Source organism: Chanos chanos, chromosome 4 (genome assembly GCF_902362185.1).
Source record: "Chanos chanos chromosome 4, fChaCha1.1, whole genome shotgun sequence".
Classification (NCBI taxonomy): Eukaryota; Metazoa; Chordata; class Actinopteri; order Gonorynchiformes; family Chanidae; genus Chanos; species Chanos chanos.
The window spans coordinates 17,510,928-17,655,106 of record NC_044498.1 but is presented as its reverse complement, the minus strand read 5'-3'; the positions used below and the strand labels follow the sequence as shown (position 1 = coordinate 17,655,106).

The 144,179-nt window shown below is 38.9% G+C and overlaps 7 protein-coding genes across 15 annotated transcripts; 4 read left to right on the top strand and 3 right to left on the bottom strand.

Moving 5' to 3' along the window:
• Positions 1 to 50,492: 50,492 nt before the first annotated feature.
• Positions 50,493 to 51,705, bottom strand: rps29 (ribosomal protein S29). The gene is made up of 3 exons (XM_030771515.1): positions 51,617 to 51,705; positions 51,021 to 51,120; positions 50,493 to 50,618 (listed from the first exon to the last, which is right to left on the bottom strand). Exons 1-3 carry the CDS (start codon positions 51,676 to 51,678, stop codon positions 50,610 to 50,612), a joined length of 171 nt encoding a protein of 56 aa, XP_030627375.1. The 5' UTR covers positions 51,679 to 51,705; the 3' UTR covers positions 50,493 to 50,609.
• Positions 51,706 to 53,014: 1,309 nt separating this feature from the next.
• On the top strand, positions 53,015 to 57,385 carry mgat2 (alpha-1,6-mannosyl-glycoprotein 2-beta-N-acetylglucosaminyltransferase). The gene is made up of 2 exons (XM_030771592.1): positions 53,015 to 53,096; positions 55,750 to 57,385. Exon 2 carries the CDS (start codon positions 55,963 to 55,965, stop codon positions 57,301 to 57,303), a length of 1,341 nt encoding a protein of 446 aa, XP_030627452.1. The 5' UTR covers positions 53,015 to 53,096; positions 55,750 to 55,962; the 3' UTR covers positions 57,304 to 57,385.
• A 3,259-nt stretch (positions 57,386 to 60,644) lies between these two features.
• wdr20b (WD repeat domain 20b) lies at positions 60,645 to 67,681 on the bottom strand. 5 transcript variants are annotated; one of them, XM_030770514.1, is made up of 4 exons: positions 67,424 to 67,681; positions 63,564 to 63,746; positions 61,857 to 63,188; positions 60,645 to 60,698 (listed from the first exon to the last, which is right to left on the bottom strand). In XM_030770514.1, exons 1-4 carry the CDS (start codon positions 67,679 to 67,681, stop codon positions 60,645 to 60,647), a joined length of 1,827 nt encoding a protein of 608 aa, XP_030626374.1. The 5 variants fall into 5 exon arrangements, with proteins under 5 accessions (XP_030626374.1, XP_030626375.1, XP_030626377.1 ...); XM_030770515.1 differs by having other exon boundaries at positions 61,851 to 63,188; positions 67,424 to 67,672; XM_030770517.1 differs by lacking the exon at positions 61,857 to 63,188 and having other exon boundaries at positions 67,424 to 67,672.
• Positions 67,682 to 71,107: 3,426 nt separating this feature from the next.
• Positions 71,108 to 74,534, top strand: hsp90aa1.1 (heat shock protein 90, alpha (cytosolic), class A member 1, tandem duplicate 1). Its single transcript, XM_030770513.1, has 10 exons — positions 71,108 to 71,260; positions 71,425 to 71,791; positions 71,891 to 72,024; positions 72,131 to 72,430; positions 72,654 to 72,819; positions 72,982 to 73,172; positions 73,264 to 73,411; positions 73,521 to 73,789; positions 73,928 to 74,261; positions 74,425 to 74,534. The coding sequence occupies exons 1-10, from the start codon at positions 71,108 to 71,110 to the stop codon at positions 74,532 to 74,534; spliced, it is 2,172 nt and encodes a 723-aa protein (XP_030626373.1).
• Positions 74,535 to 75,131: 597 nt separating this feature from the next.
• Positions 75,132 to 80,970, top strand: hsp90aa1.2 (heat shock protein 90, alpha (cytosolic), class A member 1, tandem duplicate 2). 2 transcript variants are annotated; one of them, XM_030770510.1, is made up of 11 exons: positions 75,132 to 75,280; positions 76,556 to 76,705; positions 76,875 to 77,241; positions 77,447 to 77,580; positions 77,748 to 78,065; positions 78,232 to 78,397; positions 78,727 to 78,917; positions 79,345 to 79,492; positions 79,651 to 79,919; positions 80,066 to 80,399; positions 80,544 to 80,970. In XM_030770510.1, the coding sequence occupies exons 2-11, from the start codon at positions 76,556 to 76,558 to the stop codon at positions 80,651 to 80,653; spliced, it is 2,187 nt and encodes a 728-aa protein (XP_030626370.1). In that variant the 5' UTR covers positions 75,132 to 75,280; the 3' UTR covers positions 80,654 to 80,970. The 2 variants fall into 2 exon arrangements, with proteins under 2 accessions (XP_030626370.1, XP_030626371.1); XM_030770511.1 differs by lacking the exon at positions 75,132 to 75,280 and adding an exon at positions 76,142 to 76,166 and having other exon boundaries at positions 76,566 to 76,705.
• A 1,269-nt stretch (positions 80,971 to 82,239) lies between these two features.
• ppp2r5cb (protein phosphatase 2, regulatory subunit B', gamma b) lies at positions 82,240 to 104,505 on the top strand. 4 transcript variants are annotated; one of them, XM_030770522.1, is made up of 16 exons: positions 82,240 to 82,269; positions 83,049 to 83,108; positions 83,566 to 83,728; positions 91,127 to 91,326; positions 97,398 to 97,508; positions 97,620 to 97,712; positions 97,811 to 97,941; positions 98,490 to 98,549; positions 99,337 to 99,445; positions 99,644 to 99,697; positions 99,972 to 100,142; positions 100,362 to 100,489; positions 100,848 to 100,949; positions 101,039 to 101,111; positions 103,129 to 103,245; positions 104,203 to 104,505. In XM_030770522.1, exons 1-16 carry the CDS (start codon positions 82,243 to 82,245, stop codon positions 104,335 to 104,337), a joined length of 1,734 nt encoding a protein of 577 aa, XP_030626382.1. In that variant the 5' UTR covers positions 82,240 to 82,242; the 3' UTR covers positions 104,338 to 104,505. The 4 variants fall into 4 exon arrangements, with proteins under 4 accessions (XP_030626382.1, XP_030626380.1, XP_030626379.1 ...); XM_030770520.1 differs by lacking the exons at positions 83,049 to 83,108; positions 83,566 to 83,728 and having other exon boundaries at positions 82,243 to 82,269; positions 91,150 to 91,326; positions 99,644 to 99,701; positions 99,976 to 100,142; XM_030770519.1 differs by lacking the exons at positions 82,240 to 82,269; positions 83,049 to 83,108; positions 83,566 to 83,728 and adding an exon at positions 88,292 to 88,443.
• A 28,900-nt stretch (positions 104,506 to 133,405) lies between these two features.
• On the bottom strand, positions 133,406 to 134,801 carry dio3b (iodothyronine deiodinase 3b). Its single transcript, XM_030770493.1, has one exon. It carries the CDS (start codon positions 134,751 to 134,753, stop codon positions 133,950 to 133,952), a length of 804 nt encoding a protein of 267 aa, XP_030626353.1. The 5' UTR covers positions 134,754 to 134,801; the 3' UTR covers positions 133,406 to 133,949.
• Between the last annotated feature and the right edge of the window lie 9,378 nt (positions 134,802 to 144,179).

The window sequence follows — 144,179 nt, the reverse complement described above, 5'->3', positions numbered from 1 at the left end:
CCAACAGGGTGCTGATTGTTGCTCTCTGATGAGGAAAACGTGTCATTTTAAAACAAACCTCATAAAGTGAGTTCTGGAAGTTCTGGAAACCAATTGCCCTACTTTATGAAGTTCACAACCTGGAGCTACAAAATCTCTAAAATCTTTTAACTTTAACTAACAATTTTTTTGCTGAACCTTTACTGACAGCGTAAGATACCTGGTGGGAACTGCCACAATGCAAGATGCATGTTAATAAAAACTGAATGCAACATTTGTCCTGTAATTTCCTTAATAATTTTTTTTTTTAGCTTTTGGGTTTATCACTCTTGTTTCATGCAATTTGAAAGCAGTCACAAATCACAAATTAGTCGTTAAACTTACTAGTTAACAGTTAAAACATGTTCAATGAAAATACATCACGTACTGCTTGCAAATAAATTTATGACCACTTTGGGCGTCTCACAGACCATATTTTATTCCTCTCAAGTATGGCACTCATTTAAATGGTGCAAAAAAGGACACAAGTTTGTGAGATAAATTATTGCATGGTCATGTTCATCCTTTAGACATACACAGACCTTGTATCAGCATATGGACTGGTATGGGTGAAAATATTACATTCGTGTTAAATGTTGGTGTCTGAGGCAAATTACTCATAGAATCAAGTGACACATCCCTGGTTCTCTGCATTGTATGAATTTTGTCATAACATTCTATACATAATGTACTGCCCTTAGTGCAGTTTTTGTTCTGGCCTATGTGATCAAAGTATAAAAGACCATAGTTATGATTGGTAAAAACATATAAAAATGTAGCAAGATCTTTATGCATGTTTGTCAGAAATTGAACCTTACATCAACAAATGTGTAAAGCTAGAATGCCTGCTAATTAATGCATTAAAACACTACATCACTAACGTCATTTTTATTCTCCTCTTGGGAAAAATGAAACAGAGATGGGACAGGGGAAATCAAGTGATGACTGAGTGACTGATTGCCTCTGGGAAACTATATGAACATGCATGACAAAATGCATTTGAGTGTGGGATGTGGAATATTCCAAAGGAGAGACAGAAAAAATAATTGCAATTCACAGCACAGATTACAAATGTAGTGAAACAAGCTCCTTGTTAAGTAAGCGGTTTTTATACTGTGAGTTATTCAGCCTGTAATCAACAAAAAAAAAAAAAAAAAAACAGTTCTTTAATCTGTGATCGTTTTCCTAGGTTGACACATAAAAATCACAATATCTAAATTTAATCAGTGTTCCTTGAGAATGCCGTCGTCAGCTCTGTCAAACATAAACATGTACTCAATTTAGTGTTCTCCGTATGCCATTTCAGCCGATGAGTCATAGAAAACTGTTTTAAATTGAAACAGTTTATGCTGTAATAATATAGAGTTAAGCTACCATTTAAAATTTACAGTGATTTCCATCTATATAAACATATTAATGTGTGTTAAGCATGTTATTTTGTAAGATTTCAAAAAATAATACTTAATTTATTGCTGGCCCTATTTTTGAAGTTCTTTAATTAAAATCGTGTATGGGGTGGGGGCGGTGGTGAAGTAATTGCTAAATTAAAATCTGGAACATCTTGCTATAAATCACTAAGCAATAAATTTTGAGAATTACATCCCATGTTTTGCATACATAATCAACCCAACAAGGCTTCCAGGAGAGCAATACATTGTCTTTTTACTGCGGTTTTAACGTGGCACTGCTGCATGACCCAGCAATATGCTCTGCCCTTTCAAGAATACCAAGTATGTGTGATGTCACCCAAGGGAGCTCAGACACAGATGCCTCAGTGTTTCTGCTAAGCCTGCGGAGCCCATCAGCCAATCAGCACGACATTACCACCACAATACATCCCCATCTTGTTGTGTGGCAATGAGAGAGAAACACATGCCTTCTGTGCTGATCCGTCCTGATGTTACCGTTTTCTCAGAACAATGTGTACAGGCACGTGTGGAAACCAAACACCCGTCGCCTCTCTCCCAAGCCTTCAATCAGAGTGTGGAATGTACAATTAGAGTCCTGCCCTGTCAGCCACAGAACAGACTCCGGAGTATGTGTGAGCAACTCCACTGATTTTCTAGAGAGATGTAACCTTAGGAACTGGTCACATCACTGCCAGCATAAAGCATGTCTCTTTGTTTTCCTTGGTTGCCATATCACAGTACCTCAAACGCTAGTAGTTGAGAGCAAGAAATGCTAAGTGTGCAGCAGTTTTGTGAAACGCTGTATCATAAAAATTGCCAAAAGAAAAGGACATTTTAGCAAATGTACATATAATGAAAATACCTTTGAGCAATCTCATATCAATATCAGTCAGGTAAGTCTTGTAAATCTATGTCAATTCACCACCAACCATAGTCGAATGCAACCAGTACAATGTGCTGTCAGCCTTACCTCACAGAATGAAAACTGCATTCTCAAAATGAACACTCATTGCAAATACAAATATCATATTATCAACAAGTGTCAGTCTTAAAATTATTGGACTGTACATTGTGAAGGACAACATTGCTAATGATATGTACTGTGTATTATATTTCAAGAAAAATCGTATGTCCTTGAGATATTATAATCTCAGCTGTTTTGTGTGAGAGATTTTCCAGCCACAATATATTCATTTTGCCATGATGTGACCAGCAAATCTTACAGCAACCCCTGACTGTGAATAAAACCAGCTAGGGCTGCTAAGTTTCACATCTGCACTATCAGGCAATGGAACCTGGGTATTAGCACCTATAAGGCATTAACACATGCAGAGAGAAAGAGGTTCTTCCTCTGTCTCACTCAAATACTGCTATATCAAATATTGTAGTCATGCTGACATTTGGGGAAAAAGATTAAACACTGAAATACTGACATGTTTGTTTCATCACTGTAAGAAGTGTCCCTCAAATGGTCGTGTGAAAAGCTACAAGCCTTAGCTAAAACCATTTTAATTTTTTAAATTTTTAATTTATTTATTTTTTAATGGTATGACCCTGTATATTGAGAAACTTCAGATTTTTGAGAAAAAGCCATCCATGATTTCTGAAAATAAGCCACCCATGACATTACATTGAAAATGAAAAGGAGAATTGACAAAGGAGAAATTCTGGCCTCCAATTGTCAGAGAATGGATATCATCAAGGTTCAGAAAAGGATTTGCCAGCTGTCACCTCTCTCTGCAGGGCTATCTGAACATCAGCATGGTCTTGACCAGTAGTTACCTCTCTCTGTGGTACCACCTGGGGTCTGGGAGAGCTTTCGCCAGCTCTTGCCTCTCCCCACAGTGCCACCTGGGGTCCAGAAGGACCTCTGTCCACTAGTGCCCATGCTTGCAATGCCACCCGAGGTCCAAGAAGTCCCTGGACAGCAACTATTGCCTGTCTCTGTGGCACCACCTGAGCGCTGGGAGGGACTTGGACATCTGCCATCCCAACCAGCAGCACCACTAGAGTCCCGGGAGGCTCTCTGTCCACTGTGACGGCCTCATGCCAGTCCTTCAGTGGGCCCAAAGGACCACCCCTCATGCCTGTGGCCTGCAGTGCCGCTGCTAAGAGACATCTAAGGTCATTTTGGGTCAGCCAATATTCACTGCCTAAAATCGACCTTGCATTAATTATTATTGTGATTACAGCAACAATAGCTATTAGGAAATATTCTGATACTATACTTGTAGGCTAAAGGCTAGGATGACTGAGAGGCAGTAAAACATTTTATCATATCATCCAATGAAAAATTTTCCTCCAACCTCATGAATGACACCAAACACTGCTATCAGTCATGTTGCACTGCCATGTTATGGTCATTCTATTTAATATTGTAAATTAATATATGTATGTATCTTTCTACTGAAAAAAAAAAGATTTATGTTTTATGCTTTTGGTAAATTTCAAAATATTTTTGGTAAACTTTCAAATATTGTATATTTATATTTAAAAGTTTATATTTAAAAAAAAAAAAATATATATATATATATATATATATATATTTTTTTTTAATATAAACTACATTTCAATACAAACTTTTAAGAGTAAATATATACTTAAGATTAAACTTTTTAAATACATTTTAAATATATGTGGTTTGAGACCAACTGGTTCCTGGACCTCTCTTAAGCCCTCTGGACCTGATTTGTTTTACAGAATGAGACTTTTTTGAGGTTTAGTTGAACTGATTTGGAGAGATACACTTCATGTTAAGAAATTTGTCAGAGGACATAGGAGAAATTGTAAAATAGGCAAACAAAATCAAAAACATATCGAAATATACATTTTGGTTGATTAGTTAACTTTTTATACTTCTAAATAAGGCCATATCCAGGACAAACCCAGTATATATAGTTTATTTGACTTTTCATTCAACCCCATAGTGGAAACACAACAAACCTCAGTGTTATCTGAATGAATATCATGACTGCTAGGATATGTCACAAGTGTCCTTTTGAATGCAAAATGACATCTGGAAAAAAAATTCTCAAAGAATATTTTGAAAGTGTGCTGTATCTTCTTATCTTATCTTATCTTATCTGAGAAATGAAACTATGTAACTATAAAGTAAAAAAGAGAGTTTCTTAGTATGTTTGAGTGTGCATGTGTGTGCGTGTGTGTGTGTGTGTGTGTGTGTGTGTGTGTGTGTGTGTGTGTGTGTGAGAGAGTTTTACTCAGCTGTTCAGCTGTTCTCTCAGTGTGCCATTTGCCAGTCTCAGGGAGCTAAAGAGTGATGGAGCTCCCAGAAGCAGATGGCTTAGTTATGCTCCGCAGAGGTGAAAAATGTCCCATTAGCTTCTGAACATTAAAGGATTTGACTCTTTACCACTGGGCCTCAAATGAACCTGATCAGTTTGGTAAAGATTTAGCTTGAACCATAAGAATTCTGTGTTAAATTAGCCTTCTAAAATATTACACTCCCCTCAAATTCCACTGTCCAAACTCAATCCATACCCCATCACAGAAAATAGGTGAAACTGTATCTTTGTCAGCATTTTATGGATCTTTTTATTTACATCTGGCAGAGTTATGAGCAGCAGCTGTCTTAGATCTAATATAATTATATTATATTGTCAGTCATGGTAGGAAAGTGCACAAATCAATGTAGACTTTTTACTCAATGAGAGGAGACAGCTTTTGTTTTAATGTCTTTGTCACAGGCTGAGTAGCTTACCCTAACATTAGGCTAGAAGACACTTATCACCAGGCAGTGAACTGGAACACATTTAGGTTCTTTCATTTGAAAGTATTTCTTAAATTTGAGATATCTGCATAAAAATGCAAACTGGTAAGCCCTTGTAAGAAGAAACCAGCCACGAAGCTTGCATGGATGAAAATTCCAGATCAGAACAAAAAGACTTAAAATACATATCCAACCCAACGTACAGCCATGAGACACATAAATTAACAAATAACTAGGACAACAGGCTGAAGATTTAATGATGTAGTATTGTATTATTGTAAATTTGATTTCAACCAATGCTCTATACTGTGCGCCATAATCCTGCTTCTGTGACCTTGCAGCCATTCCCATCTCCTAGTTACAGGTGAAGAGGCTTTAATTTTGCAGTTTGACTCAAAGCATACTGTGCATCAAAAGAAAATACCTCATGAGTCTATGAACAGCAAAATGTACAAACTAAAAGTACTGTCCCAGAAACATGCGCTCTCTCTCTCTCTCTCTCTCTCTCTCTCCAAAGAGTTTTCTGAAGTTTTTTGAGGGAGCCTGCAGGTTTGGATCATAATCCCATGGATAATAGTAGAGATATTGAGGTCAAATTTTTTGCTAAGGTCGAGTTTTTTCTACTTCTTACTATTAACCAAAACCTACATTTGTAAAAGGAAAGACACAGTCGCATCTCCACCTTTCATTCTACATTAATGCCCTTTCTTCAGTGGCTTTTGGAGCGTGACAAATGCATCACGGTTCAGCTTCTAGAGGCAATAGACCACCTCAACCATCACTCAGCCACCGCAGTGGACAGCAGCATGTGGCAGCCAAGTGAAAATGAAAGGGAGGCAAAGGAGTGCATGTCTGACATTAATAATGGATGCCAGAAGAGCTGTAAAGTGTACTCAGCCACAAAGAGTTTGCCTCACATAGTTATTGTTATATTTACTGTAACACAAATTAATTCATCAGTAGCAGAGACTATCTGAATGGAGCATTTTACATGTAAACCATGGACAGCCTTGTTGAAACATGATTTTCTGAAAATCTTTTTGTGCACCACATAGCTCTATCACTCCACTGCAGATTACTGCAGATTCTCTCTAAATTTGTATCATAGTTAGGGTTCTTTCTTCAAATACCTAAGTATATGCATCACATAAGATGGGTATCAGTTTGACTGTTTTTTGTTTTGTTTTTACTTATTCTTTTTATAAACTCTGTCTGGAATCTGTTCGATATTGTACCATTACCATTTTTCACCTGTCACATTGTCTAGTTTTTCTGCATAAACAGATTAATTTATTTCCATATTTGCTCCTTACTTGTCATCCCAACCCAAGGTCTAAATTTCTGGATGGCTAAAATGTCCATTGCCCATTGATCAGTAGTTATTGTTCTCTAAGGGGTAGCAGATTTATTTATGAAAACAAACTGATGACAGAGAAGGTTATTTGCTCACTCACCATGCCCATAGCTGTTTTGGTGAGATTTTTAATAGAAATCTGCCCACCCCATAGAAACTATATCAAATTGTCTGTAATAAAACTGTTTTCCTGAAGAGTTCTGATGAGACTGGAACTGAATTGTTTTTGATCTACATCATTTATCAGAGAAATTAGTTTAGTGAGACAATCTGATCTCTTTTTGCAAATACATGCTTTAATAGATATGATTTGCCCTTGTATCTCTGCTTTCATTGTTTCTCAAAGGTTATGTCTCTGGGAAAGGAATTGAGGGGAGGAAGAGAAGAAAGCAAAATAAAACACAGACTATGATTGTTATATGATCACATCTTACAAACAAACCCCCTCTGCTGCCAACCTCTTCCTAAATCACACTTGTCCCTAGTCTAACTGACTCATCCTAGAGTACAGCTTACCGTGAAAGTCCGGACCCAGCGCAGAACTGATGTAGATATGGGGGAAAAAAGGAATTTAAGTGTTGATGATCTCCTTCAGTCCTAGCTCAATTGTGGCCATAAATCAAGTGTTCCTGCATGCCAAGTTCATCATTTTCTTAGTCCTTATATATTAGTCCATAGTTTGCTTTGCATCCTTGAAACCTTCCTGCACAGTACTTGGTGTTGGTGTTCTCAGCTCAGCAGGGTACAAGAGGCCATCATGGAGACCCCCTACATTCGCAGTTCTGCAGTATTTTCTTCACCTTGTTGAGCAATGGCTGCAGTTTGGTGACAGAGAACATGTAATTAGGATGGATATGAATTTTGTCCAGACTATAATTGCCAGCTGTTTCCCAGATATCTTTACAATCACCTCCCCTTTTTGGAAATGGTGGTATTTTTCAATGAAAGATGCTCTCTGGATGATCATTTTCTCACTCTTTATGCATCGTACAATGCACCTGGTTAAGTAGTGGCAAGTTTTTTGTTTGTTTGTTTGTTTGTTTTTTGTTTGTTTTTTTCAGTTAGAACTGCCACATAGAGTATGCACAAAGAAATGGATCGGTTTACCTGGGCGTCTTTTACTTTAGTAATTCATATAGTGCATTGCCAAGATATTGTTAGTCCCTGAGTGAGCTGTGCTAGCTTTGTGATTTTTAGTTCACTGAGAACCAAGCATTTAAGAAAAACACTATTTCTGTAGTCAGTAGCTCATGTTTTATTCTGCACAGTGGTGTTACAAATTAGACAAATTAATGTGGCTGCCAACAATTATTAAATCAGTTTCAAGTGAGAGTTCACAACTGAGAAAATGTGTTACACACTTTGTTAATCTTTGAGTCAGTGGTCCTCAGAGAGGCTGTTAATTCTCAGAGGTAAACACGATGTGCTTACCAAATATTACAGTTCTATTAAAAACCAACTTGTCCACAAAACCCTGCTTCAGAGCAGAGAATGCCATCCTCTGAGCACCATGTGAGTAGTGGCCAACAGTGCAGATGATGCAAGGCAATTTTTCCTTTGCTTCTGAAGAGCAGACATTGTGGTTATAAGGTTATGAATGTGTATCGTTTTGAGAGATCATTCTGAAATTGCATTGCGAGAAGGAAGATTCTCACAGCCTTGCAGGCTGAATATTACATTTTGGAAAAAGTCAATAGAGGGCCTCATCATTAAAGCCAATAAATAATCTCTACCCCTCTGAGCTATTTTAAGCATTGCTTTGCTGTGGTTTTTCCATCAACACTGTTCTGCTGACACACACGCTTTTGCCTTGTGGGCTTTCTTATGAAACCAAATAGGACTGAACAGGCACAGTAGTCTACAGCAACAATGACTTTATTAGACTAGAATATTTTAACTTGTCCATCTCCCATGAGCAACCTAGAGGAGAAGATGAAGTTAGACTGCATTAATGCTTTTCACTGAGCTATGGTCTTGATCTGTCTTCAACATTATGAATTGAAAACAGTGCAACATAGAGGGAAATATCTTTGAAGTCTAGACGTTGTAATGGAGTTTCCTGAGTGTACCATATTTCATGTGCAAGCACTACACACATAATCCATTTAACTCTTCTAGATGCAATAGCGAACAGATTGACACCACTTGACCTAATACCATTTTATTCACATCCTTTAACCCAGCTCGGTTATGCATGTTTACCATTACACTGGCTCAATTTAAATAATTCCTAGCTATTGACAGAATTCCGGTCTATTTAGGGAATTGCTATCATTTGTGTGTGTCATGAAATAAATATTCATATGATATGAAATATCATCAGCTGATTGTTTTGATGAAACCAGCAGTCAGTGTTGTGGTGTATATACCTGATTGCGCTGAATGTTTTCATTGACTCATCACAAATCTCACTTTTTGTGTCTGTAACCTGATATTTGTACAATTATCAGAACACTTGCTGTTCTCTGATGCAGGAAGGGTTGTCTGTGATTGGTATGCATGCAGACTGTGCTCTAGGCTCCAGGCAACAGGATTTTTCAGGCCTTCTCCTCTGGTCAGATCTAAGTAGTTTGTTTATGAGGATGCTGGAGAAAGTGGCAAATGAAGACTTAGGATTGTTACTTATACTAACAGAATGGCATCTCCAGTGGATCAAAGAATTCCATCCACTGTGCTGTTCCAGAGTTAATTATCCTGGAGAGAAGTCGATTTCCCTGCACCATAAAAGTAGTTAACACAAAGCCCATCAGGGAGGTGGGAATTACACACACAAAAAAATGTGATTTTTAAATGTCAGTGTATTGTTGTCTTATGTGTGATATTGCAAGTTATACAAAATATATTAAAATATATTTAATATGCCTGTGTGTAAGATACTTAGTGGATACTATAGAGACCTTCAAAGATATGGGGAAATTCTAAATGAGATCACCTTTTTGTCAAGAAGAGTTAAACAAAACAAAATTTTGAGAGGACAGTTTTCAGAAGAATCACAAATATCTGCAAAGCTCCATGTAATAACATCAACAGTACTCTATAGTTTGTGTTGATAATAGTGCTGGTCACAAAGACTTGTGGTTAAGTCAATTAAAGTCTTTCAATCTCATCGCTTCCAGGCAAGGGAAAAAAAAACACCAACACATTCAATTTTGGAGATTGTTGCTTTTTTATAACAGTCACAAGTCATTAATAAAAGGAAACAAAAATTTGTGAAAAACCTTCGATCTTTGTTCATTTTCTATGTTCCGGTTGCAAAGAATAATACTTTCATTTTCTCTGTGAGCCACGCTTTCCTGCCATTGATATTTCTGAGGTCTGTTGACGCCATCAGTTCTAAGATCTTGTCTTTCTCAAAACATCAATTGAACCCACAATGTTGATATAGAGGCTCTACCTATACTTTCTCTCCACATCCATGAGGAGCCAGTCTGAAATTTAAGTAGTTTCTAATCAAATGAAACAAATTCCATTTTTCCCCTAGGATTCCCCAGGATTTGCCCATGAGGCAGATGAATATTAGTGTCTAGTGGCAAGGCTTGGGATTCCTACAATAAAAGTAAATGCTTTATGATGATGGTAAGCGTCTCCAAAGGTCTGAGCAACCTTTTCTGTTAGTGTATAAAAGGATTGCATTTAATAAAACCGCTCAGTATAGCCAAAATTTTCTCTAGCCATTTTTCCAAAAGAACAAATAACAAATGATGTTAACGGTCAATAAGGGATCACGTATTCTGTCAACTTTTAAAACAGACTGTCTTGAAGCTGTAATGTTTAAAACTTTAATTGAGCACTTATTTCCTCCAAAGTCATTTTCCGTAATATGCGTTCTCAATTTAAAAAAAAAAAAAAATGCACTGATAGCACCATTGTATCAGCATCATATGTAGTGGTTACGGCTGCAGATTTGAATATCAGAGAAGAGTGGACTCTTGGCGGAGGTCTGTGCTCTCCGAGTGCCCTTCTAGTTTTGTTATTTCTAATATTGTGACATTTGCAAATGTGGTGATTTGGTCAGCTTTAGTCGAACACTTGTGATGTTTTCTATCAAAAACAGAGAGATCCTTATTCATTTCCTATTTATTTTATTTGTTATCAGCTGAATAAAAATAATGGGAAAAGAATCAATGGGACTCTAACGTGTGGGCGCGAATGGTCAGAATGTTTGTGGGAGCGGGGGGAGTGATCAGAAATCCAGTGAGGTCGGGCAGGAGCAGGATTAAGAAAACAGTCTCATGCAGGGCTCTATCTACTACACTCTTTTGCTAACAGGGAATTCTCTGTGCTTAGCTGTATTTACCACCCTATCCCTACAGACACCTTTTCATGGCACTCCATTAATGAGTACCGTACTGACTGGTATAGCCCTGCTCATAGAGACCAGAAAGGACATACAGCAAATTGTGAGCAAACAGGAAGCAGCAATAACACTATTGGCAACTGCAAACATAATGAAAATGAAGGAATTTCAGCATAAAGTGTCATAATAGTGTCACCACAACTGCTTTAGTGCACCATGGAATATATTCTATGAGCTTCTAGGAGACTCCTGGAGGGATGTAACACCATTCTTCCATTTTAAATTTCATCATTTGGTGATTTGCTGATGATGGTTGAAAATACTGTTTCAGGTGCTAGCCCAGAATTTTGATGTAATTGTTCGGCTGTGACGACTGGGAAACAGTTTGCGTCTGTGTTCCAGGTAATTGCTATTTTAAATAAACAGAAGCCTCTAAGCTCTGGGCCTATGCAAACTATTCACATGTACCTCTTATTTTAGGAGCAACCTTTCCTCAGTATAACCTCGCTCATTCCAACATGAAGATGATGATCATATAAGGTGTGTTTTACACTTTATTTTACACTTTAGTTCCTGTCTTATAAAATCTGATTCATGCTGACAAAGACCTGAAAAAGACTATTGGTAGAAAGATGAACAGTAGACCATTACACTGCTCTGCCCATGGTGTATCTTACAGGGTAGTATTCACAACTTCTGTGGTACCAAACACCAGCAATTTAGAGGTAGTAAACCAAAGCTTTGTCATTTTTCTAAAAGAAGAAGAATATCAGCCTGTCCTTGAAAGGAACAAAACCTGCATTAAAGCATCAAGGCAATCAATATATGCCATGTGACCCAACTGAGGTATTCTTCATTCAAAGCACAACAAACCGTAGTGTTCTCTGGATGTTATTTTATTATCTTTTAAAAAAAAATTCATATCCTATTTTGCTTATTTGACTTGCCCTCATTTAAAGTGGTACACCATAAGCCTATTATTTTGTCATCAGAAACCCATTTTTTATTTCCCTCACATAAAAACAGATTTGATGAACAGTGGAAATAGTAGCATGAGATGAATAAAGAATAAATTTGGTTCATGTCCACTGTCCATCAAGTCACAGACAGACACACACATTATTTACTTTCTCTCAGATGGGCCTGCATTGATTGCATACTGTTTGTTTTTTGTTTTTGTTTTTTTAATCTGCACTCCTGTTTATTTGTAGCTCAATGAATTATTCTGTCTGTCTCTGAGTGCATTTGAAAAGCAACATTTTCAAATTAATGTTGCGTTGTTTATGGGCTATTGTCTGAGCCACTGCAAGATTCAATCACAAGATTCAGAGGAGGCTGGATGCTTGTGCAAGTGGGGTTTTATTGAACAAGAACAAGGCGGCAGAAAAAACACTAGGACCCCGTACAAAGGAAATAGGAATGTTGTATCAAACAGACAGTGCTAGGTTTTAGTTCAGACTTCGCAAAGAATGATCATTAGAGATGCAACATTTATACAAACAGGTTAATTAGAAAGGGATGGAACAAACACAATGAACAAACACAAACAGGTGTAGACAATGATGGTGAAGCGCGACCAGTGATCGGTAGATTGGCGATGCTGAATGCTGAATGGTAGAACCAGTGAGGGGAGGAGACAAGGTTGTAACAGATATGTGGGTAACACTTTAGAGTTAATACTCAAACCACACTTGTTCAGAGTCAAATTAAAAACCAGTAAGAGATTTTCTACAACAAACTGAAGGTGCTATGCATAACAAATGGCTCATGGGAAATACTTTCCTTTAAAAGCTACTAACCTGGCCAAATGTGTTACTAAGGTACCTAACTAACCCATAGCTCTAAAATATGTCACCATTTCTATTGTGATCACACAAATTTAAGATTATACAAACTAGCATCTTGTCTAGGCTCCAGATTAGAAGTAATTCTGAAGCAGCATGCCACGAGGTTTACATCATCTTTCTGATTATCAGACCAGTGACTGCTGGAAAACTATGGTTAGGGACACATTCTGAAAGATACCACTCCCATTGTGTTCAAAATATTTCCTCATACAGTGAAGGTGATCACTCAGAATGTCTTTCTACTTATAAGCATTTGCATTGCTCTCTGAGCAAGAGGTTGTGTGGACATAAACTATGTCAGGAAAATGCACTCCACACATTAACAGAGCCACAAAAACATTTCATAGTACAAAATAAGCACAGGGGCCTGTAGGGTTATTTTTGTTTGCCCCACAACACAAATCTGCTTGATTCCTCTGGATCATCTACAAACTGTTGTTTTTCTACTGCTTAGTAGACCACTGCCTGTGTTCACTCACAAACATGTACTTTTAGGTGCAATAAGAAATTTATGCACTGCTACCTCACTGTAGTGTCCGTCTCAGTGAAGTTTGTGCCTAGGGCTACTGAATCTTGATGCTTCGCGTCTTGATCCAGTGTATGGCCATCACAGTCAAGGAGCATGTGCTTTTTACTGCATTGGAGCCTTATTATTATGACTAATTTAATGGGTTTCTCACGCAGTTTCTCATAAAACATTAGCAAATTGTGCAATTCTCACTGAGGGTCCTGCCAAATGTGTCTTAACAACTTTTTAAAGTCTTTCCAAGTCACTGAGTTGTCTGCCTTTAGCCTGTGTGTAGCCAAATGTCGGTTGTCTGTGCCTGCCCAGCATTTTTTCTGCATGACCCTAAACATGATGGGATCTCAGTTAACTCAGGAATTAGAGCTGTGTGTGAACACTTGCAGTCCCCCTTTACTAAAGTGTTCCTTTGTTTTTGGCAGCTGCCAGTGTATTCAAAACTTAGCTCAATGTTTTGCTTCAATTCAGCATAATGTACCTGATGATTTTTTTTTTAATACTTAACAAATACACTAAAAGTTCGCTATACTGATCTTATTATTGAGAATATTTATGAGTATATAAAACATATTTGTATAAAATAAGTCAAATAAAGACACCATTTTAGTCCAGTCCATTTCATCTCCCCTATTTTAAAGGGGATTACATCACATTTCAAGTCCATTTTGTATATTGTATCTCATTTAAAGTCCAGTGAATTGTGTATCATGCAAAATTAACAAGACATCTTACTATTCAAAACCACAAACTAAGGGTGCTTTCACACATACTTTGTTTGGTCCGGGCCTTCGGACTTTTCAGTTTGGTCCAAATTGAAATAGCAGGTGTGAAAGGTGCCTCAGACCACGGTCCGAACCAAAGGACCAAAATTTGGTCTGACCAAAAGAGGTGGTCTCGGTCCGGATCAAGCTAAACCATGGTTTGGTTTGTTCGCAATGTGAAAACACTTTTTTGGATGGTTCACACTTTCCGACCAATTACAGGAAGTTGAGGCAGGCTATTGTTATTCATTAAACAATAGAAGAAGAAGAAAAACCATAAGAGAAGTAAAAATAAGCCACAGTGGCACATGGGGAGAGGAGGAGATGAAACATTTAATTGTAATTTGGTCCGACAAAGAAATCAAAAGTCAACTTGAAAAACACATTAAAAATGCTGAATCTTCTAACATATCATTTTTGTATGGCAAGGACGGTCATTTGGTAAATTCGAACTAGTCTGAAGTACTGCAATTGAAGTTGGTGCTGCTGGTAGTAATGCCATAATAATAATAAGAATAATAATAATAGTATATTGGCAATGAAATAAATGTATTTATTCATTTTTCTCCATTCAAACAGAAAAGGCTACCCATCGACATCAGACGCACGCCTGTCTACAAATCAATCAGTGTCAAAGTATGGGGAGATACAGTCCATGACGATAGGACGTAGGTATGTCATGCAAAATTCTTTAGTGCGCTCGTGAATCAAATGTGTACAATATAACAAAAAACGTGGACCTTGGTTCGGACCTCTGTCTGCACTTTCAGGTGTGAAAACCCCCTAAAACTGAACAAAATCTGAAGGGCTCATTTTCTTTGGGGCATGATATGGAAGCCTTTACCCTGGCTAATGGTAAACTGATACCAAATTACAGACAATAAATTCTAGGGTTTTGAATGACATTTATCAAACTGTATTTGGTTCAAACAGCATGCCTGAGACTTTCCCATCTGTGCACCTTATTTAGGTTTCTACAACTCTAAGATCAAAGGCTGAACACATAAAATACATTGGTTTCAAGTGTGTTTAAATTAATAGTGTCGCATTCATTACTTGCTCAGATTAGTGAAGATTGCAGATTCCCTCATTCTGTCTTTCAGATTGTTAAAGGGAGGATAAAGTCAAACTAAAATGAAAGATTGTGCTATTGGTAGCCACTTTTGCTTCAGTGAAATTCTTGGAATAGTCTCTCCACATTTTAAACTTCATTTGTTATTGAACAAAATTACTTTCTAAATTTGACACAACTGGTCCACCCCTGCACATAGTATATTGATCTGGTTTATGCTTCAGATACCAGAAATTATATAAAACAGAGAAGACAAGTGTCTTGTAAGGTTTCTTCCAGGAGAAGAGTTGAGAATTTTCCCCACTGACAAATGAAACGACACATGGAATGCAACGTAATGTAACTCTTAATATTAGAGATTTTAGTCTGAGTAAAGGGAGAAACTAGTAGCATAACAATATAGTTTACACTCCGGACTGTACCACACCGATGGCAAGGCAACTGATTACAGACACATACATAAGTGCATTCGATATGTGACATTACATAAACATTCTAGTGTGTCAGAAGAGCTCTTTCTTTCTGACCATACATTAAAGGTCTTAAGAGCTAAGACTATATCCTTTGTTCCACAGGACAGTCTAATGTCTCCAAGTCTCACGCATAACTTAGTTCCTAAAAACTATAATGTGATGCTCTTTCCTCCACATTAGAAGCAAAGACCCAAAACAAAATCCTAACTAACAACATGTATGGGATAAAGTCTCTGTTGAATCACTGAGGGGTTGCTTTCAGATCATAGACTGGGAAAACTGTAATGCCTGCTTCCATCTGGTGCTTGACTCAGCCCCTCCCAACCTGGTCTTGTTCTGCCTCATCTGACTATTAGAAACACCAGTTGGTAATTAATGTTTCATATGAATGGGACTCCTAGTCAAATGCTTCTCTGTGAGGTTTTGTGTTTTCGGCACATACTGAGTCGTAGTTTACTGACCTGCATTATCAATACTCTTGTGAATGACCTTGTTCTGAATTCCTGGATTTGATCCTCTGTCTCACGTTTCTGGTTTTGGTGATTGTCTTGTTCTGATACCCGGTTTCCTGAACTCTGGCCTGACTTACGATCCAGATTTGGTCTGTGCCTTGGAAAATTTTGGAAATAAAACATCTATTCTTCCTGTGATGGACTGGCGACCTGTCCAGGGTGTTTCCCCGCCTTTCGTCCAGTGAATGCTGGAGTGGCTTAGATAATGAGTGAGTGAGTCTCAATCTCCTCAGTCTGTTTCATTACAAAAACTTTTTCCACAGCTGTGCAAAATTACTACGCAGTTATTCCAAAGGTTCATACCCGACATACTGTGAGGATCACACTGCAAATTCAAAAAAAGAAAAGAAAGAAAGAAAAAGCAACAACAAGGACACAAAAATGAATTATTTTAATAAAACCAGTCATTGTGAAACACACTAAAACAAAACAGGTAAAAACAAAAAAGAAAATACTACAAATGCATTCACTGACAAGGACTGGTATAATAACAGTGATCAGATGTATAACTGACCCAGGTAATTCTTTACTTGTTTTTTAAAAGTATATTTAATGTTTATTTTTGTTAAGAGATGACAACTTGTTCCGTGATGTAATTGCTTTATATATAGCTATGCATTAAAGTGAATTAGTGTTAGCCTTTGGTCCTACAAGACGTCCTTCCACTGCATGTCTTGTGCTATAGATGTGGGAGTTAAAACTTCTATGGAAAAAATTATATTGATTTAGAGGGGTCTAGTTATTTAAAATTGTCCAGGTTGAGAGTAGTAAGAGAAGCATTTAGCCCATCTTCAACTTTAAGCCAATGTAAATGTGAATGCATGCAGCTGATGTTTGTTTGATGCTTGTTTAATGTTATACTGTAACCATACAAACACTTGATGACAAGGGACCTGAAGTGCTGTCTACATTTTACACTTTGCTTTTCTCATGGGAGAGAGACTCAGGGTCAGAGAACTAAGTCAAATAATTAAGACAGAGGACTTCTGAGAGTGCAAGGGGGTACCCCCATGATGGGTAAAGCCCACAAGCCAGGACTAAACCACTGTTCTGAGTTAAACTCTTTCTACTTCTAGTTCAATGACTTTCACACCTAGAATGGAAATCCCCTTTGCCAGATGGCCTCAAGGGCAGGCTACTCAAGTAGAGCACTGTCCAGCTGAATTGCAGGCTAACTTGTGCTGTTTCAGCTGTCTTTAGATTTTAGCTTTGTCCCACAGGAGTCCACTAACTACCTAATACCCAAGAGGTCATATGTGAAGATTGTGGAAAACTTCAAGTCTTTGGTCCAAAATCTGTGCTGATCAAGTGCATGAAGGGCATGCTCTCATAGGAGCTTACCCTGATGATAAAATGGTTAACATAACCCATCTGTTTGTAAAGCAGATCTGGAGTACAGGACTGTAGTCCCAGACTCAAACACAAGGGTTTCATTCATGGATTTTTATCTGCTTTTGACACAGCACACATACCGTAAATTCTCAAATAAAAGCCTGGTCTCAAATATAAATTATAGCCCGGGGTGCCAGCTGTTTGGGCAAATAAAGGCCGGTTTCAAGTACATGCCAAAAAACACCATAAATTACAGAAAGGCTCAGGTGGTAGATTCATCATATTTCCACAGCATTATTTACATCAGTACAACAACAAGTGGTAATTACAGTATGTTCACCACTCTGTTGCTATTTGTCTCACTTTTTAACAGAAATACCATACCGACAGTGTTCTAACTCACATGGATTGTGGTCGCTGTAAGGCTGTGTGTGTAAATGGCCCATTATTAGTATTGTTACGGCCCAAATCAGGGCCCAACATAATAAGCTGTCTAAAGCAAGGAAAGAAGTGCAAAGTCGCATGGCCAGGGTAAAGCTGTTTTACTCAGTCACCACATTCTTTGCAAATCAATCTAAAGCAACCCCTGGATAAAACAACATAAACAGGACAGGAGAGCTACATACTCTGCCTCTACCTTGTTTGTAACAAACTTCCCTAACTCCCGACCTTATTACACAACAAATTAGAAAGAAAAGTCTTCCGGACTTCTTCCTTCCCTATTCTATCAAAACTGGCTGACAAAGAATAAAACATTTGCTGTCCTGCAGGGGTGCTATAATCAACAAAAAAAAAAAAGAAAGAAAAGAAAATTACAAAGATTAGAAAAAAGACAAAAATACAACCTACATGTTTAACAAAACTAAGGTAACAAAATTAGGTAGAAATTCCAGGGTGACATGGAGAGAGCAAAAGACAAACAAACAAAAAAAAAGGAAGACCTCCACATCAGCAAGCATAGGCCTTTTTCAGGTCCATAATCAGAGTCAGCTGCAATCAATCAGCAGTCTCCAACATGCTCTGCATCCATCTCACCACCAATCCAGAAAATAATGGAGAGGGGAAAAAAAGAAGGATGGGGAACATAACACTCCCACCCATAAAATATTAAATAATCTATTCAAATAAACCAAAGATTATTTAATGAAAAACTTGAGTAAAAATCACAATAATATCAGAACCCCACATACCAAGCCCACACAAGGCCTCACACCAACAACCACTAAACCTGATACAACAGGAGATTTCAACTCAACTTTGTACAAAGGCACATTTACAAAACCCAATTCAACTCCCTGGACCAATACGCTAGAATGGGTGGACTGTTTTCACTGATTAGGGTAACACACTTTCTAAAATGAAATACTGGGCAGCTCCTGTTGTCAGACCTGCTTCCAGCCAATCCTCTGCTCAGCCACACCCACGTTCTGAGTCTCCTGAGTTTTAACACACCTGCAGCAAATTCACTTAATCACCACTGGGGGATTTAAGGGCTGCAGTTACAGGAACCTCTTTGTGAGGTATTGAGCTTGCACTACTGAATGTTTCTTTGCTGATTGTATCTGATATTCTGTTCCTGTGTTTGACCTATTTGCCTGCCTTTTTGACCCTGCTCATTGTCTTTCGATTTTGGATTGTTTGTACTGATTCCTGTTTGCTCTCCATTAGATTTTTGACCCTGGCTTGTGTTTTTGACTATTCCTGAGGATTTGGATTTGTTGAATTGATTTATTAAAGCACCAGAGCTCTGCACTTGGATCTTCTGTCGCATTCATCACACCTGCATCACAGAGAATTTTAACAGGAACTTCAAAATCAGCATTTAGCGACACACAACCATCCATCAGGAATGGCTTGTACTCATCAAGAATTTACTTCCTCTACTCTGCTCATAATCAAAAGACAATGAAGGTTTCACCAGAGAGGATCTGTTCACTAATGCAACAGATTTAGAAGACTTTGCAGATTTCCTCTTAAGGGCAAAACAGTCATACCTTGCTTTTTGCAACAGAAACAGAATAACTTAGACACAGAATCATTATGCTGGCTTTTCTTTACTTGACAGGACATGGTAGATCTCTCTGATAAGACCTCTAAAGCTACAGACTGCTGTAGCTTTAGAGGTCTTATCAGCACGTGGCACAAACTTCTCTGCAAAGGTACTCTTATGAGTTAACACAAACTCATCAGCCAAAACTGCTGCTGCTGCCTAAGACACCTTCCGTTCATTTAGATAGGTAGATACAGGCTCAGGAAGACAGTTTTTAAACTCCTCAGGAATGATCAAATCTCTAAGTTTATTGAAATCAGTAACCTCTTGAAACAAACACCAACAATCGAACAAACTCTCCTTTTCAGGCACAAATTCTACATAGGTTTGGCCATCTCGTTTCTTAAATTTTCTAAACTTTTGCCAATAAGCTTCAGGTACAAGTTCATATGACCTCAAAACTGCAGTCTTAACAACTTCAAAGTCAAGACTCTGTTCAGATGTTAAAGAAGAATAAGCCTCTTGAGCTTTGCCAGTTAAGACACATTGCAGAAGCAATGTCCAAATACATTGAGGTCAGCCTAGAGAAGTGGCTACATGCTCAAAATGAACGAGGGCTTTGTCTACATCTTTCTCATTAAAAATGAGGAACAAAACAAATATGCTTACCAATATCAAACTCAGATGAAGTAGTGGTAACAGCAGCAGGAGACCTAGTTTGTTCTAGTCCATGGCCCTCAAGCTCCATTTCCTTTAAACGCATTCTGCCTCAAGCTTCAACTTTTTAAGTTCCAAGTTTGTACAAAGCTCAGGCTCCTTCTCTTTAACCTGCAGCTGTTTTAGTTTAAGATGAAGTTCAAGTTCTTTCATACACAAGGATTGATCACTGTCTTCAGTTTTAGACAGAGGCAAAACAGTTTCAACACTTGGCTGCACAGGAGCAACCGCTGGTGCAAAATGTAAAGCAGCTTCACTAGAGATCACCTTTTTGTCCACCAACACAGACGCAATTCTATCCTTCACGTCAGCCTAAAGGCATCCACGACGTACTTCAACTTCATAATAATCAGCTATCTGTTGCAGTTCAGTTATTTTACAGGGACTGAGCTGGTCCAAAGAAGGAGAGCTAACCAACCTCGCCAAATCAAAATCCTCCATCGCATAGGCACTAAAGCGGGACTCCACAAAATGCTACAAAGAGGCTTACAAAAGTGCACTAAGAGACTAAGTGCAAGAGTACCCTCACAAAGCCTATAACTGAACAAAACACATGCAATAAGAAAAAGATAGCAAGAGGAAGATAAACTGCCCCCTGAAAGTTCACAAAACTAGCAAATGGCCAAAAATAAATGTGACTTGCAAGAGACAGCAAAAAAAGTGATACAAAAGAACCACCTAAATCTGCAGCGCTACACTGAAAACAATGTCGAACACTAAAAGCAGCCTAGAGACAAAGTGAGCTGCAAACCAAGGAAAGTAGCAGCACACAGTAAATTCGAAATCTCGGGTGAGCCCCCAATTTATGTTACGGCTCAAATCAGGGCCCAACATAATAAGATGTCTAAAGCAAGGAAAAAAGTGCAAAGTCGCATGGCCAGGGCAAAGCTGTTTTACTCAGTCACCACATTCTTTGCAAATCAATCTAAAGCAACCCCTGGATAAAACAACATAAACAGGACAGGAGAGCTACATACTCTGCCTCTACCTTGTTTGTAACAAACCCCCCAACGCTCAACCTTATTACACAACAAGTTCCTTCCCTACTCTGTCTATCTAAAGTGGCTGAAAAAACACTCACTGTCCTGCAGGGGTGCCATAATCAAAACAAAAAAAAAGAAAAGAAAATTCAAAGGGTACCACTTTATAATAAGACTACCCTTATAAGGGGTTTGTGAATGGTCTATAAGTGAATGGTCTATAAGTGAATGGTCTATAATTAGTTTATTAATTAGGTTGTGAACACTTTATAAACCATTAATAAGCTGTTATAAAACATTATATAAAAAGCGCAACAGTGACCTGTGGCTTGCCAAATAGTGAGCCCGCATTAATTTGTACTGTTAAGCCTCCGATCTCATTGGTTACTTAGCTTACTTTGTCCTCTCCATCAGCCAGCATTTATACCTGTCAGCCCCATCAGATGTTTGTTAATAAGTTACTAGTATTTAACCACAATTAGCATATCTTAATATTCAAAAAGTTTATTTGGCATATCATTGCATATCAAGTTTTCATATCAAATTATCAGATTCATACGCTAATGCTTTGGCAATATTGTTTACCTTGATATTTTCAGCATGCTATCAGCAGCCGTCTTCATTATTATCACGGGTTTTGATATGACATATGCTATCATATTAAAGTGGTATATCATGATGCGTTTTGGGGGTAGATGGGTGGAGTTTTATCAGCATGCTTTGGGGCACTGGGCTGTTGTTTAACCCCAATTCGCTATTGTTCAGTTTATGTTTCCCATTGTGGCTACTTGACGTGTATGTGTATTGTTCATCATATAGTCTTTGTGTTGTGTTGGTAATTCTTGTGATAGTTTAATGTTATCTGTGTACCATAAATGTAATTGTCTGCATGAATGATGTTCTTTGCTCCTACCGTATCAGCATGTTAAGTATGTTACTTCCTGGTTTGCGCTGTTGCAAAATAAAAGGTAGTGTTATCACTCCAGAGAAAACCCAGCAATTTATTAGTAAATGGTAATATATTTTACACTTTACAATAAGACTTCCTTTTGGCAGTTATAAATGTTAGTAATTCATCTGTAGATGGTGATGTATTTCTCACTTTACAGTAAGGTCTCTTCTCCAGTTATAAATGTTAGCAATCCATCGATGGATGTTCATGCGTTTTACACTTTACAATAAGGCTCTCTTTTGGCAGTTGGAAATGTTAGTAACTAATAAATAAATGGTCATAAAAATCAGATGAAGCTCACAGTTTAACTTGCTGACTGATATAAGGACAACATAAAGTAAGCTAAGCAACTAGCAAGATCTGAGATTTAACAGAATAGATAGATGAAATGTGTAGCAGTAACTTGATCTTGTCCAATAGTGAGCCCACGTCAATGTATGAAAACTGTGCTACAACTTGTTTATAGTTGTTTATTAATTATTCATAAAGTGTTTACAACCTAATTAATAACCTAATTGTGAGCCATTTATGAATCCTTTAAAAGGGTAGTCTTATTGTAAAGTGGTACATTACATACAAAGATTAGAAAAAAGGCAAAAATACAGACAACATGTTCAACAAAACTAAGGTAACAAAATTAGGTAGAAATTCCAGGGTGACATGGAGTAAGCAAAAGACAGACAGACAAACAAACAAACAAACAAAAAAAGGAAGACCTTCACGCCAGCAAGCATAGGCCCTTATCACGTCCATAATCAGTCAGCTGCAGTCAATCAGCAGTCTCCAGCATGCTCTGCATCCATCTCACCACCAATCCAGAGAAAGAAGGGAAAGGGAAAAAAAGAAGGGTGGGGCACATATAAGTATTCAGAGACATCACTGCCAAAGCTCTCTCCGTGCTATTTCCTATGCGTTATTTCATTATTTCTATGAGTTATTTCATATTACAGCAAGTCACGGAAGGGGAAAAAATGTATGATTTTAGGTGGTGTAGATACAGGAGGGATATGTTTCCCAGTGAGCTGGAAACAGAGGAACAAATTTTACCTTTAAAACTGTCATTAGTTCAACCTGTTTCCATTTATCCTCCTTGATTAACAATAAAAAAAATAATTCACAGAATAATCAACACTAATCGATGTAAACATAGTAAATGATTACCATTTTAATTTTGTGATAGAATTACTGTTCTTTGCAAAATATTGCATCATTTGTTAAATCCACAAATGGTTTAATCTGCTGATAACTGTGCTCTTCGTTCTTTCTCCAAATTCAGGCAGGGTAATATTAGTACATTAAAATGATCTGCAGAAAATTCTGCAGTTTGAATGCTCATGAAACGTCCGCTTTGGTGTGGTCTGTGTGCTAAATTTGATTGCGCATCGCACACAAGCAGTTGCAATATATAGATATGTATCTTGTATCTAAACGTATCTAAACAATCTCATGTTGTAGCTTTCACAATACCACACAAACTTAAAACAATCTGCACTGTTTCATTTGCATTATGATCTTGCAGATCATAGTAACGGATTAAATAATGACCTCTCTCTAATAATACCCTGTCTCAGATAAAGACCTGGTTCTTTCTTCACTTGAGGTAAATAAAGGCCCCGGCCATTACTTGAGAATTCACGGTAAACACACTGTTGAAGTACTTTCAGGATCTATCGGCCAATTTCTAAAGGATAATTGTCCTAAAAAAAGCTAAATAACTGGCATCATCTAGCCACTACTGTCAGCAGTCAGAAGGAAGTGTGCCACATGGTAACTGTGCAGTCTCCAATCACACTACGAAATCTCTCAGCACTGGCGGGTTAAACAAATGTTAGGGCCATGGGCAGACACAAGCTGTCAAAAGGAGGCATGGGAACCATGGAAAGCTCTCGCATCAGGGAGACCTGTAACACCTGGTAGCAACTGGGAGCCAGCTTGACAGAGACTAAGAAGCAGTTGGAGTACTTTGTCGTCTGTCAGTCCCCCCCCCTCGTTTTCCTAGGCTTGAAGCCAAACCAGATCACTGCTAGGACTGTTGGATTTCCACATGCCACCAACCTATCACAAGCCACCCACAATCTACCCTGTGAGACCAGAAACATTTCACCAACCAGCACTCAGAGAAATTTCACTTCTGTTACTGCCACACTCCTTTCATTCACTTTTAAATAAAAGCCCAGCTGGGCAAATTTCCAATGTTAACTATTGTCTTAGGAATGCTCTGTGCTGAAACCCATGTGGCACACTCTCCAGTGTTCTGCAGAAGTCAAAACTCGTCACCCCTCACACAGCTTCTCAAGCTTCTTCCAATGATTCCCATGCAGATGACACTTCAAAGTTACTCTACAAAATTCTTTTAAACTCACTGATGCATTCATTACAAAGATAAATTAAAAAGATAAATTATAAAAGTAATTTACCTAAAACTCTGCATAAGCCATTGAGATACTTGAGCTAAGTTTTATGTATAATTTTAATTTAATTAAAAATGTTTTGTTTTTGTTTTTAACAGCTTTACTTACTGTTCCTACAAGTGCTTGTCTTGTTGTTAAAATTTTGTTTGAATTATAAGTGCATGTTATACTCTAATTAAAGTTTTCTGAATCTGAACGTGCGGCTGAAACCACTTTGCACTACTTCTCATTACTCTTCAGAATGTGCACTGCTGCCCACTCACACAAGAATAAACCACATAAATATATCCCTGTTTCAACATGCAGGAATAACACACTTTTACTGTCAAGCATATCCATTTTCCTTTATTTAGACATGTAATCTCATTTGATCCAAATCAAATAACCTCTAACAGGCTGAACTGCTGTTACCTTACTGAACGGGATATAAAAGAAGTTCAAAAGCAACACAATTGCTGACGTGAAATAATTTGCCAGAAAGAGCAATTAACGTGTAAGCTCTTGGTTGGATCTTAGAAGACCAAATTATAGCCGTTTTTGTATATATTGTAATAAATTGTGTTAAATTGTACCTAAAAGAGAGTAAGGAGGGAAGCAGAAGGGAAAATCTGAAAAATTGCCCTCCTGCTGCTGCTTCTGTCCTAAGTTGCAAATACGTGCTGCAGAGTACTCAGAGTAAATTACATGGAGCGCATGAGAACCGACAACAGTAGATTCTAAAGACGTTTTTTTTCCCCCTTTGGTTGTTGTGTACAGTAGAAATAACAAGACACTTGGCAATAACCACTGCATTTAGTGATTTATGTATTAGGGGACTATGACATTTTGTCTGTAGTTTGATGAGAGACATATTCAGTATATAAGTTACAAATTCTTCTATGGGAATGAACTTTATATATATATATATGTAAACGTCTATCTATGTCTGTGCAACTAGACAATGTTTAGACAAAATATTTTTCCCTCTTATTCTTTTATTCAGTAAATGAAAGCTTGAATGACAGCTGCCGCATAACAAGGCTTGATATACATGGAGTGTGCAAATATTTCAATTAGAGTTGCACTGGTACAAATACGGGACAACAGGAGTTTCTGTAGTTCGAGAACAAATCACTCCTAGAGGCTATAAATCAATGTTTGATTGATGTTTCAATAACAGTTTTCAAATATATCTCTCCAGTACACATCAGTAGGGTTAACATAAGCCTATCAATATCAAGAGTGTATGAAAGTAATCTCTGTTAATAGCATTTGCATATCAGGGACCGTGTTTTCTAGCTCTCTCTAACACACAGTAGAGCGTGGTTTGGATAATGAAGTTGTGACTTTGTCAGATGAGCCATGGTCGACCCTCACACCATTAAAATATGTGACTGACTTATAATTACTGCGGCAGGCAAGAGAAACCCCATAACTCACACTTCATAAATCAGCAATGCATGCTGTAGTCTAAAATGATTTTCAAAGACACCTTCAGGTCCATTTGTATTGAATTATTCATGTGTCATTAATAGGGAAGCAAATGAATCCCAGTCTCCATACATGTATAATGTGAACACTTAGCCTCCTTGAATCATTTACCAACATCTCAAAGGAAAGAGCAGGACTTTTAAGACACTATAGTTTCTTTCTGCCTCATTTTGTAATGAGATAAAGAGAAATCGGCTAATATGACTGCCACTCATTGATGAGGCAAAATCAACTAACATTCCATTGGTTTTCTGAAAAAAAAAAAAAAGTATCCTATGATACTCCTACCCTAGGTACTGGAAAGGACAATTTATATTTTTTAAACCGTCGTGACTTATTAAAGCGGATTACGGCACACTGAAAACTGTGCACAAATCAGTACAAAAATGGAAAATCACGTCAGCATTAGTCAAAAAAGTGACAGTTTATGAGAGGTGTATCAGTCAATGTCACACTCAGTCCATCAGATATGCCATAGGGATATGCCACTTCACAAGACGTAAATGTAATGACATGTATAAATTTCCTATTTATATTTATAAAAAAAACAAACAAAAAAACGAGGCACCCTTGTTTTATGTAAAGTTATATATAAAAAAATGTATATGTCTTTTATTTGATACTCTCCATTAAGTGACATTGTTCTTGACTAAGCTCAGACTGACGGCTTCTCTAAAGAGCAATTTTTGCTCCCAAGATGCTTTTAGAATAGAAAAATACGATAAAAACAAAGACAACAAGAGTACATTTTTTCCTAAGAAATTACAATGTGAAAATGCATTACAATTTATTATCTAATTTAATTCTAATGTTAGAGTAGGAATACAAAAGATACTGGTGTACAGTATATAGAGATTATTCTGTTTAAAGTTTATTCAAGATTAGCAACCACCTTTACATCTCATTGTCTATGTAAATAACTAATCACACATTTGACCACTCTTAAGCTTGAGCATGAAAACCACATAATCGTTGTGCATGTTAGAGAAGAGTGTTTCCCAGATTCTTCAAATGAAGTGGACTCTACACCACAATATACCACACACATTATTGTATCCCAGTAAATCAACAATGCTCTGTTCTTAATCCAAGCAGATCACCACCCAAAAATGAAACATCTCAATATTAGACAGAAAGAGGTTTGGTGAATGAACTAGTGGTGTGAAAACTGACAGGAGTGTGAGAGTGTCACAGTGGCAGGCACAGTGGCAGCATTCCTCTTGTATTTCTGACTTTTAAATCCTTAAAACAAGCAGTCATTTTGCAGCGCAGTGATCATCTCTGACATTTATGAATTAATAAAAGACACCAGAATGTCAGGGTATCTATTTAGAGGTTTGCCTGCAGAGCGCACACACAGGCACATGCACGTACTTGTGCGCCTGCCTGCACACGCACACAGGCACACACACACATACATGAAATTAAGCAGCTGTTAATGGCCCCATAAGCCATAATCCAAACTGGAAATTAATTTGTGGATTTGTGGCGGTTCTTTAGCGGTGTAAAGGAATAACCCTCAGAGAAATATTTTCCCTGAATTTATTGCAACAGTATGATTAAAGCACCTCTGTTTGGAGTCATGTGTGTTCAAGTGGGTGGTGCTGATTGATTATGCAATTTAAATTTTAGTAGAAGGAATCAATGGTCTGAGACCCACAGATAGCATGCCTGAGGCTACAGTTGAAAGGAAAAACTCCCTTAGGCTAAAACACAAAGAGACATTGAGGAGAACAAAAGGTCAAAAAAGAGAGTTACTCCTGATTTGTCTGGTACCAAGCAGTCAGAGTAGATCAGAATACATAGTATATTTTAAGGAATCAAAGGACAGAAAGACATGGAAAATAAGATATATATCTTTGAGTGTTCTCAGTAATGCCAGAGTCAATGAGTGTTTTAAAATGGCAGTGACCATCCAGAAGGTGTTCAATTGTCACGGCTGACGGTGTGGTGCAGGACCCAAGTGCAAAGACACGATGATGTGGGTGAAAAAACGGAAGACTTTACTTAAAACGAAGATCAAAATACAGGTGTAAACTAATAACAAAAGCCATTAACAAAAAGGTGCAGCATGACAGTGTGCACTAAAACACAAACAACGATAGACAAAGGACAAGGAAAACACTAGGACTTAAATAGAGGGAGAACTAAACAGGGCAACACAGGATTGGTTCAAATTAACAAGGTTAATAATCGGGACAAACAGGAACAGGTGAGGGGCGGAGACAGACAGAGCAGGGGCACAAAGACAGAACAAAACAAAATGGAGGTGCAGGCTGTGACATCAATGAGGGAAGAGTTAGGGCAGAAGATTAGGGCAGGTCTAACAGAGCACACGCATTAGAGAATATGTCAAAATTTTGAAATGACAAAAATGTTGTCCCTATAGATGGCCTAAATGGAGATATACTTAGATATTTATATGTACATGTATGGGACATGTTGAGTGAAGTGCAAAAAGGGTAGATTCTGGACAGCCAGGCAGGCATGCAACCAAGTGCTGAGATGTTTCTGGATCTCTGAGGAATCAATGACAGGAAAGACGTGAGAAGAGGAGTAACAAGACAGGAGGAGTTACAAACTTGATGAGTAGAGTGTGTAATTTGCTCACTGGTTTAACTGCATCAATAAAAACTTTTTAATAAAAAATGCAGTTGTATCTGCCTTTTTTTTATTAAGCTGCCACAGCATAACTAAAAGGAAGAAATTGTCAGCAACATAAACATAAGGTTCCTGAGTCTGGTATCCTTTAAACAATGAGAAATTTCAGCTCGCTATGAGGAACCTGCATAAAAAATGGAAGCTAATATCATGTTTGTGAGTAATATCACCACAAGGGGTAACTTGTTCAAAGGGAAGAGCAACAACCCAAGCATCAAGCCTTTGGAAGACACCATATTTTGCTTGAGTTTATTCAGACAATTTAGTATATAAATTAGTTGAAGACATTTAGATTGTACAATTTACAATTTAGCATTTGGCAGACGCTTTTTAGCCAAAGCGACTTACAATCAGTGCATCGGTCGGATTCCTAATACCTCATAAGCAGACATCGCAATAAGACTGAGCGTCAATTTATTAGAGTCCCTGAACACATGTCTAACAGGAGATGTTTTTACACCTTCAACAATAGTTACTGTTGAGAAGCAAGTCATTCAGTATTGTTGTGGGTTTTACTGAGGCATACAAAAGTGCAGTTCGACTACAAGTAGAAGTTATTATTTTCATGGGATCATGACACAACACATTTTCTGTACTAACTGTAACATACTCAATTAGGGTACTCTTGATCTGACATAGACAGAAGTAGGTGCATAATCTATACAGTGTGCTGCAGGCCGCCATTCTGACACATAACAGAGTACATATTCAATTCCTGTCGTGCCCTATCAACATAATGTAGATGCAACAAGCACTCCCAATTGTGGCTCCATCCAACAGGTGTATTTGAACTGGCACTGCAAAAACTTGTAATGAGAAAGTTAATACAACATTTTAACTAGAGTACTCTCTATGTTGCAGTGTAATCTAAAACTTGATTGAAATTAAAGTTTGAAGATATTAAACACTTTTGTTCACTGAGGATGAAAAATTATTTTAAAATATATTCAAATTTTACATCCAAAAATGATCTTTTATCTTTTATACAATTTTCTGGGAATGTGATCAAGTATATTGGTAGCTTTTTTAGAGGCTGTGATCAAAGCATTCAATTCTGATTGTCTGGCTGCAGTAAAAGATTTGGTTGTTCAAAGAACTTTGTGGCTAACACCACTCTTCTTGCCGTAAGAACTAAATAGGCAGAAGTTTTTTGCTGGCAAATGATGAACTTTTTCTCTTATCTTCACAGTTGCTTCACTTTGAACAAGTCCTTATAGTTAAATCAACTGGAACTTGAGGATCAGTTGTTCCATAGGTCCTGATTAGCTTTGAGACTGTAGGAGTATTCTTATTATTAGCAGTAGTACCATGTCAGTGCTCAGTTCTTTGATCAAGGGCAGTCAGATCAGGGGGCTCATTCATTAGTAAGAATGATTCAGGAAGCTTGTCAGTGAAGTCTGCGGTAGGAGATGAAGCAACAGTATGATCGGTGTGACACTTAGGAACTAACAAGAAAACAGAATACTGAGGGAGAGGAGTTACATTTTCGACAGAAATACCATAGTTTAGCATGAGGTTTTCAGTTTGATTATAATGATGAGTGGATCTCTAGCTCTGTAATTACATTGTCTTAATCACATAAAAATGGTGTCCCTTTATTCCTCAGGGATTTGGCTTCTTGGTGAATAATGAATAAACACAGTCAGATGACACAGTCTTGTGATTTTAAACAGCTAAATTGTTCTTCATTTTCTATTGAGGAAGTTTAAAATTAGCACACCATCTTATCTCCCTAATAGGATCACTGGAAGCCTTATCATCTGTATCAGCTCACTAACATAGCTGGTGAATGAGACTATCAAAATGTATGCAGCTCAACTGATATTTGACAGTGCAGGTGTTTATATATTGGAGTTCATAAAGGACATTGCCAGCCCCTGCCAGCCCATGATAAACACACATGAAGTCCACATTTCAGCAACAGCCATGTGGAAATATTACTGACTGGCCATGCTGCTGTCTCCCATCACATGTGTCAACCTTGTCCACATGTCTGCTTTCCATTGGATTATAGCAATTGTGGCTCACTGATTGTTATGGTTTGTGAGGTTGAAACAGAATTATTTTTTGCTAGTGTGTATGCCATATGGGCATCTCTATGGGATTCACAACAGGGCAGAAGAAACTACTGTGGATCACTATGGCATTAGGGTGCTGTAAATATTGAGTAAATATGTTCAATAAATATTTCATATATGACAAGTGCTATATTAATGGAACTTGGAACAATCACACGTTGCATAACCAATGTCAGCAATGTCAGTTTCCTTCCAATTCACTTGTTTTACAAGCAAATCATAAAGTGATTCCTTCAAAGGGATTTACCAGAGATGAGTTGTGCAAAAATACTACCAAAAATGTCTTTTGTGATTAGTTAACATTCCCTTATAAAATTGCTTGTGTTTTCTTGCATGTTTGGTAAAACAGCAGTTCAGGCTCCTCTATAAGCGCTTCAATTAATAAAACTTTCCTGGAGAATCTTTATCCGTCTAAACCTGTGAGGAGAAAGAAAATTGTCATCGAAGTCTTGGGAAAGGTTTCTTAAGAAGTCATTATCAAATATGGGCTGCTTAGAATTCCACTGGGGAGCTCACCACAATAAGGTTAAATCAGTGTTGCCCCCAAGGAGAAATTTGCAAAGTATATGCATATTTCCACAATATCTAGATCAGTTATGCTGTGTTTCTTGGAAGCCAATATGTTATTCTTGTACCTTTTTCTCAGAGGCAATTTCACTATACATTCTTGTTAAAGATTACTGTCCTAAATTGTGTGTTGTTTTTAATTCTATCCTCAAATGACAGCAAAACCCCCACCCTAGTGGGGGATTCGATGAATTGGTGATGGATCATTCTTAACTGACATAAGGAGCTAGATGGAGAGGGGCATCTTTCCAGTAGCCTTTTTTTAATAGTTTCGATCACACGATCATGCAATAAACACAAATCACTTACTGTTTAAGTCTGTCATGTGATCGAATTACCCAATCAGAAAGCAGACAGGAAAAGCTTCAATAAAGATCATAATAAATAATGGAGGTAGATCTCACAAATTATTATGACTGTTTTGTTTACTGTCACTAATATTTTAATGTGTGAATATGTAAATATGTAACTGCATAAACACTGTCGATATTAAAGCTGTTGGCACATGAGCTCAAGGGCACAAATTGACTTTCCCTCATTAAAAGCTTCTACTTGTTCAAGGTATTTGTAAAATCCTGCCATAGAATGATCTTTTGCATTCAGAATGACTTCTGTTTTTTTGGCAGGATCTATTCACTGGCTGATATGGGTCTTTAAAGACTTTCCTGATTGGTTTATTATGTCCTACACCATAGTCCCTTATGCCCCTTATGCCTGTTGCCCCAGATCTTATAATCCTTTCACCTTCACATTTGGCGCTGTACTTGGTTGCTTGCATCTAAACTGAAAAAAAAGACTGATGATTAGGCTCTGTACCTAACGTTAGGTTTCACAGGAATTTTTTACAGGAATCAGCAATGTCTAAAACACTAAAACACTAAGAGGAAATCCATAATCTGTCAACATTCTTATGCTTACCTAAAAGGTTCTCACATGCTATGCACTGTTATGGTCAAACTATCCATCCATGTTGACACATGAATGCAAAGTGATTGTGTGGGTGTGTATGTAGTGGGTGCAAGTATTTTTATGACTTTGAGGATTCAGAATTATAGCCCATATACATTTCAGATGAGTGTTGATGCAGCAACCACATCATTCCATGTGTATTGAGCCAAGGATTAAGTATTATGACTCATAGATAATTCAGGCACATGCCAGTGAAAAATGAAGGGGTGCCTGAGTCAGTCATGGACTGGCTTTTCTGGAGAATGAGGAAAAATCCTGGTGGGCTAGTGAACCTGTGGGGAAAGTGTGGCTTGGTCCCTGACATTTCATTATGAATTCTGTTCAAAACATTGTCTACACCATCAGCTTGGCCAGCCGTTCTAAATTGGACCAGGCAATTTCTTTGACTTATTGATCACTATTACCCTATGTCCTCTGACTCTGAATTGTCAAGAACCATAAACTGTAGTGTCTAGACACCTGACTTTTGATGGCTGCATTGTAACAATATACCTTAGTGTCTTTCCTGCTAGCAGGACAGCTACATCTATGGCTTCAAATTATCAGCTAAATAATACCATTACAGCTATACATAAATTCCAATTACTGGGTGGCTTACTAGCCAATCATGCTGGTTTATTTTCCTAACACTAATACCAGGATTATTGATGGCAACATTAGAGGTCTGTCGATATAACTGTTCAGGAGTAATTAGAAATGTTTTTCTTTTTTATTTTCACTGACTTACATTGACCTGCCTGCTGAATAATATTGAAATTGTGTTGAATAGCATGCCATATGGTGTTGTATTGAATTGTTTATATTATCACACAATTAAAGTAGTAATTTAAATGAGCCTACACTGATCAAAAATGTCCCCTCTATACCACAACAAAGACAAGAGGGAGGTCTCAAGCAACCAAACAATGCTAAATCTGTCATCAAGGAGCACCATCTTCCAGCAACCACACTAGTATTGTTCCTGAGACTGAACAAAATGTTAGTACATCTGTAGTTACAATAAGTAAAAATGCCAAGCCAGTTTGGGGATTCCGTTGGTAAGGTTACAAGAGGGGTAGAAGTTTCTCAAAAGGCTGTTAGGGTGTCTTTCATGCTCTGACATACATAGCGTAAAACCTGAACAATTTTGATTAAGGAAGGCTGACTCTGTATACTCTTGTCAAAAACAGTTCTTAATAAAGAGAGATTTGCAAATGATTTGTTGAACTTTGATGAGCTTGCCTATATGATCAAAACCAACCTGCACGACTACAATGTCCTGATATCGGGCACAGAAAACACCTAACTGAAACATCCTGAGAAGAAGGTTTATATCTTCTCTCCAATATGACTCACTGGAGATAGCATTCAGAAACCTTACTAAAATTCCAGCATGTCACCAGATGAGTTCCAAATACTCTTAAAAATTCAGAGCCCATCAAAAGGATACATCAGCAAGAGAACTGTCACTGAGAACAAATACTTTGAGTGACTTAATAAATAATTCACTTGTAATTTATAATTGTAAGGCAAAAGAGAAAGGAGATTTGAATATTTTGCAGACTCTTTTAAATCAAAGAGATATATGAAAGGCATAGACATATAAAGAACAAAAGCTATAGCTCACAGACTGAGGAAGAACAAGTCATTTCTAGGTATTCAAATAATGCAACTTTCCAATTTAAATAAAATCAGTAGTTTCCTAGTTAGTATGCAAAAGACACAACTTAAACAAAAGCAATGCATTTCCATAAGCATGCTACTGTCACAACTTTCCATCTAAGATATGGCAGTATGTATGCTAATCAGACATTTTTCCATGTGAAACACAGCAACATAATGCATGTTGGTATGCTGATGACAGAACTCTCCAGCAAAACAGCATACAGCCAGCAAGCGTGCCAAAGATACAGCCTTCTGATTAAAGAAGAAAGAGACTTATGAGCATTTTTAAAGGCAAATATTAAAATAATTCCCATTTTACATTTCAGCCTAAACAGAAATGGCTACTTTGTTTAAAGAACTAGTACTCTATAGATGCACTGCAGTATTTAAGATGATAAATACAGCACATACTGAGGAAATGCAGGAAGTAGCATTCTCAGTAATAACACAGTATTAATGATCACACAGCACAGAGAAAAACAAAGCAAGAACCTTTTTAGTGAATAAATTAGAAGGGGGCCAACATATATTAGCATATTCCATCAGTGAAGAAGAGAACACTGTTCTATGATAATTAACAGTTTCAAAATCATGAAGTCATGGCTGCATTACATTACATGTTAAAAAATAAATAAATAAATAACTACACACACATGCAGGGTACACAGGCAGAGTCATGCATGGTACCTTAATTTCTCAAAATATACAAATAACAGTTCACCTGTGCAGCAGCTGGACATCGAGAACAGTAATATATACACACACATACATACGTACATATACACATAAGCAACCAACAAAGACAAGACCAAACAAAACAAAGCGGAGTAAAAAAAAAAAAATAGTTAACCAGACAAAATAAACTAAGACAAATAAAGCCAGGCAAACCAATGATAGCCAAAACCAAACTAATTCCACTAAGGCAAAGCCACTAGAAGACAAACCCAACAAAGTAAGGCAATGTAAGGTAAAGCAGCAGTGGCATAAGCTTTTTGCTTGTTCGTTTCACAATGAAGAGCAAAATAGACCAGTAAGCTTTGTGTAGAAATGGAGGCTATACGCCTCCCTGCACCATTTGCAAAGGAAAGCAATGCATTTGATGAACCTCAAAGACAGACGGGTCTTTGTCCTGCAGATATTTTACTGCCTGATAATTCTGCGTTGACAATTCCTCTACCAGTTTACTGGCTCCTATGCCTGAGGTGAACTTGGCCACTGTAAGTATGCATCACAAACTGCAGAAGAGACTGGAAGCCTTTGTAAACAGACTTAGTTTATTTAAACAAAGTTTTACTAGGGAATACAGAGATCAGGAACAATACAGGCATAGCATACACAGCAGGATGACAAGGACAAATGGCGGGTTGACAAGGCACAGGATACAGCAAGGTCGCTAGGTAAAGTTATTGACTTCTTTTACAGTGTGGAGTTCCAACAATGAAACCCATCACCACTCATTCATTGGTTGAGAGTTACACTGATAAGGATTTATGTTTCTGTGTTGAGAAATACATTACGTGCCAAGTACAAGACCCAAAAGAAATCTGAAACCCTGCAGAGCTATAACTGGAATATAGACACACAGACAAAGCCATTCTAAGTCATCCTTTAAGAACAATAAACACTGTTAATTTGGACTTACCACCCATGCTGGCACCACCATAACTCATCTAAAATCATCAGTGAATGCTTGGTCTGAACATAAGTGAACATAAATGAGGACAGAGAGGATGATGTGACCAGTGCAAAGATACAAAAAAGATGAAACTTAGGATCAAAGAATGTCAGTGGTTTGGAAGCATTGCAAAGCTGTTACAGAATGTCAGTATGAGGTATGAAGATGACAATGATGAGTAGCATTCTAGCTCAAGGTTGCTTGCAATGAAACATGAGTCTAATGATTATTGGGATAATGGCTAAAATCCATTGCTTTTAAGAGCCTTAAATTGCTTTAAGGACATCCAGCTCATTCTTACTACTGCATCAGCTATGTACTGTTATATATCTAAAAGGAAGAGCATGAAAGGAATGACAATCTATAGACAGTCTTGAAGGACATAAGCAAAACCATTGGATCTTACAATAAAAGCATAAAATAGAATACCATACATGGCAAAAAAGGTAAGTGGTAATTGCCCAGACACCAGTCTCTAACACTTCATCTCAGTCTGTTGACTAATGGAAATATTGTTTACCCATGAGGTATCTGGAAAATAAAGATTCATATCCTGAGGACCCGTTGAATCATTACCTTGTCATAGTCAAGGGGCTTGCATGACTCAGTTAGCGTAAGAGTTATGAAAGCAGAAACACAGCCTCCTGGTAAGGCCACCCATGCTCAACAAGTCAGAGGGAGGAGCCCTGAGCACCAAGTACAAGACCAGAATCAGTTTCTGGAATATCTGTATTGGGAGGTCAGCACAGTTTGCAGCTGAACTAAGGCATGACAACCCACACATCCTGGCAGTTATTGAGAGTAGATGGACATGTTCTGGAAGAGTGCAAACAGGGACAAGAGAAACAGTGCGTTAGTCAGGAAGGGGAGAACCATCACCACAAGGGAGTAATCATTATGTTGAGAAAAGGATCAGAGAAATGGCTGATAGGGCAGAAGCCTATCAATAGGCTGATACTGGCCAAACTGAAAAGGAAGCATGTCAACTTGACTTTGATTCAGCATCATGCACTAACTAACGACAGCAAAGATACAACCGAAGACATTTTTTTACAGAACAGCTGTAGGCAGAAGTGCAAGTAGTGCCCTATTGACTTAATGATGTGATGAGTGACATAAATACCTAAATAGGTAGAAACAACAAGTATGTACACAGATCCATGGGTAAACATAGATGTAGCATTATGAACTCAAAATGATGAGAGTTTACTGGAACTGTGCTTTGCCTGTAATCTTATCATAGGTGGAACATCCCATGCCCATACCAGGGCATTCACAGGTTAATATGGTGCTCAGCCAATGGTGAGGACAGAAACCAGATTGACCACTTCTTCATTAACGGCACATGGAGACACTCCTAAGTAGGAAGAGAAGCAGATATTGGGAGTAATCATCACGTTGTGACAGCACACATAAAGATGCTACTGAGGGACACAGGACAGGAAACACTTGTGACCAAGAGATCTGATGTTGGAAAACTTCAAGAGCAAAAGGTGAAGAATACCTTTGTTGTTCATGTAAAAAACAGGTTCCAAGCTCTAGCAAACATTACAGACAATCATGAACCAGTATATGCTGAGGTCAACAAGGATTTGCGAGCCTGTAAAAACAGTGTACCCAAAGAGCGTTTAGGACTGTTTAAGCTTTAATCACTGAAAAGGAAGAGAGAGTGGTTAAAACCAGAAACATGGCAAATAATAGAGGAAAGACAACAGCTGAAGAAAAAATTCACAGGTGCTAAATCACAAAGATTACAAGAGAGGTACAAGCGGTACAAGCTTCAATACAATTAGAATGGTCCAAAGGATGGCAAATTCAGATAAGCAGGTATACATGAATGGTCTAACAAGTCAGGCAGAGGAGGAAGCTTGGGAAAGAGAAAAAGGAAGAGTCCACAACATAACCAAATTAATGTCTGGTAAATTCGTTGGTACCAATCGTAAACAAGGACCGGCAAGCAAGACTGCTGACAGCAGAGAGCAAACAAGAACCTCTCTGGACAGGGCACTTTAAGTAAGTTCTTGGCCACCTGCTGAAATAGCTGTCATACAAGAGGCAGGGTTTGACCTTAACACTGCTCCACCTGACAAATAAGAAATTATTAATCTAACAAAAACTCTCAAAAAAGGTAAAGCCCCAGGGCAAGACAACTTGAAAGCAAAACTGTTCAAACCAGACCCTGAACTCACAGCCAAAATCCAGCAGCTGCTATTCATAGAAATTTTTTTGAGGGTAACAAGGCACCTAATGTCTGGACCCAAGGTATTATTTTAAACATACCCAAGAAAGAAACACTCTGCAATAACTGGAACGCAATGAGACTCCTGTCTATCCCAAGCAAGATCATTGCGAAGATTTGATGCACATCTGATGCAGCTAACAATTATTTAAAGAAGGAGTAGGCTGGATTCTGAAAAGAAAGAGGATGTGCTGAAAAATATATTTGCACTGTGAAACATCATTGATCAGTGCAACAAGTGGTAGAGAGAGCTGTGCATGAACTTCATTGACTTTCAGAAGGCACTTGACAGTATCCGCAGAGACTTTCCCTGGCACATCTTGTGAGGCTACAAAATCCCACAAGAGGTTACATGACTCAAGAGCTCCCACACCAACTTCACCTTTACTGTATAAAATAGTAACATCCTCCAAGTCAGGCAGGGTTGTGTGATGTGAGCATTGCTATTTAACTTGGTCATCCACGAGGTATTGTGGCAGACAGCTAAAGGCCAATTTATACGTAGGTACGGTTGATACGGTGTAGGCTCTGTGTAGCCGCATAGCCTATGCTGTAGCCTGATGTGCACCTCCCCAAAAATGTAATTACACGTCGCGGCGACATGAGTCAAAGCAGACCGAAACAACTGCGATTGGTCCGCTTGGTAGTGTCACCCTCCTTCTGCCTCAACTAGTTCAATGGTCATACACACCGTCTCGGTGTCTTCTCTCTTTTCTGTGTTGCAGTAATTTCAGTAAAAGTAACCGTTGTTCAACATTTATTAGCTCTAACTCCAACATGATCCACTCAGTTTCAGTCGCCTTTGAAAAGCAAAACGGTGAACTGATACATATAGAGCCTACGCAGAAGTATAAATCAGCCTTAAAGATGACCGTAGAGACATCAGATGAGTGTTATTTTCTACACTGGAAGATCTTGACCTCCCTGATAATATTACATCATTTTCTCACGACCAGCGTGTAGAAAATATTGTAGAAGCTGCCTTCCCACTCCTTCTAACTGCCATCATTGGTACAGCAGCCTTCAGTATTGCTGAGAGAACACTGCACTTTATTCTGATATCCCCAAAAAGTTTCAAGTCTCCATATCAAACACTGAATAACTGTTTAGATCAGGGGTCTCAAACTCCGGTCCTGGAGGGCCGGGGTCCTGCTGTTTTTCTTGTAGATCAACTAAATAGAATCTCTGATTGGCTGAAGAGTGTCCACACCTGTTTTCAAGGTGAAAGTCAACAGGTAACTAAGAGGTGAAAACAAAAATCAGCAGGATCCCGGCCCGCCAGGACCAGAGTTTGAGACCCCTGGTTTAGATGAAACAAGAGTCTATCTCAGCTTTTACTAATTGATTAAATATATCAGTGGTATCTAAATGTGCTTGACCTGTGTTAACTGAATGTGGAATGAATTAAAGGGAAAAAAGTGGAATGAAATGTGTTAGCTATGGGTGACTTTCAGCAGCCACCTCCTCTTGGAAATGCAAAAGCATTAGGTGTAGAGCATGACTTTTGGATAGGTCAGTTTCACATAGCAACATATATGCATTAGAAAGATGATATTGCCTTTGCTGAAATGTTCTACCAACTGAGAGTGAAATAGGAACATGATGTCCTCAGCGATGCTAATCCATGTATGCTGGCAGATTTTGTCAAATCCCCTGCTGATTGCCCCTCAGATCCATTACACATATTTTCCACTCAAAGTCATTGAGGATTACAGCTGAACATTTTTAAAAGTTTTTGAGTATTCTAAATAGTGACATGATAATTATGAAAAGGGACAGAGCAGAAAAGATCAGATGCAGTTATAAAGCTTTAATTTTATTGTCAGTAAATATGATTTACCTGATGTGCCACAGGCTGACGTTGGTGTATGTGTGAGGCTTACTGGAGACATTAATGTGGAACACGGGTCGGTAAATGTTTGATTTGATAAGTTTGTTGACATTATTACTGTGACCAGGAACAGTTATCCATTCATAAAAATAATGATGAATGGAAAACATTGAAGCTAGCCAAAAACATATCAAAGTGTTTGGTGGATCTGATGTTTGTCATGGGAGATCCAAGAAAGCAGGGAAAGGTGATGGTTAAGAAGTCAGTTCCCTATCCTGCGGGCCATTCTATGCACATCCCCTAAAGTATATGGAATGAAAACTCAATAAGCTTGTGTTTCACTGAAGTAGATATGGCTTGTGTTGCTTTCAGTGGGACCACATCTCTCACTGCGTCAGGCGTGGAGTGGTGCAAGACCCAAGCGCAAGACACATTGATGGTGATAACAAAAAGGAGGACTTTACTTACAAAAAAGCTGATAAATAAACAGGTGCAAACAGGAACAAAAACTAAATATAAACAGTGCAGCCATACAGTGTGTAACCAAACACAAACAACAATAGACAAAGGACAGGTCAAACACAAGGGTTTAAATACAAGAGGAGAACTAAACAGGGGAAACATGATTGGTGCAAATGAACTAGGCTGAAACGAGGTTAATAAATAGAATAAACAGAATCAGGTGAAAGGCGGAGACACACATGGAACAGGGGCACAAGACAATTCAAAACAAAAGTCCAAAATGAGGTGCAGGCTGTGACACATTGTATTGCATATCACTGATTTGATTTTTAAAAAAAAACAACTTTTTTTTGCCCAAGACATACATATCTTATTGGAAAGATGCTAAAATTATTCTAGCTATGTCCAGGCTCCCTTGAAAATTATACAGTTTTGTATAATTGAAAATTTTAGTTCCACTATTAAAGTGATTCATAATACAGAAAAACTGCTAGGCGATATTGTGGATATGCAGAATCCTCAAGAGCTTCCATTACTGATATCTTGAAATACAATTGTGTGAAGCCATTTTTCCACTGTCCTGTGTACATCTGCATAAATAAATTATATAGAGATGTATATACAGACATGAGGGTCACACAAACTATCTACATGCATTTATCACAAGCTGGTTGTCATCCCAAGACGAGATGACAACCAGATATAAGGAGCTGCCATTTAAGTGCCTGTGTCATCTTTAATGCAACACTCTCAGTGCCACTATAGCACAGTTGTCTCCAGAGCCACCCAGGCTACTGACATCATCTGCACGTCAGCCTGATCCAGTGTCACATGGGGCTCTACCCAGTTCTGCTGGCATTACCCATGCTACAGCCCTGCTAAACTCTTGGTGTGGTGTGATTTGAGGAGCTGCATTTGTGGTTTCTTGAAGCGCTTCACTTTCCTGCATCATGTTATGTGCCATATCGGTTGCAGGGACTAATAGCACTGAACCCAGGATACTCTATGTGTGAACAGTGGAACCTTAGAACCCAGGAGAGACGTAGATGAATTGACAGTCTGACTTTAGGGGATGTAAGGGGGACGTAAGCAGTTTGCATTGGGGGTGCAAGCAAGTGTGACGGATAGGCCAATGAAGTTGGTGGCGACATTTGAGGTGGACTGCTGAGCCCAATGTTACAGCTATGGGGTTAAACATTTAGTAATTTTATCACTGTTTTGTTTTAAAACTGTTATGAGCTCTGAGGCTTGGGTTTATGTATTTGCGTATGACAAATAGGAATTCCACGGGCAGTGTCCAATAGGCTTTTCTTAAAAGTGCATCATCAAGTGAGGCATGTACAGTCTCTGAGTGAACCATTAGGTAACATGGACATATCAGATAGAGGGATTCACTCACTTAGTGTAATCATTTTTATTTTGGTAATAATTTCTGTGATTCTTATAGTTTATAGTTTCTTGATATTCAGTGTGCAGGGTAATCTTGCAAATGTGTCTGAGTACTCTGCCTGTGTAGGGGAACTATCACCTATAGCAAAATTAGAGGGTTCTTTCACCCTTACGGGTAGTGGTGTAGTCATCATCACAAGTCATCTGTTGTGTAGTTGAAGCTACATATGTATAGATGTGGATTGCTGGTGCCACTTTATCCTCTATATCTGCTTAGGGGGTGGCTATGGCAAGCTCATCACTGGTAACACCTTGGATGCCCCTCTGGAATGTGTGGATATGATACTTTAAGAGGCAGCGTAATCACAGTTAACCCAAACTATAAGCTCATACCACCACTAGTGCAGGGTTCATTTGACAATGATCCCTGCTCTGCTTTGATAGGCATTTTCTCCCTGACAGGAAGAGTCACAGAGCTTTATCCTGTAACTGCTTGAAGATAGATTTACAATTTACATTTACATTTAAATTTAAATTTGTAGATTTAAATTTACAAATATCAGTGAATTACACTGACCTAATTCTTGCTTTTGTCTATTTGTTGTGGAAAAAACAAAACAAGGTCTTTTTTGCTTGCCTGTGTAGTGCTTCTCTGATGCTTATGCCTGAGCAACCATTGCACCTTGGTCTGTAGGAGGGCACACCTACAGACTCAGAAGTGCTCAAATGGTATAATCTGAATTTGATGGAACTAAATTATGATTCACGTTTGTTCTGTTTAAACACATAAATAAACTAACTGTATCACTACATCATTATTTTATAATATTATTAGACATTAAGAGAGATTTTCTCTATGTTCTTCGTCATTGATTTATATAGTTATAAATAAACACATATAAAGGGAGTAACAACAGTAGAAAAATTGCCATATATTATTAGGTTTAACAACTTCAGCTATAGCCTATGTCTAGACTGTTTGCGCTGGCCCTCAGCCGCATGTTCATTGCAAGCTTGTCATCACTGAGGTAAGAGCATTACATGCTGGCTCCAAAGGTAAAGTAAGATCTTTATAATTGTAGTAACAATGACAGTAGTACTATTACTCACATTTATGTGTAATGGTTGTGGCAATGACAGATTCTAGCTCCATGGAAGAAAGAGGAGATAACTGTAGTGTTATACTGACAGGAGGACAAATAGTCTAAAGTATATGAGAAAAGTGTCTGACTTTAGGGGATGTAAGGGGGACGTAAGCAGTTTGCATTGGGGGTGCAAGCAAGTGTGACGGATAGGCCAATGAAGTTGGTGGCGACATTTGAGGTGGACTGCTGAGCCCAATGTTACAGCTATGGGGTTAAACATTTAGTAATTTTATCACTGTTTTGTTTTAAAACTGTTATGAGCTCTGAGGCTTGGGTTTATGTATTTGCGTATGACAAATAGGAATTCCACGGGCAGTGTCCAATAGGCTTTTCTTAAAAGTGCATCATCAAGTGAGGCATGTACAGTCTCTGAGTGAACCATTAGGTAACATGGACATATCAGATAGAGGGATTCACTCACTTAGTGTAATCATTTTTATTTTGGTAATAATTTCTGTGATTCTTATAGTTTATAGTTTCTTGATATTCAGTGTGCAGGGTAATCTTGCAAATGTGTCTGAGTACTCTGCCTGTGTAGGGGAACTATCACCTATAGCAAAATTAGAGGGTTCTTTCACCCTTACGGGTAGTGGTGTAGTCATCATCACAAGTCATCTGTTGTGTAGTTGAAGCTACATATGTATAGATGTGGATTGCTGGTGCCACTTTATCCTCTATATCTGCTTAGGGGGTGGCTATGGCAAGCTCATCACTGGTAACACCTTGGATGCCCCTCTGGAATGTGTGGATATGATACTTTAAGAGGCAGCGTAATCACAGTTAACCCAAACTATAAGCTCATACCACCACTAGTGCAGGGTTCATTTGACAATGATCCCTGCTCTGCTTTGATAGGCATTTTCTCCCTGACAGGAAGAGTCACAGAGCTTTATCCTGTAACTGCTTGAAGATAGATTTACAATTTACATTTACATTTAAATTTAAATTTGTAGATTTAAATTTACAAATATCAGTGAATTACACTGACCTAATTCTTGCTTTTGTCTATTTGTTGTGGAAAAAACAAAACAAGGTCTTTTTTGCTTGCCTGTGTAGTGCTTCTCTGATGCTTATGCCTGAGCAACCATTGCACCTTGGTCTGTAGGAGGGCACACCTACAGACTCAGAAGTGCTCAAATGGTATAATCTGAATTTGATGGAACTAAATTATGATTCACGTTTGTTCTGTTTAAACACATAAATAAACTAACTGTATCACTACATCATTATTTTATAATATTATTAGACATTAAGAGAGATTTTCTCTATGTTCTTCGTCATTGATTTATATAGTTATAAATAAACACATATAAAGGGAGTAACAACAGTAGAAAAATTGCCATATATTATTAGGTTTAACAACTTCAGCTATAGCCTATGTCTAGACTGTTTGCGCTGGCCCTCAGCCGCATGTTCATTGCAAGCTTGTCATCACTGAGGTAAGAGCATTACATGCTGGCTCCAAAGGTAAAGTAAGATCTTTATAATTGTAGTAACAATGACAGTAGTACTATTACTCACATTTATGTGTAATGGTTGTGGCAATGACAGATTCTAGCTCCATGGAAGAAAGAGGAGATAACTGTAGTGTTATACTGACAGGAGGACAAATAGTCTAAAGTATATGAGAAAAGTGTGTGTGTGTGTGTGTGTGGGTGGGTGGGTGTACGCTCGTGTATGATGTGTTTAAGCTTTAAGTGGCTGATTATAGGCTCTTCTAGAGAGAATGGCAGTTTTATTGGCTGACATTAGTGAATGTTTATTATGTTTATTATGTTTACAGTGGAAGTGTTCCAGCATGGTACTCTTAGCATTTTGAAGTGTTGTAACATGGTACTCATGGATCTCACTGTGTGTGTGAGTGAATGTGTGTGTGTGTGTGTGTGTGTGTGCCATGTGAATGTATATGTTTGTCAAGCCAACATATTTTTTAGACACAACTTGATAAAATAAGGAGAATAATTCATTTAAAAACGGTTCTCTAATGTCTTGATAAGAATTCCTGTTTACATGGCCTGTTCCTTCTACACTGGTCTTAGCAGAAGTGACTGCATACTTTTAAAATTTGTAACATTTTTGAATGCTTAAAAACCTTGCATAATATTTAATTGCTCTTTGTAGCACATGCCACATCAACTTTGTCCAGTTTTGTGTTTTCCATTTTAGATCCTCCCCCTATTTATTTGAGTGTGCACCCAGCTTGACTGAGGAAGCATGTGTTGACTTATTTTATGGGTAACCACCATTGTGATATTAGTTAAACCAAAATAGGAATGTGTGGTGTAGTAAACTCAGCCAAACCCTTGAAATTGCAAGTTAAGCTTAAGATGTGATATAGTCCTCTAAACTTCAGTAGCCATAAATTAGTTGGCTCTTGTATCGTAGAAAAAAGAGGCAAATGGACTTAGTGTATAAAAATAGAGAAAATAAGGATGGAGGGACTTATGCTTGTGTTGCAACTGTGTATAAATTTTATTTATTGCTTTAAACAATCATAATATATTAAATGATGCCATCATTATTTTAACAAATGTTAACAAATGTATTGTGTACCTGGAAGATAGTTCTGAGCAACAGTGCTTATTTCTCATAAAAAATTAGCAGTCATCGCTATAAACACAGTCTGTTGACCAGTCCTGGCCTCTAGTTAACCCTCCAGGTTGAATGCATGTTTCCATGTTCAGTACTGGTGTACAACACAAAGAGGAAGTCAAAGGTTAAATCCCGCAGGGTGAGTTCACAGGAAATAAATGCATCGCTGTGTGCATTCACTGGAAATACCAGTGAGCAAGTACAACCCGAATGGAACAGTATCATGCCAGCCTAGCAGGTTTGAAAATCTAGATTTGAAATTCATTTACACCCACTCTGGACTTAGGAATAGATGACAGACCACTCTTTACAGGCTCAAGGTCTCCTGCTCAGCTGTTTGTCCCTGTCTACTCTCTCCTTTATTTCATCCCTATTAGAACAATTGCCAGGATAAGATTTGGTTGCCCTACATGCTAACAAACATTAATGGTAAAGATGAATGACATCAGCCTACTTTATTTATTTGACTGTAGTTGATATTCAGTGTGTTAAAATAATGTAAGATATTTAGATTCTTTCTGTTTTCATTGGTCTAGTAGCATCCTTCTGTTACTCTTTTTATAATTAAAATGCACCTTTACCTTTGAAAACAAAGTTGAGTATCATTATAATCACGCTTTGGGTATAAGGAATTGCAGGTTTGACACTCATATTGTATAGAGTTTACTGATCTGTACAGTAGCAGTAAAGTAAGGGCAAGGGCGTCATCAAATGTTCAAAACTTCTGCCATCTAGTGTTTAAATCTGCCTAAGCATTTCTTTTTTATCTGTTTTAAAACCTTATTATCCTATCACAAGTCATGGGACAAAAAAAAGCTCTGAATAAATGTCCTTCTCTTAAAGGAAATAATAGTGTTTTAAAATCTCTTTCACTTTGTTGACTGTTTCACTCTGTAATGGGAAAATTTTTTTCAACTTCTGCGAGAAAGCAGGTGATGTTGTGTTCCACTTATTCATAAAGCATGAATAATATTTGTACTCAGTAGGGTTATCTAGGCCAGCATTCCCAGTGTTTATTTATTCACAGTACACTTTGCAAAAATTACAAAATCACAAAGCGCACCACTCTCTCAGCTGAAGACTTCACTAGCCACTATGATCAAAAATGCAGTCAGCAAGCACGTGTTTGTGCTGTAATCATATTGTTTCTTTGACATATTGATGAAATGGCATGTTTTTTAATTAAAACCATTTGTGGTGGTGTGAATGATTTTTAAGACATTTTTTAAAGGTTTTCTTCATAGCAAGCTTGACTTTAGTAGACCAGTATGCTTCAGCACCACAGCTGGGAAATGTTGATCTAGTCAGTCCCTTAATCTATCATTTAGTCCAATTCATCCATAATATATTTCACTGAGATCCTGAGCTAGACATCTTAATGTTTATTCTCGTCAAACATCTCATTCACAAGCCTTGCTTCAAAAATTTGGGTATTATCATGCATATCAGCACTGTAAAACTCCAGGATAATTACTCTGAACATCAGTGGAGGGCTCCTCAGCAGTCATGGATCCTCCTACTTTGATCTTTACATGGCTAAAAACGCTATCTGATGGAAAATAATGATCCCAGGGAATATATTGATCAATCAACCAAACAGTCTTGAAGAGGATACTAGGAAAATTTCTTTATTCAAGAAAATTAACCTTGTTGTTGCAACAACCAAACAATCTATGAAAACCCTAAATCAAACCACAACAATGCAGAAACATAATATCAACTGTTACACATTGTGCAAAGGGTGAAGCAAGTAGTTCAACAAAACATATGACCATATAAGCTTTTTCTAATTTTATTTTACATGCCCTTTGATTTGTACTGGAGACGTTTGATCCCTCAGGCAATTACGTAATTGAAAATCCTTCAAATCCTGAACACTAAGATCACTTAACATGACCATCCACCTTTGGTCATGTTAAGGTCACTTAACATGACCGCCACCTGTGACTATATGTGTGGGTATGTCTCCATGTGCTGAGGGTAAAGAGGAGATGTCACAAGTCTGCAACAAACTGTCTCAAATATCTCCCTGAACATGCAAATAAAAAATCTTTCTGTCACACATGGTCAGAGAGTTACACATGACACAGAGATCATATTATGGTGGATACTTCAGAATACCATACAAGAAAAAAATTAACATACATTGTCACCATTTTTTAATAGAGTTAAATGACAGCACAGACAGACAACAAGAAAAAATGCTATCTCAGTTAATGAATCTAATACCTCATTACTTTTAACATACAATGCATTATGTATGAGAATACAGTTAATCACACCTTGTTACATCATCAATTTAGGTTGCATTAAGCATGTATCATAGTAAGATGGCCTCAATCTGAGATGGAAATTGCATCCATTTTAACCATGTGTAGTTGAGCGCACATACAATATTGGCCACCAGAGGTCACCATGAACTATGACATTAAAGTGATGAAATTTTTTACAAAGAGCAGGGAAGTATGTTTGAAATTACTTCAGGTTATTTATACCTCAGATTTTAGGATTCATAAATTCATTGAGTTTGATGAAGGTTGTTTATTGTCCATTCATGAGATTATCATTATATATTTTTTTGACTGTAGATTTGTAGGCTTGCTTATTTTGTAGGCAAACAGGATGACAACATTATCTTCGTCTGAGGGCTATGTCACACAGTGAGCTTAACTCTGTTGGAGTGAGTAGAGTTTCTGATAAGCCTACTGTTGTAATCATATCTAAGTATTACCCGTAGCTTACAACAAAACACTATGCAGAAATAGATATGAGGAATAGTCATGACAATTAACCCACTGTGGCCTCTTATATAGGCTACTTATTTACTGTACCAGGCCTAATCATTTTTCTCTGTGGTTACTATCACAACAGCATTCACTGGTATTGGCAGCAAGTAAACATTAAATATAATGAAATATAATGACACCAATGGGCAGAAAAAATGTTGACTAAGTTAGTGTGGCATACAAAGGTACTTGAGTTGGCAGTGTACATCAGTACATCAACAGCAGACCTGAGAAGTTCAAGTTATAGATGTTTAGGTCAGGGCTCATCCACAGCTTCACACTGTACTAAGGGAGCATAACATTTTTCAAAGTCACATCAATTAACTGAGGATGATTGAAGATGACTGAAGACAACTCAAATCGTCTTCAAATCTCCTCCTAGAGGCCAAATTGGCTGCTACCCTCTTCAAGACCCCCGCAGACTCTGAGTCTATGTTGTCTTCTGTGACAGCTTCTTTACCAGTTATGCCCTAGTGCAGACCCTAGAAGATAAGCTGTGTGCAAGGTGTGTACAAACAGTCTGAGTCAAATCAAGTCAGAGACCTGAAAACTGTGAATATGTGAAATGACCGGTTGAAGTACATTCATTTCTGAAAACAGGCACCCGGGACAATTATGACACACACACATATGTTCATGCTGTGTTCACTGACAATTCCAACAGTTGAACATCTGAGACAGACACTCAGTCATACATTGAGACTTTGCCTATGTAGTACTAAAACACTGTTTAGACATGTGCAGACACTTTGCTCACTGGACAATTTTAACAGTTTAGATGCATGCACACATGTAAATTGTTCATTCAGCTATGGAACAGTTAAACAAATCAAACACCCACACAAAAAACACAATCTCTTTTTGTAATTAAGGTTTAATATTTTAAAAATGTTTATCCATAATGGTTTTTTCCCCTGATAATCATTGACACATTTGTGCGTGTGCTGCTCTACTTACATTTTTCACTATGCGCTGTTAACTATTTGCTATTTTCAGAAGCCGGACTCCTGGATGTACCCTGGATGTCTTATTTCCATTTGATATTAAAACCTACATATACATGTAAGTGTCTGAATATTATTTTACAGCAAATTCTGCTCTGTTTTCATTATGCTCTGTTGTAACACAATTAGTTTATCATTCAGAATAATGATCAAGTATGGTTTTGACAGTGAAAATCTTGATACGATACACTGGAAGTGATGTCAGCATCGGTCAAAGAAATTTTGCTTTAGTTATAGTTTACTCTGTTATAACTAACCTAAAATAATATGGTAATTAGGGATGATGTTGATGTGGTCCATACAAGACCAACGAAAAATATAAATAAATAGACTCAATCAGAGACTTGATGTCAGTCATCTAATGATTTGAAATTAATTTTACACATTTCCTTTAGATAAATGTCCTTTTGCATTGTTTATTGAATGCATGGTGTGTCAGTTTTAAGTTTTAAGGCTTACCCTAGAAAAAATGTGAAAAAGCCATGGTTAAAACATACACACAAAAAATCCATTTTCACCTAGTTCCCTGAGAAACCAAGAGTATGTCCAACACTACTATATAATTTTCATGTGTTATACTTTAACTATTTTTATCTCTACATTCCCATACTTCAATATTAAGCACCCTCTTAAGCTTCTTCTCAGAAAGTTTAAACCCTGAAATATCATAGAATTTCTTAATCAAATACTGAGAATGTTGATTCTGTTGACCATAATCATTCATGTCTGTAACACCTGCCGAATAGATTCTATACTATTTCCAAGAGAAAGAGACATGTTTCCTACAGTTTGGACAAAGAACCACGTGTCTTCATGCCCTACAAGAGACAAAAGACAACTGAACTTGCTCTAGAGCAGGTTAGGTTTGCAGAAAGTTGCATTAGCAATCTATCCACTTAAAACTGAGGCAGCTTGGAGAAATGAATAACCCTGAGTTCAAAGAAAGGTTTGCTCACTGCTTTGTACAACACACCACTGAAGGATGTAATTTTAATAACTACATACATTTTTAAGTCCTTTTGAGTGAACAGATGTGCTCAACTTGGTAATTAAAACTACAAAATAAAATATTTCTACTATTTAATTCTATAATCTTTCTTTCATTATCATTTGTTTCCCATATGTCTCTTGACATATTGTACATTCTTTTGCCTAGTTTGAATGCTCTGTTTTGGAATTAAAGAACAGATGCTTAACAAGTCTCCATAGACATCACCCTGTCAGTAGGCAAACAGGATGTGCATAAGGTTGAGAGATGCTCTAACTGCTTGAGCCAATTCATTATGATTTTCTTCCCCTTGTTTATTTTACTGAATGTGTTTATTGAATCTTAAATCCAGTTAGGTAGTTAATATACAAATAATAAGTTATGTTTTGACTGATGATTCACTAAATTTGTAAAATATCGATCTACATCACTGTGACAACTGGACATCTCTAAAGTTCTCATTATTCCTGCAGTCTTGTCAAGTTAATCAAATTTTAATAATGAAACACTGACCTTAAAAAAGATTTGTAACACCCTCATTGAAAAACAACAATGCTACAAAATGAGCAATACTAGATTCATAACCTCCAAACTGAAAATCATTTCAAGGACACATCTGACATGGAACAGAACAAAAACTTTATTATGAAATCTAAAGCGTTGACTCCATGCTTCAGGTTGGGCTCCCAGGCAGATGCTAGGTGGACATGGCTACGGTTCTGCTTTCAGCATATTTAATCCAGCTAGACAAGAAAGGAGAAAAAGAAAAAGAACATTTAGTCCTCTATTAAACTGACAATGGGAATATGGCAAAATAAGGCGATGAGTGACTGAACCAAACATACTGAATCATTCATCGTCCCCAAACAAAGGAGTTGAATACACAGACAGAATAATCCTATATCCTTTTAGTGTGATGCCGTCAGAGTAACTGCACATTCGCATCTCTACAATTTAGTTATTTGGCAGACGCTTTTTACCAAAGCGACTTACAATCAGTGCATCAGTCGGATTTCTAATACATTGTGAGCAGAGATCACAATAAAACTGAGCGTCAAATTGACTCTTCGCATTGCGCCCCTAATTCAGCAAATTCTAGTTCCAAGTACTAAAATGTCAGTGAAAGTTAAACACCAAGTACTTGCCTTCACAAAGCCGATGTCTTTTGCGTACTGTCTGAAGCACTGGCGGCACATGTTGAGTCCGTATTTACGGATCAGACCGTGTCTGTTTGAGCATACCCGGCTGTGGAAATAACACATCATACTTACACACCTTGCAACACTGAGTTTAAATTTGATGGCTTTATGTAAATTTGTCTGCAATATAATTACGCTAAGAGTTTTCCTCGATATTTTGAAGTTACCCAGGAACTAACTCATTAAAGTCTAACGTCACTTGCCTATTGAGAACTGCAGCCCATAATCGGCGGGCCAGGCTACGAAACAGACCTACATTATGAACTTAGTGCCGCGGTGCCTATTAATCAGGTCATATTCATCCTTGTTTGATTAATATCTCACACTAAAACACTAGACTTTGTCATTCTTGGCTTTTTTGCTTAACAGGGAATAACTCGCTCACAAAAAACGAACACCCAGCCGCCATATTGCCTTGAGTGCAGGCTTCCATGTGGTCTAAACATATATCGTCGTATAAGTCGACTACAGACTTCTCCTGTCTGCATTTGATTAGAAAATGAAATTACTCTTTATGCACCGATAGACTGTGAATTACATACCAGGATCGGGATCCCTGACCGAATTTTCTGGGGTGACTCCAATAGAGCTGTTGGTGGCCCATCTTGTCTCTATCGCTCGGGATGTCGAAAAGGAAGAGAATAGATCACGCATGCGCGAATAAGCATGCCGTCCGAGGAACAAACTGTGCATCTCCGCCTACCGGTCCGGAAAGGCCTAGAAAATTAGCAGAAAAGAACGCAATCTATCGGTCCGATCACAGTCCCAGATCACATGAAAAAGGGAAAACAGTTGTATACAGCCGTAATAATCTTTATCTTTACAGACTAGGAGGAGCAAATAAATAATATCCACCTTATTACTTTAAATCATACCTTCCAATATTCCCTTTTTCATTACATATTTAAAGGAATTACATGACTGCAAATATCAGTTACTTTACACCTTGAACATGGACCAAATTGAATTTGTAATTAATTCTTTGTGTGTGTGTGTGTGTGTGTGTGTGTGTGTGTGTGTGTGTGTGTGTGTGTTCTGGCAAGCACATTTTTTTATGTGAACAGATGCTGGATTTGTGTGAACCTCATAAGAGAGCAAGGAGAAACTTTTTCATTAACATAATATCTGTAATTTAAGATGTATATAAATATACCAGTCGTTGTGCCCATGACAGCTTTTGATGATGATCAGTAACTGGCTGCCATATTAATTTGGAGTGTTCACATTAAACAAGTCATAAATCATATGCCTCCAGAGAAACTTCAAGGTTGCGTTTCTTACTCAAGCACAAAATAACAGACAGGTCAGGAATCAAATCCTCTACCATTCTGGGTGTTGCCATATCACTATGCCACCACTACCTCCTGATACTTCCTATGAGTTACTGTTGCTCCTAAACTTTAAAGAACACATATATTCATCTTGAAACGTCTAGTTAGCAGACGCTCTTTGATGAAGGCAGGCCCTCTTGTACTGCACGTCAGGGAAGGGATTCTTTTTCACTTGCAGAAAAGAGCACAAATATTTAGGAGTCTACATTTAACTTGCAAAATATAATCATGGGAATGTAGGTATATATTACAATATATGTCTCTTTTTATTGAATTAGAAAAAAAAGGGCCTAGTCAATAAAATGTCTGCACAAGAAAGGTCATTCTCTTAGTTTAAATAATTAAATGTTTATGTTTTGCAATGATGCTATCGTTTAAGCTTCCAAAAAAAAAAGACTGGCTGAGAAATGAGAGAAACTTTTGACAAAGTGTTGCAATCTCAACATGAAATTAGTGACGTCATGCTTGTCCTGACATGGCAGCACCCCTCCCCCTCTAGGTTAGTGCATTATGGGAAGGAGGTGGTGAACGGATCCAAATGCGGAGCAGTTCCAGCATCATTTATTTTTTTAGTTTTAGAGAGAGAGGTAACAGAGGGACTGATATGGATTGAAAAAAAGAAAGACAGTAGATTACCTCGCCGTGCTGTTCATTCTGGCTGCTATATCGGTTTTGCACAACAACGCCAGCAGTAAGTCAATCTGCAAATACATTTGTATCGGTTAAGTTTAGTGTTACCCAATGGAACTCCTTGCGACATGCCATGAAGCTTCAAAACACATCATTTAGTTAGCTGAATAGTTAGCTACCTAGCTAACGTTAGCGTAATAATTGGCAGTGGCTGCAGCTGGATAGCCACACAACTGCATTTAACCATTTGATCGAATCAGCCATGTTAGCATTTGCGTATACGTGCATTAGTTTGGTATTTACCTAACTGGTGCTGCATGACAGTTTGGTATGAACTAATTTGGTTCCTAGTTGTCAGTTATAGTGTGTCGCTAGTTAGCCTGTTAGCCACCTAGCCTAGTGAACACCGGGCTGTGGCACTGCTGCTTGTGCAGCTGGAGAGGCGCGCTGCAGACGATGTCTCGTGCTATATCGGCGTTACTCTTTTGTTAAAATACGGATTTAATTTCTTTTTGAACCTCAATAACAGCAACAGGGGCTTATCCATTTCTGCACAAACACAAATACCAAGTTGCGAAATGCTTTTACACAAACATTTCTCAAGGGAGTGCTCACGCATGATAAGCTCTGTTTTAGGCGAAAGCAGTGTACTTGCAGCTGGCTTTGGAAATGCATGAGGCACAAATTTATCCCCCTTATCTCAGTTTGCATTGGGTAAACATAACCCGACGATATGTTGTTGCTATGTTGGATGCCTATTGAACGGAAATTTTTTTAATACTGCCTTAAAATATCGCATATTCGCGAAAGCTATTTCGATCATAATAAGGAAGGTCTTTCTGTACGGATGTTGTACATCAAAATTGTCTTTAGGTTTAGCAAGGGATGGCTATGTAAAGGTCGGGCAACTGATTCCCTTCTCGATCTACAAAGTGAAAATGTAAGACAATAGAGAAAGGTGCGCTAATTTCAGCACGGGGAATTTACAACTACGATAAACTAAGAATGAGAAATTGAAGCAGTGTAGGCATGTGGGTGATGGCGCATCAGTCCATGAGAAGCAGGATATTATCCATATATTATCCATAAACGTTTCGACTTAAGATATAAACAAATGGTTAACAACAGTGAAGTAAAATTTATGTTAATATTGATTGAAACACCTTATTCCAGGTTTTCTAGGTCATAACATAAATTTTCCATTTGTCCACACTCATTGCAACGCATGTCTTTCACAGCATACCTTTTTATTATAAACCTTATATCTTTTAGCCTCTAAACGCAAGAAATGTTTCATATTGTACCAGTAAGATGATGTGTATTCACTTTAAGAACTGATACAGCGGTACTGAAAGTGTCTAAGAAAGAAGTAGGAACCCTTCAGTACGCTTCCTCATTTTTGAGTCTAAATTTCCATTCTTCCCCAAAAAAATAAGTAACAGCTGAAATAAAGAAAACTACAATAGTTAAGTGTCTCCAAGACACTATTGTTGTTTTGGATTGGATGAACTGAAAAAATAAATAGCTTCAGTGCACCTTGGTACTAATTCTGAATGTGTTTCTGGGATTTTGTGGGAGGCATGCAACAATATTCTTCCACAGGAATGCTCATCATTTTGCCTTTTGTTAATAATGGTGGTTAGCATTGTTTCAGGCATTGCTTAAGAATTACCTATAAGTGTTCAGCTAGGCTGCGACGTGGTGACTGAGAAAGATGCAGATGTAAAATATACTGAAAGCAGGTGCTTCCTGAGGCATGTGTGGAAGAATGATGTCGCAGTCCTCAGCTAATGTAACAGATCAGAATTTGTGATGAGGTGCTCTGAAGCGTTTTTGTTTTTTTGGTAGTATAGTAATTGCGTAATTATGACATTCTAAGCTGGCGTTTCCTTTATTTTGTCATCTGTTATTATGGCTAAAATGTCTAGCAGAAGAGATCTTGGTGACTTTTAAACAGATCCAATTTTTGGGACCAATTTTTACAGAAACTACAGTAATGACAACTGCTCATGTAGTTTTTCTTTCTTGAGAAACAACAGCTAAGACTATGTTCATATTGAGTCCTAGAGGAAAGACATGATCAGCAAGATTCAACTCTGGTCAAAGTATATGTACCTAGATGAAAATGTCCCCTGTTCTGGTTTTAGATGCAAAGCTGAGTAGATGAACACCTCTGGGTCTGTTGATTTTAAATGTCAGTCTTGGGTGTAGGCAACATCATCAAGAAATGTCCATCAAAAACAGAGAGTAATGCTGTGTAGGGATGATTAATTAAGAGAGAAAAAAAAAAGTATTTTTAATAATGGTGTAATCATGATTATCATTTATGTACATATAGTTTATTCACAAACTTGCAATTTCATTGGCTATATTTCATTATAAAATGTATTTTAAAAAACTCTTTTGTCAAAACGACAAATTGTTCTCCTGAGCAAACATGGCATGTAGATCTTTATGTGATGTACTGATCTGCAAGCCTAACTTCATGCTTGTGATTTTTATGTTGTATTCATGCTGTTGTGACTTTCATCAACCATTATGAAAATATATTGAAGACTAAAATACAGAAGAGTAAATGTTTACATTGTAGTCACCTTTTTCTGTTGACTTTTCAATTTCAGTTTTCAGAATGCTACTAAACAAAAAATGTAGAAATAAAATTTATGAAGCATTTGCATTACAACTTTATAATTTGAAACATTTTTCTTTCACAGATTTTAAGCTGCTACTCTGCTGCCATTAAGCACCATACCCTATTTAGATTTGTCTATGGCAACACTGACAACGTTTACATTCCAAAATTACAAGGCCAAGTATAAAGACACTGTCTCAAAAAAAATTATAAAAGTGCACTGTTTGTTGAGTAAACCTGCCGTTCTGTTTTCTACAATCAACTCTTCTCTTATCCCCCGGGGCTACTACCTATCATGAGATTCAGAATCTACAAGAGGAAGGTGGTAATACTGACTCTGGTGGTTGTAATTTGTGGGTTTGCATTTTGGAGTAGTGGGAAACAGAAAAAGACAAACGCTGACTTCCCCAAGGAGGATGAGACAGTAAAAAAAATCAGCAGTAGCAGTCAAACACAAGCCACAATTCCAGTGTCACATAAACCAGTCAGTGAGACACTCCCAGAAAAACAACCTGCTGCCAAGCCTGAAGTAGACAACACCACTTTGGTTTACAGAGGGATTGTGTTTCAGCACAACTTTGACCAAACTTTAAGAAACGAGGAGAAGTTTGGGTCAGTGCGGCAGAAGGATGACCTAGTGGTTGTAGTGCAGGTGCACAACCGCCCTGAGTACCTGAGATTGTTAGTGGAGAGCCTTAGGAAGGCAAGGGGCATTGAGAATGTCTTACTCATCTTCAGTCATGACTTGTGGTCACCAGAGATCAACCAAGTGGTAGCATCCATTGACTTTTGCCTTGTCCTACAGATATTCTTCCCCTTCAGCATCCAACTGTACCCTCAAGAGTTCCCAGGGAACGACCCAAGAGACTGCCCCAGAGACATTCCCAAGAAGGAAGCCTTAAAACTGGGCTGCATCAATGCAGAGTACCCAGATTCTTTTGGCCACTATCGTGAAGCCAAATTCTCCCAGACCAAACACCACTGGTGGTGGAAGCTGCATTTTGTCTGGGACAGAGTTCGTGTGCTTAAGGACCATAAAGGGCTGGTGTTGCTAATTGAGGAAGACCATTACCTGGCCCCAGACTTCTACCATCTCCTCAAAATGATGATGTCCCTGAAGAGGGAGCAGTGCCCTGACTGTGATATTTTATCATTGGGGAGTTACGGGCACATTGGATATTCCAGTAAAGCAAATCGGGTGGAAGTGAAGGTCTGGAAATCCACGGAGCACAACATGGGCATGGCGCTGAACAGGGAGACCTACCAGAAACTCATTGAGTGCACAGATGCTTTCTGCACCTATGATGACTACAACTGGGACTGGTCATTGCAGCATCTCACAGTGGCCTGTCTGCCCACATATTGGAAGGTCATGGTGAGTGAGGCGCCACGAATCTTTCATGCCGGAGACTGTGGGATGCACCACAGGAAAGCGGTGTGTATGCCCTCTGGCCAGAAGACAAAGATTGAGAATATCCTCCAGAGCAGTGGGAACCAGCTGTTCCCAAAGAGCCTACTTATCACTAAGAGACTGCCAGCTCCAGGAGCTGGGGGAGTGGCCCCACATGTGAAGAATGGAGGTTGGGGTGACATCAGGGACCATGAACTCTGTAAGAGCTACATTCGGTTACAGTGACCTTACTATATCTTTTACTTCTTTTTTGCATCCAATGAAAGCCTTTAAAAAATCTTTGTGGACTATTTCTTCATATTGCCTGTTGTATTGGACTATTTCAAATAAAAATGATATGGGGTTTGGTTTTGTAGTCAGAAATGTTGTTTACTTACCAAAAAAGTTAAGCTAGCATTTTAGAGTTTTAAACCTGCATTTCTTTCTTACAAGATAGTCTTATAAATTTGCTTTTTGGTGTTCTTGTATGGATACTTTATCAGTTGAAAGGCAAGCAAAAGTAATACCCAGTGAACACCTATGTTTCCTGTAGAGAACTTCATGCATAATGATAGGCAGGTGATGTGAGCAGGACAAAACTTGAGGGGAATAATATGCAGGCATCATCTCCTGAGACATGTTTTCAACACAGTTCTTGTCGCAGTTAAAAAGTGAACATCAAGGATGGATATGAAATGAATAATTTCAATAGCATTGATTTCTGCAACATTTCAGGGAAGAACAGCTACACTTGTCTGTGTTACTCAAAAGCAGTTTTGTTAAATGCTAGCATAAGCATAAAGGTAAACTGAAAGCATTTTTATCACAAATTTTTGAGACAAGATGGGGTTTGTTAAAATCCCATGTACAGAAGGTTTCTTTAAGACAAGCCACAGATTTTTCTGTTGTCGTCAGTACAGCTGAACACAGCGTGAAATAGACAAACTCCAGCTTTTAGCCTGTGTACTTTGGTGAGCTTCTAGGTGTTGTCACTCTACTAATCTTTCTGTCGTATTAGAGCTTTTAAATCTGCACTTTTGGACACACTGCGTTAGTCAAGACTGAGGAGTTGTAGAGGCAGTATCGATTTTTTCATGTATTTACTGTTGTTTCTGTCCAGAAGCCAAAGGTCCAGAGTTATATATTTTCATATGAAGTATTAGCTCATGTTTTATATACACTCATATGCTCATTTTGGTCAGTATTGCTAGACAACATATTAACTCAAATCTCAGTACCTGTCAAGACACTTTGCAATTAATATTTCTGACGTACATTCAGAATATCTTTTATTACTGCCGCAGTCCTTCCTTGCACATCCGCAGCTCACATATACTGTAGGTAGCGATGATTCAGGTACCCAACTAGCCGAAATCTCAGTTAAATTTCACTGTATTTGACACAGATGGAGCACTTTTTTTAATCTCCATTACTTCAAGGTCTTAAGAGGATATGTTGCATCACATGGTGCATATGATACGCCTTTTGGGGATGGGACACACTTTTGGGATATATATATATAAAGTTTGATGGTACTGATGGCTGTGAGGCTGACACATGATGAACTAGAGTAAGAGCAGCACTGGTTATAATTAGCAGTCCACAGAGAACAAGCTCAATGGCAAAAAAGGAGGTGAAGCATATAGTTATAAGTGCCATTACAAGTAATGAAATGTGGGTCATTGAGAAAAGATATAGCCATTCAAGAAAACAGCTACATTTGGAAAACAGATTTGAGTGTAGTTTGGTAAACGTTACATAATATCCTGCTGTGATGTGCTAATTAATATTGTAGGCCTGTACATTAGTGCTTTTATGGTACACCACTCTCTTAACATCACATCCTACTCACAACACTGAACTGAACATGTTAAAGGAACACTGCAGTGGTCAGCACAAAACTATGCATTAAAGCATGGCCCATTTCACTAAGAACATTATAAATCATACTAAGGTTTTGGGGAAACATGGAACTTTCTACAAGAAACTAGTATTAGAAAGTCCATGGTCATGAAACATTAAGCTATAAGGTGACCTAGCACATAGCTCTTAGCTTGTTATTGTGCATTACTCCTACACGTGAAGATCATTCACATTTACTATGCAAGTTAGGAAGTGAGACAATATTAATCCTTTGACGTGAGTTAAAGGTTATAACTAAGACACTGGAAAAAGAGTGTAGATGACCAGTGTTCTGCTGGGCTATTCCCTTACCTTCCAGTGCCGTGTGGTCACATCATTAGATACATTTCAGAATAAATCTCTGGATTTTTCCAGCGGTGCCAAACCCTAGCAAAGCTAACATCATGTTGTTTGAGTTTCTTGATAACATCATAGGTACATGGAAAATTCTCTAACTATACTTCTTTAAACATGTAACAGCTGATACACAGAGCTGACTCTGATCCGCTCTGCTCCGGAGTAGACTGCAGTCACTTTAAAAGGATGAAACTGTTTGACATCACAGTGAGGCAGCTGCATTGCTTTGAAGTTGCCGTAAGTATGAAGGAGTCAACAAAATTTGACACTTTTGGGCTTGATTTGTCAGCATGACGTATGTAAATAGCACTTGTTCAAAATGTATAAATATTTTAAGAAGAAACTGATTAATACGAGTTTTCATTAAAGTTGTATATAAAGCTGACAAGAGAAAGAAAAAAATCACACTACTGCATAATCTGAGTTATATTAATATTATTATTTATAAATTTTGTATTAGAAATATGTATGTTTCTGAGATGAAATTCTATCTAATAATGATAATTTTAGCCCATCACAAATCCCAAAATTACAATATTTACACATATATTACAGAACAGATTTGATCTGAAACAATATCAAAATAAATGTTTGACAGATATAAAGATTTCCAGTTCAGTTTATACTTTAACAGCCTCACCTGGGAGTCCTTCACACTCCAAAATTGTAAAGCCATTTTCTCCTAACTACACAGTGCAAAGAGCTTTGTCAATTTCCTAAAAAAAAAAAAAAATCTACAATTGCAACAGACAGTGAAAATGTAAGTGCATCTAAGGTCTTCAACCAGGCTCTTTTGCGGTAATAACGGACACAAAAGAACAGGAGAGAAAAAAGTGCAAAAGGCTTGACCTCTGATTCTGACAAAATGGATTCCTTACTTTATCAATCTAAGGATGTGAAAATTGAAAGAGGTCAAAAGAGAAGTAACAGAGGTATACAAAGGAGAATAAATAGACTGTGAACTAAAAAGACCTTAGTAGAAAAAAGATAAATCCCAACATAAAAATCTGAGAAAAACTCATTAATCTACAATGTTTCACATTCTAGGCACAGCAATGGAATACACAGTGTTACACTCTGTTCAGGGAGTGAAATGTAGTTTTTCACTGTACAATGTCACAGTGCTTTAGCCCTAACATAACACCTGCCATAGTTCAGTCACAATGTACAGGTTACCCTGTTATTTCATTACGACTTTCTAGCCCTCACAACAAATGCAAACACATCAATATAAGAATGAGACAGACGGTGTGAGGATTGTATGTGTAGAACACTATGAGGTCCTCAACAAGCCATTTCCATGTCTGTATCATGAAGGTTCATAGTGGCTATACTACTGTACCACTGGGAGAGTTGGCTGGATTTTGTGATGACAGTAAGCCCTGCAAGACAGATAGAAAAAGGAAAAGGAGTGAGGATGTGTTGACTCTGTGGCTGTGTTTTAATACCAATTTCAATTCCACTTCATCAAAATGGAATACTCCTTCTACTCCTTATTTTTGGAATGATACCAGAGTAAAGACAGAATTTTGCCCGAGGTCATATTAACCCAACTTACTAGTTCATGTCCTCTGGAAACTGATTCAGAGAAATTCTTTGTAAGACTTGTGACAAAACTTGGCACACTTCTGAAGTGATGGCCTTTTCTAAAAGCCCTAATCCTGACCTACATAAAGTCGCCTTTGTCTTTTTATACAATTGGATCTCTGGTATTCCTTTCCAAACATGTTTGAACTGTCTAGTGAATGATTAGTGAAAGACAAGTAGACATCTATTCCATATATAGTTCAAAATGGTCTGTAACACTGATCAATTCAGTTTTCAGTTCATGTTGCAACTTTCTGTTACTGCTGTCAGGCTATGTGGTCACAATCGTCAAAACAAAAAAAATTTAAATCATGTGCACATAATGCCCAACTGTTGTGCCCATCTAAATGCCTGGGTGCAATTCAAGTGCACCCACTGAGAAAAAACAGCTCCATTATATCACATACATCAGTATTTTAAAGTCATCTGATTGCCAACAACATGCAAAATAAATGAATTAGAACACTGAAAATGAATGAATGGCTTGATTTTCTACTTGATTTCAGATTCTAAAATGAAGTAAAATACTGAAACCAGTTCTTCTTTTTGCTATTAATTCTCATATGAACTGAATAACTAAACTTTGCATAGACCTTGTTTGCTCACATTGTGAAAACAGATGGAAGACTGACTGTATAAATCAGTTATTTAGTAACTGTGCAAAGAGCTAGTTGTTTTTTATTTCGTTTACCAAAAAACATTGATCAACAACATACTACTGAAGAGAATACATTTTTTGAAAAGAGTCATCTAGAAATTCATGATGAGTGCTTCATCAATGCAATAATTTGGATCCAGTTCCAAATGATGCCCCAGAGAGGGAAGCAAACAGCTGTAGAGTGGTAGCATTCTACTTAGGAAAAAGCTGACCAAAGAAAAGTATCCAGTATCCTGTGTACTAGTGTGGAGACTGAATTAAAAGAATCAATCTGTCAGTCAAGAGACACACTTACCAATTTGCCAGGCCTTGCCCACGTGCAAATAAAGCCTTCTTGGCAAGCTGTGACAAGACAATCCTCTAAAAAGGTCAACACAGTGAGTCTCTCGTGAGCAATCTTCTTACACACCAGTGGTTCCAGTAGGGGAACCTCGTCCATACGTGGGCACAGAGTTGTGCCCAACATCTTGGCAGCATCCATTTTGGCTGAACGTGTGCCACTCATCTGACTGAGCTTGTCACCACTCTTGTTGTTTATGTGGCTCAGGCTGCGGTTACGTTTGTGGTCCTTGTCGTGTTGATGCTCTTTCCGTGTTTCGTGCAGAGCCAGGGTGGCAAACGTGCTAACACTCGTGGCCACCAAGGTGTTGTCCAGGACACTGCTGCCCTTGTGGTTGTTGGGTGTATTGCTCTCTGCTGGTGCGGAATGTGGTAAACTGTTTGAACGGGGCAGCGAGGCAGAAAGGGAGTTTGTAGGGTTGCCACTGCCTGTACTGTTAACGCTGTTATTGCCATTAATGCCAGGGGTGTGGGTAGAAGCAGAGGGGCTTGCAGCATTCATCACACTGGTATGAGTCCTTGTTCGGGAGAGGGGAAGATGAGGAAACAGAATATCCTCTGTGAGGTCCCACAAGCACAGCTGAGTGTCCTGGCCCACAGAGCCAAAACGATACGTAACACTGACAGGCCTGCCGTCTGTCGAATTTCGCTTGGACAGTCGTGAATGAATGCTATTGTTTCTGTCTTTACCAACAGTATAGTGCATCTGCTCCTGGAAGTCCTCATCACTACCACTAAACTCTGCTGGTGCTTCACAGTCATCCATACTGGTAGTGCAGTGATCAAACGCCACCACACTCACCCACGACTTATGTCCGTGACCCCGGGCTATCACCCTACAGTCTGAAAAAGACCACACAGTCACTAGGTCATCCTCTCCTCCAGACACAATGTAGCGGCCGTCTGGACTCCAGCAGACGCACAGCAACCCTCCAAAGTAGCTTTTCATGGCGCCGTGGAGTTCAGCCGTGTCAAAGCCAAATACGCGCAGGAATCCATCCTGACTGGCACAGGCTAGGTATTTACCATCTGGAGAAAAGGCAAACTCATTCAGAGCACCCTCCCCAACAGTCCAACGGAGAAGGGGGTTCCGTGTAGATTTGTTCTTGCAGGTATGAACAACGTAGCTGTCTCCCTGTTTTAGAAGCTGGTAGTGGGGTGGCGTAGTTCCACAAGTGTGTTCAATGTTATACAGGTACAGACTGCCACTTGCATGGGCTGCCAGAAACAGACTCTTAGAACCAGGTACCCACTTTACACATGTAACCCGCGATTTATCTATTAGTCTCTATAAGACAGAGAGAGAGACAGACAGAGAGAGAGGAAGAGGAGAGGAAGAGGAAGAGAGCGAGAGAAAGAGAGAACACCATTTCAGGGATTACATAAGATCACACAGGATATTACAGACAATGCATGCATCCATACTCTACTATCTCTCTTCTGCACAATTTGACAACTGTAATTGCCCCAGTAGTCTTTAAAACCACTACCTCTGTGTTACTGACAAGACAAGGAATGTTCAACTGCAACTTTCTCTTTTGAAACAAAAATTCTCAAGTTTACCTTGAAATTTCTGTCCAACCTCCGTTTACTGTCCCACCTCCACAAAGGAAGTGTCCCTCAGTATGAGGATGTAAATAAAATAATACTCTTCTAGACTCACCTCCTCATTGAAGAGTTTACTGGTTTCTTTCCTTATGGGATCTATGAGTTGCACTTGCCCTGCAGAGAAGCCAACCAACAGACAGACGCTCTCTGCCGTGGCAGTCAGTGGGTTAAAGTCATGACATGTGGGCTGTGTGCCCTTATATATCCTCTTGTCTATGGGTTTACTGAGGTCAGCAGCCTAAGAAGAGACACAAACATGTTAACAAATAAATATCCAAAACATCTTATCACATATAAAACCCCAAACATCTTGGGTTTCCTTTTTGGGAAAAGGGATTCTGCTTTACTTTTAGAGGTAGACTTTAAGGATCTTTTCTGTCCTGAAATTTCTAATACAACAACAAACATGTTATTAGCCCAGCTGTTTTACGTGTTATAATTCTTTCAACCAAAGGGTTTTTGGAAAACTAGGAAAGAATCAATTCATTTTTTCTCACTGGCTAACATTACCTAGTTATTTTGCTATTCCGTTGAGGTTTCGGTACAGGTCTCTATTAACCATTGCAGTGGTGACATAATCTTGAGAAAAGTCAATACAACACAAATCTAAAGAATTTTAAATTACACTAACAATGGGCTTCAAGACTGGATTGAAAAACAGTGGTCTAATACATACTGAAATAAATGCACAAATGCACCCTGACCCTCACTGCAAGACACAGTTTAGAATGCAGAAAGTGCCTCAGTCCTTTACTTCTGTTGCTGTTTCTTTCCTTATTTCTTTCGGGGGGGGGGGGGGGGGGGGGGGGGGGGGGGGCCTGAAAGATTCCTGAAAGGAATCCTTAATCTTAGGTGGCAATTTTGGTTAGTGTCGTAAAGTACAGAACTAAAGCACATTTATAGTGACTCATAATCAGCTATTCAGTAAAGTCTCGTCTCTCAAAGGTCAGTTATGTTATCTGAAAATATATCTGATCCAGTCATGACTCGTGTACACATATTCACTTTGAGTGACCATGACACAGTGTCATCTTATCATCATAATCACTCAAAGGCCTTCTCCACTTGTCTTGTGGCCCCCGCCAAGTCTATGTGCATGGACATACTGAGCATACAGAGAGACGTAAAGGAGAGTGGAAACATTTAAAAGAGAATGCACTGCAATCTGAAATGCTGTCATCGTGATAGTGACATCATGGAGACTGGCCCTGCAATTATTTGATACAATTAACCTACATTCATTTACTTTCTAAGTAAATTTAAAAAATATAAATCATTGGCTTTGAGCCCTCTAGTGGCACATCCATGTAACACCTCCACAGTACAGAGGTGCATCTACCTCCTAGAATTCACAGCTTGGATCCCAGTCAGGTTACACTTTGGGACTTTGTCCTGGTGTCTGGGGGAACACTGCGTTCCCTTGGAAAGTACCACTCTCCTTCTTCCTGCTCATCACTGCTCGCTTATAGACTGGTGCACATGTATCATCAAGGCGAACTGCACCTTCCAAGCATGTTTCAAGTTATCACAACATCATACATGTAGTTGCATGTCACTGTGTTTGGCTCTGTTTATTCAAGTGGATACTTGGACAAAAGAAACTGAGCCACATGATCATTCTCTTGGAGGCTGGCTGTCAGCAGAACTAGTTATTATAGGTACAGGATAATAAATGAATAACCAGATCCAATTTACACTAAAATACCAATTTACCTTTACTGCATTTTCTTTTCAGGCTTATCGTTTAACTAAGGGACCATTCCAGTGGTCCATTTAAAATGTTCCTAGTGGCATGTCAAAAGGGCACAGACATGGGGGGGGGAGCCCTACTAAAGTATGTGAGCAGCAACTTTGAGAAACTGTGAGCTTGCCGTGACATGTTTTCTAACTTGGTGTAAATTCAAAGTACCTCCCATCACATCACTGAATACAAAGAACACCCGCATGGATCTGTCAGTTAATCGCCTGGGTACAATTTCCAGTGCTCCTAAGACATGTCTCTGGGTCACATGATTGTGATTATGTGTACAGAATCAGAACATACTAAGGAGCTTTTTAGTTAATTGAAAAACACCACACTAGGACCAGCTAATAGTTCTTGAGGAGAGAAAGGATTAGATGCAAGAAAGACAACACCTATCCAGAGTCAGTGATGGAAGTAACAGAAGCAGCCATCAGAATCCTTCAGGCCATATTTCCTGTGCCAAAATTCGGGAGGGCAAGTTTCACCTGTTCATGTAATAGTCCACATGTGGCCTTACTTACTGATAACAGAGTCAATTACTTACGCCTTTATTCCATACCACCATCTTTGCACCATCCACAACAAAACTACTTTCTCCGCCCATTTCACAGCGTGCATTACACATTATGACTACAAATTTACATGAAGCAACTTACTGATTAATTGTACACTTATGAATAGGAGAAATTGATGATAAAAATCCTAACAGACCAATTTACCATTTCATTTAACAAACGTAAGACTCAAAGAGACCAAAAGTCTCAATTTGTCAGAGAACCCGTCACCGCCAAAGTACTGCTAGGTTTTTGCCACAGCCGTGTCATAGTCATTGCAATCTTTTATGTAAAACATAAAATCACACGCCATAGTGTAACCCATTACTGGTGCTTTTGCACAGTGTGTTGTGATTGCGACTGAAAATGAAGCTGCCTGAAGGAATATGTCCTTAGATATGACGCTCCATAATCCAAAGGATAAATTCCTTTCTTCCGACACCTTTTTGATCGAAGACGGATACCGTTGTTCGAGAGACACGAAGTTTAAGGATTCTTTTCCGATTCTATCACGACGCAATTTCAGGGCATTGGCGACTGATGATGAGCTTGGACAATGCTTAAAATGCACACTGTAGACAAATAAGTACAGCATTCTGCCATGACCTCAACTGAGGTCGATATGGTTGAGGCTCTTTCCTACAAATGCCTTTTGGATGTCCGCAGTGTACTGCTCAAATTCTATGAACGCGGCTTAGGGAGAAATGAGGATGAAACGTGGGAGTACAACCGTATTTAGAGCTTAGGTGTAAGCGGCCATGTCTTATTAGAGTTAATAAACTGCAGTTAATAAAGCAATTCAATATGAGCGTTTGGGTCGCATCAGCTGATCACACTTGAATCAGTTTTAGAGTCAAATACAAGTTCATGAAAATAAACTAGCTGTCTGATAAAAACTGGATTGGGTCACTTATCTCAGCGATGCAAACGCAGCATGTGTAGCCCCAGGTGCAAGAACGTTGAGACCTGGTGCTTGGTGAAGATTTCGCAATATATCATCACAGTAACTTGCACATGGAACACAGATGTACACACTGTGTACACAATGCATGTGTATTTCTTGCGATCAAAATATATGCCGCCACTGATCCCTTTAGTGTGGAAAAAAGAATATGTTTATTGCGACTCATTAAATTCTGTATACTTCTGATTTGCGTTGACTACGCTAATAATAAGTCTCAATGTCCAGACTCATATTTCTGACTTGCGTTAACTACATGTCTCAGTGTCCACTGAAGTAAACTCTAGCAATCTGTATCCGTCGAATTATACTTTGTATTGTAGTCTATCAATATATTTGGTATTCCAAAGTTGTATCTGTATTAGTGGGGTGCGTTTGCTCATGAGCTACTGTCTCAATCATCAGCATCCAAACATCAGCTAACCAAGGGCAAACATTAAGAACCATCGATACAGCATAGGATTATGGTCAATAAAGTTTCTTTCCTTTATGTTTAGACCTCTGAATTCGCCTGTGAAGACAGGACGAACTAGATAGTTACTCCCTGTGCAACGTGCAAAACAGAAGCTTGCGTCAAAGTATATCAAGTAGTCAGACTTTGATCTGATCTCTAAAGGCCATGATATCTATCTTGGACACCATATCATCCTGTTTACCTTTCGTATGCCTTTGTAGATATAAAAGTATAATTCCCGGCCCACGTTGAAACAAATTCTGTCGCCGTTGCCGGACTGGTCATTGACGTTAACGAAGGACACTTTGACTGGATTGGAACCCTGTGAATTGAAGGGCACCCTGTTGGGGCGGCTGTACTCAGAATGCGTGAGAAGTTGGTAGGCACCCTCGCGGGTACTAAACTGAGTTTTGATTTCGTTCATCTCCTTCCCTCCCCCCTCCGCCGCCATGTTGAACATTAGTTTACATCTTGACCAGCGTCTGGAGCATGCTCTTCGCGCTTGCGCAATGAGTTGATTCTCGCCACCAACGTGGAGCTGGATTTAGATCTGAGAACTTTATTGACAATTTATTTTAAAGGCATCGTGTAAAACAATCTCCATTTCCTTACAAAGAAAGCACCGAATTACAAACAGTCAGATAGCCGAAGTACGAATAACAGTAACTGGAGAAAAAAAGAGGATAATAAAAATGCACACTCAACTTATATTCGAATTAATCCAACCAATATTCGAGAGTAGTCCGGCCTTTCTTATTTTTTCACATTTAATAAAGCTGTAACAAGGCTCTAAACAGTTAGAAGCAATTCATGGTATGCAGTTCCATTTTTACTGCGACCTTACGTAAGTAGTCTTTACACTTCAGAGTCATTCATACCCTGCACATGTCGTATTTCAGATGTACCTCCAGGTTTACAATTTTACTTGCTAAAGATATCACGTTCGCTCAGTCCGTTCTGATCTCACAATACTTCTAACATACAAAGTGACAACAAAAATCGAGGCAAACGTATTTTATCCTTCGACTTATTCAGTTTAAACAATTCGCAGCACGACAGCAGCTGTCATTCGTGAAACAACACACGCGAACGACAAGTAAATTCGTAGTAATTGAACGCATAGCGTGACAAACGTTAATCATACGACTCTCCATTTCAAACTTCACAACGACCAGGACATTAGTTGCATACAAAATCCCACTACAAAGTTGGATTGATACCACTCTGCCAAAAGCACACCATTTTCCTATTTAAAAATGCATAGATCTTGCAGTGCCAGGAGATCTCGTGAACGGACCAGCTGCTGCACTGACGTGACAACGTTGCCGTTATGTCCTGCCCTGCAGAGAGTGTGAACTTTGCTGAGTAGCAGTCACTCTCTCCCGAAGGCACTGGAAGTACTGTTGTTTTCTAGAACATCAGTTAAATTATGTAATACCATGTGTGAAACACCAGAGAGTGCCATCCGCTGGACTATGCCTGCAGTACCCAAATAGTTCTAGAGCTGACCTGAATCTTCCATGCTTCCGCTGCTTACACACCAAAAGCACCTTCATTTTTATTTTTAAAAAATCCCGTACAATATGTTTATATTATAATTATGTTTTTATAAATGATACCATGTCAAAAGTATTGATCAAGCAGTTTGAAATGCCAATGATAAAAGACTATTTGGTCAGATTCATCATATTTCAGTTTTATTAACTCTTTTTATAATGTTAAACTGATGCTGCAGTGTCCCCATATAGTGATACGTTTACAGTGTTAGAAGAAGAGGTCTGTTTTCTTCATAGACCTGTTGCTGGATTGTGTCTGTGCTGAGAGCACAGCTGATTTGATGTCTGAGGCCTGACACAGAAGCCAGCCACTTCTTATCTCACACAACTCCAGCCCATGTGGTGCTGTCAGGCAGGTGCCAGAAGATAATGCTACCCTGTAATGACACTTGCAGACTCATGTGCTATGCACTGTCCAGAAGGTTCTCACAGTACCATCTGCTTGAATGAACCAGCAATGCCCAAACAGTCCTAGAACCAACCTGTCTTCAATGTCTTCCTCATTCACAAACCAAAAACACCTTAATTCATAACAATATTCCCGTACCATTATTCTTTCATTAGAATTACATGTTTACTCACATGATCCCATGTAAGAAATGCTTATCAAGCAGTCTAAAATGCTGATAAGCAAGAGTGTATTTCAGTGCAAAACCCCTTTATGTCAGTTTCATTCGTTTTTCTTATACTAAGTTGTATTTGATACAGATGCTACAGTATTACTGTGCACTGATACATTGCAGTGTTTGAAACAGAGGCCTGTTTTCTCTTTCTGGATTGTGTCTGTGCTGAGAGCACAGCTGATTTGATGTCTGAGGCCTGAGACTGAGGCCTGCCACTTCTTATCCTACACAACTCCAGCCCATGTGGCGCTGTCAGGCAGGTGCTAGAACATAATGGCGCCCTATAATGGCACGACCAGGCTCATGCACCACTCACTATCCGGAAGGTTCTCACCGTGACTGACAGCACCCCTTGTGAAGGCCTTGCCGTAAAAGGACAGATGTAGTATATGGTAGTGGACACCCCCACAACGCCTCCTATCAGGCTTTCTTTGGTCCCCCCTTGCAGTGTACTGGGCATTCCTTCTGGATCATTCTGAATGGGTGTTTCGAGAAACGTGGCCACCAAGTATAAAAAGAGTACCGGTTGCCTACTGCGCGGCAGACACAGTGAAAGAGCATTCACTAAAACCAAGCGCTGCACAGCTCTCTACAGGAGACCACTAAAATCAAGTTGAATTCAACTTCACCCAGACGAAGATCAATACAGTTTTTTGTATATACAAGACGTTAACAAGGTAAGAGGAATATCTGGTCATAAATAAAATGATAAGCTGCTGCTGTATTACATTATGCTGCTCTATTACATTATGTAGTAAAAAGTATATCTATAATTTAGATTAAATGTGTGATATCAAGATTTATAAATCTACATGTTTTTCACGGAGGAAATTGTTTGTTTAAGTGTTGACTCTTATCTAAGAAATTGTATAGGCTATTCCTAAGAAGACATTTCAAGACCTGGTGTTGAAATGTGTAGGACTGATCAGACCACTGTTTTATTTTTTAAATTTACTAATGAATAAACTTACTTATGGACTTTTGAGGAATTCAACTCAGCTGCCAAAGGGTCTGAAGGTAGCTGGAGACCACATGGCAACAGGCCTGACTTTGAGAGAGAGAGCAATGACAGCTGCGCACAAACTGAAAGGAGTTCTAAAATTATCTCTCATTCATGATATGAAAATGAGAGAATGGCTGGGATATTCTAATATTTTGAAAAATTTAAGCTTTTTCCAGACCTTTTGCTCTCTCTTTGTTTTAAAGGAGAGGATTGGGAGTACACCTCCCCCCTCTTAAGGGAGCAATCTTGACTGACAAATGGAACATGTGCAGTTGGTGTCAAAGTTTGAGAAGTTTTGTCAGCTGTTGTATAGATTCCTCATTTGATTTTTTTACAAAGCGAGGGCCCCCAACAAATCATTCTAAATAGTTAGAAACAAAATGCTTTAATTTTAATGGCACATTGTAAATGAATTTCCATGTGCAATAGAAAACACTGTGCCAACATCATCTTTTTTCTTCAGTGTTCATCTGCATTAATACTCAAAGTCATGTTAATAGTGGTGTACCAAAAACACAGCAAGCTAGAATACAGCATTAATATAAACCATGAATTTACATTTACATTCAAAGCTTGATCTACAGACTTTTAAGGAGTTAGACATTCTCCAAATGTTCTAACAAAACATTTTACAAAAGTGTTACTCTATTGTAATGGTATGAGAATATCCTGATAGAACTGAAGTATTTAACTCCTTCCTACAGATGCCTGAGAAGACCGCACAGCCCATGATGGAGGAGGAAGTCGAGACCTTTGCCTTCCAGGCTGAGATTGCTCAGCTGATGTCTCTGATCATCAATACATTCTACTCAAACAAAGAGATCTTCCTCAGAGAGCTCATCTCTAACTCATCAGATGTAAGTTCATCATAGGCCAGTCTGGGGTTTTTTTTTTTTTTTTTTTGTATTATTGTATTAGGTTCCCCATGATAGTGAAATGAAAATCATCAGATTTAAACATATCATAGATTCTAAAGACATTGTCATATTTACTGTTATGTGCTGTTCTTCTGTCTATGCAGGCCTTGGACAAGATTAGATACGAGAGTTTGACAGACCCAAGCAAACTAGACTCTTGCAAAGACCTGAAGATTGAACTGATCCCGGATCAGTTAACCCGTACACTGACCATTATTGACACTGGCATTGGCATGACCAAAGCTGACCTGATCAATAACCTCGGTACCATTGCCAAATCTGGCACAAAGGCCTTTATGGAGGCTCTGCAGGCTGGAGCTGATATCTCCATGATTGGCCAGTTTGGTGTGGGTTTCTACTCTGCCTACCTGGTAGCTGAGAAAGTAACTGTTATCACCAAACACAATGATGATGAGCAATACATTTGGGAGTCTGCAGCTGGTGGCTCCTTCACAGTCAAGCCTGACAGTGGTAAGTCAAGTGAATCAGACAATGTATGAACAGTAATTTATAGCGCATAGAGTTATAACAAAAAGTTATTAACTTTCATTATTCTTGCTTATTTTACAGGTGAGTCAATTGGCCGTGGCACAAAGGTTATCCTCCATCTGAAGGAAGACCAAACTGAATATCTTGAGGAGAAACGCATCAAAGAGATTGTAAAGAAACATTCCCAGTTCATCGGCTACCCCATCACTCTTTTTGTAAGTCCTGCCATAAATATTCCTCTGAGGCTCACAAAACTGATGATGTGTTGATTTTCTACAACTCTGCTGCTCTGTTGCTCATAACACTGTTATATACTAATAGGTTGAGAAGCAAAGAGAGAAGGAGGTTGATCTTGATGAGGGTGAAAAGGAAGAGGAAGTTGATGCTGCACAGGACAAAGACAAGCCCAAGATTGAGGATGTGGGATCTGATGAGGATGAGGATACAAAAGAAAGCAAGAACAAAAGGAAGAAGAAGGTTAAGGAAAAGTACATTGATGCCCAGGAGCTGAACAAGACCAAACCCATCTGGACCCGTAACCCTGATGACATCACCAATGAGGAGTATGGCGAGTTCTACAAGAGCCTTACAAATGACTGGGAAGATCACCTGGCTGTCAAGGTAAATGCACATACATCTTGCTTAAACAAGAATACATACACACTCATTATATAGTTACTTTTTGCAAAAAAAAAAAAAAACAGTTACGTAGAATGGAAGAATTTTCACACAGAGGAGGAGTTAATGTAACCAATATACAAATAAAGTGAAGCACAACAAATTCAAGAGGTATAGCCAGACCAGTACTATAGGACATGTATTCAACATATTATTTCTGTTTTAGCATTTTTCAGTGGAGGGTCAGCTGGAGTTCCGGGCTCTGCTGTTTGTCCCCAGAAGAGCTGCCTTTGACCTCTTTGAGAACAAGAAGAGAAGGAACAACATTAAACTGTATGTTCGCAGAGTCTTCATCATGGACAACTGTGAAGAACTGATGCCAGAGTATCTCAGTAAGTCTAAATGTCTCATTTTAAGCAGACCGTGTAACTAAATTAGTCAAATTTAAATGGAGTTTTTAAAGCGTTTTTATCATATCACATCACATATCACATACACATCTTTTTTATTCATGTACATATTAATCATTAATAATTGTGTAATACTTTTTTCAGACTTCATCAAGGGTGTGGTAGACTCTGAGGATCTTCCCCTGAACATCTCCAGAGAGATGCTGCAGCAGAGCAAGATCCTTAAAGTGATCCGCAAAAACCTGGTCAAGAAATGCCTGGAGCTCTTCGCAGAGCTCGCTGAGGACAAAGACAACTACAAGAAGTTTTATGAGCAATTTTCCAAGAACATCAAGGTATGTTTGCCACTCTGAATGAATTCCTTACCCATTAAAATGTTTGGAAATGTAATGTAATTGAACTAAATATATATATTTTCCTCTCCAGCTTGGCATCCATGAGGACTCACAGAACCGCAAGAAACTTTCTGAGCTGCTGCGCTATTACACCTCCAACTCAGCAGATGAGATGGTGTCTCTCAAAGACTACGTGTCCCGTATGAAGGATAACCAGAAGCACATCTACTACATCACTGGTTAGTGGCACAAAGATAAAGAAGAACTCTAATGGAGTGCACTAGATAAAGCAAAGCAAAAACACAATTTGAAACCCTTTTTGCTAAAATACTTGTTGCTTCTCTTCAGGTGAAACAAAGGAGCAGGTGGCCAACTCTGCTTTTGTGGAGCGCCTTCGTAAAGCTGGCCTGGAGGTGATTTACATGATTGAACCAATTGATGAGTATTGCGTTCAGCAGTTGAAGGAGTATGATGGTAAGAACCTGGTGTCTGTGACTAAAGAAGGCCTGGAACTCCCTGAAGATGAGGAGGAGAAGAAGAAACAGGAGGAACTGAAGGCCAAGTATGAAAACCTGTGCAAGATCATGAAAGACATCTTGGACAAGAAGATTGAGAAGGTATACATTGTTGCCATATTGATAATCTTGTCCTTGCTGGACAGATATGACTGTCTTTGAAAAGTAGGTAAAATCGTTGACCCAACAACTAGCATCATATTAATAATCTGCTTTTTTGTTGTCTTTTCACTCATCTAGGTGACTGTTTCAAACCGTCTGGTGTCGTCTCCCTGCTGTATTGTCACAAGCACATATGGCTGGACAGCCAACATGGAAAGAATCATGAAGTCTCAAGCACTCAGAGACAATTCTACAATGGGCTACATGACCGCCAAGAAACACCTGGAGATCAACCCCCAGCATCCTATCGTTGAGACACTCAGGGAGAAGGCAGAGGCTGATAAAAATGATAAGGCTGTGAAGGACCTTGTGATTCTGCTGTTTGAAACCGCCCTGTTGTCTTCTGGATTTACACTGGAGGACCCACAGACACATGCCAATCGCATCTACAGGATGATCAAACTCGGTCTGGGTGAGTGTCAAATACAGCATTCCTGACATGTTCTTAACATTCTACAACCACATATATGAACACAGTAATTATTCTTATACAATATAAGGTTGCACAATCATACATAGTACTATATGGGGTTCAAGATTTGCTTATAATAATTGTTTATGATACTCTTTTGTAGGCATTGATGATGATGACACAAGTGTAGAGGACATTCTCCAGCCTAATGAGGAAGATATGCCAGTCTTGGAGGGTGATGATGATACATCTAGAATGGAAGAAGTTGACTAATTGCATACTCACAACACAGCACATGACAATGCATATTTACAATAATGTACATTTATTTAATTTTAATTTAAACTTTTATTCTTTGTTTTGCATACATAATCTTTACAATGCTATTCTTTCTTGAATGTAAAACCTTTCAACCAACAGTAGAAACTGGGGGCTATCATATTGTTTTTCTCTTGTGACTATATCTAGTTTCCAGGAAATTGAATTTTCTGGGCTTTTGATATTGCCATATTTTATATGAAATTTGAAGATTTTTAATAAAATATAATATATAAAATATTCACGACTTCACTTCCTCTTGATTTTGTTCAAATTTCTCAGTTGGTCAGCCTCTGACAGTGCATGATCCTTTATACAAACTGCACGGGAATAACTGCAAAATGATAGAGTTAACAGCGCTAAATTACTCCCTAAAATGATTTCACCAAAAAAACCCAACAAAAACCTAGTTCCCCAACAAGTCCCGCCTTACTGGACAGTTTATAAGAACGGATAATTTGATTGACATGTCTTCGCTCCACCCTCTGGACGAACAGCATAGAACGTATTGGGAAGATTCGAGACGTTTCTGGAAGCCCGGACTTCTGGAACAGTCTGAGCAAACGGTATATAAACCAGACTCCGAATTGGCTTACTAGACATACAGCTTCGGAGGCGTGTAGCATACAAAAAGCCTACTTTCTTGGAAGATTTTGAGAAACCTTTCCACGTGCTTTTTTGCTCATATCTGAATAGCAAAGGTAAGCAAAAGGGATAATGTTTTTTTTTTCGATTTGGATAGCTAACGTTCAAATCACAGGAATTATCAAATAAGCCCTTTAAAGAAGGCGATATTATACTAAATAACATCAGTTGTGGGCCATAATGGGCAAGTTCATAATGCCAAGCACTGTAATTATCTGTCAGAGAAACCCACATCAGTTCTGTCGTCATTTATGTCAGGTGTTGAATTTTACAGTAGTGATAGTAAACCTTAATGTGTTCATTAGTCCTTTGGTGCACACTGTGAATTTCGTCGTGCGGTATCGAATTTGTTCATTCATATAGCCTGTAAGTTGTTCAAGCAAAGAGTTGTACCCCTCTGCACTAAAACCAACCATGACAACTCTATTGTCTTTAAATGAAAGTGTTAAAGCTAGCGAGGCGAGGTGCATGAGTGGCATCAAGCACCGAGGAGAGCACTATGGCTGATTTCGGCAAGGAATATTTTGTCCTTCAGCTGCGTACATGAAGTGCATTTAAGTTACATCTTGTTATATTTTATGGGAAAGATTACATGCTGTGTTGATCCGTCATATTATTTTTGACAGTTACTCGAAGGAATTTCACATTTTCCGGGGAGCATTTCCCTATGGAATGCCGTCGAAAAAACTGTGATAAATGGTGTTCTGCAAATCATTGACGAGTGAGATGATGCGAGGATTGTACTAGTAGATTCTAGAAGCTTGTAATTAACCGCGACAACCAGCAAGTGGCGCTCTTGAGTGCAACACGCGGTCGTTTGAGGCAAATCCGATAAATTCAATATGTTTTGATGAGCACTAAGAAACTTTACCTACTTTATGCGCGGTTTTTGAATGAATTTAGAAAAAAATAATCAAATGCATGAACAGGTCAAAAGCTTTAGTCATAATTGAATTTTCTGGAACAAAATATATTTCACATGGTACAGTTGTTAAACAGATGATTTTTTTTCTTTACGAAGCAATTTGAGAAAAAAAAAGCTCAGCAGTTTGTAAATGTGTGAAGGCACATGAACAGAAAGCATCGCGATACCTGATCAATACAATGTGAGCAGTAGTACTTCTCTCATATCTTAACTGGTGAAGGAAGCCTCATCAGTTAAGCAGAACAGGTTGTACAACTTCATGCTGTCAGGACCTGCTGGAATTGGCCCTGTTTGATGGCCATCCAAACAAGGAGTAGCATGAATATGTTGGAACCCTGGGATGTCCACGTTGAAAATTCTTAAAATGAAATGCCACTCATGAGGTTTTTGTTTGCTTTGTTGGCAGATGCCTGAAGCACATGACCAACCCATGGAGGAGGAGGCAGAGACCTTTGCCTTCCAGGCTGAGATTGCTCAGCTGATGTCCCTGATCATCAACACATTCTACTCAAACAAAGAGATTTTCCTCAGAGAGCTCATCTCTAACTCATCAGATGTAAGTAGAATTTTATGAAGTGAAGCATTCGTTTTTGAATATGGACCTTTCTTTGCTGGGTCTTGTCCAGCTTTACTAAGATTTGTAAGTAATATAACTGTGTTTGGTTTTAAACTGTTGGACTTGTTAGTAAAATGTGAACTAAGATGTCATGCATTTCCCCACTCAGGCTTTGGACAAAATCCGATATGAAAGTCTGACTGACCCAAGCAAGCTAGACTCAGGCAAGGACTTGAAAATTGAAATCATTCCCAACAAAGATGAACGCACACTGACCATTGTTGACACTGGCATTGGCATGACCAAAGCTGACCTGATCAATAACCTCGGTACCATTGCCAAATCTGGCACAAAGGCCTTTATGGAGGCTCTGCAGGCTGGAGCTGATATCTCCATGATTGGCCAGTTTGGTGTGGGTTTCTACTCTGCCTACCTGGTAGCTGAGAAAGTAACTGTTATCACCAAACACAACGATGACGAGCAGTACGCCTGGGAGTCTTCTGCTGGAGGCTCTTTCACAGTCAAGCTTGACAATTGTAAGTTATTCTTGTCTAACTGTACTTCCATGCAAAGCACATATATTTGTAACATGTGCTTAACATAAGTGTATTTGCAGCTGTGTGCAATTATGATTTCTCTTTGAGTGGTGTAATTTTGAGAAAGGAAATTGATATTGCAATTGTAGCTCATTAGTACTGCAGCCTGAATCATGCACTAACCAAACCTTCTTTTCTTCCCTAGCTGAACCAATTGGGCGTGGCACAAAAGTGATTTTGCACCTGAAGGAGGACCAAACTGAATACATTGAGGAGCGACGAATCAAAGAGATTGTGAAGAAGCATTCACAGTTCATTGGCTACCCCATCACTCTCTTTGTGAGTATTTATATTAAATGTCTAAATTTCAAAAAATCAGATACTTGTATTACAAGGGAATATTCAGGCTCTCATTGTTTGGAATAGAAGATTAGAAGCTTTTATATATACATACATATATTGTAGCGTATATTTACTAAATGATTACTTTTGCCTGATGTTTAAAGGTGGAGAAAGAGCGTGATAAAGAGGTTAGTGATGATGAGGCAGAGGAAGAGAAGGAGAAGGAGAAAGATGAGGAGGGAGAGAAGGATGAGGATAAACCTGAGATTGAGGATGTTGGCTCAGATGAAGAAGAAAATGATGACAAGTCTTCAGACAAGAAGAAAAAGAAGAAGAAGATTAAGGAGAAGTACATCGATCAGGAAGAACTGAACAAGACCAAACCCCTGTGGACCCGCAATCCTGATGACATTACCAATGAGGAGTATGGCGAGTTCTACAAAAGCCTTACAAATGACTGGGAAGATCATCTGGCTGTCAAGGTGAGTTCATGTGGAATAAGCTTTAGTTTTTCTATGGCCTGTCACCATGTTCATGGGAAGGAGCAGACACTATTCAGAATTCTTTGAGGTGTAAAGAGTCATGCAGTAGATGTTAAGACTAATCTGAACAGTGTTCTAAAGTGTTGTACATTGTTCTTTGTTACAGCACTTTTCAGTTGAAGGGCAGCTAGAGTTCCGTGCTCTGCTCTTTGTGCCCAGACGAGCTCCCTTTGACCTTTTTGAGAACAAGAAGAAGAAGAACAATATTAAACTGTATGTCCGCAGAGTCTTCATCATGGACAACTGTGATGAACTCATCCCAGAGTATCTCAGTAAGTTTCTCTGTTGCTCGCTGGGTGCAAAATACATGTAACATTAAACTCATGTGTTTTGGTAGTGTCTTCTTTAATTTCACTCACTTGAGATGCATAATTGAACACTTAGGCAGATCTTACTCTAGAGTAATGTCGATAAGCCAATTAGGGCAGAAATAGCATTATTTATTAAATACAGTTAACATGAATCCACTTGGGACAGAAATACACCCACATAAAGATGTATAGGTTTTGTATTTGGAATTGATAATGAGCCATACCTTTTAGATTGTATGAGAACCCAATACAGAAAATGTATTTGACTAACTTTGGTTCAATTCTCTTAGACTTCATCAAGGGTGTGGTAGATTCTGAGGATCTTCCCCTGAACATCTCCAGAGAGATGCTGCAGCAGAGCAAGATCCTTAAAGTGATCCGCAAGAACCTGGTCAAGAAATGCCTGGAGCTCTTCACAGAACTCGCTGAGGACAAAGACAACTACAAGAAATACTATGAACAGTTCTCCAAGAACATCAAGGTAGAGTATTTCACCATTTCTACTTTCGCTGAATCCCCATAACAGACATTAGTGCTGAAACTTAATATAGAGTTTATACTGAGAAAAACACAGTGTGACATGAATGATATGTGACACCATGTGTTGCTCAGTGTAGACACAGACTGAACTGTAGTTAGAAATGGACACCTAGTGCCATATGCTGGCTGTATTACTGACCTCTAGGCATCCACCTGTTACGGGGTTAATCCTCCTTTCTGTTCTATGAAAATTAAATCGGCCTAGTGCTCATTAACCACAGTCCCTCACACACTAGGGAGTGTCTTAAATACTGACAGGATTAGCTGAGGAGAATTGAATGACCTTTATTGATTACTGCTCTCTTGTGTTTTTCATGTTGTTATTCTGTTATGGACTTGTGATTGATTTTCTCTGTGTATGTTTTTAGCTTGGCATCCATGAGGACTCACAGAACCGCAAGAAACTTTCTGAGCTGCTGCGCTATTACACCTCTGCCTCAGGGGATGAAATGGTGTCTCTCAAAGACTACGTCACCCGCATGAAGGATAACCAGAAGCACATCTACTACATCACTGGTGAGTACCCTGACCGATCAAACTAAGGGGTCATTAACAATTAGAGCTGACCTAAATTATTACCATTTCCATATACAGTTCATAGTTTTTTTTCTGAATTTGTGGTTCATATATAGATGGTTTGACTGTCTTCTGATCACGGAACAAATGTATTGCAGGTGAGACAAAGGAGCAGGTGGCCAACTCTGCCTTTGTGGAGCGCCTTCGTAAAGCTGGCCTGGAGGTGATTTACATGATTGAGCCAATTGATGAGTACTGCGTCCAACAGCTAAAGGAGTTTGAAGGGAAGAATCTGGTGTCTGTGACCAAAGAGGGACTGGAGCTCCCTGAAGATGAGGAGGAGAAGAAGAAGCAGGAGGAGAAGAAGGCTCAGTTTGAGAACCTTTGCAAGATTATGAAAGACATTCTGGAGAAGAAAGTGGAGAAGGTGAGAGGAAATTCTAGTCTCTTATACCAGGCAGACAGGAGTACTGTTAAGTGAAGAGTAAATTGAACATAGAGCATTGAAAATGAAAATGTACCCTAATTGCATGGTTTATAAGCTCTCTTTTTTTAATGGTTCTTTCTTCCCAGGTCACTGTCTCCAACCGCCTAGTATCTTCCCCCTGCTGTATTGTCACCAGCACTTATGGCTGGACAGCCAACATGGAGAGGATCATGAAAGCTCAGGCACTCAGGGACAATTCCACAATGGGCTACATGGCAGCCAAGAAACACCTGGAGATCAACCCAGACCACCCCATCATTGAAACCTTGAGACAGAAGGCTGAAGCAGACAAGAACGACAAATCCGTGAAAGATCTGGTCATTCTCCTGTTTGAAACTGCTCTGCTCTCCTCTGGCTTCACGCTAGATGATCCTCAGACACATTCAAACCGCATCTACAGGATGATCAAACTTGGCCTTGGTAAGTTCTGTAGTGTAAATTTAGTAGTATTTTAAATGATTTCTATAATCCTCAGCTGTGTAAAAGGAGTTAATGAATCAAATAGAATCCTGAAGGCACAGAAACTATAATTCTGACATTCATCCTTTTGTTTGTCATCTTTAGGTATTGATGAAGATGACCTGTCAACAGATGAGCCCAGCTCAGCCCCTATTGAAGACATGCCTCCTCTAGAGGGCGATGACGACTCCTCTCGCATGGAGGAAGTTGACTAAGTCTCAGTTATCCAGTAAATGTTGATTGATAGTTCTGTAAAATGCAGGATTTGATGTTGAAGCTGTTCATGTCCGTAGCCCTGCATTACTTTTACCACATGCAGTTCAAACTCATTCCTTAACATTGGTGGGATTTCCATAGCACCGTGTAATGCCATTCCTTTTCCCCTTTTTTTGTATTCTGAGTTGCGTATGTACTTTTATATTTATTTACATTCCAGCCTTTTTGCGTGGTAAACGATTCAATTGTAAATATTGTCAAAACTGATACTGTAAGTTGAAATGGTGGGACGCTGAAATAAAGTTTGCCATATCAACCTATTTCGTTTGGGGTTTTTTGTGCCTAATGTTAATGCTAATACAAACAGTATAATGTTTGAGAATTCTGCCTAATTCAGCATTACGCTAACACTTTGTGTGCTGCAGAGGACATTCTGAAAATAAGGAGAATTGTTGGCCTCGCTGGTTTCTTTTGTAAATATTAAATATGACAAAGTCTTTCTCAGACTCTTTCGGCCAGTGTGGGGTGAAAGATGGTGAGAACCGGTATTGACAGACGTTAAACTTTTTATTATTTAAATGTAAATTGTTGACAATTCGTAAGTACTGTATTTCAATTGAATGACGGAAGGGTTTTAACAGTGTCTCATCCCATAAATGGGGCAGAACAGACAATTACTTCTGTAGCCACCAGATGGCGTAAAGTTGTCGGCAGAAGTTACGTTGATACTTTCGCGAGAGCTTGAAGTAGGCTTTCTTAAAAGCTGGTTCTAGTGGCGGGGACTCCTGTTGATTCTCATATAAAATAAAACCTGGAGTGCACAAACCTCTTTCCCTGGTAAGAACCTCTGATTATAAGATAAGGGCAGAGACCTGCAGGACTCCAGAGTTCCCAGGCTGGATTTCAGAGGCCTTTGCAAAGACATTATATTAAAAGTACTAAGCACAGAAATACCACTTTATATTCTATACTGTTTCAACATCCAAAGTTTATTGTGAGTTTAGGATATGCATGCTGCAAAGGCAGACATGGTCAAGCAGTCTTTATGCTTGTTGTCAAGTTTTCAAATATTCAATAAACTAGTTCACAGAATATTTTGTGCGAGAAATAATGGAGATGAACATATCTCAAAGGCGAAACTATGCTCTTCAGAACTATTGACTGGGTTCCTCTTCCCTTAAATCTAAATTTGGTCCTGTTTCTGTAATTACTGGTAGTTCAACGAGCAATTAGTCCAGTCGATTATCTAACGTTTCATTACATCCCACTGGTAAAGGAAGGGTGTAAAACTACCAGTATGAAGTCTTTGAGGTTGATAAATCCAATCAGCAGCTGTGATGTACATTTGTGAAATAACATGTAATTGTTTAAACTTGGCAGTGTTGAGACCACTAAATTTAGACTGTCCTTAGAAATGAATTCGTTCAATTCGAAACTCGTCTAGGTTTAGAATGTTGGGTCATATGATAGTACTATAAGCCAATCAGATTTGAAGACAGAGACGAATCGTCAGGCTCGGTCGGGAGAGTTGACACCCGTGGGTTTGAGTTTGTGAGAGAGGCGAGAACAGCTAGCATACATTAATGCAATGCCGAATAAAAATAAAAAAGAAAAGGTTGGTCTGCTTTAATAATTTCAGTGTTTAGTTGTACACTCGCCTTAGAGTTCTAAACATTTCACTGATATTCTGAAACGTTAAAACACTATTGGACTGTATACGGAATCTCTTCATGCCATTAGCTAGGTTAACTAATTAGCACGATAGCTCAAGCTAGCTAGCATAATATAAAAGCAAGTGGGTTTGCTGCTAACAAACTGTGCTAACTTTGTCATTGTTGTGTTTGTGACTTCAGACTATTGAGATAAGTAACATTCAATGCAGTATCCATATCGTATAGATATCATATAAACCGTAGGCGTACTATTGCATTTTATTGACGAAAAAGATTGCTATCTTGGCTTAAATTCAAGACTGCTAACTAAACCTAGGACTAGCTATAGCTCTCAATACTGTGTAACCAAGTTACTCTCAGAACTCCCAAAGAATTCATGCTCCTAAGACAGCTATTGACAACGATATGAATGATGGTAAGCTAAGTTGCCTCCAGTTAGTGATAGTCATTGTTTGACCTGCGCTATATAGATGTAGAGAGTTTGCTGTAATATTCAAGGAGTGGCACCAGGCTTTTTTGATGCTCGATACCTTAGGCAGGAACACTTGGACTAATAAATAATGAACTAGCATGGAGCTTCAGTAGGAGCACCTTGCTGCATGATAGCTAGCCAGCGATAAATATTGTTTCAAAAGTGTCATCCGTCTTAATTTACATAAGCACGTACGGTAGTTACCAATTATGGTCCATTGACTGATCTGTGAATGGTCTTTGTCTTTAGGAGTCTCCAAAGTCCGGAAAAGTTGGTAAAACGGGAGGTCAGGAGAATTCAGAGCATGAGGTAGGCTGTGTGCACAGACTGGTTATACCCTCGTACTTTGTAAAAACAAATCTTCCGATAAACATCAGAGAGACGTGTCCTCTAATTTCCTCATGGTTAATGTGGTGGGACTTGATGTAATACTTTTACTGAATTAATCACTGATGTTAGTCATGGGGAAGATGATGCCAAACCGCTACAGTGTTGAGTAGAGTAGTAAATAAGTTACATTTGTTGTAATGCTTGTAGAATTGCTTGTGAAAATGTTTGCTGTTGCAGGAATTCAGTGTGAAAAGAATTGTTTGAGATTCAGAAAAATGTTGACGGCGAGAGACTGGTTGTATGTGGTTAGCATATCCATTTTAAGACGGGACGTCTCATAATACTAAGGGGCAGAAATGTTACAGACAGTCTGCAGAAAATAGAGTGATATGATAAAGTAGGAATAGAAAATAACATTGTTTTCATCTCCTGTTAGGGATCAAATAGGAAGGGCAGCTACAGTGTTCCTCCTACCACACAGCTCCTGAAAGGGAAGCAGTCTGGATCTCAAGCCCCTGTGAAAAAGGAAAAGAGACAGAGCTCCTCCCGTTTTAGCCTGAGCAACAACAGAGAGCTTCAAAAACTGCCTGCGTTCAAAGGTAAGACTGTGCCCTGCCCCAGCTTTAAAGACTGTTTCCTCTGGATACCTGAAAGCCTGCCTCATCGATGAATATACGTTGGCTGTCTGCTTCTAGTCCTTTGGCTGGTTCTCTTATCACTCTTCTGTGATGCGCAGTTATGTAACTCAAGATAACTGAAACACAAAGCAACATAAATGGATGACTGTGCTGGTTTTAATCCTAACTGTCCAGATTTAAGGCTAATCCATGATTATGCAGAAAAGCTGGTCCTTTATGGTTCAGGATGTGCTGGCACTCATTTAACCAGCAGGGCGCATACCTACTGTTTCTCTTCAATCTCTCTGACCTTCTCTTTCTCTCCCTCTCGCTCTCGTTCTTGTGAATGAAATCGAACACTTTTACCATCTCATCCATTTATTTTATTTTGCTCCAGTTTTACAAACGAGATTGATTAACAAAGACGCATGAATCAGTGATACTATAAATAGACTTGTCAGGGGATGCCTGTCTTCTCCATTTGTGTTTTTGATTTCTGTTAACCGCTTTGTGTTTTCTTGCCTATATTTTAAAGCTGGAAGTATTGAATTCACTTTTTTCTCACTAGTGCTTTATCTTCAGATCTTAACCATATGAATCATACTGCCAGTGTTGCTACGATGATGTACACTTAAAATTACAAATAAATCAGTCCGCATAAACATTTCACCTCCTTTATCTAATCAAGGTGTGATGGATCAATACCAGAAGGCATCTAAATGTATTTATATTTCAATCTAGAGTATCGGAGAGTTCTCTTCATACACGCAGTATTTAATCCAGTCTGTGTCAATCAAAGGGCAGTAGTAGCAATATTGCTTAATACCTGACAAAGGTCACTTCTGGTCTCAAAAAAAATTTTGTGCAATCTAAAATGTGGCCATGCCAGAATATTTTTCGTCTTTACTTGCTCAAAACAATGTATGACAGGAAGTGGAGGCGAGCAATGGGTGTATACATTAAGACTTTAACAGGCAGTAATAAGGATGATGTTGCTGCTAACTGTGGACGACATGTCTAGATAATGTTGTAATTCCAGGTGTAAACAGGGCCATAGCTGGCTGAGCACAGTCAGTTACTTGAACCAGCTGTCAGTTCAGTTTGAGTCAGAACAGCCTGATGTGAATCAGTGCTCTTGTTGAAGTGAATCTGATAACTGAGTAAGCCAGCAACATGAAACCGTCTCAAGTGTGTTAGGGTGCAGGTTATGACACTTTTCCCTTTATCTCTTGTGAAAAGAGCTGTCCTTTTGATGGTTGTGCACTGTGTCTCAGAGGTGAGCATGTAACAGTCTGTGTCAATGTCTCCACCAGCTGGTCAAAATATGAACTACGTGTCTTTTGTGAACTGTGCTGTCAGCTTTGTGAGAGATTGCCTGTGTTAAACCAAAATCATTTCTCCTTTAATAGTAGTTACCAGGCATTAAGACTGTTTTTTGAGTGGAGGGATTTTGCTGATGTCATCCATAGAAACAGTACAGGCATTCATTGGTAGGTCCATCGTCATAGCTGATTAATTAGTGTAGATAAAATATGGCATAATTTAATACACATTTATTGGTAGTTGTTCTCAGCACTCAACCAGTGCCTTTCAAACTGACAGCTTTCTTAGAGTGTAGTTTAGGACAGCGTTATTTGTTAGTCAAGCTTTGGTAAGTCGCTAAGGTTCTTCGTTATAGAAGCCCAGTATAGTTTTTTTTCCCCATGTTTTCTAAAGATTTCTGATATTTAAATAGGACTCAGCCTTTTCAAACAGTTTGCTCAGTATGAGCTCTGTTTAAAGATGATGCCTAAGCTTTTCACTGGAGGCCTTGAACAGCTGATGAGTGTGGTGAGTGTCTGTCTGAAGCGTAAGAGCCCTTTTCCCAAAGCCATATGATCAAAGTTCTGGTTCAGCCCAGAGTATCCTCTGAATGCTGAACCTTCGGGGTTCTGTTCTGGGTCCAGAATACACTCCACCACACTCCTTGACTGTTTGACACAACTTCTGTGAGTTCTCTGTTTGCTGTTCTTCTTACCTCTCTTATTCTTATCTCCACTCATACTTAGAAACTGCTGTGTCAGCCATTATTTGTAATTGTTTAATGAAAGCTCTTGTCCAGCACAGCATGCTGGATGTTCTATACACAAACATCACCGTGGGTGTTCCTGATTAGTCAGGGCCATAGCTGGTTCCTGATTAGTCAGGAACACCAACTTAACACAATGAGCCAAAAAGCAAAGCAAGAAAAAAAAAACCAAAAAAAAAAAACCTCTGGGGTAGTCATTCTGGGATTTGTGCTGCAGCTTTGTGTTGTGCCCTTTGCACTAGCCATGGATTCAGTGAAACTTCTCTGAAAGCCCCATCCTATTTCACATGGTATAAGAAGGGGAAAGGAAAACTGAACACATTTAAGAAAGAGGAACCCAAAGTAACGGAGCTGAAGCAGGTTACCAAAAATAGCAAGAACACTGACACATATGTATTACAATATATACACAAGAATTTTTAAAGAAAGTTTATTGTAAAAGCTATTAATTAATTTATTCATTTTACTCATTCATAAGGAAATAAGACAACAGTAAGCATGTTTAAGTAAGGACAATAGGATAGAAATAGTAGTGGTTAGAATACTAAAATGGAGATAATGGGAAATTAATATTGTCACGTCTAGGCAAATATGAACTTCTGTGTAGATGCAGATTGTAGAGGCGGCATGGATATTATCATCTATATGTGTTTCTATGTGCATATCCACGATACAGGTGCACATAAATATTATAAATGTATTTCTAAGCTCGGAAGAGTGAACAGATGAATGTGACTCTCTGTGTGGCTGTAACTCATTCTGAGTCTGGCAGATCTCTGGGTATGATGTGTGGTCTTTAATTCTTGGTCTTGTGGCCAACTTTAATCACTGCAATTATATTTCGCTTTTAGCAGTTTCACTTCTGCAGTGAAAAGTGCTGTCTATTTGTTTTGGGCTGTTTGCTAGACATAGACAGTGAGTGAACCCTGAACCCTAAATGTGGGATGCACTTTTGTTCCACCCTGTTTATGGAGCTGAGGTAATGATTGTGGTAGAGCCAGGTTTAGCCTGAGGTCTTAAATCTCAGTGACCACGTGGAATATGACGTTGGTTTCAGCCAGGAGGCAAGTGAAAGTCCCGGTTCCTCTGTTGTGTATTTGGTTACGTGCCCCAAAGCAACCAGTTCATATAGTTCTGTGTCGCAGAGGCATAGCTGTGGTCACACCAATGAACAGAATGATCTCTTTGCTGGGACCTGTACATGAGTTATCAGTAATCAGTCACATTCTGTCATAATCACATTTTGTCAATCACAGTGTACCTTAATCACAAACCTTCAGAATGCCAATTTATTGGATTAATAATTTATCATGAAAATGTATTACCACAATCTTAATAAAAAAAAAACAGCTAACTTTTCTCTGCACTGAGTTCTTCCATCACCTAGAGAGCTTATTCAGCAATATGTTCCTGAACTGTATTACCATTTTCAACTGTAAAAAAAAAAAACACACACACACAAGAGGAACTGGGTGTGTTTAGATTCAGAAATATAGAGGACTAATTCTCACTCCACACAACACCTCCTATTGTTTTTCTGACCACTTATTTAAACTGAAATGTGTCTGTTTAGAGCGTTATTTAGACTTTTCAGTTTTCAGACTCAGACACAGGTTCAGGAACAGAAAGAGTTTAAGTCAGCCCTCAGTCAGCGGTCTGTCTGAGGTGCACAGGAGAGAGCAGAAGGGGCGGCAGCCGTCGAACTGAAACTGTGAAACGGGCTTATGAAAGCATGATTTCCTGTCTATGCTGCATTGTGGTTTCTTGTTTACCAGCTGAGATGATGATCTTTAAGTACAGTTCTCAGTGCATTGTTCTGTCGTCACTTTGGCAAGATATACTGTATATATCATATTAGAATCGGTTAAATGTAAAAACTGAGAGTGCCCTTGTTTTTATAGTAAACAGTTACATCACTGCAGCATATTTTCATCATATCCCTAGTTCTTTGGCAGTTATTTATTTGTACTTGTATATATTTTACATGACTTTTACCTGCAACTCCTGGAATGATGTAAGAACCATTCTTTTAATGTAAAGGTTTTTTTGACATCTTGTTTTGCATTATATATCTTTTTGGTTGGGTTTGTAAATGATGCCTTGTGCTTAAAGAGAGGAGATTTTGAAACATTTTTGTCATGTTTGTTCTGTTTGTATTGAATTACTGCTTTAGAAGATTTTTGTTGATCTTTGATCATTTTGACAGGGTGTAGGTGTGTAGTTTTGGTGTTTTTACTGAACAGCAGAATACACTGCAGGCCCTCTCAATACAAATCTTCCTTCTGTCAGTAGAAAGACCCTCCCCCTCTTCAGTTTAGTGGCCAATCCCCATCGTTCTCAGCTTGCAGCCTGACGGTCTGCCCATGTGACCTCAGACAGCCAATGACGAGTCCCCTTCTGGTGGATGACATCACTAACTGGTTAGTTCCCTCCAGCAGTAGCGGAGCTTCATTTTCTGTGGAGTGTTTGCGCTGAAATGGAGGCCAGCCACTCACCGTAGCTCATTAGCCTTCCCCTGCCTGACTGAACAGATAGATGTTGACATGCTCTAAAGAAGACAGCAGGATGGTTGTGGATGCACCAAGCTCAAACGGCCCTTTCCAGCCCGTGGCCCTCATGCACTTTAGAGGTGAGCCATGCTGTCTCATTGTCCAAGAGGGGGGTAGGGAGAGGAATGCTACCGTCCACTCTGTGCCTGCTAAATGTGTGCTAGACGTCTTACTTGACTCTCCGTATGCTGTTTTCAAAGCTGTGTTCAAACTGGTAACGCGTGAGGGGTTCGCTTTGTCCTTGTCAGAACTTGCGCTGTGTGAAATGGAAGAGAAAGTGAGAGACCTGTGTGCGTTGCTGTGATAAACAAATGAGGTAAAGCAGTGCCAAGGCTGGGCAGAGTGAAGAGTAGGAGAGAGTGTGAGCTAACAGGCAGCGGGGGGAGAGGCATTTTACTCTCTTCCCCATCCCCCCACCAAGACTGCTGATGTCAAAGGAAGTGAGGTCACAGCAGCTTAGAGTCTATACTTCTCATGGTGTGTGTATGGATGGATGGATGTATGTATGTGGGTGTTGGTTTTTAAACCTAATGTCACACTTTTGCTGACTGTAGTGTGTATGCTCTGTATCTGCTACTGTTGTCAAAGTGGAAGTGGCCTCTGTTCTTTTCACACTTCCTTAATGCTAAACCGTAACCATGGATGGGGGGGAAAAAAAAGTCGTGGAAAAATGGGTGGACTTTCCCTTAATTGACATTTGTCTGTTACAAATAAAAATCCTTTTTGTTCGGGTGCACAATGCTTTATAAATTGTACAGTGCTGTCAAAGAGATTAGATAAGGCCTCTCATTCTTATTCATGCCATTAGTCATCTTTATTTGTGCTGTTATTATGTGTTTGTGTTGGGATAGCCCGGGGCACAGAACAGTGTTTGCCATCCATTAAAGCTGTGTTATCCAGGCAAAGAAACTCTCTGACTCTAGATTGTCTTATTTCTCACTCAGAAATCCCTTGAACATTGAGTGTGCTCGAGACAGTTATGTAATCTTGAGTAGACCTCAAGTTTTACACATACAGAGCACCGTTCGAGATGAGGATCTGATTTTGCGATTCGGTGTTTTCATGCCGATGTTTTAATAAAACTTTTCACTTTTCGGAAGCTCTTATAATAATCGCTCAGTCAACTGATCATATTATGATCATTCAAATCAATTTTCAATCCATCTTCTGTCTGTGCTTTTAACCACAGAACTTCTTCATTTTAACCGAATGTGAAGTATTTGCTTATACTGGCCACAGGGTTGTGCATGAAAAATGTGATTTTTTTTTCTCCCCACAGAATGTACAGGAAAAAGATTAATTGTCATCGCATATTTTTTTAATACTGAGGCTTTATTACAAAACAGTGAGATGATGGACAGCCGCAGGCACTATACCAGGGCGCAGGCTCTCAGTGAAGTGTAATGGTTTGTAACCTGATGGTGCTGGATGTGTTATGGTATGGTTTGCATACTTTAAACATAGCCAAAAGCCTCACCTCAAGCATAGCTTGATGACGAAGGGGGAAAAAGAGTCAGATAAGGTTAATAATTGTTTTTGTTTTCACCATCCTGTTGAATGCAAACAGAAGTTGTACAGATGGGGTTTTAATTGAGTCTGCTGACTTTCTGTGCTCACAGTAGTAACATAGGAGTAGGTTATTGTCAGACTATCATAACCAGACTTTGAACACGCTTTTTATAAGAGAGGGACCAAGTCTGTACGTCACTGTTTGTCACATTGATTGATCGCGCTGTTAAGTCATTAAATCAGAACAGAATATGCCTGTTAGTGTGTAAACTGTGAAAACACGTCAAACCATTATCCATGAAAATGCTTCACAGCTAAATATCTGCCCTGAATATGTTACCTGAATACACTGTTTGCATAGTGGCCACCCTGAGTGTGCAGTGTGATCTGTAAAAGGTGATGTGGTTTTATTGATCTCCTCCACCAGTGTCTACAGATGAACTCTATAAGATGTACGGCAAAATAAACATTGAATCGTACCGTTACAGTCTTGTGTTGATTATATCCATAATTGTTTTTTGTTGTTTTTGGTTTTCTTTTGTCCCTCGGATCAGCGCAGAATGGCAGGATTGTTTGATTGTGGAATAAAAGGCCCACTGGAATTAGGGAAATGTGATCTGATTAATTGTCCATTTTCCTGCCTGTGATAATTCAGTGAAGGACCTTTTATGACTGCTGGGCATCTTGGACTGTTGTGTGTGTTTTGGAGTTGTGTTTTATTGTATTGACTGTGATGAGTATATAGCGGGGGGTTATACCATTGAGAGGTCTCCTGAGGATGGAATTTTTGTTAAATTCTCCTAACTATTCATCAGACCTTTTTTAATTGGGTAGTAACTGTTAACTGACAGCAGTAGATGTCAAGTATTCTGTCATGTGTGAAGATGCACTTATTGACATTTAATCTTCTGAAATCTTTTATTTTCTATGGCTCTGACAGACGTCTCATGTGAGATGATGATATTGAACATAAACATAAAGGAACCCATTTTTTTTTCGTAAAACTATATGTTTGACAACACAGAATGTTTTAAGGACAAAATTGAGTAACGTGAAAGAGGCTAACCTGTACACTAACAATAGGACCCGAAACAGACTCTATTTTACACCAGTTCCTTAGAAAATTAGAACACCTTACAGTTGATCCATCACAGAGCTAAACTTGCTAAAAGCAGGCATTACCATCTCACAATGTCATTCAGAATCTGCTGTGTGTATATAATGATGATTTTTCCTTTCGTGCATGTTGTGCAGATGTGCCCCCTGCGGAGCAGGAGAAGCTGTTTGTGCAGAAGCTGCGTCAGTGCTGCGTGCTCTTTGACTTTGTGTCAGACCCACTGAGTGACCTGAAATGGAAGGAGATAAAGCGTGCGGCCCTCAGTGAGATGGTGGAGTACATCACCCACAATAGGAATGTCATCACCGAACCAGTCTACCCAGAGGTCGTCCACATGGTGAGCGCACAGATCTCCTGACTTGTGAACCATCAGAGTGAAGCTGGGTACACACTCGATCTTTGTAATGCGTTACCCAGCCGAAAGTATGAATAAGCCACTCTGTATTTCCCCAAGCAAAGCAAAAGCTCAAACCTTTCATGATTGTATTCAAACTGGTATCAGACCTTTAGGGATTTTTCCCAATTTGAGTTGAAGCACACGACGAAGAGACCAGTGTATGGTAACGGATTAACTGAATGGAAAGTTTCATATTGAATATACAGATGCTTCAGTTTCAGTAGTATTCAGGTCAAATATGTTGTTGTGATTAGTGTCTGGCGTCTTGTTTTCACAGTCATTCATTCTGATCAAACTTTTGATCCCGATGGATTTTCATTAGGTGTACTCCCACAGTGCTGAAACGCCCATACGTGTAGCTGTTACCACCTGATAACTGAAACACAGAATGGGTCATCATTCTAAACATACATGCATTAGTTTAGTAAACTATCAAAAGGAAAACATTTTTATGAATTTTTGCAGAGTACTTGCCATACACTGTCCAAAACATGGTTCTCTGATCACTCTAAAGGTGTGTGTTGGAGCATAATTCAGTCTGAATGGGGTTATCCTACTAGTCAAGTGCATTTCCTCTGGCTAGCACCTATCATTAAAAGGGTGCGTTGATCTTTGTCTGAAAATATGCACTAGATAGCTGCTTCAACCAGAAATAAAGAAAGCCTCTTCAGACAACTCTTTTCATCTAGACAATCCTGTTCCGTTCGACTGTTATATGAGCCTGTGAAGGTTGTAAGGAATGATGAAAGAAGTTGAATCATATGTCGGTACATTTAAGCTGTCACAGTGCATTTTATGGGAAGATTTTTGCTAACTAAACCACATACAGGTTGAGTGTCCCTTATCCAAAATGCCTGAGACCAGAAGTGTTTTGGATTTAGGATTTTTTTTTTTTTCTGAATTTTGGAATACAGTCATGCGTTGCTTAACGTCAGGGATACGTTCTGAGAAATGCGTCGTTAGGCGATTTCGTTGTTGTGCGAACATTGTAGACTGTACTTACACAAACCTATATGCTATAGCCTGTACAGAGCAGTAACCATGAGATGCATTAGGCTGCTGCCGGCATAACATGGCATACTGTTTTACAGTAAGAGTTTTCTTTATAAGTAGAAAGAGTACACTCAAATAACAATAAAAGGTACAGTATGGTAAATGCGTAAGCCAGTAGCATAGTTGTTTATTATCATTATCAAGTATTATGTACTGTACATAATTGTATGTGGTGTACTTTTATATGACTGGCAGCACAGTAGGTGTGTTTACACCAGCATCACTACAAATACGTGAGTAATGCGTTGCTCTACGATGTTATCACTGTTATCCATAGGGGTATCTCCCTTTTTGACATTTTTAATAATATCTTTGTACCACAGTGCAGAGAATAAACAAAAAACACATTGAGTAATGTGCTTAGGTCTGGCGTTGACGGTGGTTGGTAACAAACTGGCGCCAACAGAGCGTCAGGTGTAGAATTTTCCACTTGTGTCGTCATGTCGCCGCTGAACAAGTTTCGGATTTTGGAGCATTTGGGATTTTCAGATTCGGGATGCTCAACCTGTATAACCATAGCTGTGGTTCCTCAGAGGGTTCCCTCACCTTTGGCTAAATGTGAATTTTTAATGCATAAATGCCTGTTGTTTGTCTAGTGTTACGCAGCAGTCATAATACCAATGTGAAAACACCCTCACTTTCTCTTGCAGTTATTAAAATGGAATTGTATTGTTAAATGGAGTATTATTAAACCCTGTGAAAAAACATTACCCAGAGCCAAAACAGCAGTAAACATTAAAAAAAAAGAACACAGTGCTCCCATTAAAATTGTCACATTGGTGGTGGTTGTGGCCCAAGCTGATCATGAGGATTCTCACTGCCTTGCCAGTTGTCAGCGCCTAAAGGGGGCAAGCAAGCGTCTGTATTCAGTTACTGAGTGCATTATCAGTTTGATAGTACAGGTTTTGTCATGAAGAGCTGAAAGGAAAGAGAAGACTCTCTATCTCTCTGTATGTAGAGAGAGAGAGAGAGAGAGTGTGTGTGTGTGTGTGTGTGTGTGTGTGTGTGTGCATGTGTACAGTGCATACAGGGGAAATGAACTAGCACAGAGAGATGCAACAGGTGATTTCCGGTCACATTCCACTCATGACGCCATGCTTAAACTTATCACCTGAAAGTGCACCTTACACATGCCTTGCATTCTCATTAAGGCATGCACCAAGACCGTAGTTATATATATGTATTTGCCTGAGTTGATAAAGCAGTTGATATTCCATCATGCTCAGAATCATGTATGAAAATATTAGGCAGGTCCAGTTGGCCTTTTTTTTAATTTTTTTTATTTTTACTACCATGGCCAGAGGAAGACATCTCTGGCTGTGGTTTCAGTGACAAAACTGCCCAGTTTGCAGATGTTTCACGGGGAACAGCAGCTAAGGCAGTTCTGCAGTTTAAATCACATAATCCTTGACCATTATGTCCAAGTAATCTTTGCAGACGCAAGGCAAAACAGGCTAGTACCTCTGAAGCAAGGGCGTTAGAAGGTAGTTTTGGTAAAACAGTCCATTGATGGGAGAGGGAGAGAGAGAGTTTATTATTTACGATGCCTTATCTTGACTTGCAACTTGTCTTGCAGCTTGTTTATGAGAGCGGTAATGACAGTCTGTTGGCTCCTGAGCACAGATGAGATTTCACATGCTCATCAAGCCAGGATCCTTAAAAGATTTTGTCTGGCTGATAGTGACCCGGCTGTAGTAGCTTCATGGTGGCGATTTTCGTCATTTTATCATGAAATTACCTCTCTTTGATATTTATCAAAGATGGTTATTCATGTTTGGCTGGAAGCCACCATGATCAAAATGCAAATTGGCTTGTTCCTGTGATTCTGCTTGTATTTGATCAATGCAGAAAATTAAAAAATGCAACAGCCTGCGACATCAGCATGATAATAAACTCTTAACCAGAGTATTCTGATCTGATCTCTGCAAGAAGAGACTTTGAAGTTCTCTACTTTTATCATCAAAGTATAGTGATGGATTCATTCCCTCAAGAAAGCCTTTTCTTTGCTTTTGTCATGTGTAATGTGTGGATGTGTTTGAAAGGTTTTTCTGGCCTTAGAATGGTAATCACACAGTTTGCCCTGTAGTGATGATTACACAAGACTGTAAGCGTTGTCTGTATGCATCCTGATATTAATGAACCAAGAATAACCAAGCATTATTCAGCTCCCGGAGAAACAATCACAAATCCTCACTTATGTGCCTTGGTTTTGCCCAAGGTCTCCATGTATCTGAACACTGCACATGAACCATTTGATTTCATATTTTACAAGAATTGTTGGATTCAGTGAGACCACAGAGGTCTTGGGGTTAGCATCAGTTTGATTTTATTTAAGGCATCATGTGGCAGTCTCAAATTTGGTGCCTTGACACTTAAGGACACCTTGAATCCTGATGAAAATTTATCCTGTAGGTTTTATAAACAGTACGTCCTGTTATACAGTATATCTACACAACATTACTTAGAGGTTTATTTATTTATTTGTTTATTTTTTTACCCTTGAACTTTTGCACAATTATACTTACTGTTGCTCAGTTATCCTTACAGGGCTGATTACATGAGCAATAATTAAAGTAAATATTTGTGTCTGCATGAAAATATAAGCCTTTTAAACCAGCTTTCATCTTATAATTGGCTTATGACACTGGGATTGACGCTTGAAAGCTTTTATATTGGGAAATGTTCCTTTTTTTCTCATATGCACACTAAACATGAAGTGGGGAGACTCACCTTAAACATAACCAGTATGCAGAACACACAGGCCTATAGATGATGCAGCAGTTCTGAGTAAGCACAACAGTGTTCACCACAAGAGTCACTAGACAGAAATAAGTTAGGGAAACAAATACAAAAGCTTTAGAGGAAATGTTTTGCGGTGAAAGCTGACTGAAAAGGTCACAGCGGGTGCCTAATGTCACGTCAGATGCAGAAAAACTGAATGCTGGGGTTAAGACATTTTCGTTATATGATGGAAAATTCTGGCTTAGTTTTTACAGGTAGGTTCATCAGTATTAGCAAAGTAAAACTGTGCTTCCTCCATTCACTTAACTTAGAAAATGAGAGTTCTTTGGTTTGTGTGAAAAGAAACTGAGAACGAAGCCTTTTCTCGTAATAACAGTTTGGATGAAACCCTGGAGAGTGTTGACCCTTTTTCAGATTTAACAGTTACATATAAACACTGTATGTAGTGTTTACACATCATATTTCATATTCTTCATGTGAAAATGAAATACCTGTGTCATTTATCATGTAAGGACAACCAGCAGTCCAAGAGTCTATTTGTGTGGTATATGGATGGAAAAGGAATTCCTTTGTAATGAATTTGCTAAAAACTAGAAATTTAAAAGATATTTTTGGCCATTTTCCATGTATTTTTTGAATGGTAATTTTACATGAAAAAAATGTCTTACTGTGTGAGCTGTAGGCTGCTATAAATTAGACTGTAGTTGCATGTTGCTGTGTGTTGTCTGATGCTGTAGTAGGATGGGAAGAGGCTTGTGTTCTGTATAATACTGCAGAAAATGAATGTAACGTAAATCAGACATGTCAGCTACATTTCAGCCTTCACAGAAATGATCTAAGAGGAGCGTTTAGTCACCACACGTCCTCAGAATGTCCTCAGTTTGCCTCAACATAGGATCTGCAAGTATCTGGACTTATTGAAGCGATACAGCATCACTTTGGGAAGAAATTTCAAAATTTGTTGTTTTGTCAATCAGAGTGGAAAATGCTTTCTCTAACATCACTCCCGCCTTTCCCCTTGGAGTTGGATTGGTTTGAGATCTGGTGAGTCAAACAGGGGCACCATGTACACCATGTATGGGTTTAATGCTCATGAAACTCTGCATTAACCTCTTATGGTCTGTGGTTTGAGGCATTGCCACCTCAGAGGAGACCACTCCCATCACAATAGTGCTTTGCTAGAAAATGAACTTGGTATTATGAGAGTGATACGAATAGTTTTGTATGTGGTGGCATTTAGATGAAAGTGATTTGAATAGCTTTGTATGTATTGGCATTTTCCTCTGTCTTCAGGTAGGTAGTTACCTAGTCTTGCTTCTGGAGTTTCCAAGCTTACAATCTAGATCTATTCCTGCTCCGACATACCTGCCTCAGCTAATTAAGGGGTTTGATAAATAGCTGAGGAGTTGAATCAGGTGTGTTAGAGCAGGAAGAGATCCAGGATAGGGAATGTTGAATAGACCTAGACCATGCCAGGAAAATTCACTGCACACAAAAACAGAGCTACCAGAACCCTACTTATGGGCAAGAGCCACTGGGGTTTTCTTTGTGTGTGCTCCATGCCTATGTTCCTCCACCTGTTGAGTATGGAGTGAAGGATGGTTTTATTTGTAGTATTCCTCTCTGCATTTTTGACCGTTCTTTCTCATGATGATACTCCATGCTTATGCCGTGTGTTGACATTGGCAGTCAGCTGACTCAGAGCTTGTCTGTTTTGTCTTCCATCTCAAATCAGTCTCTTTTCATGAGGGTGGAGTTTGTGCTTACATACAGTACATTCGCCCTAGTTGAAGACCTTTCACTTAGAACCCAGTGGTGACATCACCTTAGCCACTTCTCTTGAAAGGTCAGAAATTTGTATGGTCTTTGTCACTGAAGCTCTTACCACATGTAACTCAAAAATCAGCCCCTTTTCCAAAGTCAAAGTAGCCAAAATAATGGGTGACAGGGCTTCCTTTTGTACTGGACTCTAACCATCAACTCAGGAAACACTCCTGTGTGGAGGGGTTTGCTTTCAGTAAGCAGTGCTTCCTTCTTTTTAGTAGTTATCTGTATCCTGTCTTTTACAATTGTTGAACAATCCCCTGGGAGGATCATCCTCAAAGAAACCATGGTGTTTTTTTTTTTGTAAATCTTTTTCAAACATTGTGAAGGCTAGTTTTTTCTCTTTCCTTTAATGTGATGTTTCTCTGCTCTCGTCTTTTCTTTTTATGCAGTTTGCAGTCAACATGTTTAGAACGTTACCACCTTCATCTAATCCCACGGGGGCAGAGTTCGATCCCGAGGAGGATGAACCAACTTTAGAAGCTGCGTGGCCTCACCTACAGGTAAACACACACACACACACACACACACTTGTTCAGTTTGTCAAACTCATACACATGCACCCACGTGCACAGTGTCACTTACCTCATACTGTTCTGTTTTGTCTCTTCTAGCTCGTCTATGAATTTTTCCTGCGGTTTTTAGAATCTCCAGACTTTCAACCAAATATAGCCAAGAAGTACATTGACCAGAAATTTGTCATGCAGGTAAGGTCTTAACTAGTGTGTGGTCATGAATTTGTGTATGTGCTTATGCATATGAGGCTGAGACTGAGTGATACATAACAACATGTCTGTTGTTGTAGCTTTTAGAACTCTTTGACAGTGAGGATCCTCGCGAGCGGGATTTCCTTAAGACAACTCTGCACCGCATTTACGGCAAATTCCTCGGCCTCCGAGCCTACATCAGGAAACAGATTAATAACATTTTCTATCGGTGAGCTGACAGAGCAGAAATGAACCTGCCTTTCAACGTCCTAAGTGAACCAGATTCGATGTATTTGAATGACATTCTCAATATCTGTGTTTCTGACTGTGTATTTTAAAACTGATGACTAATTGCGGTGCTGGTTTCAAATAGTTACTCAGATGTTATTTGTACAGGATCCTATGAGTAGGTCACAGGGGTATTGACTTTGATAATCGTTTCCAAGATGCTAACCTAATGTCCTCGTCACTTAATGGCCCTTTTAGAAAAGAGCATTTTCATTTGAAACATTGTACCAACTGTTCAACTTAAATGATCTTCCCAGCCTCCAAATCTCTATTTTTGTGATTTAGCTCACTTTTGGCACAGATACATCTTGTTCCTCTCAAGCAGCAGTTAGTGTCATTTTGAGTCATCGCGGTTTATATTTCCCTGTGGGTCAAAGCTTAAATCTAAGCAAAGCTTCCCTTTAGCAGCACTTTGAATGGTCATTAAGGGGAGGACCTAGGAACTGTAATGTGATTGTGACAAAATGACTAAACAAATATCTTTTTCAGGTTCATTTATGAGACTGAACATCATAATGGAATAGCAGAGTTACTGGAAATATTAGGAAGGTGAGATGATTTCAGTTACAGATCTCTTATCAGCAGTACTGCTTTGAACACAGTTCATTTTCCTGCAAGTAACTGAAATAAGTCTGAGATGTAACCACAATGATAATCATCACTGCACCTACTGCACTCTGTCTGTTTAACCATTTCTCTATCCTTCCATTGTTTCCACTGTCATTCCACACACCCACTCTGGAGTTTCATCCATCCATGAATGCCCCCACTATGTTTCATCTATCTATTCATCCATCCATCATTTGGTGCACATAGTCCATCCATCTGTCTGTTATGGTGCTCCCAGAACTCTCTGTACTATTACCTTGTTCCAGTATGTCCTACTTTCAGCCTAGGGGACCCTCAGGAAGGTACAATTTTGTTCCGGCACCTGTCTGACTGAATCAAAGGCTTGGCTTTTTTTTTGTTGTTGTTGTTTTTTTTATATCAGTGGATGGGTGCAATTAAATGTGTTTGTGCTGTCATGTGGTCCCCCAGGACTGAAATAGGAAAACGTTGCTCTGTGGCATCCATCCATTTGGGCACTCAGTGTACCATGCATTTATCCAGCTGTCTTTCACTGGCTTTTCTCTTGATTTGAGTCGGCTTCTCAAATCAAGTCTATTGCGAGATGGCTCTGATAAGGCCATTCATTCATGGTGTGGCATCCTTTGTATTATCGTAGTGATATTAGTGAAATGTCGCTGAACTGATTGTTAGTGATGAACTCTCACTGCTCAGAGTTTAAATTGTAGTTTAATTGTGCATTTTCTTTCTGTTTTTTTTTTTTTTACAGCATTATTAATGGGTTCGCTTTACCACTGAAGGAAGAGCACAAGATTTTCCTCTTGAAAGTTTTGTTGCCTTTACACAAAGTCAAGTCACTCAGTGTTTACCATCCACAGGTATGAAAATCACTAATCTATGTTCTCTCATTGAACATTATGGTAACATAAACAATGAATGTGTGTTTAAAGGGGAAGTGGACTAGAGCACTATTCTCCATCTTTTCAGTGAAAATATACTGACTCCTTTTTTGAAGCATGTTCAGTTTTCTTTCCTTTAACATCAGAGTAATGTCATATGTATTTGTCTGATCGCAGTTGGCGTACTGCGTGGTGCAGTTTTTAGAGAAGGACAGCACCCTGACTGAGCCTGTAAGTCACGATATGTCCTTATTCAATTACTGCATGGTGTGGCCTGCATCGTCTGCTTTTCTATCAAACGTAATCCCATTTTATAGGTCAGCTGTGCTATACGTTCTATGCATCGCTGACTGTTTTTCTATGTGTTATATGGCAGTCGTGTCTGTGTAATCACATCAGTCCTCTCTTTATTGAATACATGTGTGTAAGAGCAGTGGGGGCTGAAAGTGCTCGCTCTTTTTGTTCTGCTATGTAAATAAAGTCAATGGAACCGTGTGCTCCACAGGTAGTAATGGCTTTACTGAAGTACTGGCCAAAGACACACAGCCCAAAGGAGGTGATGTTCCTCAATGAATTGGAGGAGATCTTGGACGTCATTGAGCCCTCGGAGTTTGTCAAAGTTATGGAGCCACTCTTCAGACAGCTGGCCAAATGTGTCTCTAGCCCTCACTTCCAGGTAAGCTTTCGCTCCTTTCGGCTCTGATCTGAACTGGTTTCCGTGAATGACTAAATACATAATGTGTTTTGTGCCAAACTGAACTGATGAAGTATTTGACTGTGTTAGACTTATTTTTTTATGTATGTCTGTGTTTTGCTCATGCATGTCTTTAGATTCATATATGTGTATGTTGCCAAGTGGGAATTATATACTGTGTGTGTGTTTGTGAAATCTAAGGTTGCAGAGCGAGCTTTATATTACTGGAATAATGAGTACATCATGAGTCTGATCAGTGACAACGCAGCCAGGATTTTACCCATCATGTTCCCAGCACTGTACCGAAACTCCAAGACCCACTGGAACAAGTGAGTGACACTTATCATAATGTAACAAAATAAAAGCAGTTTAACAGCTGAACCATGTGCACAGAGGGCATCCTTACAAAATCACTATTAACATCAACTTTTCTCAGAGAAGCGCTGTATCAGCATACCAAACTCATGGTTTCAGTATATTTCGATGTGTTGGGGGTTAAGAAGGGAAATGCCATATGTAAATTTGCTGACTGACAGACGACATACTTTCCTGCACTTTGCTGAAGTGAAATTATCCATTGGGATAAAAATTTTCTTCAGCTTTCTGTTTGGTTAAACACCGCGAGTATTTCACTGAGTTTCTGTAATTACCCAGGAATTCACTGTATGTTCTTGTTCTGTCTCTTAGGACTATTCACGGTCTTATCTACAACGCGCTAAAGCTCTTCATGGAGATGAACCAGAAGCTGTTTGACGACTGCACCCAACAGTTCAGAGCCGAGAAAAACAAGTAACTTACTCCTACACAAATTTTATTTTTGATTATCAGTTCTTAGATCAGTGTGTTTCATATTTTCCATCTCTTTATCTCTTGTCTAGAGAGAAAGCGAAATGGAAAGAACGTGAGGAAGCCTGGATAAAGATTGAGAACCTTGCTAAATCCAACCCACAGGTGGGACTTCTTTTGAGCGTGACTTGTGTCGAAAGCCATGACAGACAATGTTAGGTGGCATTTGTCTTGAGGCGCGTACAGCGCAGCCGTTGTTTTGGAGAACAGTTGCCTGTGAACCTGTGCCTGATTTCCGCACATTAACAGAAGCACAATATAGCCTAACAGAAATATATGACCTGAAGTGGCTAGCCAAGCCAGAGAAAATACTGGAGTGTCAAAGATGATGAAATAGGCAGGCAGTTTTTCAAGGCATTTCTATTTAAATTAGGACGTAAAGAACAATTTTGACCTTTTATCCCAAGCGTAGTAAACATCCAGTGTCTCTTTTTGTTTTTCCCTGTCCTGTTTTAGTGTATCGCTTTGTTTATGTCTCCTGTATTGTTTGTGTTTTGTCAACCGTCATTTGTAGATGTTGAATACAAATTTACTGAAGTCGTGATGCAAGGAAGAAGAACATCTGAAGCACTGGAACATTAGCGTTAAAACAGAAGAGCAATTTGTAGAGTGTTAAATGTGGGCTTTTTTAAAAAGCTATAGAACTGAACATTTATGTGACAACCTTAATGTGCCAAAACAGTTCAAGGACAAAGTGTGAAAATGACTGTCAAAGTGCAAAAACACTTGGGTGGGGTTGGTCTGAAGCTGAGTTAGGGGACTGCCGTTTTGCATAACGCTTTCACTGACACTGCTTTGTAGTTTATGACTCTGAGTGGAGACAGAAAGAGACAATGACCCTGCTCTTTTGAATTTTTGTGTGTGTGTGTGTGGTTTTCTTCTTCTTTTGTGAAAGAATGAGCTGGTGTTTGTCAGTTTGAAGCCAGCTATTTGCGCAGACAGAGCGAGTGACATTTTTCCAGCATTGTGTTTGATCTGTGCCAAACAGTTTCCCTAGCAGGCAGATATAAGTGATGTCAGTGGACAGTGATTGCAGTCTAGAACTTGATCAGCAGGTGGTGCAGAGCTTCGAATGACCTGAGCTGGTGGAAGGGGATCGTGTTTGAGTTTAGATTATTGCTGATGGTTATTTCCTGTAGCTTTTTAACTTTTGATCTGTATGTCTTAAGAGTTTTATCGTACTGGAAGTTGATGTTGATTTGTTTTTTTTCCCTCTGTGCTCAGTGGCAGCTTACGGTCTGATCAGCTGTTCTGATTTGTCAGTGACACTGTCTGTATGTGTCCTCATCGTTATTATGAACAAGACCCGTGGTTATAGTTTCATCTGCACACTCCAGGTTTTTGATTGAGTGGGAGTGTGGTGAAAAGGCATTGGTATAAAGTGAGAACATGTAGGGGGATAGGACATGACCTTAATTTGTATCTGCGGCCTTTGACAGTGGGTGTTGTTGATTTTGACAAGCTGACATCCGTGCAGTAGATGATTTCATGCATAATGAACACAGCGAAAGGTTTGTTTTTCAGACAGCTTGTGAAAATTGAGAGTATGTGAGTTTGTTGACCCCGGGTACCGTAATATATAGTGGAGGGCAAGATTTACTGTACACTGTACATCAAAGCGTCACTTGACCTTTTTGGAGGTTTCTCGGTATTTAAGAAACAGACATTTTCATGTTTGCATGGTCACTGACGTAAGAAAAATGGGCGCCGGTCATTGAGATACGGCTGTTTTTTGGAAATGGTCACAGTGTTATGGTTACACAATGCATGGCTGATGTAATCAGCCAGTAATTTCACCACATTCAGCATGAATTGTTTATCTACATGCATATCAAATGCTGAAAAGTGGTCATATATATATATGTATGTATTATTATTATTTTTTTGCACTTTATGTAAATGTGAAATACTTCTGTTTAACACGGCTGTTTGAGGCTAATGGTCCCAGCTGTGGCATTCACTGTAATTTACCTCTTCACCACTAGAATGTGCTGCAGCCAAGTCGTTGACAGATCTTTTGATTTAACGTATGAGCTGAATGGTTATTTTACATGTTTTGTTTTGTTGTTGTCAATTTTTCCTTGTTAATTTTTTTTTTTTTTACATGTGTTTCTGTTTGTAGTTCCTCATGTATGTTGACCCATCCAGTGGGAATAGTCCAATGGAAATGGAGACAGATGGTCCAAATGTGGATGACGTCATCATGCTGAAAAAAACAGTTGAGGAGGAAGCCACTCAGGTAAACATCACATTCCACACTTTCAAGATGCCTCACATAGCCACATCACACTAACATGCAGGACAGTTCAAAGAATAATACTCAACGCAGTTTTTTTTTCCTTTTGGGCAGCGTGCGTATCTCTGAGTTTGGTAGAAGTCAGTCAGACGTAGTTAAAGTCAGAGCACTTGGGTGATATTTACGAGTTTCAGTGAGAATAAATGTGGGATGCACAGTTTCAGTCATCATCCTGCTACATCACTGATGTTGTGATGTTATTAACTTGGTTTCCACTACACTAAGGTGCCGTGTAGGTATTTTTAGAAGATCATTTGCATTGTCACTGAAACTGACATGTTCTTATACAATGCAACAGAGAAATCTCTCCATAATGCATCTTGTCTTTGCTAGTCTAACTGTGGGGCCACATAGTGGTTCCAAAACGTGCACATGCCCTTGGATTATGGTTGGTTTAGGTAGAATTCAAGCAGTGTTCTTGCGTTGCTACTGCTGCGAGTTAGCAACATAATTGATGACGTTGATGATGAAAATGAATTGGCATCACTATTTTAAACCACCGCATCTTTTTTTATTTGTAGTAAACTACCGATTAATCCACCAACTATTCGACTCGATTAGTGAATAGATTAATGGATAGAAAAATAGTCGTTAGTGGCAGCCCTGGCCGCAGTTACATAGTGATGTTGAAGAAAATCATTTGTTATATTGAATTGAAGCGTTTTAGAAATCAAAAGGGTACATTTATAAAAATTTTTAAAAAAACAAAACGTCAGTTTACAATATTGATGTCGACGCATTTTAATCGTTGACGTCCTCGCTCAGGTCGGCTAATCGCGGCAGCCCTGTCTCGCATCATGCATTGCAAGTTGCTGGTTGTCGCTGCACAGTGTTGATCCTATCAGTTGCTCATCTCAGTTGCTCGTATAGGTAAACCTGCCTCTTGTTCTTCTGCTGCAGCTGCAGAGAGACCAGCGTAAAGATCGCCCCCTCGTGCGCAGGAAGTCGGAGCTCCCTCAGGACATGTCCACAGTAAAAGCCCTCGAGTCACACCGCCGTGCTGAGGACATGATAACCACTCACGACGGCCACTAACAGACCACAACCGCCTGCCCTGGAGCAGCACGGTCCAGCACAGTACCAATGGCACAGAACCAGCTCGGTGTGACCCAAACACGCCTAGCTCTGCCCCCCCTTAAAAAAGAAGCCACAGTGAGGGTCCTTCCCACCCACCCCCTTTCTCACTGGCCATCTCTCTCTCTCTCTCCCTCTCTCTCTCTCTCTCTCTCTCTCCCCCTTTCTCTCTCTCTCAGCTCTTCTCAGGAGTTCTGTCCAGATGTTTTATTTTCCTTGATTTTCTCGTCTTTTTTCATATTCTCGTCATAGCTGTCATGTGCCTGTGCTATTTTCATGTGATCTGTACTGAAAACAGGAGATCGGGAAGGGGGGGGGGTGCAGAGGAACTTTTGCAATATTGTCGGCAGCCATCCTGTTTGGGGATTGAATGAAAGCGTTTCAGAGGTGGGCAGCTTCAGTTTTGGGGTGAAAATATCTCTTGTATATGTTCTTTGTATGTTTTTTTTTTTTTTTTGTGTGTGTGTGTTTTTGTTCCCAAAGTTAAGGCACACTTTCTGTCATGCAGAGCTGAGTTATGTGCCTCAGAGTATGGTGATATTTTTATGTGTTGTTTTTTTTTTGTTTTGTTTTTTTTTTAATCCAGTGTTTGCTTTGTATGGCTGTAAGGGCTGACGGCCCCAGGTCAGTCCGCACACTTTATGAAAAGGTTATTTGTACTTAAACATGCTGGTCTGTCTGTTGGAGTGTCAGAGAAGACTCCTTTTGTGTACTGTTCTGTAGAAATTTGGTTCTGTGCCAATTCATTTCCTTTATTTTTTTAACTTATATATATTTTTAGACACTGTACAGTACAGTTGGCAATAAGTTCATCCAGGGTGTGTTTGGTGGTTCAAACAATAGTAGATGCTTGATGCTCTGGTACATAAACAGTGTTTGACCAATTTTCAGTTCAGCAAATCAGTGTCCCACAACAGTTCATATACATACTGAACTGCAAGGTTTTCCCTAGTCATCCATGTACGCACTGTAGTTGGTCATGTAGAGGTAAATAGGAAAGATATTCACCGTGTTCTTCAGTATCTTCTTCATCAAGTCTTTCATTACTCCTAATGATCCGTCCTCCTCTGTTCTCTACTGAGTGTTACCACTCGAACCTGTCTGTGGCCCCAGGTCTACCATATATGCACTGCCAATTCTAGTCTTCTTTAACAGATTGGAACTCAATAATTACTCTTTGTTTTGAGTTTAATGGGTTGTCCTGAAAGCTTAACCTGACATGAGCTGTAATTTAAGAGCTTTAGGACTAAGAATAGCAAAGTCTCAGCCATCTATTTTGTCTTTGTACACATGGCATAAGAGTGACATAGATCATTTAAGATCATTTTACTTCAGAGTCAAATGCAAAAACAAGCCTTTATTTGAATTGAGTGCCTTTTTGAAAGTGGAGAATGCAACAGAAAGCAGCTTAGCGTGTCGTGGAAATGTAATGTTTTCCATTAAGTGCACTCAAAAAGTAACTAGAAAAAAAAATTCTTTTGTGTCAGGCTTTTGGGGTGAGTACATTATCTGGAGGCTGTCTGGTGAATTCATCAGGATGAATGAATATAGGTTAAAAGGTCAAATGTTGATTGTTATATATCCAGATGAAACAGTTAAAAGAAGCACTTCCTGATAAACTTGAAAAAATAAAAAATAGGAAAGTAAAACTGTGGTGTAGGACTCTGAGTATAGGTGGTTCTGTTGTCTCATGTTGGTTGGGTCTGATTTTTGTTTTTGGTTTGCTGCTCTTTCCTTCACTCTGCACTGTTGTTTGAACTCCCATGCTGCTCCCTGGCTGGAACTGAAGAGCTCGCAGTTTGGGTCTTTTTTGTGTGTCCATGTGAAGATCATAACCATGTTTGTAAGGTTTTTTTTTGTTTGTTTGTTTGTTTTTTTTGGTCCCACCCTTCCCCTCTACTCCCTTGCCTGCGTAAGCTTGTCAATGTTGGATTGAATGTGCAAATTGTATATAGAGCTACCAAGATGCATTTTTTTTGTTGTTGTTTTTAAAGGAATAAACAATCACCAACAATTTGTGTTCCTCCGTTTTGCCATGTTGACTGTAGTTTTAAAACTGAAGGGGGAGAGCGTTTTATTTCTCTCCACATACATTGAGATCCAGTCTCTGTGCTTAGAAGTGATCTGTACTGACAAACACAGAGTATCATCCATAAGCCTGCGAAGTTTCTGTTTTTGATGACTGTTTTTCTTCATTAAATGGCTTTAAACCTCTGGAGGCTTTTTAATTCTTTTTTTTTTTTTTTTTTTTATTATTATTATTATTTCAAAAGAGTAATACTGAAAAAGTGTCCTTTAGTATGCATCCCTCCTTCTAAATGGCATCATCTAATATTGTATATACTATGTACTTTTATTTTATGCTGTTCTATCTATTATTAAATGGTAGATTTCTTATTTTGTACAAAATCATCTTGTGTACAGATTAAAAGATTCTTAGCAACTGCAGACAGGTGATGTGAAGCACAGACTTCTGTACATGTTACCGTTTTAGAAATATTTAGAATTTGAATTCTAATATTTTTATCAATTTGTAATTCCAATTTTTCTGCATTGCATTGTCTGTGATGATCTCCATCTTACATTAGCCTTGGTGTGTGTGCTTTTATTCAAATCTCAAGTGGTGTATATCTATATACAGGAAATAAAGACAACATGTGACTTTTATATTTTCATCCTAGAAGAAATATAGTGACTTATTATCTATTTACTCACACTTTTCACTCTCTTTCTCTCTGTCTCTGTGTCTATTTCCTACCCAAAAGACAACGAGTTTTAATGCCGAGCTGTCAGCTTTCTGCTCTCAGAGTACGCTTATTGTTAGTTTTCTTAAATATTCATCCAGAGCTTAATGTCTCACACATCAGTCTGAGTGATGATGATGATGATCACGATAATAATAACAATAACTATTATTATTCTTGTTGTTGTTTTGTGGTAGCATTGAAGGTAGAAGTTCTGGCCTGTGCTGGAATGATTCATAATGAATACTGAATTGTGAGGTTTCCAAATGAAGTTGTAAGAGGTATGTGGTGGAACACAACTGAGACCCCAAAAAAACATTTCCCTGATAACAGCAATTAGTTACTCTTCAGCCCATGAAACAGTTTGCACGGACATATGAACTGATGGCTGTCAAAACGATTCTTCTATCAGTTTATTGGCAGGTAGTATCACATACTCGTGTCGGTTGAGTCAGTGGTAGAATTTGCCTGCTGTATGTTGTCAGTAGTACGTAGCAGACCTCTCATGATATCCTATGATGCTGCTCTGTTTTATGTATTCTTACAGTCTTTAAATTCCAATTGGTCCTCTGTTTCTCAAGAACAAATACATGCAACACTCTCCCTGCATAGTACTGCCACCTGGTGGTCATTAACCCAGTATTCAAGACTGAAAATGTGGAGCGTGGTTGTAATGTACCATTTCTACTGCAAAATTAGAAAGAGTCATGATATTATAATTTGTCACATCTGAGCTACTTAAAGCTTGGTGAAAGAGGCTGAGTAGTTTAGAATGTGACAGATTAAATTTCATATAGAATCATAATAACAATTAATACTCTGTTGTCCTTTAAATTTTGAGTTCCTTTGCCTGAAGCTGTTAAGTAGTTGATCAGTGTAAAAGTATTTTAATAATTATACCCTAAAGAAAATAACCTAGGTCAGTGTTTGCCTACTCTGCTCCTGGAGGCTTGTGGAGCATGGAGAGAATACGGATCGGAGTCAGGAAACATGGTGCTAGATAATTATCAAGAAGGTCTGAACTGTGATGCAAAAACAAAAAACAAACAAACAAAAAAATCCCCCAAAACTAAGAGAAAACAAGAGAAAGCATACACTGATCTGGCTGGAAAGTAGTTAGATAAATAATCTCATTTGTCCAAAAGCACACAAGGCTTCCCCTTAAGTTCAGCAAGTTCACAGTTTTTCACTACTCTACAGTCTCATCACCACAGCTGTGTTAAACATGTTACACCTTAAATAATACTGTGACCCTGGTTGCCGTCTTGATTCCGTGCGGCTGTTTACTGCTCAAATAGGAGAAGTTCTCGGTCTTAAAGCAAACTACTCTCTCAAACAGCTCAGACTTCAGCATAATTTTGTCATGCTTAGTTAAAAATATTTTCAATGTCATTTAAAGAAAAATTGCTTGCATATGAGAGTTGAGAGTTTGGAAAAGAACATTCCTGCCAAATAAGACAAAACCTGTTTATTTGGGAAAATAACATTTCTTTCATATCATTGCTTAAGTGAACTTTTCTGACCTCTCTGAGGTGTTTGTCTTTAACGAATAACCTCACTGCTTATGATTCGAATGAAAGCAAATGTTCCTTGTGGAGAACATTAAAGGATCCTCACTCTGACTCTTTTTCCCCTCTTTTCCCCTCCCCTTGTCTCTTTCCCTCCCCCTCTCTCTCTCTCTCTCTCTCTCTCCCAAATCCCTATTAGCCCTCTCTGAAGCAGAGGCTGGGTCCTTGAGCACACTGACTGCTGATGTTAATAACCAAAGTGCCTTTTCCACATATTATTGCCATGTTCTTTCCTCCCAATGTTTTGCCTCTCTACCATTGCAGCTAAAATCTCATTGCCCACCTAATGAGCTTTCCCTTTCACCATCACAATGGGATGGTGTCAGCTCCTATTGCCATGGCAACAAGGCACAGGACTTGTGACCCCATTGTGGATGTGTCCAATTGTGCTTGAGCAGAATCTACCAGCACGGAGCATATCTTAGCTACTTTCAGTCAGGAGAGAACTGGCTGCAGCATATCATTCTGTGTGTGTGTGTGTGTGTGTGTCTCTCTCTCTCACAGGAAGGACAATATGAATTCAAGTATGGAACACTGTGTTCTTTATTCTGGGTGTTTATACTTTAATGTGGTCTCTGTAAAGGGGTGTTTACTAATAGTCAGTGTATGTATAAGAGATCAGTTGTTTTCTTCTTCTCTGTGCACGTACTTCAAATACTGGTGAGCATCAAGTCTCATTTTTAAAAAGCTCAAACAAGCATGAAGTTTGCAAACAACTCTTAAGAGAGCCAAGCTAAATGAATTCTAGAACGTGTTGTGGTGACCACATGGCCTGGATGGTGACATTGGAGTCACACTTTTCAGAGATTTGCTCAGCATTTTGCACCTAATGCTATGAACCTGTATGAGTGTGCCTGTTTCAATATTTTATAACTGAGCAGTTCTGTGGGCTAACTCCCAATACATAAGATGAAGGAGAATTTGGGTTGCATGTACACTTGAGTGATATAAGCTTAAAAATGGCTTTCAAGTGGTCCTGTTGTACCAAAGTGCCTATACGCAGCAGCAGAGGTCAGATCTGCTCAATGACTTTAATACCTGTAGGTGAAATAGACCCTGACGTATACAAGTTTGAAATTTGGACACATTGGCTGAAAGGGTAACACTTGAGAGGGTGGGGACGTCTTTGTAATCAGAACTCAGTGTTCAGGTGGATTATGAAATGTGAGCCTTGTGTAGTCAAGGAGCTGATTGTTTGGTGCAATCAGTGTCAGTTTTGTATTTTCAAACTCGAACACCCCTTCTTTTCTCCCAATTGCCTGTACCTTAATAAGTCCCCACCATGGCCTGACCCCTCCCTGTGTCAGTGTGGGAGGGTGAAGACTGGTGCATGTGTCCTCAAAACATGCAAAATGGCTCCTTTTTTTCATCTGCTCAGTTTACAGGTGTTTCCATGGGATCGTAGCTCATGATCATGCCTGATCCTGCCAGAGAAGTCACGAAGATTCAAACTCAAAACTCCAGTGATGGAGCAATGTAATTTACTGCTACACTGCCTTTGTTTGTTATAAATTCGATGCATTTTGGTATTACTGAGAAAAAAGAGACATTCTTAAGAAATTGCAAGGATTCAAATGGAGTTGTAGGTTTTCCTACAAAAGCAATGAATAGATATGTGGAAACAAATATATGGGAAGAATTCATAATAGACATTGAGAGAGAGATAATTAGCCATACGTGCCGGACACTTACATGGGAAGCTGGCAAACATGAAGAGGGATCTCAGCTCTCTCTTACAATTTAAGGACTAATGGTGCTCTAGTGCTTATGCAATATATGTATCTAAAACACATGCCTGCACCAAGTTCCTCTGTACTCATGGACTTGCCTCTCTAACAGGAGTTTGTATCAAGATAAGGGTGACATGAGGCAGCAGCAGACATCTACTATGATTTATATAGTGCTGAAGACAGCAATGAGCAACAATTTTTTGCAGTTGCTCCAAAACTTCCCCAATTTTGGGCAGAGTTTGGAAGTGATATGAGTGTTGAGAAGCTCCCAGCAGCTTTTCAGAATATGACAGCCCATATGCTCCTGGTCGGGTCCCAGCACTGTGTGGGCTGCCAATGGGGCTTTTATAAGCAAATCTAGGGACCCTTTCATGCAGATTCATTTGAGGTTCTGATGGAAGGCTGCAGGCATGTAATGACCAGCTCTTGAAGGGCACTGCTGGCGCTGCTGCCCAATGAAGAGGATTTGTGTGTCCCAAAGATCTGGAGGTCCATTGCTCTTCATTGTGCTGATTACTAAACTTGTTCTAAAGTTATAGCCAATAAGTTTTAGCCAGTAAGCATTGTATCTTCAGACTAGTGCACACATATCAAACATATTGATAGAAGGGTGCTCTATCCAGGACAGTCTTTTCCTCATTTGTGATTTACTAGCTATGCCTAAGGTGTATGGTCTGGATTTTGGCTTTATATTAATCAGTCAAAAAGCTTTGCTCTGGCTGGAAGGCAATCGGTAGTTCGTCACTCTGTTACATGACTGATCATCATGGTGACTTCAGGATCTTTCTTCAAGGAGACTTAGAAGTTGATGATTCTTTTTTTTAATGCTCAGATACCTCTGACTGAAGGCAGTGTTGTTGCAGGTGGGGATCAGTTGATTTGGAAAGCAGAGCCATAGGTTTCTACGTTCAGGTTTTTTAGATCCTACAGGGGTCCAGGAATGAAAGAGCCAAAACATGCCTTTGGGTGCCCGAGGAACCTCTGTTCCTTAATCTCTAATTGCAGGTAGATTTACTGTGCTGTGCTCAGACACTATCCAAACTCACGTTTTGTAGGCAAGCATAGGTAAATCATCCCCTTTGTGTGATAAAGAGATGTATCAGAAAGTTGTTGAGATAGTGGGAGAGTGGCTAGGTCTACAATCTGTCCAGAAAGGATATTTCAGGGCAAGGGAAGGGAAGCTGCAGTGGGGAACTGGAAGAAGGAAGGATGGGGTGAGATGGTGGTGGTGGTGTGTGTGCGTGTGTGTGTGTGTGTGTGTGTGGGGGGGGGGGGGGGGGGGGGGGCTGTCATTTGATGTATGGCTTTCCTGGAAAAAGGACATGTGTCATCAGAAGTGGGTCTTTTGTAAGTTCTCAGAAACTAGTGGACTAGAGGACGATTTCCTGTAAACTCCCTACAGCTAAAAGATCTGGGGATTTCCCACAGAGGCTGGTGTACGGTGCACAGACAGTTAACAAAGGCCTGTCACATTTTGTGAATGTTCTAAACTATAGAGGGGTTTTTTTCCTACTTCATTAGATGAACTGTTTGTAAGACTGAGACTTTTACAGCACTGGTTTAGGTCATAGATACAGATGCTGATTAATTTTTGTTCTTGGTCTAGACAAGCTACTGTAGGTATTTCAGTTACAACAATATAAGTTGGCATTTCATTAGATGGGAAAAAAGGGGACTGTTCTCAGAGAATATGATGTGTTGAAAATGTATTTTTTGTCTGTACAACTGATGGATGAAGACCATGTTTACCTTAACAGAGTAGATTCACTGAGTGATATTATAAATATGAATGCGCACAGAGGTTATTGTTCTGTTCCAATATATTTCTACTCTGTATGTGTGGGTGTATTGAGCTTTATTGGGATTTGTACAGCTGTGTCATGGAAGATTACTGAGGTTGCCTCTCTTTGCTGATCAATAAAGGTGTACCAAAATGTCTCCTCTCCCTTCCTTCTCCCTCCCTCTGTGTATTTCACCCCTGTTTCTGTGAGATTCAGCATGTCACATTCTGGGGCTTGAGGGAGTTGGGAGACAGAGAAGAGGAAAATTGCTTCATTTTGTCTCTAGACGGAGTTCAGAAAAAGCTGCATCAATGTGATGGTTGTCCCTACACACACACATGCACACAAACCCAGGCCTGAGTGACCCAGACCGGCACAGACACCAGCTGGTGCTCTGAAGACACCCTACTCCTCGCTGAGTGAGTCTTTCTCTGTTTGTGCTGACCTACTTTCTGCGCTCTCTGTTTGTTGCTTATGCGATTGGGCTCTCAGATATGGTTATTTAGACCCAACACCAACACAGTTCCTCTGAGGTGAAGTCAGAGACAGACAGAAAGAGAAAGAAGAGAGAGAGAGAGAGAGAGAGAGAGAGAGAGAGAGAGAGAAAGAGAGTTTGCAAGTCCATCTCTGCTTCTCATGAAATATGGAAGATACATGCACAAGATATCTGCAGTTTTAAATGTATTCATGGACATTCTCAGTGCATTTCAGACCTGCAGCACTAGACAGGGGGAAGCAGGGAAAGAAACAGAGGGCAAAATTAAGGGAAGTGAGAGTAGGAGAGAGAGAGAGAGAGAGAGATGTCTCAAGTAGTTATAATATTGAAGTTATTTTTTAATTTTTTTTTTTTTAATACAAAATGTACTTGCTCTGATAACAAGCTGCTCTACATTTGAAAGATCAAATGAAAAAGTACTGTCTCTCTGATTAGTGTAACTATTTAAGCATTCAGCTCTTCTGTCATGCCCACAGGATTGTGGGTATTTTTATGAAAATTTAAAAAAAAATGACATTAGGTGTATTTTAATTTTCCAAATTATTTCTGGTGTGTATATATACATCATTTGGTATATACTCTACTTTTTCCAGATAGACAGACTCCAGAGGAAAGTAACAAAACATTATTCATGATACAAATAAGAGACAGACTAATTACAAAATCAATGAATATTAACTAATTGAATTTAATTTCTAAATGCATCACTCCTAACTCAAGCTTTGAAGCTGAAGCAAATTATTTTATGTTATTACATTTTCATATAATTTTTCAAAATGTCAGCATTAAAATCAAGCATTTTCATCTGCTCGTTTAAACTTTGTTTTTGGCTCCTTTTTTGTTAATTTGCTCGAACAGATACATTCCTCACTAACTTAGTTAAGGCTCTGACCAAATTGAACAGCTCCCCAGAGCCCTTTCAGTGGAGAGTTAAAACATCATGGAATTTGTTCATCTGAGGAATGGCATTTGTCTAACAGATCATGCAGAGATGACTTTGTCATATGTTTATGCAATATTATGTTGGAGACACTGCAGTGAACAGAGGACGGATACTGAGTACTGTCAAACTAGAACTAGACACTTTCTGATCATCGGCATGCCGTGTGAAGTACCCTGTTGTGTATGGCTGAAGATAACTTAAATCCTATAGAAGAAATGTCGAGCCACTGTATGACAGTTCAGTATGAAAGTGCTAAATTTTGAAATGCTCATTTTGCAGTAACTTGACACATACTTTATTATTACTGTATTGTAAAGTGTGAATGTCTGAGGTGTATTTGATCTTGACCAATCTAGAGCATTGGTAAATGCTCAGAGGCCAATGTATGATATGGGGCATGTGAGATTAAACTAGTAATGCATAGGCTCTAGTCATGTATGCTCCACCGTATCCACTGGGAGGAGCTTTGGTACAGTGAGTTCAACACCTCTACAACTGTCCACCCAGCTGTTAGACTGCCAAGAAAAAAGACTTTGTTAATTGGCTATTTAGTATACTCCAACTCTCATCTCTTCCATGACATTAATGATCATTCTTGAAATTCTGATCATTCTGGAAATGCCAGAACCATTCTTTATCAATAAATCCATTTGAATCAAAACTTTGCCAGGCATCCAGTTAGTTAAAGCTATCTGTACAAGAAAAGAAATCACCACATTATGGCCAAGGAAGTAGCATCAGCTGCATTAAGTACAGTGCAACTATATCAATTAGCCAGCTAGCTGATCTTTTCAGCATCTAACAAATATCAATGTACATAAGAGGCACAAGATGGTTCCATTTGAAATGGCTCCAAAAAATGACTATGACACACACAAGTAGCCTACTTTTCCTCATAACAAAGCAGTTACAGCTACCAATCCCCGAAGTGAACTGTGAGGTTTCCTTTGCACTGAAGTGAAACTAACAATGGCTGTATTTGCGTTGATTGCAAGCTACTGACAGTGTCGGAATTCAATTTAACTTTCAGCATTTCAGCAAGTGAGATAGGCATTGTTGTTATTCACTTTCATCATGAAGAATGTGTAATTAAAATCCTTTTCTGAACCTGAACAATACCATAAATATGAGATAATTGCTTAAATCGTGAGCGGTTCAACTTTTATCGGTTCAGATATCAGAATTACAATTGGCTGGGTCAGGTGTCACACAAAACACAATTGCCCATGTTCTGTGAGGGTCATCTACATGGGGGATTCTCCTTGTCATGACACCATAGCACAGAGGTCGTGCCATGACAGGGACCTATGGCGGCAGAGATCAACCTAACTACTTTTTTAAAAATGGAATTCCAATGTTGATTAGAGTATAAGGTGTCAACACCCTACTGAGAAGTACTAAATGATTATACTTTACAAAATTTGCCTCTTTTTTGGCTTAAAGTGGGCCTCTATTAAGTGGGCATAATAGAGGGTCACTCCTGAACAAATCAGATATTCGTTGGGTAAAATCGCTTGTTAATGTATATAGCTACTTTCTTTCAAAGGAGTGTTTATTTGGGCACCACATTTCCTGTAATTCCACATATTTTTCAGGGCTAATTGTTTCCCATGAGCAGATTTGTGTTTATTTATAGAATTATACAGTATACCCGATGTATAACACACACACACACACATATATATATATGTAAACACACACACACAAGATGCACAAAATATCTTGCTAATTGTTTGAAAAAACCTAGATTGAAAAGTTCAGTTTCCTGTTGCTAGTTTTGATTTTTACATGAACAATTTAATTCCCTGTCTAAGACAAATAGTTGTACCTCTATTTATAATAGGTGAAAGAGTAGGAATGTAGAGCAGACTCATGCGATAACTTTTTTTTTACACAAAGTGGAAAGAGTAGCATACAGTATGAAGACATCAAAGGATGGAAAAGCAAAAGAATTGAGGCTGGATAGATGAAGGGAAGGAAAGTGATGGGCAGAACAATGGAAAAGGTAAGAGGATATCCCTAGCTCTGTTCAGCAGATAAAGTTTATTAGTTCAGTTGCATAGAAAAAAAGGGCATTTTGGGATAATTTATGGTAATTAGTAAGAAGATTACATAACATAGGGTGTGTAGAGTAGTGAGACCAGAATGTTGAACAGCCAGTATAGATCAGTTTAAATCACAACTTGGATGGGAGGATGGAGTGGTTGAAGGGGGATGAATGGAGGAATGAGGGGATTCAAGGGTAACCAAGTCACTATGTAGTTATGAAACATGCACTGAGGATATAGTCCTGGTAAAAACTGTAGTAATAGTATTTTTTTTTTCTGAATGTTTTAAATTTTTTGTAGACAAATAGTTAAACTGTCTGAAGTATGTTTAATGCAGAATGTTGAAAAGAGAGTTAGAGCACTAAAAATGTGTGCTTGTACAGATGAAAAGGTAGATGGAGGAACTGAAGGAGGTAGGACTAGATGGAGAGGGATGGAGTTAAAGAAGTGTGGGGATTTGGATAGTTTTGTAGTAAAAGGAAAGGAACATATTCACTTATAACCATATATATTAACTATGAAGTTTTTAGTATTCTAGTAGTGTAAGTCTATGAGATTTTTCTTTTTGGATAAATAGTGATTCTTGTTTGATAGCTATAAGAGGTGATACATTTTTAAAATTGTAAAATAAAGAGAAGAAAAAGAAGAAGAACCGAAACTTGACCTACTTCGTACTTATTAGGCTACTTACATATTAAGCTGACTTAATTACGTCTACAAACCTCATGTAAGGTGTTTTATCTGCCACCTGACTTCTAGCAAATGCAAAACACTGGACGCTGCAGTGGAGATGTTCAGTGAAGGAGAATTCCTTTTTTGGCCTTGTGATAATTCCTATCTCAAAGATTATCATTATCTGCCAGAAGTAAAGCTGATAGCCTCTCCTTTTGACACAGCCCCATATTACCATTATTTCTGTTTCATCAAAACACAACTGTAATATGAAAACTGAAACTCTTCACAAAAATATTTAGTAAGTATTTGTGCTAAAAGTTTAACTTTTATCACAGATCACTCTGAAATCCACTGACTTTAAATGGTCATGTCCTTTTTCTGGAAAATCGCCATTATTTCTTTTGCAGATCATCCCAGGTTTTCAACATACTAGCTCTAAATTTAGAGGGAAAATAATTTACCCCATTAATCTGTGTAGAAGCCAAATGTAAACACCCAGCTTTTTGCTGATGGCCAGGTCCATGCGTTCATCAGCAAGCGGCAAGATGAGGTCACAGTTGTGCAATTTTTGAACTGCTCTCATTCAGGAGTCAAAGAAAAGCATCTTGCATGTATGCGACTGGAAGGTACTTGGTAGCATTTCCATGACACTCAGAGTTTTAAAATGCTCTACTCCTTGAAAGGCCACAAAGTCAAAAAAAAAAAAAAAAAAAATCAGATATGAAATTTCAGATATGGAGTGATTTGTTCTTTCCATTTTAGATTTTACTGTACATATTGCTGCTAGCTGCATCAACAATGAGCCATGTCGAGTACCCTCTTTGTATATCTGGGTGAAAGTTTCACCGATCATTTTTAGACGGCGGCATAGATACTGTATGTGGAGCAGTTTCTGTTGTCAGTTCATGATCTCATATCATTTAATGTCACTCACTGATATTGCTGGTAGTAAATGCTGATTTACTGTTAATTTGGAAGTAATGTTCTGCAAGATTTTGTTTTCCATTTTACCTTCAGCTTATAGGTATTGAGGTCAACAAGTAGGAGACAAACACTTGTGCACTTTTGGTCCACAGTTTTTGTCACAAGACAGGCATGAAACTGAGACAGAGCCATCTGCTGGCAGGGAGATTATACGACTGTGTACCATACAACTGCTGTATGCTGTGGCTCACATTATACCAGTATACTATCTTTCACGTTAAGATTTATTTTTACCTGGGAGTCAGTTTGGTGTATATGTTTATTTTCAGCATATCATTGTAGCTTTAGGGGAGTCACTTCAGCAGTACTGAAGCCTAGATTACACTCTGACCATAGTACAATTATATTAAAGTGTGCATTGGGTACCATTGTACTACTGTGTAGACTACTGTAAGTACAATTACATTAAATGCATAGTAGTAACATGCAAAATGCTATTTAAATACCACAGTGTTTGAAGCCAATATACCATAATTGTACTACAGTATTTCCCTTATGGTCTACCTTGATACATTTTCATAAGGACCTGAAGGTGACAGAAGTGTTCATTTGATTGGAGGAAAGGAGAGACTAGTTTAGGTTAGCTGAGTGGCTGACAGGCAGAAATGAAGACCGAGAAGGTTGTAAAGAAGAGGAGGTTAACGTGTGAGGAGAAAATGAGCTTTATCTGGTGAGGTGAGCAAGGGTGAAATGAGGTGAAACATAGGTTAAGTAAAGACAAAGGAGAGTGCTAAAGCCTCAGCGATCTCTCCAGCACTAATCCAATCAGCAGGTAAGTTGGAAGAGCTGTCTGTGAGACAGCATGCCATTCAACCAATACTGGATGGGAGTGTGAGTGTGTGTGTGTGTGTGAGAGAGAGAGAGTTTAGTTCACTCAGCTCTGGAGCTCTGGAGACCATGTGGAACTAATTGGTTGAAGAGGCTTTGACTTCAACATTATTCTTACTTTTATGTTTTTCGCTGTTTTCATTGTCATTCTTTCACTGTAAAAAAGCATGAATCACAAATAGCACAAGGGCACAATTAAATGAAAACCATCGCTGATATATCATTAAACCACAATTCTGTGCCAACTGGAGAATTTTTTGAAAAGCTAGTAACATTAGGAGGCAACTGTGTTTCATCAGAGCCCAGACTGATCTGGAACTGTCAGTACAAAGGCCTCCATATGCTTCTTCAGAGCAGGGCTACTGAAGTGTTCAGAGCATCAGAAAGACGTTTCGCTGCGTCTCTATGGAACCTGACGTTTCAAAGCTGATGTACACTCTCCTCAGTGATTGGGCACATATACAAAGATCAGAGCAGGGATGGATTTCATACAGTTGTGAATTTCTTATGCTAACATTTTCATTGCTAGGGGTCACACTCATGTGTCAAGGTATCAAAATGGCCAGTTTTGAGTGGAAAAAAGTGCTTGAAGCTGTTTGTAAGTTCCTTCATACAACCTCTGACTCTGTGACCACCACCACAACAGATGGACAAAATATGATGTTAACTGGAGGACCCTTCTTGTCTAGTGAAAGAGGCTGGGCAAATAACCAAAACAAATATGCTTTAACATCTGATATTATTTTTAGCTGATGTAAGTGTGAAATTTCTATTTTGTGATGAAACTGATTAATAGAGAACTGACAGAAACAATGGAAAGCTACTTGATATGCTATATAAAAGTTATAACTGAAAAATGAAACTTGTATGTCTTAAATAAAGATCCTCAGTTTTTTTTTTTTCTCTAGGATATTTTTCAAATGCAGAGTCACAAAAACCAAGAGTGTGAACCACACGGAGGGAAAGACAATGCAAATAAAACAACATGTATTCCGTCTAGCCCGCAGCGCACATTTTACATTCATTGTATATTGGATTTTACAGCCAGCGCTGTGAATACGGAGGAAACAATACTAATCCCTACAATCGAAGTAACAGCATCTCTCTGTGACTAGTGCCCCTTCCTGTCATGTCCCCAAGCTATTACATGAGCTCGCAGTCCCAACCAGCGGCACAGCCTGCCTCTGAATGCTTGATACAGCTTTGTTTTTTTGCAGAGCATCTTGACTATGGCAATTTACTGGACAGATATTTGCAAACAGGATGCAATGTGTTCCTGTAGTAACAGTTTTCTCAGGTCTGTATCTAAACCAACAAGAACCCAAAGCTTTTTATTAAAGGACTTATAAAACAAGCTATGTGGGGAATTGTGATTGTCTATAATGTTTCAAACAATGTTTCTGCATTTAGATTACTTGTTTTGATCTTATACTATTCACGGCTAAGAAGGCCCTTTTCACAGTTCACGCTGGAGATTACCGAGGGAAGGGCAAAGCTGACCCCAGATTCCATGCTGTGTGCCCAGTTTTACTATAATGTACAGTTTGTCTGTATACTAAAAACAAAGATTGGCTCTAATGCAGCTCTTGGATTTGAAACATGGTACTCACTGAACCCTAACTAAGCCTATAACTGTATAATCTTTCTTAGAATTCACTACTTGTAGTTCTTATTAGTTCAGCGAATAATGGTAATCTTATCCTAGGTACAATGAAACATACCTAAATCTGGTGTCTGGAAATGATAAATGCTGGGATGACTAATAGCTAACCTCCTCCAGAAGAATTTTGTTTATACTTCTGCCATATTTTCATATTCATATTCATATCGGTATATTTTCATTTGCACTTCTTTACCCATTTATAACCCGTTCGAAAACTAACAACAGTAAGTCTGTGACAACCATTGACGATCATGTGCTACGCTATCTGTGTGGTTGTAGATAAGACATTGGCAGACACAGGATTTCACCTCTTGTCAGGCTATACCTTTGACTTCAACTCTGAAAGCCATGTGAGGACACAGCATTTCGCAAATTGTGTCACACACAATCACTAAGGTCATTCAAAGGTCTCTTCTACACACGCTATAATGCTAACGCAGGTCATTGCATAACCATTTTGTGATATCTCTTCCTAGCCTGCATGGGAAATGTGGGGCTCAGCTGATTGATGAGTACTATTGGCAGTGCTTCATTTTTGTTCATTAATGATGCTCTGCTGTTACAAATGTCCAGTAAAATCAATATATGAGCCCATCACTGCTGCATTGTTTCTGCAGAAGATTTTAACTCCAGCTTCATGCTACATTGGAGTTTGTTTTAATTCAGGCTTTGCACAGGAGCACATGAAGCCAACAAGATTTTAAACTAAATTATCTAGTAGCAGTTAGGTCACAAACAAAGCTTTCAGACAGTGTTGGGCCACAGCTGCTCACAATAGATTTGTAACAATGTTATGTCACAGTCATGTCCTATTACAATACTGAATGAACACTAGTGATCTCAAATAAATTTCTCTGCCACCAGACTGCATCATCCATGAGAATGCCTGCAGTAAGATTCAAACAGTATTGAATTATAACCTTTCTATAAATGAACTAGCATTGTCAAACAATAAAATAAAATAAACAATAAAAATAAAGTTATAGACTGTGATGCATACCATATCACACTGTAGCTTAAGTCTCTGCCAAGACATTTATTTTATTTTATTTTATTTTATTTATTGTTTTGGGGGGTGTCTGGAAATGTTAAATGCTGGAATGGCTATTTCTGTCAATAAATGAGCATGTCAGTAAATGAGCATTTTTTGCTTATTTACTGACATTTTGAAAAAAAAATTTTCTTTAATAAAATGGACTTTCAGTTTTTTGCATGCATACATTTCACTCCACTTTAAAACTGAAGTGCTATGTACCTTTTCCATTCTGATTTTGAGTATTAATCTATAAATGAACAGCACGGAACTCAGATCCAGTCCTTTTGCACGATGCCACTCAGTTTGATACACAGTAGCACAAATAGATTAATCTCATAGCAACATTGTTCCTATGGCAACGTAGGATGAAGATGCCAGACTGGCGTGGCCCAGAGGGGACTAGATGACAGCCCAATTGCCCCTCCCCCTCAAAAAACTGAAAAGTCATGCCACTGAGCTCCTTTGAACACTCAGTGGGTACACTCATATTTAGTGGAAATTTCACAGACAGAAACATGCTGTCATATTCAAGCATAACATTCACAAAGATTATGGGGCCTATCACCGTCACAACAAACAGTTAATAACAAATTTGATATAGATCATAATACATGTAAATGTACATACAAAACTCATATTGTGAAATAACACAATGCACCTAAAGAGGATTGCATATTAATTTCAAAACTAATTACCAGCATGTTTCTGCTCAGAATCAGTGGTGATATCTCTTACTGAGGGTTAGTGTTTTACCCTGCACTATCTTTACTTATTCACCAGGTTAGGATGTGTCTCACTTTGGGAGTACCTATTTGTAATGACCTTTTTGAATCAGAAAGAAAAAGGTACAGTAAGCAATCAAGAATGTTAAAGAAAATCTTCTAAAGAGGTAGTCATTATACAGTCACAAAGATCGATCCACAGTGTTCAGTAATCAGTCAGTATAAGAGTGTCTCAGAGGTCAGGAATGAGTTGTCTCAGGATCATTATCTGAAGAGATAGCCCTTCAGACTGGTGGACTATTGGTAGTGATTCTCCTGTTCTGACATGTCCAAACATGTCCACCTCTGTCTGGTTTATAGGTGTTTACCATTCCATCTCTGTACATAATGCACAGGGGTCGATAAGTTTGGCCTATCTTTTTATTATTTTGCATAAACTTTCCTGGAAATGCAGCAGAAAACACAAGCCCAGAATGGCTGACGTTAAACCCTCATGCTGTCTACACTGATGGTATATGTTTGTAAACTTGTTAGCTTCATTCATTATCTTTGACTTGGATAAGGAATCTGGTATTGATAACCAATGGCTTGTTACTCTACGCTGGGTTAAAGTATTTTGAAATTTTGTGCTGATATCACCAACCCACTCTTCCATCTTCTACAAGTTTCAGAACAAACAGAAAACTGTTTTAATATGTTTCTCTGCTCATCAGCCAAAATGCACTGATAAATTTATAAACTTATGAAAACTAAGCCAGTACATCCCTTTTTTATGTCCAAGTTCAAAGTGTTTTTGTCTTTGTAATGTATTATTGTTTATATTTGCTAATACATTAATTCTAGATTTTACATTTCTTTCCTGAGGCAAAGAAGAGCTATGGACTCTCACAGCCACTGTCGTATTTCAGAAATATTGAGTTTCTAAAGTATGGACTTGAGACATAAAAAGCATTTCTTGTACACTTCTTGCAATGTAATCATCAGCTTTATGCGTTTCTGTGGAAGACACAGAAGATAATATGAATTATTATTATGATAAAAGGTCATCAGATTGAAATGAAATGTCATTGCTCTGCAACCCTGCTACCCTTTAAGCCCTGTTCCAATTCTGCTGTCTGTTTGCCATTTGTGTGAGAGAGAGAGTGTGTGTGTGTGTGTGTGTGTGTGTGTGTGTGTGTGTGTGTGCGCGTGTGTGCACATGCGTGTGTGTGTGTGTGTGCGTGTGCGTGTGCGTGTGTGCGTGTGCGTGTGTGTGTGTGTGTGTATGTCTGTCACCTGTCTCTATGTGGATATGAAGTGAAAGTTAGCTGGCTGGTCTGATGTTTGAATGTGATCTTTGTGTAATTGTCTTAATTACTCTGAATTCCTCGAATACAGGGATGAACTGTTTTATTCTTTCTTTATCCCTCCCTGTCCTATTACCAGTGTCATCTAGGTGTATTATAATAAATGAACCCTAGTAGAGAGAGCCCATATCATTCCTGTCACCATGCATACAACATTTTTCTTTGTACTAAAGATGTGCTATGACTGTTGTTCTTCTAATGGACTGAAACATCCAATTTGTGTACTGAAACTTGCACAGACCCTGAACGAAGTTTGAGCCCTGCCTGAATAACTCCAGTTTAGTCAAAATGAGCTAAACAAATTATGTGGAGCAAACAGGCACAAATGACGGGAATGTTTTTGGATCTGAGTTTGACATAGACAGAGAGTGAGCAAGAGAGAGAGAGAGAGAGAGAGAGTGAGAGAGAGATAGAGAGAGAGAGTGAGAGAGAGAGAGAGAGAGAGAGAGAGAGAGAGAGAGAGAAAGAGTATGCGGGTTTGCATGCATTTCTTCAGTTGACAGTGCAGTGTGGTGATGTGTATGTGCCCTGGAGTGTCCCAGATTTGCTGGCTTTGTGTCATCTTGTTTTAGCTACAGCAAGATACATGATCCTTCTTTTGCGCTTGTTAACACTGCTGTGCATGTATCTGTAGTCATTCACACACTATTTAATCATAAATAACAGTTTAACTGTGATGTTGTCAGTTAGATGGCTAATCTTGTCAAGGTGCCTTTTTATAAAACATTTTTTTTTATCTGACACTATAAGATCTAATCATGCTGCATGGCCTAATTTCATCATTGACAGAATTAATGATGTTTTTCTCAAAAGAGAGACAAAGTGGTTGGTCATTAGACTAAGCAGCAGATTCTGCAGACAGTAAACATTGACTTCAAACTCACTGCACTTTTAGCACACTGCTTATGTAAGGGGAAAAATTCTAGACAATCAATCCTAAAGCAGGAATAAGATTAATCAAAATATTATATATTTATCAAAGTAATTTGAGGGGGGGGAAATGAACACAGTGATTTAAAGTTATCTGTAATCATTTAAGCATAGTTTTCTGGTATGCGTTTGTCATTAACGCAGTGTCCATAACAGATGCTCTTGCTTTATTCATGGACACACTTCTCTTGACAGTTTCCTGCTGCAAAACAAACCCCAATATCAAGGAGAGTAAAGTGACTGACAAAAATATTGTAGGCTACATGTCAGTCGTTATGCAGCTGAAGTCTTTCATCACCTTTTAGATGTTACCTTTAGATGTTATCTAGAACAAAGGTTATTATTGTGAGGACTTGAGTGCATTCAGAAGAATGCACTCAGAGACCAATTTTGATGATGTTTCAAGCATTTTTTCCCTGTCATAAGCTGCTTTTCCTTCTCCTTTTGTTCAAAGGGAGGCTTACCCTTGTTGATACGGGCTCCTTTGACAGTTGCCTTCGTCTAATTAAATTGTAAACACAGCTTTTCTGATGTGGCGTTTAAAAAGACCAATATTTAGCAATGTTTTTTGTTGTTTATGTTTTGACATTCAGTGAGCAAATCCATGCAAGGCTGACTGACCGACCAAAAACAGCTTCATGTTCTGTCTCTCTCTAGACCAATAATAAAAGATACTGCTTTGTTCCACCCCCTGTGAGAGCAAATGACAACTGCATAAACATGATTGCACATCACTCAGAAATTCCTACATTGCTAAGTAATAGATCTTTGTTTTGTTTGTTTGTTTGGACCAAATAACAGTGAAAAAAAAACCTTTAGAATTTGGACTTAAGTCTTGAGTTTTGACTGAGAGTATCTAATAAATAAGCTTATGAGTGGAATACCCCCAGACTTCTTATTAAATGGTGTGGTCTCATTTAGGTTTATATGGCCCTTATTTGAGCTAGACCATATCATTTTCAAACATGTTGCTCCTCAAGTGGCTGAGATTTGCTGGTGGCTACAACCATCTCCCTGACAGATCAATATAATTTTAATAGAACTAAATACGATTTTATTAGGCCTAAATGTTCCTCTCTCTCTCTCTCTCTCTCTCTCCTGTGTACATGTGTGTTAGTGCTGTCAACAGGACTCGAACTTCCATTTAAATTTTAATTAAAAATCATTTCAAGTATTCAAATATATTCAAATGTTTGGAAATTTGCATAGAAAATGACATACTGTGATATCATATGTGTCTAACCTCAAAGTCAGTGCTTTGCATCTGAGAGAGTGCCCATGAAGACCTTGCTGTGGCCTCTAGGTTATTTTTCTGCCAAGTCCATATGAAATGATTATGAAAAAATCCCGCCGCACACCTCACACTAGTGTCTTGAGAACAGACATGTCAAACACTCAGTGATGGATAGAGAAAGACACACTGCCTTGTCGTGCAGGTTCCCATTTACTGCACCATGCAGAAAAGTAAACTTGGATACCTCCACTGACCTCACTTTACACTGCCTCACAACAGCACAGAATATGAGTTACACCAGTCTAAAAACTTTCTAATGGTAAAGGCAATTGTAATATTTGCTGTCAGATAAAGTTAAATTACTTTAGCTCACTTATCCCTCAACCACTCTCATTTCCAACATATTCTTTGCAGACAGTAAGGACCCCAGACTTCTTAATTAATGGTGTCCTAGCAAAAAAGAATTACAAATACCCTGACAAGTATTGTTAGAGGGATTTCCACTTCCAACCAACAAGAGAAGAGAAAAGTGTCACACATTTTTGGTCTACTGTGTCTTGCCTATGCCTATTACTTGTTGAATTATTATTATACAAATAAAGTTTCAAAGTAAAACCTGTATAAATATGAATAATTAAGAAACAGCTACATTTTTGCTGCATTGCAGAAGAGAGGTTGTGATTTAGTTGGGAGACACAAGTTTAATAGTGCTCAGACAAGAAGATGGGATCAAAGTCAGAGAGAGAGAGAGAGAGAGAGAGAGAGAGAGAGAGAGAGAGAGAGACCTTTAAGACAAATTACCGTTCCATTCACACTTACATTATATTTTATGAACTAACCTTGCAACACAAACAGCAAATGAACTTTAAACTCCACACTTGTGAGAGAAGCTGCTTCAGGCTAGCTAAGGATTTACATGGTTGATTCCCTTTTATGAATGAGACTGGACTGAAATTGGTTCACATGCAGTATTGTCAGGGCGTTTTACACATGGATTGGATATGGATTTGTTAAAACGTAAGTCAAAACAGAATATTTCTGAAATCCTTGCTAGGTCTCTGTCTCACAGAGATACCAGTCTGACTTTCCTGAAATACCAACCATCTCATTCATACATGACATTGACCTGGCAGTCAGTGCCCCTGTTATTCCATAACATTGCTGTGTCTGGCTGCATAAATGAAAAAAGTTGGCGAGAGAGACAAAGAGAAAGAGAGAGAGCTCCTGATGCTTTGTTCATGGTTCTCATCAAAACAAGGCACTCACTACAGCAGGAAGCAAAAAGACTCAATAATTAGCCAAGTGAGAACAACAATAAACACAGCCAGTTCACATATACAGGCTGTTTTTTAGCTGTAAGGAGAAGATTCCAGTTCAGTAGCTTCCAATCCGGTAGTTTTGATGAGGAAACTCTAAAACACTATTAATTTAGCGTTATTCTTCAGGCAGGGATGTGGAACCGTTCTGATAATTTGACCTAGAAGGAAATCCTGTCAGGGCCTCAAGGCCATCCAGTCTTCTTAAATAAAGAATTTGAAGTTGCCTGTTTTCCTTAGACCAGTGATGTTCAATGATTCTCATGATGCTACCGGTAGTTCTAGCACTGGTAATTCTAGTGAGTAGTAATATGTAGCAGTTCTGCATTTACAGCAATGCATTCTCCTTCAAAATCCCCCTATGCCTCAGGCTTTGAGATTCTTTCTCACGGTTTGGTGAAAATGACTGTTCATCTAAATTGTTCTTGGGGGTTGTGATTTATTTGATCATCCTTACTCTTAAACTTTACCAAATTTGGAATAATTTGAGGAATAATAGTCATCCTCCTCGGTTTTTCCTTTTCTTCACAATCCTAACACTTTATTGTGCCTTTCAAAAGAAAAAAGTCAGCCATCCATTTTCTTGAAGACAAAAATTGTACAGGAGACATTTCTGAATAGCTAATGCTGAGCATTCAAATTTATTTAGCATTAATAGAAAGGATCAGAATTATCAAGTAGTCTCCATGTATTTACAAAAGACCACAAATTCATTGGCTAAGTGATTTTTGGAAAGGGCAACTTTTTTAAGGGCAACTCTAGTTTTGTGATGTGTTAAATAAAATGTTATGTGTGCTGACTTGAATTGTCTGGCAGGCCATAAATGCCAAAGCATAATTGTCACTAGCACCATGCATACGCTATGCTCTTCCTCTGCAACTTGGAAAGGTACTTTCAGGACAGACATCTGCTACAGAACTGTACTCAGTGCAGACTCATGCACCAGACGAGCCAGTAAAGAAAAGCGCTTGCTGCAGACGCTACCCAGGAGAGAAGGACAAAAAAAGCAGCCTCAAGTGCACTGGCTGTGGGAAAATAATGTGCAAGGAACACTTGAGGAACATTTGCATTTAACTGCTAAAATTGTTGCTGATGTCTGCTGGACTTAATTGGCTAGGTCTACCAACATTCTGACAAAACTGGCTTTTACATAGTTTTTTTTGTGTGTATGCGAGGTCAATATGAAATTTCATACATAAATGTAATTTTAGATTTCTGAACATTTTTACAGGACTGGTTAACACGTTTTCTGGGCTTTCAATGGTTAATCTGCTGTTACACAAGCTCTTGCTATTTGTCCACAGCATAAGCCGAGACTATGCCTGATTGGTTAAGATGTCAGCAGTGACCAACAACCAAGAAGGACATAAATCAAACAACCAAAAACATAAAATGAATAATAGAGCAGAGGAAAAAAAAATACAAAATAGGAGAATGGAAAATAGGCTTACAGATTTGTAAACAACTGTGTAAATGTTTGCGAGTGTCCTTACTGGGATTGTATTATCACTAAAAGTCTATAGGACCACCCCCAATCTATATGTATACATGTACAAAAGCAAAAGAAGGTTGACTCATCAAGGACAAATGCAAAAGCCAGTGTTCCTCTCAGCCTGTGAAATTGGGAGGCCAGTCAGTTTTATTTGAATTAGAACGCCTTTAATGTGATCATTTCAGTCATTTCTGGAGCACACATAGGGCCTTCCCAAAAAGGATATCCTACCCCTCACAAGAAGATCTGTTCCACACCTTTCTACAAAAAGCACTCATATCAGTGTTAATAAACTGTCAAAAAGAACTGTTTATGTCAAAGGAATTTACTGTGTCATCAAAGACAGGGGGCTTCTTCTCCATAGAATTCCATGCAACATCCTTGAATGACTTCAAAATGTCAACTTGCCTGAGCTATTGCTGGATACATGTTGGAATAACAAAGAGGTGAGACAGATAATGCCTCTTTTCAGAGAAAATGTCACATCATCTTAACCAAAACCACTGTGTTTCCCAGGAATCTAATGCAAAATCCTGGAGCAGTGGCTGGAGTTCTAGGAGGACACCTAAGTATGTCCTGAGAGAAGGACCAGCAGCCCCCCTCCCTTTAGCTCAACGTTGCATCATCTTCACAGTGACTGTTCTGTTCCACAGCTCCCTCTGAGCTAACGCTGCTCACAGATTAAAGGCCTTTTCTCCCAGTTCTTACAGAAGAGGACTGAATACATTAAAGCTGGCAGCAAAAAATTGGTGCCACGTGGGACCCAATCACATTGCCTGCTGCTTCGTCCTCATGGCGCGTGTGCATGTGTGTGTGTGTGTGTGTGTGTGTATGTGTGCACGCGCACATGTGCGTGTGTGTCCGCGCTTGTGTGTGTGCATGTGTCTATGTGTGTGTCTGTGTGTATGTGTGTGCACGTTTGTGTTTGTGTCTGTATTTGTTTGTTTGTGTATGTGTGTGTGTGTGTGTGTGTGTGTGTGGGTGGGTGGGTGTGCAAGTCTCCTTATTCAAAGGGCACTGCACAGTATCTGAGGCCAAATCATTTTTCCACAGCCCAAAAGCAGATTGAGTACATCACATTTACAAAACAAAACCTACTGAAAGCCCTCTTGATGATTCAAAACCCTTTCAATCACTCAGACCTTTACAGTTAATACTGTTTGTAACCACAACAGCAAATACCTAAAACTCAGCAGGAATGTTCTTTACAGGTATATTTTAATGTTCAGTAACAGTCTAATTGGGCATGTGCATGCGTGTGTGTGTGTGTGCGTGTGTGTGTGTGTGTGTGTGTGTGTGTGTGTGTGTCCATTTCCACAAATCCACTTACTTGACATGTCCTCTACTTCTCATTTAAAGAGCTTTACGTTTGCTCCATATTGATTTTTTCATTCCATGAAAAGGGAAAAAAATCAGCAACCATATTCTTTCTTTCAAATTTCACCATTAATTAGCTTCTGAGTGATTTCTGGGCCCTTTTGTTTATTGGCCCCAGAATATGGGATGGAAATAAACCCTCACTTTCAATTTGACGAAAATCCTCACAAAAAGCAAAGAGAAAATTCACACAGCAGTGTGATTTTGCCTGATCTCATGCATGTTTAAGTTTGGTGAACTTTCATAATCATATATTTTTCCCAAAGATCCTAATTTCACAAACATTTAAGAGTAATGTGTGGGAAAGGCATTGCTTCACCTAGAATGCCGACACTCGCCGCCTGCAAGAAACTTCGCGATTGCCTGACAGTTATCAGTGAATAAAAGGTCAGCACCCACACTCAGTTGAGTCTTCACACGTTGGCCGAAGACAAAGGTGGGATCGACCATCTGCAAAGGCCTTCAAAAAGGAATTTTCATGGTGGCAGCATGACAGTCTGATGGGTCTTAATATTCAACTGACCGAATGCTGAGCTGGTATCTACATGTGATCATAACACAAACACAAAATTAAGTTCTTTTCTCGCTAGGTTATGGCCGCACAGGCACAACCATGACTGGATTAAACCCAGAAAACATGAATAGTGCTGAAACAATGGCATAAGGGAATAATGATAAACGTACAGGTGAATTCAAAAAGGGGGGGGCTCCCCCACCCCGCAACCCATCAGTCAGGAACAGCTTATGATGTGCCGACAGCCTTGATGGTCGTCGCACACTCCCACTGTTAGCTTGGACAAAAGATCGAGTACAACAATGTATGTTTTGGATCTATCGTCTGGTTAACAACGGCGCCAAAAGTGAACCTCGCGGTTCGCTCCATAAAAGTGTCTGATCCCTCACCGATCCCAGACACCATCCAACAAACTCTGCTGTGACTTCAGGAGGAATTACTCAACACGTCTCATCAATCTCCAACATCTCGATTCCAGAGCTGGAGACGATTACCATCTTCTAAAAGAGAGGCTCAAGACCGGACAGTCATGAGCCAGAGAGTAAAGTAATCTGTCTTCTCTCCATCGCATTGACACGGTTACTAGTTTGCTCTTCTGATGACCGCATTTACTCAGCTCTGTTTGGGTCAAATACATTAAAACTTGGACTGCGTTAAACCAAACCTTTCAGAAACTTACAAAAAAATCAACTTTACCTGATTTTCTTTGTCTGTTATTTCCACTCTATTTTCAAATTACATCATCAAAATTAATTTAAAACTTCACTTGTGGGATCATTGTTTCTCTTGTGTCATACTGGCTCTTCAAACTGTAAGAACTGAAGTCCTTCAGTAAATTTCTGATTGAGTTGACTGTAAAGACTGGTGTGCTTAATTATAACCAGTAGTGCTTCAACTACTGCCACCTCTCAAAAATCACCTACGAATGTTTGATTTTCATTGGTACTTTTCAGTTAAATAACCAAAAAAAAAAGCCAGCAAAGGTTTTAATTAACATTAAACCGCTATTTAGAATTAGTTTGGGTGTGCTATGCAACACTAAGCTTCTTGTTCAGTGTCTTCCTTGGTATGAGTAGGTTTTGCCTAAATAATTTGGTTTTCTTTTTCTGTTGTTTAAAGCACAAGTCTTTTGCCCCAGAGGTTTAAACACCTGAGAGGTTGCCACTGATGAGTGCTAACCTCACAACAAAGGTATATAATGGGTGGTGTGCATCATTATTCCAAAGGTAGTTTGTTTGTCAGTTCTTCCCACAGTTTTGTAGTGTTTTCAAGGAAAATGGCAAGATCTAAACAGCTTTCTATTGAAACAGAATCAGTCTTTAGGGGTGTCAAGGTGAAGGTTAGTTTTATTGACAAATATTTAGGTGTCCCCAGACTTTTGACAGACAGTGTACACATAAAGCATGAAACAGGTGCTTGAAAAATCAACATGAAAGGCAATCTGATGTAATAAAAATTTCTTTAGAGAACTTTACATTGTTTAGGACTCTCCTTCTGCTTCTCAAAACCAAAACCTTCTCCTGCTCATCCATCAGCATGAGAAAATCAATACCTCCCTGCGGCAGTGTATAAATTAATAATAAGGCTATAGCCTAAATGAACAAGTACACAAATGCATTGTTTTAAAACTCATATTAATTTTTACACAGCAGGGGCTATAATTACGTAAAACTTTGTTTGATGTTTAAATTTACTTGACCCACTTATTGCCAAGTTGCTGGGAACAGGCAACTGTTGGGTGCTGCTAGCAATGTTTTCCAGCACTTTGTCAGAAAAGGGAGTCTTCTTTGTCATTCTCACACTTTGTTGTTTACAGCTGTTGCAACCAAATTGCAGCACTTCTTTAGGAACTGTGTGGCTCTACAGAGTTTTTGTTGCACCTTGTTTACTCCTTGGGCTCGGGTCTGTTTTGGTTGAACGCCACTTTTATGTCACTCATTCCACCGCACACTTATAATTGCTGCTTTTAGCTGATAAATAGGCATACTGTCCTTGTGAAAATGAGATCAGTGGTATTGTTAATATGTCAAAATGTCATTCTACTGCACAGTCAAGTGCTAATCATCAAAGGGAGAATGTATTTCAACTGGACACTGCGTATAACATGCCACATTAAACTGCAGGCCTAGCTAGCGATTTGAAACCACATTGCAGGAAACGGCGGCAGAGGTCGAGGTACCATGTTGGATTCCGAGAGAGAAAGAAAAACAGAAGTAGAGGAAACGCGGCAAAAGCTGAAGGCGAATATCTTTGGATGGCTGTCTTAGTATGAAAACCACTCCAAATCTGTAACAGAATGATGCAGCAGTGAATGAAATTAGCCGCAGAGTCTCCGTGATCACCCGGCGAGGAAAGACCTGGGGCTGACATTATCTCTGCATCTCCAGCAACATCAGCATTTACTCTTAAAGTAAAAAGTGAAAATGTCAAAAGCCAACAGCCTGGTACAAAATGTTGCAAATTTGCAGTCACACAGCTTTTAGCGCTTGGATTAATTTATGGATTGTTGTTACCTTCCCTGTGGTCCAGCTAACATACAGATAAATTGACTGACGTGCTTTTACGCGAGGGGACAGAAATGTGGTATTTTTTCTTTATTTCATAAGACTAAATAAAATGCATAATGGTTTATTTGCTTTGTTGTATGCATGTTTTTTTTATTCAACTAAGTGTACATTTGCTCCTGGGCTAACCAGGTTAGTATTGGTTGGATGAATGAATTAAACTAAACTCAAGCAAGGTTTGAAAATATCTTTGCCTAGAAGAAGAATCTATACCATTTACTGTTATCTGTCATGAGCTTTGGCATTCATATTGTTTATCTGAAAGCATGTCATTTGTCTCATATGCTTGAAATTCATGAACTGGTGAATATGACGGTGTTCAAAGTAAAAACTACGATTTTATTTTGTAATTCAAAGCAGATTTGATCACAGGTTGAAGATGACATAGTGAACCAAACATGAATTTGCATGCCGAAATATGTTTTCTAATCTAGCCTGTGTCTATGTGTCTATCCACTGTCATACAGTTTGATTTTGTTATTTTGTGTTGTATTTTGTTTCTGTTTATTTGAAATGTGATGCGAATCCACAGCTAATCATATTTCATCAAAATGTATTTCACAGGATGACATTTACATGGGCAAGTCCAAGAACACACATCACAAAATACTTAAAAGTGGCACAGCATTGAACTATGCTGTGGGTATTGCCCCCTTGTGGGATTTGTGTGGGCTACCCCAGTATGGGCTGCTCACAAAAAACCTATGATGGGTCCTTGTGTGTTTGCATGGATTTTGTCCTAGTCCAGACTGCCCACAGAATGCCCACAAAGGGCAAAAATCTGTGTTTTCTGTGTTGTCTTAAAATAGAGAGCTCATCTAATCTCTTTATAGTTATTGCAGCTCTTGCCTTCATACACGTAAGTGGTGGGGTTTTTTTTTTCTTTTCTTTTTTTGGGGGGAGGGGTCTCATAAATTAGCTGGGGTAACTGATTGCTAATTAATGGCGTCAGCACTGGGGTTTACAGTGTCCCATGACTTTTTCCATTCCAATTCAAGCATTGTCATGACCTTTTAAAAAGCTCCATATGGTCTAATACTTACTTTAAAATACTTTTATTCAGTAAAATATACACAATTTACAAAACAGTGTTTGGCAGTTCATCCTGAAGGCCATTTTTCAGTCACTAAGAACTCTGGTGTAAATGACTTCAGTACCGGTTTTCTGGTTAAAACCCTTTTAAAAACCGAACTTCATGACTACACCAGCATACAAAGAGACGCCTTTATGGCCATACACATACACACTTTCTCTCACACACATATACATATACATCTGGAGGACTGATGCCATATAAAAATAAAATGGTCTTCAAATAAGCAAAATCAACACATTAACAAATATGTAATGAAAACTTCTTTGTCAACAAATAAACTGTCAAGCTCACAAAAAAAAAACCCCACCAACAATGGAAACACAAAAACATGCGTTTGAATCGCCAAATGTCTGTATTTCTCTAACAGTTCTGAGCCAGTTCTGAGCCATGTTGTGCAGTGTTGTCCGTAATGTGTAGCAGCTTCAGGTAAATTCTTGATTCCGTTTGATCTGAGAACACTACGAACAATATAGGTTAGAATTCATGCTAGACATGAACCACCACTGTCCCGGAGTCCTCCAGATCGTTCCGGTATTGCTCAAGCCAGTTTCTCAGCTCAGAAATCCGGTATCCCTCTGGACCCCTGCCCCCCTGATAAACAACCTTTTCATCCTTCAGTATATACAGTCTCTCAAAATATGCCCCGTAGGCTGCGTTAGAGGAGTTCTCCATATTATCCACTACCACAGTGCTTCCAGGAACCTCTGAGTTCATTAACTGTGCCGCTTTCAGCCTGTCCTCTAGACATCGATGTTTGGGTATTTGGAACGGGGCGTCAGAGCTTACCCAGCCATCCGACGGATGCGCCTCCTCGATATATACAAGAAGAGAGTCCGCTATGTCAGCGTACTGGCTAACGACGCGCTGAAACGCCGACAGTCGCGTCATGAACGGCGGTCAGGAACAACTCCCGAAGTTGAGGATGAGTGGTCTCCTCCCTCTCGCATAGTCAAGGATACGCACTCTTTTCTGCCCGTCGAGTTGGACCACTTCGGTGTTCGGCGCCGTAAATCCAAGATGGGCCGTTTTGAAAAAGTCCAATCTCTGCCCGTACCAGACCGCCCGGAGAGACTCAAGAGTGAACATCTTATTGGAGTCTGACACACACACCGGCGGGTCATCAGGACTCCCCCCGTGTTCTCTCATCTTCAGCAGCACCCTTCTCCTGATGCAAATAAAATCAAGCAGCCACAACATAACCGCTGCAACCAGAAACCGAGGAAACAGCATCACACAGATAGCTGCATTTTTTAGCGCCCTCACCGTTTGGACACCTGCTGATTGCTGCATCTCTGTCAACCACCAGACAGGTAAACAATCGCTCCTGTCACCTTTTCCTATCTGCCTGAACCGGCTGCCCGGAGTTCCGCTTTTTATAGGACTAGTAAGGATTTGAATGAAAAACAACACGCCTCCACACCCGTGCCGCCTCCTCACATGGAGGGGATTACCTCCCGTCAACTCTCCTGCGCGGATGAGGGAGAGGGAGAGGGAGAGCGAGAGCGAGAGAGAGAGTGAGCGAGCGAGCGAGAGAGAGAGAGAGATGCGTTTGGAGACACTTCAAGACGAGGGTAGTACAGCATTAGGACAGTACAGTACAGTTTAAATGGGATTATACTTATTACTTGTCGACTAAATGGCATCATTTGATCAACGTGGACAGGTAGCCCAAAAATATAATTCAAGGAACAAGCAATGATGTACGGAAAATTCTCTGATCGACGTTTAATGCCCCGATCTAAGCCTGCATCCCATAGGCTAATCAGAGTGGGTGATGTAAAAATAGATCGTTTTACCATTTAGCGTTTTAAAGTAAGCAACACATATGATCAGCATTTCACAGTTAGGAGCAGTCTACATGCTAAACTGCAATGTAACATTTGTTGTCAAAATAATATCCTCATCATGCCAGATGGAAGGAAAAGACAGATAAAAGAAAGTATATATACCGAATGTTTTGATAAATATATGTTATGGGTACATCTCGTCATGTATTGTACTTCAGATTCAAGTTCAGGAGAATATTGAAAATTAATTACACAAGACGGCGCTCGCACTCACTGAAAGTGTTGAGTTCAGTACACGAAATACACACAGATGTCCCCCTCCCATCCCCCACCCCAAAGAATAATTTCGCAATATTAGTTCACTGACTGATTCTCGATAAACACGTGCTCAAGATGTCCCAAACCCAAAGTGATTGCACTGAGCGGAAAACAAGTGGAGAATATAAACCACATAAACAAATGATTGCTCGCTGTTCGCTGACTCTAATCAAGGCGCAATGCAGAGAGAGTTAAATGCTTAATAGTGTTAGAAAGTTCCCTAATAATGTTTCATTTCCATGTGTGACACGTTGCGCTGTTACTCTAACCAAATAAACGCAATTATATTCCTTGTAATTAAGTTTCACAAGTGATTTAAACATATTAAAACAATGCAACAACTGACCCTCGTGCCTTAAAAGAAATCTAATAAAAAATAATCACCCAGTAGGCACAGCTGAAACTTGTTGGATTGTCAAGTTGCTCTTTGCATTAAACATTAAGACAAGAGTTCTAGCGATGTGTGTATTTCAAATAAATTGTGTTTGGAAATAGATGTGCCGTGGTGTAGAATATTAAATGAGTACAAATAGATTTCAAGTGTGAAACTATTGTCTAAACAGCCTGAACAAGAATCAAATGGCTTGCTGCATTCATGCACCATTTGTATGGTATTTTGCCATCTTGACCAAAAGCATGCCTCAGTGCTCTCCAAACAGATGGAAGACCCAACTATTGTTTAAAATGCATTCACAGTTTAATCTCTACCCAAGTATTTCCCTTCCTTTTTGAGACACGCCTAAAACAGAGGTCAACTAAGACTTGTAAATTGTAGTGCCCCGTAACTCCTTAATGTCTGACAGACCTCCTCAAAGTTCCTATAAAGGCTGTAATAATTTGCTTGCCTAATAGATCAGATATGATTAAAATCATCCCCATCTCTCACTCATTTCTCATGCATGAGTCCATAGTTGAAATCCTGTCTCTAAGTCTTCTGTATGATGGTTGGTAGAATAATTAGTTTGGATGAATCTGCTGATATTTTAAGATACACAAGAAGGTCTCCATGATTGTGCCGTTGAAATTTGTGAGGGTTCCATTTGGTCGCACTAATGATTTCTTTAATGTCTGGTTACTCAGCCTCACAACTTTGCTGCACTAGAAGAACTCTCTTCTTTACAAGCATTTTTTAACTCTCTCCCATTTCAAATCCCAATCTCTCTTGATCTTCTTAATTGTTGTTATTCTTCTCCATTTTTAATCTAACAAGTAGAGACTCACTGAAATATCTTTTTTTGGTGTTCTGTTATTTTGTGCCAGGGAATTTTGTTGCTGAAATACACTGTTGGCTCCTAACCCCGTTACCTCTATTAAACCCAGCAAAGAACTTGGCAAAGGCCTACAGGTCACGTAGGGACAGCAGAGAATAGGAAAAACACCCAGTGCCTGCAGCAAAAATACAGCCTCAACTACTGTTAGTGTAGCGTTGAGTCAGGCACCGGTGAGCCTGTCCACACTAACTACACGAGTTCAATACTGACGTACTTCATTGTACGTTTTGTGTTGGTGCCTTCTCTTTTTTCATTTAATCCAGCACCCTAACATCCTACTCACCCACTCCTCTTGCAGTCAGAAACATACATACTGCACTCACCTTCCATGAGTAGTTGGGTAGGCTTGTGGTTACCTAGCAACCATCATCAAGTCCCTTTTAGGTCTATCCAGTTATCAAGGCCAGGGTGTAGTGCTAACTGGGGCTCACTGCAGACTTTTTGTTACCTCTTGCTAAAAGAGAGAGAGAGAGAGAGAGAGAGAGAGAGATCATTTGTAAAAGAGGGAAAAAGTAAATTAGGCTTTAGTTACTCCCACATTATGTAGTTTCATAAGACTATAAACAAATAATAGCATCAGACATTCATAAAGCAGGTGAATACACTCACTCACATCAGGTATTTTTGCATGCTGAACCTTAATATTACACCCAAGGTTGGCTGGGATGGGGTGGGGATGTCAATGGAGTTCTGATGACAAGTAGCCCCAACCAAGTAGCATACCCTATAACAACAACAACAATAATAACAATAGAAGTAATAATAATAATAATGATAATAATAATAATAATAATAATAATAATAATAATAATACATGCAAACAACCATTTGCTAATGAACAAAATAATATTAAAAGGTTTAGGAGAAAAGTATACCATCTCTGTTTGTTTACACTTCAATTTCTGTTCTAACAACATGTTTAAGGGAGTACGTCTATCTTGCTTATGCCTGTTAGCAGGTAATATAATTTTTCCAGGACACACAAGTGAATAGACACCTCTTGCATGAGCTATGAGGAAAAGCCTGTCTACTAGAATTTAGATTGGTTGCATTACCTCATGATACGCTTTTAAAAATGAAGATAATAAGTGAGGTTATAAGTGAAGTTAGCTAAAAGTTACCTTTAGCTAGCCTGCTACACTCAGGTCATTTGACCATAGATGAAAATGAAAAACAAACAATATCATTACAGTAAGTTTTGCAGTGATTTCCAACATGTGAAAAGTGATGGATTCTCAACCCATAGACAAATCTAAGTGACCAGATTTTTGGCTGAAATGTCCTTGTACTTGGTGGAATTCATTATATCATTATACTGCAGGGCTCTTGGACCACCCGTAGCCAATGTCAGGCAATCACAAGACAAAATTGTTTCATTAAACCTGTTGGCATGGTTTCTTTTGGTTGATTTTTAGATATTTAGCAGTCCCCAAGGCCAGGCTAAAGTCTGCAGTTCTTGAACTGTGGTCTTTGTGCTCCTTTTTGCCTCCCTGACCATCTTCCAGCTGTGCATGGAGACAAGGTGTTCTTGCATCCTCCTCCTTAACAACCGGCAATTACTCCAGATGTTTGAAACTTGACAGTTATGGCCAGTGATTAGTGGTATGTTTAAGTGTTTATGTATTTTTTGTATGTATTTTTGTCTGTATTTTTCGTCAAGAACAATGCCTTTTGATTGGTAAGAGTTCTTTGACTTTCCCCTTTGTGAGAGATGAGAGAAAGGGATTTTAAGACCACAATAGAGTTTGCTACAACTGAAATGAATATAAACAATTTTATTGCCGACTGAAATTCCTTTGGAGTGTCAGAAGTAATAGTATTCAGTAGAAAGAAATTTTGAATAATTTAATCAATTTAAGAAAAAGTATATAAGATGCCCTGTATGTTTCATCATAAAATATAGCACATCACCTGTGTTGTTTTATACTATGTGGTATTTTTTGCCCATTTGTATCAAGGGTGCCAATAATTCTGGACTGTTTCTGCAAGGTTTGGAACAGCATGACCATGAACAAGGATTATTTCTCAGTTGTTTGCCCAGAGTACAGGTAAGAGAAGAATCCTGTTTTTAGGTTGTTGCTCTTTAACTCATTTTCCCCTTCAGAAATCTAAGAACAAGCAAGAACTTTCTGTACTCCGTATTATTTTTAACTTACACGTCCTTGAGTTTGCTTAGCAGCGATGTTACCGGATAAACGAAGACCAGCTGAGGACATAAAAACTCTACTACTTTGTACTGTTACTTTGTGCATGCTCTGTGACCCCTAGCATCAAAGAAACTGAGTAAAGTGGCTCTTCACAATGTACTACTGTTGGAAGATGTATTCATTCCCCATGTGCACTTTAACCGAAGAGAGAGAACAGTGAAGAATTTGAAGAGATCTGACTCTAATTTATAAAATATTTTAATAAGTAATTGTAAATAAGTAAATAAAGTGAAAGAAATGCAAAATTTAGTTGGTTTCATTAAAGTACAGTTTCCAGTGAACGAAGCATTTGTACACTGTGAAATTAGCTGTTATTGCCCAAACAGTATATGTTATTCCAATTTGTAAGAATGAACTCTATGTACATCAATAAATTGTGTCTACAAATGAAATTACTGCCGCTAAAGAATGATAGTTTATGACTATAAATAGCTTTCTAAGGACTACTGGAAAACCCACTTCATTAGTAACCCTTGGAAAGTTTCTCTTAGAAATTAAATGAAAAAAGATCAAATGAAATATGAATTAGGATATGTTATACAAAAATGTCAAAGAAAGTAAAGTTGCATATGTATGAAAATGTGCATAAGAAGTATAGCTTATGACAGTCTAATTAAACAACATTACTTTTCCCTTACATTAGCCAAACTTCAAAGTAAGATATCAAATGAGGGACCAAATACGAAACAAATAATGAAAAGTTGACTGTTATATGCTGTATGCTATATGTCGGAGAGTTATAGTTGACGACAATCTCATCTAATTTTAATTCTTTTCCTTTATTGTAACCAGACTTCAAAGTTCACTGCATGGACATCAAATGCGACTCCAAATATCAACCAAACTGAAAGAAAACAGACAAAAAAGATATTTACAACAAGATGACACTCAGGCATTAACAGAATACACAGGTACAGTAAAATGTATTCATTTGTCATCAGTAATGAGGGCATCCCTTTGACTGGTGATGGCAAACACAGACATGGTCTTTACAGTGTGACCAACCTACTATACTCAGAGCAAAAAGTACATCTCACTGCAGTGAGATTACTTCTTCTTTCATGGGACAAGGGAAGTGTAAACCACTTTGATTTGGGATGAGTCTTCCTCCATACAACTTTATCACTCTAATTTACCATTCTACAATAACCCAGTGAGTCTGATTGGAGAGATAAGAGGATAAGAGAACCTACAGTGGATACTTTTTATACTGGACTTCTTATTGGGGGCAGATTATTATGGGTCTGGTTGGTTATATAGGATAAGTTATGGTAGGGCTCATCTGGTAGAGAGGTAGGTTGAAATAGGGTAGGTGATCATGAAAGTAGGCTTAGAAGAAGGCAGATTATCATGGATTGGAGCATATTAAGTTATTATTATTGGAGTAACCTGATAATGGCATGGCAGATCAATGGAGATTATGTGTCTAGTGACATCAATGGTGTGAAGATATACAGGATCAGATGATGCTTAAGGTGGTCATTAGATTGATTAGACTGATTTCACTGGTATCCAGTACCTGTGTGAATGTAGCAAGAGCTTTAGTTCAAGGGATTTGACTAAAAGGTAGGTAAGAATAGTTCACCTGTTATACATCAAAATAAAAAAAAAAAGCATATGAAAAATAGAGGAGAATATTTGCGGATTTAGAAAGAGACAAATAGAGAGAGAGAGAGAGAGAGTGGGGGGGGGGTGAACTTTGTTTAGGCAAGAGGTGTACGCTAATCATACTAATCAAAGTCAGACACAGTAACTCATATAGTCTTGGATAAACAACAGTGAACCACATGCCTTTTTAATTAAAATAAAGTGTTTTTGTGGGAGCCTTTATGTGGGAGAAGGACACAAATAACAGATTCCACTCACCACATACTTAATAGCCTGTCACATTACAGGTGGATTAACTGCCCAATACATCAGTTTTTACAAAATGACTTTTTGCATGAAAAGAATATGTCACAAGATTGGTTTTCTGTAAGGTCACCTTTCAATGTCACCGAAACACATGTGCTTCCCATCTGGAATTTAGGCTAATCCAACACAGCAGGTAAACTTTTGCACTTTGTCATGTAAAGTCAGACAATGGCATGAGTGTAACAAGCAATATAAAATTATATGAACTTATTTTAAACCTTTGTAAGATCTTCACCACACTGTAGCTCCCGTTTATTTAGACTAGACAAGTTTGTATGTTGCACCAACCAAACAAGTCTAAAGGCAGAGTAAGTGTTACCTTTTTGTTCTGGGAAAAGCCCATTTACTGTTTGTACTGTTTGTTTAGAATCATGATGAGCCAGGAAGTGACAGAGAGAGAGAGAGAGAGAGAGAGAGAGAAAGAGAGAGAGAGAGAGAGAGAGAGAGAGAGAGAGAGAGAGGAAACATGCATTTTAAAGCAACTGAGCAGTGATCTGTGTAGTGATGTTCAGGGACTGCAGTGCATGACGATCAGAAGAACTGTCCTACTTGTTCTGAAAAGTCACCTTGGTGAACTCTTCACGACTGTGATTCTGGAACATATTGGAGCAAGTCACTGCACAGCTCTTTATTTGCTTTCCTCAAACTGCTACCAACTGCTTCACCTCCCTCATAAAGGGACATATTTCCCTGCCGACTTGTATGAAAATGCATCACACTGGTGACAGAGCCTGCTATCAGTGATAATTAAAAATGTGCTAAACACCTATGTGTACCTTTGTAATCTTCCACATGTAAGCTCCACGTCGGGCTGGCAAACTGTTAAAAAACATAGAATACATAAACACAATGCTTTTTGAACCATTAGATGACCAGGGTTAGAGGTCATGATGGTGAGTGCAGGAGGTAGGGATGAGAAGCACAGTTAGATAAAAGGGAGCAAGACTGCATTATGTTTTGAGGGTAATGAGATTGTACTGGATTCTAGGCAAGAAGGGCAACCAAAGTACACGGCAGAGATTGTTTAGTGTATGTGAGGATTCTGATATTGAAGACTTTTCATTTGCACTGCTCACTGCTTTTGCAGTGGCCCCAATGAAAAGAGGATTGTAACAGTCCAGCATTTCTCAGTCTGATTAATAGAGGCAGTCAACCAATGTTACAGAGGTGAAAAATGAGAAAGTTTATTTAGTTTTAGTTTTTAGTTTTGTCAGTGTTTAGTTTAAGGAAATTTATGGTCAATATGTGCTTTATGTCAAGAATACAGGCTGTTAGTTGGTTCTGGATTTCATCAGCAGTGAAACAGCAAAAACTGGAATTGAATGATTTATACAAGTAATAATATCTAACTTACGACTAGGAAAGGACCAAAAACAGTTTGCCATGGAACACCTTGTTTGACTTTGGCCATTTAGGACTTTAATTTACGGAGATGATGTGTTGTCTGTTACTGAGGTATGCTGTGAGTCAGCTAAGGGCTTACCTTGCGATGCCAGTGGTGAGGAGACAGGAGAAGAACGCGGAGCATGTCGTGGTTGACTGTATCAAATGCTGCCCTGGGGTGATGGAGAAAAGGATGTTTAAGACTGTTGAGTTTCCAAAGAGGAGGAGATCACTCATGAGTTGTGCCGTTTAAGCATTATGTAGTAGATGGAAAGGAGGACTGGAAAGGCATTAAGAGGTTTTTCAGGCCGGAGGGACAGAGCAAGCGCAAAATGACATGCCCACTGAATCACAGATAGAGACAGATAAAGATCAGGAGATAAGGTAAACATGAGTAGGGATGTAGAAGCAAGGTCAGGCCAGCAGGATGAGAAGCTAGATGTTTCATGTAGTTTGGTGATGTGGGCAGGATCAGTGGGAGTGAAGCTTGTGAGAAATCAGTCTCCATTAGAACAAAGAGCCAGGGGCAGCAGCAGTAGGGGGTTATAGTAGCTTATTTATTGTACCAAAAAGGAATTTGAGTTTTCCAGTACCTCTGTTGGTAACAAAGAAGAAATAGGAATCGTGGGAAGTGTTGAGGGCATCCCTGTACTTGAGGTGTAATTTTTGGAGTGAATTTTAAATACCATTTTTTATGTAAATGCTCAGCACATTTTGCACGGACCTTCATTGCCCTAGGTCCATGGGTGAAACAATTACAGGAGTGAGGCAATGGTACCGGTCTTGATTAAAGCAGGGATATAGTCATAAAGGGTCTTTGAGATGGTTTTGTGGTATGGGGAGATGTCTGATCCAGACAGACAAGTGTGGTAACCAATTGAATTAAATGAATTAAAGCTATGAAAAGATATAATATGTTTAGGGATAGGAAACATTGAGGCTTAAAGTCAGGGAGTTTGTGGTCAGAAATGTCAACATCTGAACCAAAGACTGAGATACTGTTAGGGTCCATGGAGTAGATCAAATATAATGTATGTCTGTGAGTGTGTGGTGGGAAGTTTACATGTGTGAAGTTGAAACAGTCAAGTACAGATGTACTCATTTGTGAGAGACCTGTTTCAGTCCATATGCTTGTTACAGTTTCCAGTCACTGTCACATTTGGGCACATAGAGCAGGCAAAAATGAGTACTTCACTACGTTCATCCTGAAATCTGGAGATGGTTTTGGAGCACCATGGATCGGCGCAATAAGAAACGAGATTGTGCTAACAATCTTTAAAACCAGCTTCTCAAAAGATGACACAATGGAAAACATAATGAATTTTCAGCTTGTTATGGAAAACATTAACCAGGTCATCATCCTTTCCCTTCAGCAAGGCTTTAGATAAATAATTGCACCAACTAGGGCTTAGCATGTTTAGATGAATATGCCTACTGGCTTGTTTGGCCAGTGCTGCAACATTGTACCCATGTCTTTTCTACTTCTTTCCTTTTCAGCTCAGCCAGGTGGCTCTTAAAAATAAAAAAGGTTCAGTGACCCTCATCAATATAGGCCTAAAAAGATATACATCTTTTGAATTTCAAACAGAATTGATGAGAATCAGAACATGGTCATACAAATTGCTCAAAGAATGGAGATTAAAAAAAAAACAGAAAACAAAAAACAAACAAAAAAAAGAAGCAAATTGCAATCTTAAATTCAGCTAACCAGGACATGGCTATATGAAAACTAAAATACTCATGTGAAACTTTTGGATTTGAGCTAGGGCTAGAGATGGGGAACATTTTATATGGGTGTTGCTTAGTGTGATTATACATATATGCATGACTGATGCA

Coding starts and splice junctions, on each gene's coding strand:
- rps29 (XM_030771515.1), bottom strand. CDS start 51,678: ATGGGCCACCAACAGCTCTATTGGAGTCACCCCAGAAAATTCGGTCAG. Junction 51,121..51,616: donor GGTCAGGGATCCCGATCCTG/GTATGTAATTCA, acceptor TTATTTCCACAG/CCGGGTATGCTCAAACAGAC.
- mgat2 (XM_030771592.1), top strand. CDS start 55,963: ATGAGATTCAGAATCTACAAGAGGAAGGTGGTAATACTGACTCTGGTG.
- wdr20b (XM_030770514.1), bottom strand. CDS start 67,681: ATGTTCAACATGGCGGCGGAGGGGGGAGGGAAGGAGATGAACGAAATC. Junction 63,189..63,563: donor GTAAACTCTTCAATGAGGAG/GTGAGTCTAGAA, acceptor TCTGTCTTATAG/AGACTAATAGATAAATCGCG. Junction 60,699..61,856: donor GGGCAAGGCCTGGCAAATTG/GTAAGTGTGTCT, acceptor TCTGTCTTGCAG/GGCTTACTGTCATCACAAAA.
- hsp90aa1.1 (XM_030770513.1), top strand. CDS start 71,108: ATGCCTGAGAAGACCGCACAGCCCATGATGGAGGAGGAAGTCGAGACC. Junction 72,431..72,653: donor AAGATCACCTGGCTGTCAAG/GTAAATGCACAT, acceptor TTTCTGTTTTAG/CATTTTTCAGTGGAGGGTCA. Junction 73,173..73,263: donor AATTTTCCAAGAACATCAAG/GTATGTTTGCCA, acceptor TTTCCTCTCCAG/CTTGGCATCCATGAGGACTC.
- hsp90aa1.2 (XM_030770511.1), top strand. CDS start 76,142: ATGCATGAACAGGTCAAAAGCTTTA. Junction 77,242..77,446: donor CACAGTCAAGCTTGACAATT/GTAAGTTATTCT, acceptor TTTCTTCCCTAG/CTGAACCAATTGGGCGTGGC. Junction 78,918..79,344: donor AGTTCTCCAAGAACATCAAG/GTAGAGTATTTC, acceptor GTATGTTTTTAG/CTTGGCATCCATGAGGACTC.
- ppp2r5cb (XM_030770522.1), top strand. CDS start 82,243: ATGCCGAATAAAAATAAAAAAGAAAAG. Junction 97,509..97,619: donor CTGCGTGGCCTCACCTACAG/GTAAACACACAC, acceptor TGTCTCTTCTAG/CTCGTCTATGAATTTTTCCT. Junction 97,713..97,810: donor ACCAGAAATTTGTCATGCAG/GTAAGGTCTTAA, acceptor CTGTTGTTGTAG/CTTTTAGAACTCTTTGACAG.